This window comes from Gorilla gorilla, chromosome 4 (genome assembly GCF_029281585.2).
Source record: "Gorilla gorilla gorilla isolate KB3781 chromosome 4, NHGRI_mGorGor1-v2.1_pri, whole genome shotgun sequence".
NCBI classification, from domain to species: domain Eukaryota; kingdom Metazoa; phylum Chordata; class Mammalia; order Primates; family Hominidae; genus Gorilla; species Gorilla gorilla.
This window is the reverse complement of record NC_073228.2, coordinates 45,294,853-45,417,147: the sequence shown is the minus strand read 5'-3', so window position 1 is coordinate 45,417,147 and position 122,295 is coordinate 45,294,853. Positions and strand designations below refer to the sequence as shown.

The window sequence follows — 122,295 nt, the reverse complement described above, 5'->3', positions numbered from 1 at the left end:
CATGTTTGTGATTTCCTAAGTGTGTGTGTGTGTGTGTGTGTGCACGTGCGTGTGTGCACAAGAGGAGGAGAGGGCTCCAGCCCTGAGCGCTGGCTGCCTTGGGCTGGTTAATGGAGACAGGTAGCTGCATGTGGATATCTAAGAATGCTTCTCTTGCATACCTGTGTGAACGTGTGGACCCAGGACCAGCTGTGGGGCTGCCCAGGAATGTAGACACCCATGGGGGAGCAGTGGGGGTCTGTGTGTCACCAAATGCCTGGACTTGGGCTGTAGTGTGTGTGCCCCATGGAGCCCCTGTCCGAGCCCAGGAAGGAGTGCTTCTGTCACCACACATGTGTTTGTATGATACTTTACATGTTTACTGCCATAAAAAGGCCACAAACCAGGGTTATAAGCTGAAAACAACACTTGTTTCCTGAGTACCTACTATGTGCTGGGACCTGTGCCAGGCTCTGGAGACACAGAGAGAAGTGAAACTCAGGCCGGCCCTTCAGGAGCCCACAGGGCAGAGGGAAGGTGGCAGAGCAACAAATCATTTATGGCACAGGCTATAGGTCCCAAGGGCTGCTCTTCATGTCCTTCCTCAGGGATCCTATAATATCACAATTGCAGGGATGATCTGTTTTCACTGCCGTCTCCCCCTCCAGGCTATAAGCCCCTTGGGGATGGACACTTAGGAGGTACACGATGCTCTGTAAGGATGTATAATGCAAAGGTGTCTGTGAGTCAGGCTGTGCCTGGGCAGTTCTGAGCCAGCCACGGCCAATCATGAGCCACAGCCAGTACTGACAGTACCGCTGGGCTAGGGCTGGGCTCAATTCCTGCCTCCACTACAGCTGGCCCACCTACACCTGCTACGTCAGCTCTCCCAGCCTCTGTTTTTTCATCTGTGCAATGGAGTTATGATTGTCCCAGCCTCCCAGAGGGCTTGAGGCTTTAGTGAGATTGTGAGCCAGGCCCGGCACATGTGTGCACGTGCACACACACACACACACAGAGCTTGGTACACAGGAGCTGCTGTGGAATTATTATTATTAGCAAGAAGGAGCTATTATCTGGACAGTTCTATGCAGCCTTATTGGCCAAAAAGACAGAAGCAGAACTCTGAAGCCTCCATGGGCAAGCTGGAAGGCACCCCAGCAGACAGAAACCTGGTACAGTTCTAACATCAGGAGGAGGGAACCCAAGGGTGGGGCCACGCCATTGGCTGGCAAGGATTCAAGAGCATCCATCTAAATATTTTCCTCGTGTTTCTCACTCTCCAGCCACTGATGTCTCCATCGAGTCTTGGGTGCTTCTTCCAGTCTTTGATTCATAGGCTTACCCATCAGACATCAACATGTAACTTTCATGAAATTTTGAAAAGGTGTCACTTTGGGAGAATGTGCCCTGCCTTCTCCATGCACAAGCATGCTTATGTGTGCTTAGGGGCATGAGAACAGGAGGAGCAGCTGGGCAGCCTGAGCTGAACCCACTCCATCCTCACCTGCCTAGGGGGTGTGGCTGGGGCCTGGTGGGGTCTGTCTGCCACCCCAGTCCACGGCTCTTCCTTCTGACTCACACTGGTCCAGCTCAGGCCCCTCATCCTCTAGCTTCTGTGATCGTGGTTCAAAATCTTACCAGTGATATGCTGGAGCTGGGTCCAGCTGGCCTGCAGGGCTAGCTGTGCACATCTCTTCCTAACTCCAGTGATCAGAAACGATGCCACATTGGTGGCATGAAGTCAGCCATGATGGGAATATTTAAGGCACAGAGATCAACAGATGATACAAATCAGACCACCATCAACCCTCCTTGAGAACCAGTTGTAAACACCATCACACCCCAGTCCTGCCTGCAGGTATAACGATCACTGATATTAGGTGCTGGCACCTGCTAGGCATTTAACATCTCTTTTTTTTTTTTTTTTTTTTGAGATGGAGTCCCATTCTATTGCCCAGGCCAGAGTGCAATGGCGTGATTTCGGCTCACTGCAACCTCCACCTCCCAGGTTCAAGCGATTCTCTTGTCTCAGCCTCCTGAGTAGCTGGGATTACAGGCATGCACTGCCACACCTGGCTAATGTCTTTGTATTTTTAGGAGAGACAGGGTTTTGCCATGTTGGCCAGGCTGGTCTCGAATTCCTGACCTCAGGTGATCCTCTCACCTCGGCCTCCCAAAGTGCTGGGATTACAGGCATGAGCCAACGTGCCTGGCCAGCATTTAACATCTTACCTGCACAAAAATCCTGTTAGATATTTCTCATCATCCATATTTCATATGGGGCTCATAACTTACATGATTTGACTCCAGGTCTCTGCACATTACATTGGGCCATGTGGCCTCAATAAGTGGAACCATGAGATTTGATAGGGCTGGCAGAGCTGTTAGGAATCATCAGATCATGTAATCACTGCGCTCATTTGACAGAGAAACTGAGCTCAAAGAGGCTCAAAGAGGTGGGGGCTTCCTCTGTTAATGCCACCTAACACGGTAGCCACCATCTTCCCAACACCTCTCTCAACACCTCTCTCAGCCCCCTACCATGCTGGTGTCCACTGAAAAGCCAAGGTCGCAGTCACTTGATGTTCCCTATGCATGGCTGATTTTTTGGAAACTTTACATGCAGATCTTGACATTCATTGCAAGTTATATTTTGTTTTGCTTGATTTGACCCAGTGTTCGAGACTCTCAAAAACATTTTAAATCTCACTTGGGTCATTGGTTGTATGTCTCCTTTCTAGACAGGTACCACCCGCCGCTTTGATCTCTGCACCTTCGCAGCAGAAATTGGGGTTAAACTTTAAAAAATAATAAGCAAAACAGAACTTTGGGGCCCAACACTTGAAGTTCCCACCCTATCTACCAGAGATTCTGGCATCTACACACCTTGGAAAGTGGGTCCCTCCTCCCGCAGGGCTCTGTCTGCCCCACTGTCCACTTTGGATTTCTGCGCTGGGGAACATCAGCAGCATTTTGTCAAAAGCCCACAGAGGCCCACGCTGCGCGCCTCGCCGGTAACAGTCACTCTCCCGTTTAAAAACAGAGCGCCCTTTCCTCTCTCCCCTCTGCCCAAGACTCTTTGCCTGGCAACAGGGTCCCCTGAGCCATTGGACATGCATTTCCCCCGCTTCCAGAGAGCGGTTCTGCACCAGGACCCGGCCCTGCCCTGAGTCTGCGGGCTGCGGCGAAGAGACCGCACTTGCCCGGCAGGAGGGCGGACAATGACCCGGGTTTTCCACCGACTCCAGATGCGTCCCTCCTCCTACCCCTCCACCTTCTCTACCTCGGAGAAGCCATTGCGCTTGCCTCCGCCCCATCCCGGAGAGGCAGAATCTCCTCCGTCCCCGCCTCGTACCCTCCTCCCCGCCTCTCCAGGCCCGGGGGGCTTCACGTTCAGCCACCGCGACCCCGGGCGGGCGCGGCGCCAGGTGAGCGCTCACCTGGGGCCGGAGGGCGGGGCAATGGGGGCGGGGCGGGGGCGGGCCAGGGGCGGCTGCCCCACCCGCGACGGGGCGGGGCGAGGGCGGCGGGGCCAATGGGGCGGGGGGCTCGCCGCCCGGGGCTGGGGAGCCTCCCAATCTCCTCCTTTCCCAGCGCCGCCTGCCCCGCCCCACCCGGGTTTAAAGTCCCGCGGGCGGGTGGTGGCGGAGCTGCGAGCTTGAGCGGCGCGAGGAGATGCTAGAGGGCGCCGCGCCGCCAGCACCATGCGCCCCCCGCCCGCGCTGGCCCTGGCCGGGCTCTGCCTGCTGTCGCTGCCCGCCGCCGCCGCCTCCTACTTCGGGTCAGTGCCCGCCGCGCCACCCGCCCACTCCCCGGCCTGCCTGCCTCTCCCTCCTTCGCTACAGCTGGGCCAATTTTTCCCTCCCGCTGTCCTTGGCCCCGCCGAGGTCTCGAACTCAGACCCTAGCCCGGCGCGACCCAACCCACTTCGCAGTCGGAGTTCGCGCCCTGAGTTCGGTCTCCAGCTTCCCCGGCTCCGAATCCATCGCCCTGTTCAGTGTCCGAGTCTCTGGTCCCCCCCAGCCGCCGCTCTCCTCATCCCGCCGGGTCTCGGACTCTGCGCACGCCTCGGACCCTGGCCCGGTCCGCCCCGGCCCCGCCCGTTCAGGCGTCAGTCCCGCTCTCTGATGCCCTCTCGGGATCCTCACGCCGGTGCCCTGTCTGCCGCCATTCTGGCCTCCGGCGAGCCGTCCTTACCTCGGACTCCTTCCCCACCCTCCGCCTTCGCCCTGCGGAGCGGAGACCGAGAGGGCTGGGTGGATGGGTGGGACGGGCTGTTCCCGGTCTCGGGGCAGAGGATCGTGCGCGTCCAGGGAGAATGGGGGAAACCTCGGACGGTGAGAGCGCCAGCTGGAGACGCAGGAAGGAACCGTGCGCTGGGGAAATGCGACCACATCTCAGACCTGGCATGGGGTGATTTCTCAGGAGAACACTGGAAAGAGTGAGAGGGCCCTGTGTGTGTGTGTGTGTGTGTGTGTGTGTGTGTGTGTGTGTGTGTGTACATGGTTGGAAAAGGAGGATCACAGTGGGGGGTGACACCTGGGGGACAGTGGGGTAGGTGACACTGGGGAGAGAGCCGGACAGGAACTATGTGGGGAATGTTTGGAGCAAAAGTTATAGGGCAATTGTTTCCAAGTCCCTTCTTCTCTGACCCTGAATTGCAGGGATTTGGTGAGGGATGGGGGCGGGTATCATGGGTAAGAAGGCACCTTCCCACCATCCACCCAAAGCCAACTCCAATATGTACAGCCTGTTACTTTAAGCCTTGCCTCCTTTTAAAATCTTCACCCCAAATCAATAGGAGGCTTACAGTCTGAGTATACACAGCAAAGGCAAGAAAACACCAAGCAAGTGACCTGCTAGAGGCTGCTTTGAAGAAGTAGCCAGGGAGAGGTATGTAAAGGTCTGAGAAGTTCTGCACAGGTTGGAGTAAGGGCTGTGGGCTAATTTCCAGGTCATGACCCCTGGTGAAAACATGTCTGGGCTGTGGAGGAGGGTATCATCCCAGACCCTAGCTCTGGGCTTAGCTTGCTAATGACATGGGAAGACCACTCAGTCTCTGGGCCTCACTTTCTCCTTTTGTACAAAGAAGGGGTTGAACTTGATATGACTGATCCTTTTGCGATCCACCCCAACAGCAGTGCACAACTTGTTTGTTTCCGAAGATTTCAGGCTTGAAGGAATGGTTGTTCCCTCAGCAGGCAGGATGTCATCATCACTAGGGCACAGACTCTGGGGTCAGTCTTGCCACTTGCTAGGTGTGCTCTTGGCCAAGTCACTTAACTTAACCTCTCTGTCTCTCAGTCTCTCAATCTGTAAAATGAAGATTATACTGCCTATTTTATAAGAAGATTGAGCTAGTACATGTAAAGCACTTAGGACAGTGTCTAGCATGCAGTAAGTGCTCAACTAATGCTAGTGACTTTTTTTTTTTTTTTAAGACGGAGTCTCCCTCTGTCACCCAGGCTGGAGTGCAGTGATGTGATCTTGGGTCACTGCAACCTCCATCTCCTGGGTTCAAGCGATTCTCCTGCCTCAGCCTCCTGAATAGCTGGGACTATAGGCGTGTGCCACCATGCCCAGCTAATTTTTGTATTTTTAGTAGAGACAGTGTTTCACCATGTTGGCCAGGCTGGTCTCGAACTCCTGATCTCAATCTGCCCAACTCAGCCTCCCAAAGTGCTGGGATTACAGGCATGAGCCACCAGGCCTGGCTAGTTTTTTTCATTAAGGAAACCAGTTATAGAATCTTGATGTCCTGGCCCTAACAGTTTTCTGAGCTGGAATGGAAAGGGATGGGACAAATGGTACCTATATCCTCTTACACACTGGCTCATTTCCACGATTCATTTGTTTGCTTGGTTTTTATGGTTAGAGATGGGGCAAGAGTCAGGTGAGATGAGAGGAGAGGGGTTCCAGGAGGACCACCCTAGCTGCTGTATTGGAAGGGAAAGGTGTTCTCAGCAGTGCATGGGGTTAGAATTTTGAGGGAACTGAGCATGGAGCAGCCTTGAAAATGACATGTGAGATGGTCAAATAGGCCTGGGTTAGGGCTGAGAGGGATGAGTATCGGAGCCACCTCTTCCAGGTCAGGAGCCCAGCTGGAAAGAGCTGACAAAAGACACAAAAGCCACCACCACCCCAATCTGGGGAGCAGGACAGATGCTCAGAGAATCAGCTAAAACTGGGGCCTCGTGATGTTAAGTGTTTGGTCTCAGGGAACAGACAGGATTCAGCCTGAGCTCTCAGTTAAGAAACCCTCTGGTGACTCAGACCAGGTTTCCCAGCTTCCCATCTGCATTCGCTGTCTGGGAGGAATCTGGTATCAGTCATCTACACTGTAGTGGGAAAGTGAGGCAAAGCGCTTCTTCCTCCGCAGTCATTTGCATTTGATTATAACACAAAGTGCTTTGGCATCCTGATAAGAGAATATGCAAACATCAGGAGGGCAGGTGAGGCCGATCTTCTTGGGCTCTTTGAAATCATAGAATCGTAGACTTCAGAGTTGGAAGTGACCCCAGAAGGATCTCTGGTCCAAAACTCACTGCTTCAAGCAGCATATATTATTATCCCAATTTTTCAGATGAGGCAACCCCCAAACCCCAAACCACAGTGAGCCAGCTGTTGGTTCTGCTGCTTTTGAGTGAGCCTAGAGCCTAATTCTGTTAATGGTGATTAAAAAAACATAACTAGTATTGCAGTTTACAAATCTCTTTTTTTCTTTTTTTGAGATGGAGTCTTGCTGTGTCACCCAGGCTGGGTGCAGTGTCATGATCTCGGCTCACTGCAACCGCCACCTCCTGGGCTCAAGCAATTTTCCTGCCTCAGCTTTCCGAGAGCTAGGATTACTGGTGCCCCCCATCACACCCCACTAATTTTTGTATTTTTAATAGAGATGGGGTTTCACCACGTTGGGCAGGCTGGTCTTGAACTCCTGACCTCAGGTGATCCACTTGCCTGGGCCTCCTAAAGTGCTGGGATTACAGGCATGAGCTACCATGCCCAGCCCATCACTTTCTCATACAGCCGTCTCTCTCATCTGATCCTCAGAGCCATTTCTCCAGAGCCATGTAGGATGGGTGTAAATAGTTCCCACAAGGAATCTGAAGGTCAGAAAGGTTCAGTCAGTCACCCAGTGTCACACAGTGAATCGGTGGGGGAGGTTGAATAGAAACCCTGCTTCCAGTCTGGGCCCTTCAACCTACAGGAACAGCCTCCAGTGCTAAGACAGTATGATTCCCCCAGGGCAGCAGTGGCTGCAGAGAGGCCGAAGGGGGTGAGGGTGGAGGGAGCCTCCCTTCCCTGCTTAATTGACTCTTTTAGACTCTCTTGGCTGTAGTGAGATGGATAAGGCCGCACATTCTTTTCTGTCCTCAGTAGTGAGATGGGATGCACTGACCCCTGCTAGACTGTCAGTTTGGCTCACAGAACAGCATGATGGCAGTGGGACAGGAGGCAGACCAGAGGTGAGGGTCCAAGCTAGTCCTGGCTCTGGGACACTCTCTGTGTTGTCCCTGATCAAGTCACTCATCTCCAAGGTCAGTAGCACCTGGAGGTGCTAAGGTTCCCTAATGCTAACAGGGCTGGTCCTGGCTCTGGAAGTCTAGGATTGCTGAAGAGTTTTTATTTTGGCTTTGAATGCCTAGGAATTCCACAAATGTTAACTTCTGTGATGTTGTATAAATGAAAATGCACTGCATTATGTGATGAGCTGGGCACAAGACAGGCCCAGTTACCCAATCCAGTCTATTTATTTATTTATTTAGAGACGGAGTCTCGCTCTGTCACCCAGGCTGGAGTGCAATGGTGTGATCTCGGCTCATTGCAACCTCCACCTCCCAAGTTCAACAGATTCTCCTGCCTCAGCTTCCCCAGTAGCTGAGATTGCAGGCATGTGCCACCATGCCTGGCTAATTTTTGTATTTTTAGTAGAGACCATGTTGGTCAGGCTGGTCTGGAACTCCTGACCTCAAATGATCCACCCACCTCGGCCTCCCAAACTGCTGGGCTTATAGGTGTGAGCCACCATGCCCGGCCCCCAGTCCAGTCTGTAAGTTACCCGAATGGCTTTGTAACTAGAAATAGTTTCTGTGGATGCAAGTTTTTAAATCATAATTAACTTTGGTGATGTTTCTTCAGTGTGTGACCTCTGCACTGGTTGAGTTTCTTTCCTCTCTAGGGATAGTACAGAGAAGTTTATGAAAGCCCAAGACAGTGAATCCCAGCTTTGCCTGTTGCTAACTGTGTGACTTTAGACAAATGTCTTAACCTTGCTGAGCTTTGGGTTATGAGAATACCCATCTGAGAGGTGAGGGTGAGGCTTAATTGAAACAATGAATGAAAGGGCTGGATAGGGTGTCTGGCACATACGTGCTAAGTGCTCAGTCCAGGCTCACTCTCAGTGGATGCTAGGGTTCTAAACATCATCCCAGGTGGTGGAAGTGTCATTACTATAATTCCATTGGAGAAACAAAACATAATCTTTATTCTCCCCCCAAATCGTTGTTATATACAATGAAATGCATGCTTTTTCTTTTTTTTTTTTTTTTTTTGAGATGGAGTCTCACTATGTCGCCCAGGCTGGAATGCAGTGGTGCAATCTCGGCTCACTGCAGCCTCCGCCTCCCGGTTCAAGTGATTCTCCTGCCTCAGCCTCTCAAGTAGATGGGATGACAAGTGTGTGCCACCATGCCCAGCTAATTTTTGTATTTTTAGTGAAGACACGGTTTCACCATGTTGGCCAAGCAGGTCTCAAACTCCTGACCTCAGGTGATCCACCCACCTCAGCCTCCCAAAGTGCTAGAATTATGGGCGTGCACCACCACGGCCAGCCAATGCATGCATTTTAAATTGCACGGTTTGGGTTTTAACAAATTATACACCTGTGTAACACATTTGTGGTGACTCCAATGACTACATAGAACATTTCTACCATCCTAAAGGATCCTTTGTTCCTCTTTGCAATCAACCCTCTCCTACCAGCCCACGGCTACTCTACTTCTCCGCTTTCAGTCACTATGTGTTAGTTTTGCCTATTCTGGAAGTTTATATCATGAAATCATGAGTATATAGCCTCTTTTGCTTGGATTATTTTGCTCAGCATAAAGCTTTTGAGATTCATCCATGTCATTGAATATAGCAATAGCAAATTCCTTTTTATGGCTGAGTATTCCTTTGTATGGCTATACCACAAATTATTTATCCATTCCCCACTTGATAGATATTTGGGTTATTTTGGCTGGGCGTGGTGGCTCATGCCTGTAATCCCAGCACTTTGGGAGGCCGAGACGGGCAGATCACTTGAGGTCTGGAGTTCGAGACCAGCCTGGCCAACGTGGTGAAAACCCATCTCTACTAAAATTACAAGAATCAGCTGGGTGTGATGGTGGTGGTGCATGCCTCTAATCCCAGCTACTCAGGAGGCTGAGGCAGGAGAATCACTTGAACCTAGGAGGCAGAGGTTGCAGTGATCCAAGACTGTGCCACTGCTCTCCAGCCTGGGCAACAGAGCAAGACTCTGTCTCAAAAAAAAAAAAAAAGATATTTGGGTTATTTGCAGTTTTGGACTATTCCAAATAAAGCTGGTATAAACATCCATGTACATCTCTTTTTGTGGGTGTATGTTTTCATTTCTCTTGGATAACTGTCTAGGAGTGGATTGTTGGATCAGATGGTTGATATATGCATAACTTATAGAATTGGCATTTTTCAGAGTGGTTTTACCATTTTACACAGTAATGTATGAGAGTTCCAGTTGCTCCATATTCTATGGTCAGCTATCATCAGTTTTAACTTATGGCTATTTTCGTAAGTATGTAGTAGTATCTCATTGTGGTTTTAATTTGTATTTCCCCATTGATGAATGGTGTGTTGAACATTTTCCCATGTGTATACTGGTCATTTGAATATCATTTCATTGGGTTATTTGTCTTCTTATTGAATCGTAAGAGTTCTTTATGTATTTTGTTGTTGTTGTTGTTGTTGCTGTTGTTTGAGATGGAGTCTCACTCTGTATCCCAGGCTGGAGTACAATGGCATGATCTTGGCTAACTGCAACCTCCACCTCCTGGATTCAAGCAATTCTTGTGGCTCAGCCTCCCAAGTAGCTGGGACTACAGGCATGCGCCACCATGCTCGGCTAATTTTTGTATTTGTAGTAGAGATAAGGTTTCATCATGTTGGCCTGGCTGGTCTTGAACTCCTGACCTCAGGTGATCCGCCCACCTCAGCCTCCCAAAGTGCTGGGATTACAGGCGTGAGCCACTTGGCCTAAGAGTTCTTTATATATTTTGGATACAAGTCTTTGTCACAAGTACTGGTAATATTTTATTCCTGCCCGTGACTTGCCGTTTCATTTTCTTATTGGTGTCTTATGAAGAACAGATGTTTTTAATTTTGATGAAGTCCAGTGTATCAACCTTTTCTTGTATGGTTTGTGCTTTGTTGGTGTTCTACCCAAGAAATCTCTGCCTACCCAAAAGTTGCAAAGATTTCTTCCTATGTTTTCTCCTTTTTATTTTATTTTATTTTTTTTTGGAGAAATGATATCTTTCAGTCCTCCAGGCTAGAGTTGCTTCTGCTGCTTTTGAGTAAGCCTGGAGCCTAATTCTGTTGGTGGTGATAAAAACATAATAACTAGTATTGCAGTTTACAAATCACTTTCTCATACAGCCCCTTCTCTCACCTGATCCTCAGGGCCATTCCTCCAGAGCCATGTAGGATGGGTGTAAATAGTTCTCACAAGGAAACTAAATGTGTTACACAATCACAGCTCACTACAGCCTCGACCTTCTGGACTCAAGTGATCCTCCTGCCTCAGCCTCCTGAGTAGCTGGGGCCACAGGCATGCGCCATCACGCCCAGCTAATTTTTTATTTTTTTGTAGAGATGGGGTTTTGCTATGTTGCTCAGGCTGGTCTCAAACTCCTGGGCTCAAGCAATTCTCCTGCCTCGGCCTCTCAAACTGCTGGGATTATTGGCATGAGCCACAGCTAGAAACTTATAATTTTAGCTTTTTTTTTTTTTTGACAGAATTTCACTCTTGTTACCCAGGCTGGAGTGCAGTGGCATGATCTCGGCTCACTGCAACCTCCACCTCCCGGGTTCAAGTGATTCTCCTGACTCAGCCTCCTGAGTAGCTGGAAGTACAGATGCCCACCACTGTGCCTAGCTAATTTTGTATTTTTAGTGGAGATGGGGTTTCACCATGTTGCCCAGGCTGGTCTTGAACTCCTGACCTCAGGTGATCCACCTGCCTCGGCCTCCCAAAGTGCTGGGATTACAGGCGTGAGCCACCACACCCAGCCAATCTTAGCTTTTACCCTTAAGTCTATGGTTCATTTTGAGTTAACTAGTGTGTACAACATGGAGTAAGGGGCAAGCTTATTATTTTGCATATGAATGTCCACGTGTTTCAGTGCCATTTGTTGAAATGATGATGTTTTCTCCACTGTCATCTTTGTTGCTCATCAATTGATTCAATATGTGTGGGCCTATTTCTGGACACTCTACTCTGTTTCATTTATCTATATGCCTATCCTTATGCCAATACTATACAGCCTTGATTACAGTAGCTTTAAAAAAATTTTTTCCCCAATAAGCCTTTTATATTCCTAGACTACTATAGCTTTATGTTAAGTCTTGAAACTAAGTACTATAAGTTCTCTAACTGTGCACTATTTTTTCGAAATTGCATGGGCTATTCAGGGTCATTGTATTTCGGCATAGATTTTAGTAGTATCTCATCAACATCCACATGAAAGCCTCCTAGGATTTTGACTGGGATTGCATTGAATCTATACATCAGTTCATGGAAGATTGACATTCTAACAATATTGAGTCTGCTGATTTGCACACAGGCCATATCTTTCTATTTAGAGCTTTTGTAATTTTTCTCAGCAGTGTTTTCTAGTTTTCAGTGTGCAGGCATTGAAAATTTAAAAAAAGAAATTCTTCCAATGCGCTCTATGTATTTAGATAGTATTGTTTTTATTTTTAATAAAAACACATTTTTAGAAATTGAATTGGGGCCTGAGAAAAATATAGTTGGAGGGAAGAAAAGGTAAAAGAAATTTTACTGCTTTGGGGGTGGTGGACTGAAAGCCAAACATCGCTGATAAGAATCATTGTGTTTTGGGAAGGAATTTAGGCCAGCTTGTCTCTGGCTGAGCTGTAACCCCTGAGGAGCTGGGCTCCAGAGTTGGGCTGAGAGTCATCCTAGCCTCTTCAGTGGATGATGGTGGACTTTCTGTGGCTGAGGACGGGAAGGAGGAGAGGAGGGAAGCGGGGCCGGCAGACTCCCGGGCTGGAATCTCCTAAGGAAGAGAGGTCCTGGTGCCTTTGGGATTATGTGCTCAGGTGGAAGTTGGGCTCAGGAGGAGGTGGGCCAGGTGCTGTGAGGGTGACTCCCATCCTGGCATCAGCATGAGTAGGATGGGACATGGCCCAAGGCCCTGTTATAGTGTAAGGGGCACTGGGCTTGGGGTCACACAGATCAGAGTTCAAATCTCCATCTACCACTTACTGACTGACCCAGGGCAAGTCAGATAACCATTCTGACCCCAGTTTTCTCATCTGTAAAATGGGCTAATCTTGATCTCTTAGGCTTGTTGTAAGAGTTAAATGAATATATATATAAGTATTCAAATGCTATCTGTATATAAGGATTCCAAGAAATCTAGTGATCTGCCTTACAACGTCCCAAGTTAAGAAGAGTCTTTGGTGGTGACATCTGTTCCTTCTTCTCTGTGCCTGTATCCCAGCCACTGTACAATTCAGAACAAACCCAGCCTTTTCTGTGCTCAGCACTTTATGTGCATTACTTCACCTCACATTGTGGCAACCCAGGAGGTAGGTGCTGATATAATTCTCATTTATTTTAAAATTTCACTTATTTTTTTTATTTTTAGAGAGATAGGTTCCTGCTCTGTCACCCAGACTGGAGTGCAATGGCTTGATCATAGCTCATGGCAGCCTTGAACTCCTGACCTCAAGCAGTCCTCCTGCCTCTGCCTTCTGAGTAGCTGGGATTACAGGCCCAAGGCATCATACCTGGCCAGTTATCCTCATTTATAGGTGTGCGTGTTGGGGGGAAACTGTCAGAATCCAAGCCAACCTCTTCATCTCTGCCATATGCTGGCAGTGGAACCCCAACTGGAGGCCTGTCCCCTTAGGGCAGCTCTGTCCCTCTGAGCCCCGACCCTGTGGCCCAGGCCCTGCACTTGGCGCATGTCCTGGGCATCTGTTGTCCTGTGTGTCTCAAACTCTTGGCTCATTAGCTAATTTTTCAGGTGCTCAGGTCTTCAATTCACTTGTAGTTTCCTTTAGTAGAGACCTCGGGGCCCTGCTGTTGGCTGAGTCCCACAGTCTCTAGCATTGCTCCCTGGTCTGCAGTGAATATCTTGGTGGGCAGTGCCCTCTCCCTTTCACTGGCCCTTCCTTTCCCCTGGAATCTCCCTCTGTGCCCTGTCCCATTCACTCCTTCATCTTCTGCCTCCATGGGCTCTCTGGGGCACATACTACCTCACCTAGACCTGGCCAACTGGGAGCCATGGCCTGGCTTCTGTCAGGATAGGAACTGGACACAAAGCAGAGAGCAGAGACTTATCCCCATCGGACTCCAGAAATCAGCCACACCCACCACCTCATGGCATGCTGGTAGCAGCAGACATGAGCTGGGGGCATAGGGTGGCCTCTTCTACACCCAAGCCCCTCATTGGAGAGATGAAGGCTGAAGAGGAGGGTGAAGAGTCTTAGAGCCAGAAAGACCAACTACCAAGCTCTGGTCAGTCCTGGAAACTTCCAAGAGGCTGGTTTTAGGGCAAGACCAAAGGGTTTGTTTTTCCTGGTGTTACAATCCCTTTGAGGCCAGATGCTGTCAGAATTCAACATTTCTCTTTGAATTTTAGAAAAGTAGGCCGGGTGCGGTGGCTCATGCCTGTAATCCCAGCACTTTGGGAGGCTGAGGCAGGTGGATCACCTGAGGTCAGGAGTTTGAGAACAGCCTGGCCAACATGGTGAAACCCCATCTCTACTAAAAATACAAAAATAGCTGGGCGTGGTGACAGCCGCTTGTAATCCCAGCTACTTGGGAGGCTGAGGCAAGAGAATTGCTTGAACCTGGGAGGCGGAGTTTGCAGTCAGCCGAGATCGCGCCATTGCACTGAAGCCTGGGCAACAAGAGTGAAACTCCGTCTCAAAAAAAAAAAAAAGAAAAAGAAAAAGAAAAGGGAAAGAAAAGTAATATAGGAGGTAGGGGAGGCAGAAAAAATAAACTTAAAAAATAAAAATTAAAAAATTAAAAGTACAGAAAGGTAACGTATCGTATATTCCATGGCTAACAGCACCTCTAGCAAGATCTGGGGCAGCACCTGTAATCAGACTCTATTAATTTTGCAGGTAGACATCTACAGGTTGGGATAAACAAAGCCCATAATATTCTCCCTGGTTTGGGTCAGGGCTTGCTACCGTATGAGTTCACCACAATTGTTAAAAAAACTTGTAGTTTTCTGAGTTTCCTGGAATTTGGAATTGTGGATAAGGGTTTGTGAATCTGTGGCAAACTCTGAGCCCAAGTCACTGCGAGAGGTTGTGCAAGCTGAGTTTTTTTTGTTTGTTTTGTTTTGTTTTTTTGAGACGGAGTCTTGCTCTGTCGCCCAGGCTGGAGTGCAGTGGCAGGATCTTAGCTCACTACAACCTCTGCCTCCCAGGTTTAAGGGATTCTCCTGCCTCAGCCTCCTGAGTAGCTAGGACAACAGGCGTCTACCACCACACCTGGCTAATTTTTTGTATTTTTAGTAGAGATGGGGTTTTACCATGTTGGCCAAGCTGGTCTCAAACTCCTGATCTCAAGTGATCCGCCCGCCTCGGCCTCCCAGAGTGCTGGGATTACAAGCGTGAGCCACTGTGTACCAGGCCTAAGCTGAGTTTTAAACAAAGACTCAGGCCAGTTGCTTGGCTGGTCCTCGCTGGGTGTCACCAGCCTACCCAAGCACAGATCTTCCCCAGGAACTGAGGTTCAGAGGGAACGGGCCTGGCTCTCAGACCCCAAGGTACAGGGCCCCACAGGGGCTGAGGACCATGGCGGGATGGCCCCGAGATCTGGCACTGGGGAGAGCATACGCCAGCAATCAGTCGTGGGCTAGGAGGGCGTGGCCACAGGCAGCCTCCTCCAGAGCCACGCCCTCCCAAAGCCCGCCCAGCCCCAGCTTGGGAAGGTTTGGCGGTGGGGCGTTAGGTGGTAGCCTCTGCAGCCAGAGAGCAAGACCACAGTGAAGCCAGCAGGGTGGGACTGCAGGGAGGCTGAGGGACAGCCCCGAACTGCACTCCTTGCGTGGGGTTAGACACCTAAGGGGCATAATATGCAGCCAGCAGGTGTCTGTAGAGCATCTGCTTGGGAGGAGCAGGCATCTGGACTGGGAAAGAATGGATCTCAGGGTATGAAAAACCATGGCCTCTGCCAAGAAGCTTACAGGATACAGCTTTGAAGAGGAAGAAAGGAGTGTCTGCCATGCGGAACTGATGGTACTATATATACAAAAGTGGGAGAAGACAGAGGATGGTTAGAGGGGGATGGGGCTGGCAAGTAAGGAGGGCTTCCTGGAGGAGGCAAACAAACATCACAGCATACTAGAGCTGTCTGGGACCTCAGGGTGATCAAATGTTAAAAAAGGACATGGCTATAAAAGTTTCCAGGGGATCCATGAGAGCTTTTGGACTGGGAGAAGGTTACAGCATGGGGTTCGGACCGAGTTAGACATGGCAGAGGACAAGGGAGAGACTAGCCTGGCTGAGGGGAGGGTCCCCTTTCTCCAGCCCTGGCTGGCTCTGGATTTAGGACAGTCCTAGTGGTTCTATTCCCAAGGGAGCCGCTCACAACTACATCCATCCCAGGGGGTGTCCCGGACTACTCTGGGGGTGGATCCTTGATCAGGCAAGGAGGTTCCTGCTGTCCCTACAGCTGGGCGGAGGGTGTGGGCCATCCGTGGGGCCTGCAGGAGAAGAAGTGGAATCTGCAGCATGGGACATCTCTGCCTAGAGCCTGTGCAAACAATGGCACTGTCCTCATCACTGAGGGGGTCATGCACAAGGCATTCCCCAGAGGCCTGGCCCTTCCAGGGCCCAAGCCCAGCCTGAGCCTGCCTGTGCGTGGGAAGAGGGTGATCGGAGCCCAGGGTGCATTCAAGAACCTGTCAAGGTAGTTAGTTGGTCAATGCGTCATGGTTAAATAACTTGGCTGCAGTCACCCAGCCAGAGTCACCCAGTACCCTGGTTGAGTAGGAACTTGCCACCAGGAGTGCGGTTTCAGCCATGATTTGCCTTTCCCTGAACTTCCCACCCACTGCCTCCACATCCCCACACCAAGCTCCCCCAACTCCTTCTCTTCACATACCAGGCCCTCTCCTTTGAACTTCCCTCTATCTAGCCAAGTATGTTCTCAAGCACTGGTATTGTATCAGACTCTCATACTTTAGTATGAAGAGGTAGGCCACTTCTGTAAGCCTGATTCCTGACTTTTTGCTGAAGAGACTGAGTTTTAGACCAGGGAAAGTAGCCTTTAAACAGAGGGTCTTTCTCTCCCTTCCTGAGGGTCCACCCTTGGGCCACCCAGGGGGTCAGAGGAGTCCTGACCAGGTTTCCTTCCCTCAAAACCTAGCTGTCTTGCATTTCCACCACCTTAGATGCTTGCTGTGGTGATGGCTGATTTGGCTTCCCTGATGTGCTGGGTCTGCAAGCAGAAACTGCCAGGCTTGGTGGAAGCAATCAAGAGACCTGGGCCACAGACCCAGCCCTGCTACCAAGCCAGTGGGTGGCCTTGGACGACCAATCTTGCATGAATTTGTGGGCCACCGGAGACCTGCACACTTGGCACGCCCTTGCCCTCCTGCTTCCCCACACAGCCTCCAGGACACCTTCCAGGAGCCAGCAGAGCAGAGCTTCTGGGCCGGGTGACCTTAAAGGGTTTCTCCAGCTCTAACGTATAATGATTTGAATGGTGTACATTTGGACTCAGCCTAGGAACTGGGGTAGATGTTTATAGTCACAGACTCATAGAGGTGATGGATCCTTCTTTGCAGGAATGACTTTGGGGACCCTCCGCAGCCACTGTGACACTTGATGCATACGTGCCAGGGACAAAGGCTTCCTCTCCTTGGCTTCAGCCCGAGCCTGAGTGGAGAGGGAGAGAGACAGGAGGAAGAAGAAAAAGCATTTCCTTCACAGATGTTGAACTAGCCACACTCTAAATGCCGGGGATTGTTGAGATGCAAAGCATGCTTGCTGTGCGAGCTGCTCACTACCCACTTAGCCCCTGAGCACGTCTCCCTGATGCCATCCCCTGCAGGCAGCCCGGTCTGCGGCTGTGAGACAGGAAGTGGGGCTGTGCTTGGAGAGACAAAGCCTACAGCTGGACCCAGCTCTTTCCTCTCTGAGTCAGGGATGGGTGGGGGACGAGGCTGTGGGGTGGGCTCCAGCGGGGAAGTGTGGCCAGATTCAGTCCTCAGGGTGGGTTCATGGGGATGGAGGGTGAGAGCTGGGGAGGGAAGGAAGGCTGGATCCAGGAGTAGGGGTGGGGGAGCCAGACAGGAGGAACGAGTGGTTTTGAGGTCTGTGGGTGGACTGGGCAAAAAGCTGATGCTTAGAAAAGTCCTTTTTGGTGTGTGTGACAGGGTCTCACTGTCACCCAGGCTGGAGTGCGGTGGCGTGATCATGGCCCACTGCAGCCTTGACCTCCTGGGCTCAAGCGATCCTCCTAGCCTGTAGCTGGAACCACAGGCACGTGCCACCATGCCCAGCTAATTTTTTAATTTTTAATTTTGTAGAGACAACTTCTCACTTACGTTGCCCAGGCTGGTTTTGAACTCCTAGGCTCAAGCGATTCACCTGCCTTGACTTCCCAAAGTGCTGGTACTACAGGTGCGCGCCACAACGCCTGACCAAAAAAATCCTTTATAGTTGTACTTTTGTTTATTGATACTCAGTTAATAGAGGTATAAATGAATGAGCGAGTAAGTGAAAAGAGGGGGTGGAGAGAGTTGGGCATAAAGGTAGGAAGGTTGGAAATAGTAGCTTCCGAATTTGCCTGGCTGCAGGACGTCATGGAGGAGGTGCAAGGTGGCATTGGGTGCTGTAGAAGAGAAAGGCACCTGGAAGGTAGAGGGGAGGGTGTGCTCACAGTAGGGGAAATCTGGGGCCTCCCAGTGTAACAGCAGGAGGGGAAAGAAGCCTGGAGTTGGTGTTGAGCAGCCACCCTCAAAAAAGGGCTGCCCAGAGCCATGGTGCCCTCTCTTACTGGGCCAGGCACTGCCCCTCACTGAACTCCCCGCTACTGGGAAGAGGTTGGGAGCGGAGAGCACAGGAGGGGCTAGGGGTGTGTGAGAGTGTGTGTGTGAGTGCGTATGTGCGTGAGAATGTGTGTATGTGTGAGAGTGTGCATGAGTGTATGTGCAAGTATAGGTGTGTATGAATGTGGATGTGTGTGTGAGGGAGTGTGAGTGTGTGTGTGTATTTGTGTGTGTAGGGGGATCAGTGAGGGCCAGGAGAGGTAGACTGAGACGTTTGAGATGAAAGCACAAAGGGCGCACTCACCATGCAAATGGCCTTGCAGCGGAAGCCTGTTATCAGGAGCATCTGATGGGGTTTTTCAGGGTGGAAGCCAGCACCCCGGGCAGCACAAGGCTTTCCCGGTTCCCAGGCAGCTGCCTGTAGTTGGCATGGCCCTGGCGTAATGCACTACTCCTGGACCCTCCAGCTAAGAGTCCAGACACACTGGCATTACCTGGCGCCCTAGAAACCACCTGCCTTGTCCTGTGCCACCCACCCACCACATCCTAGGGATAGCCTCTGCTGAAAGCATCAGACCCTCTCAAGCAGAAACTAGGATGGGAGTAGGTGGAAGAACAGGGCTTGGGGTCCTCTTAGGTGATGAGAAAAGCTCTCCACCAACCTGGTCTTCCCCAAACAGCCTGGAGTGCTCCCTGAGAGCTTCCTCTTGCCTCCTCCTCACCCCCAGGCCTCCTACAGGCAGGATGGGACTGGTCAAGATCAAGTTCTCACCTGCATGGTACCAGGAGTTCTGATCTGGGTCCCTAAGCAGCTACTGGTGTTTCCTCAAGGAGGCAGGCCAGTGCAAAGCTTTCTCTTCCTTCCCCTTCTTGGGGCCTTGAGAGAGTCTGGAGGACTCCTGAGTCCAACCAACTTCCTTCCAGACTGTGAGCTTCTTGAGGGCAGGACCGTGTCCCAGCACAGTACCTGGCACATGGTAGGTGCTCACTAATGACAAATACTTATCTGGAGCTTACTGTGTGCTCACTGCTCTCAGAGCATAGAGAGGTAAAGCACCTTGCCTAAGGTAGCACAACTAGGAAGAGGTGGAGGTGGGATTTGAACCCAGGCAGTCTGGCTCCAGCCATCCCCTCTCATGAGTTAAGGTGTATTTGTTTGATGGAATGAGCTCAGTTGGTGAGGGGACAACCCTGAGGTCACCTCTGAGTGAGTCAGACCTAGGACCAGACTACCTAGGCCAGAACAGCCTTGGGGCATGAGATCCTTGAGCCCCACTCTCCAGGCAGGGGGTGGGTGATTACTGAAGGGTGAGGTCCCTGGGGTCCTGCTGACGGTGGACAGAGCAGTCTCCTGGGAGGCTTTTGCCAAAACCTGGGAGAGCCATCTTCTGCTTCCTTCAAGGTCACCCCAGCGGGGCAGCTTTAGCCACAATTGTGGGTGGGGTGTGTGTTGGAGAGTGTGAAAGGAGGTGGGGAAGGAGGTTCCAGGAGGATCAGAAGAGATCTGAGGGTGAGAGTGTGTGAGATGAAGCCCTGAGGGGCACCCTTGACTTCTCCCACTCTAGAGAAAGACAGGCTGGTCTGTCAAGTGGTTGGGGGTGCCCTGGGGTCCAAGCCAGAGGTCATCACATGTGTGGAGGTGGGGGCTCTGGTTTTATGATGAACCTGACCGCCAAGGACCACGGGGTGAAGGTGCAGAGAACAGAAGGGCACAGACTGGGGGCAGCAAGGGGAGGAGGCGGCCGCTGTTCACCTGGGGTCATTGCTTTCTTAATGGGAAAAGAGAGGCTGGAAGTTAGCCTGGGGAGCCTGAGACAGACAGGAATAGTGGAGGTAGCTGGGCCAAAGCAGGTGCAGCCTGATAGAGTGGTGGCCCCAGGAGGCTCAGGAGCACCTGAGTCAGGCAGTAGCCCCCAGCCCAGAAGAGCAATTAGCAAGTTGGCAAACAACCCTTCCTCTGCCCTTTAGTTCAGAACCCTGGTTACTTGTTTAACTGATCTGATAGCATCTGATTGGCCATAAGGCAGCATCTTCATTAAGACCCCCATATTTGGCTGGGCGTGGTGGCTCATGCCTGTAATCCCAGCACTTTGGGAGGCCAAGGTGGGCGGATCACATGAGGTCAGGAGTTCAAGACCAGCCTAGCCAACATGGCGAAACCCCCATCTCTACTAAAAATACACAAAAAAACTAGCTGGGCGTGGTGGCACGTGCCCATAATCCCAGCTACTCGGGAGGCTGAGGTAGGAGAATTGCTTGAACCTGGGAGGCAGAGGTTGCAGTGAGCCGAAATCTCACCACTGCAGTCCAGCCTGGGTGATGGAGTGAGACTCGATTAAAAAACAAAACAAAACAAAACAAAAACACCAAAATAAACACATTTTTCTGGGTTCATAAGACTAAGGAAGCCCACTTGAATTTCTCCAGTTGTCCATCTTACCCCCTTGGCACTCAGCTAACTGTGGGTAATTGAGATTTCACAGAGGGACCCAGTGAGTGGTGTCTGCAGGGCTGGGATGCCAAACAGTATGACTTCTTCCAGGGGATGACGTTGTTCCTGCTGACCTCTGAGCAGGCTGAAGCCTGCCACACCCAGAATTATTCTGGGGTCTAGGAAGATACCTTCCCAGCAGAAGCCATGGGCTGAGCATGTGTCGGATAATTCACTATTTAGGAAAATAGATGGTCATCTTCTAAATATGATGTCATGGTACTATTTCTTCAAAGGAAATACGATCCCAAACTGCAACACAGAAAATAAACAGAGGGAAACTGGGTCTTTGAGGCCTCCCAGGCTGTCTTCATGGGCCCTGTGGGGTTCCCGAGGCAGTGCCAGGGAGCCTTCTTTGAGAGCAGCCCTGGGCAGACCAGGGCCCAGTGTGGCCTGAGGCCTCTGTGCGGTTGGCTGCCTTTCCTGGTCATTAATCGCTACTAAGTGTCATTACCACTAATAAAATTAACCGACTTGATACTGGACTCTCTGAGCCATCAATCTCAGGGTCCATTAGATGAAATTTAAAAAACAGATGCCTCTGGGGTGGGGCCTGAGGATTTGCATTCCACAGAGCTCCAAGGCAACGCTGGCCATGCAGAGCTGGGCACCGTTTGAGACCCATTGCTCCCTCCAGGGTCTCTTCCCCTGGGCATCGCGGACATTGTGGTTGGAGTGGAGCCGTTCTGGGCACTGCAGGGTGCTGGGCAGCGTCCCTGGTCTCCACCCACTCCATGCCAGAAGCACCAAAAACGAAAACAAAGATGAACAAACCAACAAAAACCAGATGCCTGTTGAATGAGCGGAGGGGTTTGCTGGGTCTGGCTCCCAAGTGCAGCCTAGGGAATTCTGGCACTCTTCACATGTCAGAGGTCATAATCAAGGATGATGCATTTAGTTAGACAAACCAACTTTGAGCCTTCGCTCCACACTACATGGGAGTCCCAGACAAGAACACAGCTTGGGCAGGGTGCAGTGGCTCACGTCTGTAATTCCAGCACTCTGGGAGGCTGAGGCGGGCAGGTCACTTGAAGTCAGGAGTTCGAAACCAGCCTGGCTAACATGGTGAAACCCCGTCTCTACTAAAAATATGAAAATTAGCCAGGGATGGTGGCGCACACCTGTAGTCCCAGCTACTCGGGAGGCTGAGGCAGGAGAATTGCTTGAACCCGGGAAGTGGAGGTTACAGTGAGCTGAGATCACGCCACTGCACTCCAGCCTGGACCACATAGCAAGACTGTCTCAAAAAAATATATGTTATATATCATGTCATATCATATGACATATACTGTAGCTATAATGATATAATAATCATAGCTATTATTCTTAAAATGGCATTTGAGGCAGGTCTTGAAGGATATGCAGCTTCATTGGCCAAAATTTCCATCACTCCCTGCTTGCTCTCCCCTCTGTCAATCAGTTGCTATCAGGGAGGTCCAGTTTCTGAAACACAGGAATTGTGTGAGCAGAAGTCGCCACTCACACCAGCCCTCGGTGTGAGAAGGAGGACATTTGAGGGCAAGGTAGCTGCAGCCCCAAGCTGCCCTCCACACTGGAAGCCAGTCAAGGCGTGGCCTCCTCAGCTGGAGTTGACATCCAGTTCTGCTCTGGACCTGCCAAGGGTCAAACTCTGAGGATTTCCTGCCAGGCTACAGGGAGGGGTTTGGGTGTAGACCTGGTGGACTGGAAAATTACCCATTTGCCCCCAGATTAATGATTAACGGGTCCCTGCCCTCACCCTGTCTGGGAGAGGAGCCCAGGGCCAGGCTAGGCCAGCAGGAGCCCGATAGCATCTGTCTCTGCTCAGAGGTTTCGGAGATATGCTCCATGATGGGTTGACTGCACCTGAAGGGTGTGGAATCTACAGGTGATTTCTGAGGGCACCTGGGGCCTGGCCAGGCCGCATACCCTCTGGTGAGGCTTCCAACTTCTGGGGCATACAGAGAGGGCATGGCCTCCAGCCAGATGTCCTGGCTAATGCAGGTGGCTCCAAAGAGGAGAGCTGTGCCCTTGGCTCAGAGGAACATGGGCTTCTCTGACCACTCCTGGCTTGACTACAGGACTTACCTTGGCCAGTGGCACATGAGCAACAGTGGCAAGTGCCACATCCAAGCAGGAGCTCTAAGAGCCATGGCCTGCTTCCACCTTTGCTTTTTTTTTTTTTTTTTTTTTTTTTTGAGATAGGGTCTTGCTCTGTTTCCCAGGCTGGAGTGCAGTGATGCAATCTCAGCTCACTGCAGCCTCCACCTCCCGAGCTCAAGCTATCCTTCCACCTCAGCCTCCCAAGTAGCTGGGACTACAGATGTGTGCCACCATGCCCACATAATTTTTCTATTTTTAGTAGAGACAGGGTTTTGCTGTCACACAGGCTGCTCTCAAACTCCTGGACTCAAGCGATCCACCTGCTCAGCCTCCCAAAGTGTGGAATTACAGGTGTGAGCCACTTAGCCCAGCCCACCTTTGATCTTTTACCCTGGCTATGAGGCCAGGATATCCCAGAACAGGGTTACTTCTCTTGGGCTGGGTCCTGGAATGATGTATATTCCACCCACACTGGGGGCACCAGGGTATAGGACAGCAAACATTTTGAACCAGCAGAGCCATCTCACAGAGAGCTTCTGGGAAGAGGGAAGACGAACTCTAATTCCAATTCCCACCCTGCTGCTGATCTGTTGTATGACCAGTCCAGTCACTGCCTCCTCGTAAATCCTTTGTTTCCTCATCTGGACAAAGGGGAGACTCTGCTTAGCTGGAGAGTAAAGCATCTTGCAAGACGAGGGAAGTTTGGGAAGCTCCAGCTAGCAGGAAGGTAGGCCTGCATGTCCCAGGCACTGTGGTTAGTCCATTTCATATAATCCTCCCACCAACCCTAGGAGGTAGAGAAGATCACTCTGCCCAGTTTCCAGAAGGGAAAAAACCAAGGTGTCAAGATTGCATAGCTAGAACATCAGCCTTAGAATTTGGTAGCTTGGCTCCAGAATCGATGAACTTTCAATCTAGGAGAACAAGAAGTCTGGGATTGATGGCCTGATGGGAATTCAGCTCCTTCACCTTCATCTAACCATCCATCAGTCCTTCCTTCCTTCCCTTCTCTTTCCTTCCATCCCCTTCTCTCCCCAGGCATCTATTTGTACCAGGCACCAGGTGGTCAGATGGTTGAAGGTCTATCTGGGAATTATGGAAACATGTTAGATTGGTACAGGATTACTTGGGCAGCAGCATCATGTAAGGGAGAGAGGGATGTCAGGGGACCTTGGCTGGGTGTCCGCTCAATGTCCACATCCCCTCTGCCTGCCCCCTCTCAGGAATGTGGCTCTCTTGGCCAGGCAGCCACCAATACTCTGTGCATTATTTCCCAAACTTCCCGGATCACAAAATCTGCCTAGGGACTGTGGTAAATGTACAGATTCCCAGGCCGAATTCCAAACCAATAGACCCAGAATTGCCCAGCATGGATCCTGGGAAAGCGTATTTTTAATAAGCACCCCAGATGATTTTTCTAACTGGGCCAATAGGGAAATAGGAAAATAGGGTGGATAAGAAGAGCAGAGACCGGAATCTGGAAAACAGGTTTAAGGTCCTGCAGCAACCTTTGTTACATGAACCTTGGTTTCCTAATCTGTAAAATGGGGACGGGACCTCCAGGGGGTCAGCCTGCCGCCCAGAAGGGCAGTAAATGAAGCCCCTGAGGAGGCCCCTTCCCTTCATTTGCCCCTCACCACCATCCCCAAGGCTCACCCGTCTCCCTCCTCTCGCTCTCTCTAGCCTGACCGGGCGGGAAGTCCTGACGCCCTTCCCAGGATTGGGCACCGCGGCGGCCCCGGCACAGGGCGGGGCCCACCTGAAGCAGTGTGACCTGCTGAAGCTGTCCCGGCGGCAGAAGCAGCTCTGCCGGAGGGAGCCTGGCCTGGCTGAGACCCTGAGGGATGCTGCGCACCTCGGCCTGCTTGAGTGCCAGTTTCAGTTCCGGCATGAGCGCTGGAACTGTAGCCTGGAGGGCAGGACGGGCCTGCTCAAGAGAGGTGGGGAGGAGGGCTAGGGGAGGAGGAGGGCTGGGGGAAGAAGCCTTCAGGGAGGAGGAGTCTGGGAGAGGCTGCCCTTTCCTTTTTCCTGGCTCCCGTGCCCAGGCCACACTGCCCTTCCTGCCCTAGCATGGTCCCAAATGAGAAGAGTCCCAAGAGTTAATGAGGGGCAGTTGAAGGCCAGCTGTGGCCCAGCCTCAGGTTTGGGGGAGCAGAGGAGCAAGGAAGATCCAAGAGAGGAGGAGACACAAGCCTATTCCTAGAGGAGCTCACAGATAAGATGGGGTCCCCCAGTTGTCTCCCTCTGCCTCTTCACACACACACACACACGAAACAAGGCACATGAAGACGTGAGGATGGGCGGCAGCTGGTTCCAGGCCCAATGACATGAGCCAGGCGATGCATTTGTTCACTCATTTATCTGTCCCTTTGTTTGTCACATCCATCGATCCATCAGTCCCTCCTTCCCTTCCACTCCCATTCTACCTCCCTCCCCGCTCCACCACCCACTAAGCATCCATGGAGGCCCATAGTGAGCCAGGCAGTGTGCCAGATCCTGGAGGTTCAGAGCTGAACAAGACCCAGCTACCCTCGGGAAGCATGCAGTCTGGAAGGGAGAACACAGGTCACCATGTGACTCCCTTGCCAAGGGGAAAGGGCTTTTGACAGGGAAGGATGAGGGAATGTGGCTTGAGGACACAGCTCCGGGTGGGTCTCCCTGTCAATTGCCCCTTAAACTCTGACTCAAGTTGCCATTTAAATGGAACTTCTAGCCTGGGCGCAGTGGCTTGTGCCTCTAATCCCAGCACTTTGGGAGGCCGAAGCGGGTGGATCACTTTAGGTCAGGAGTTCAAGACCAGTCTGGCCAATATGATGAAACCCCGTCTCTACTAAAAATACAAAAATTTAAACACTGCAGTTGGCCGGTTGCCATGGCTCACACCTGTAATCCCAGCACTTTGGGAGGCCGAGGTCAGGAGTTTGTAACCAGCCTGGTCAAAATGGTGAAACCCCATCTCTACTAAAAATACAAAAATTAGCTGGCATGGTGGCAGGAGCCTGTAATCCCAGCTACTTGGGAGGCTGAGGCAGGAGAATTGCTTGAACCCGGGAGGTGGAGGTTGCAGTGAGCCAAGATTGTGTCACTGCACTCCAGCCTGGGAGACAGAACGAGACTCTGTCTCAAAAAAAAAAAAAAAAAAAATGCAGTGATGCTGTACAGGGCAGCCAGGCCCCTCCTAGGCCAGCTGCTCTCCACGGTCTGCAGCCAAGCTAATGGCCTCTCTCTGTGTCTCTCTCGGGACATCACCAGCACCCAGATGCACTGGAGGGCAGGCAGGAAGTAGTGAGCTGGTGGGAGGCCAGGTTTGGGCCACACCCAGCAGAGAGGAGTGTCGGTGGTTCTGGAGTGGGTGGGATGGTCAGTCTGAGGCAAGTCAGCCAGGAGACTCAAGGTCACTGTATCATTGGGTCTATTCAACAGTGGGTAGCAGAGAATGACATTTGAGAACCATCATGTGTCATAGGAAGCCCATGGGGCTTATCTCAGGGGCCTCAGAAATGGGCCCATCCAAATGGTCATACACCGACCTGGAGTCAAAATGGCAGGTTTAGCCCCAACTGTGCCTACGCCAGGTGTCTGAGTAGCTTCTCTTTGCATCTCAGTGTTCTTCTGTGAGAGGTGAAGGCCGTAGCCCCTGGCCTCCTGCCCTCTGGGAATCTGGGAACATACTCCATAGTGAATTTGTAAATTCCATTTATTTATTTATTTATAAATTTAAAAACTTTTTTTGAGACAGGGTCTCCCTCTGTCACCCAGGCTGGAGTGCAATGGCGCAATCTCAGCTCACTGCAGCCTCCACCTTCCGGGTTCAAGTGATTCTCCTGCCTCAGCCTCCTGAGTAGCTGGGAATATTGGCATGTACCACCATGCCCGGCTAATTTTTGTATTTTTAGTAGAGACAGGGTTTCACCATATTGGCCAGACTGGTCTTGAACTCCTGACCTCAAATGATCCACCCGCCTTGGCCTCCTAAAGTGCTGGGATTAGAGGCACGAGCCACTGTGCCCAGCCTGGAAGTTCCATTTAAATGGTAACTTGCAGTCAGAATTTAAGGGGCAGTTGACAGGGAGACCCACCCGGAGCTGTGTCCTCAAGCCACATTCCCTTGTCCTGCCCATCACAGCGCTGCCACCACCGCCTCTGGCCCTCAGAGGGCGGCAGGCAACCTCTAAGCTTCCTCCTTTCCTCTCTTCCCCCTTTCCTCCCTCCCTATGCCCCTGGGTGCCCGATCCAGGCTTCAAAGAGACAGCTTTCCTGTACGCGGTGTCCTCTGCCGCCCTCACCCACACCCTGGCCCGGGCCTGCAGCGCTGGGCGCATGGAGCGCTGCACCTGTGATGACTCTCCGGGGCTGGAGAGCCGGCAGGCCTGGCAGTGGGGCGTGTGTGGTGACAACCTCAAGTACAGCACCAAGTTTCTGAGCAACTTCCTGGGGTCCAAGAGAGGAAACAAGGACCTGCGGGCACGGGCAGACGCCCACAATACCCACGTGGGCATCAAGGTGAGCATGTCCCTGGCTGCCCGCAGTGCCTTCCCACCAGGGTACACAGCTGGGGAGCATGGCTTGAAGGAGGCCAGCACCCCACTCCCCAAAATACATGAAAAGCCGTGAACTTCATAAAGGCAGGATGAACTTCACGTCTTCAACCAGCATTCCCTTGGCATCTACTCTGGGCTGTGACTGGGTGCCAGGAACACAGCAAAAGCATGGAAGGGTCATGAGTGTCATTGGTGGAAGCAGTGGTCACCAGTGGGAGCCAGGCTTAGGACTAGGTATGGTGAAGCAGGGACGTGTTTGGAGAGGGGTCTCCATTCCAAGGACCAGGCCTTCCTGGAGGTCCTGGAAGCCAACATTGTTTGAAAACCTCCATCTAGAGCAACTGCCCACTTCTCCATTTTATGGGTGGGAAGATGGAAGTGGCCCAGAGAAGGGAAGGGGCTGAGGTTACACAGTAGTGGGAGGTCTGGAGGGTGAAAAGTATCTTGGTCTATTGAGGGGAGGAGGCTGGGAGACGCCAGTGCTCTAGCTGTTTATGAGATTAAGTTCTGAGTTGTCATCACTGAGTTGTGAACCGGGGCTGCTGTGTTCAATCATTGAGTTGGTGTGAACCGGGGCTGCTGTGTTCAGTCACTCAGTTGGTGTGAACTGGGACTGCTGTGTTCAGTCGCGTAAGCTGTCTATTCCACAAGAACTCCAGGCCAAGGGGAGGAGCTGGGGCTGAGACCCTGGGTCTCTTTCCCATTCTCCTGCCTCTGCCCTGCTGGGGTTGGTGCTCTGGGGGCAGGCTCTGGCTGCTGGGCCCAGGCCTCTGACCACGCCTCTGTTCTGCCTCCCCCACAGGCTGTGAAGAGTGGCCTCAGGACCACGTGTAAGTGCCATGGCGTATCAGGCTCCTGTGCCGTGCGCACCTGCTGGAAGCAGCTCTCCCCGTTCCGTGAGACGGGCCAGGTGCTGAAACTGCGCTATGACTCGGCTGTCAAGGTGTCCAGTGCCACCAATGAGGCCTTGGGCCGCCTAGAGCTGTGGGCCCCTGCCAGGCAGGGCAGCCTCACCAAAGGCCTGGCCCCAAGGTCTGGGGACCTGGTCTACATGGAGGACTCACCCAGCTTCTGCCGGCCCAGCAAGTACTCACCTGGCACAGCAGGTAGGGTGTGCTCCCGGGAGGCCAGCTGCAGCAGCCTGTGCTGCGGGCGGGGCTATGACACCCAGAGCCGCCTGGTGGCCTTCTCCTGCCACTGCCAGGTGCAGTGGTGCTGCTACGTGGAGTGCCAGCAATGTGTGCAGGAGGAGCTTGTGTACACCTGCAAGCACTAGGCCTACTGCCCAGCAAGCCAGTCTGGCACTGCCAGGACCTCCTGTGGCACCCTTCAAGCTGCCCAGCCGGCCCTCTGGGCAGACAGTCATCACATGCATGCATAAACCGGCATGTGTGCCAATGCACACGAGTGTGCCACTCACCACCATTCCTTGGCCAGCCTTTTGCCTCCCTCAATACTCAACAAAGAGAAGCAAAGCCTCCTCCCTTAACCCAAGCATCCCCAACCTTGTTGAGGACTTGGAGAGGAGGGCAGAGTGAGAAAGACATGGAGGGAAATAAGGGAGACCAAGAGCACAGCAGGACTGAAATTTTGGACGGGAGAGAGGGGCTATTCCATCTTGCTTCCTGGGATGAATGGCTTGGAGCCAGCATGTTCTTGGGAGGTGAACTGCTGGGCTAGGAATGCCAAGGCAGGCAGTGCCAGCTGGAAGTGAAGGCGGGAGCCTGGCTGAGATGGGTCAGTCGGGTCCTGTGGCCCTGCTCAGGTGCAGTGGGCTCCAGGTGTCACACACCTCCACCACTCCCCTGGTTTTGCTGTGCCAGAGATGGGGAGAAAGCCGAGGTGGTAGAAGCCATCCGTTCAGAGAAAGGAGAGCTTTCTGCGCTTGAGTGGACCCGAGTGAGATCTGTGCCCTGGAGCCCTGTGTCCTTGATTTGGCTTTTCAAATATGCCTCCGCTGAGGCCTCATTCTTGTCTCGAGAGCTGGGTTATGCACACTCACCCAGCCGTGCTCAAAACTACCACCAGTGCAGGTAAGACAGGTGGGAGAACTAGCCACCAAGGCGGGACTCAGTGCACCTGAGGTTGAACAGGGAGACAATGGCCCCTCCCTGTGTTCCCTGCTGGCCAAAGGAATCTTCACTCCCAGCCCAGAGGAGGAGGGCAACAGCTTCCTGGTGCCTGGCAGTGACGTGGCGAGCTCAGTTTCTCAGCTGGCTCTTGAGTGAGCTTTGGTGACTTCCTGTGGCTGGGGCCTGCCTGGTCTGTGACACCCCCATACCAGCTGAGTTCACAATACTGAAGAACAGCTGGCTCACGAGCTATGACTTGAAGTTACATTTCTATTCTTGTGGCTGCTCATCTAGTTAAGGCTTTTGCCCTGGCTGGGGTTATAGGTGCTTGAGTCCTTCTAAGCCTGGCTCCTGGGTAGCCTCCTTCAGTTCCTAATGGCCTCTCACTTGGCCCTCACTTTGGCTCTTACTTGAGGAGGAGACGTGACTTTGATAATTTCCTCAGATCCTGTGGACATTTTCAGCAGCACCTGCCAAGGCCCTCTGTGAAAGGAGGAGAGACTGGCACCTCCACACAGGCACACATGGATGCACAGCCCCTGGACCAGGCTGGGGGTTCCTGTTGCACATGCCTCTCTTGTTCAGGATGAAGACCTTGCAGGGTCCCCTTGCTGGAGGCATTGTACTTCCCCAGAGTGGGGCCTGATGCCACCCAGGAGGAAGTGACTTCTTTCGGGAAGCCCTTGGCCACTTTGCTGGCCCTGCCACGCCCATCTGTCAGCTTCCTTTCTCCCTAAACCTAGAGTTGCTGACCCTTCACCAACACAGGAAATTTCAGAATCAGCTGAATGCTCAGAAACCTCGCCTGTGCCAGCTCCAGGACAAAGGCCCGCTGACTGTGCCCTGGCCAACTCCCTGAGACCTCCAAGGGTGAGGAGGAGCTGCCCAGTCTCCAGTGGATCAGGGCAGTCTGCTGGATGCTGGAAGGATTTTCGACTGCAGAGGCTCGGCTGAGAAGCCAAACTGACCTGAGCCCCTCTCGTTAAAATGACATTGCTGACCCAAGCACCTGGCCCACACCTTGGCAGCAGGAGAAAAATGGGGAGAGGGCTGGTTTTCTCCTTTCTTCCACTTCCCCACAGCATGGAGACTTTCTCTGCCTTCCCAATCCATCTTGCTCCTCCGAGACCCCAACTCTGCCTCCACCCAGGCTCAGTGCTGGGCGTAAGGCAGCAGGGACCTCACTGGCAGAGCAGGGGGCCTGGGAGCAAGTTGGAGGCCAGAGCACCCTGATCCACCAACATGCCACCTGCATTCTGACTTCATGGCTGGCAGGGTCGTGGGAGGGCAAAGGGCAGGCTCTAAGGCATCTAGGCAGTGGCTGGCTGCTAACATGGACACCCCAAGTCAATGGCACAGTGCAGGTTCTGAGGGCTCCTTGGCTTATGGGGTCTTCTCTGTCTGTCTCTCTCCCTCTCTTCTCCTTCCTTGCTCTCATCCCTTTCTTTTCCAGTTACCCCTGAAGACCCACCTCGGCCCTCTTGGGGCCCCTGGGGACTAGAGTGACCACTGACCCCTCATTCTACAGCTTTAAGGGAAATGCTCACAGGGTATTTTTGTCTACCTCAAATATATAGTTTTTAGAGCAAAGGAGAATAATTTATATAGCTAAGATATATGAGAAACTATTTATATTATTTATATAGTTGCTATATTTCACAGACAGCACGGGTGGGGTTTGTGTATTTTCCCAGAAACCCTCTGTCTGGGGAGATACAGCCTGACCTGACCGGGTCCCCCACTGAGCAGGAGGCCGGGTCGCTGGGAAGGAGGACAAACCTGTATTCCATGACTGGGTCTGTCTCGGAGCTGGTAAGCACATGTCCCCTCTGTGATGAGCCCTGGTGGGCTCCATCCAGACCCTCCTTGTGATGTTTTTGTAGATTTTCTGCCCTTCTGGGTCCAGGCCCCCTACTTCTGCTCTGGCAAAAGTGTCTTGCTCATAATAATAATGACAACGAGAATTCCCACACCTGGCATTTGTAAAGCACTTTGCTATTTAGAAACAAAAACTTTTACCCCTTTCATCTCACTTGATTTCTCCGTTATCTCTGTGAGGTAGGTGGGGCCACATTACTGTGGCCATTTTATAGATGAGGCCCAGAGATGGAGAGCTGTGCTCAAAGTCACACCTAAGAGACTTGCTCAATGAATATTTACTGAACATCTCCATAGACCAGGCACTACGGGCTGACCTGCTCTGAGCCCAGGAACCCCAAAGCCTGGATACCACTGTGAGCCCAAGAACTCAGGGAAGCAGTTCCTTCCCAGGCTGTGATCCCAGCCTTTTGGATCTGGATGGCATGTTGGCACTTCCCCCAAGTGGAGTCCCATGTCTCAGGGGCTGAGGCTACCTGAGAAGGCTGGAGAGACCAGGAACCCACGGAGGCCACTCCAAGGGGTCCTTCTGCCCACATTGCCCAAGAAGCTTGGGCTACACCACCGGGCCCCTCCCAACCTACAGATGAATTTTGATTGCTCTCATTTGTGTTTTGCTTGTAAAAATGAATTGTTTTCCACTGGATTTCTGGCTGCTTTTTTGCAAAAGTCAGCTGCGCTGGCAGACTGGGCCTGCATGTCCTCCTGCAGGCAGCTAGAGTGAGGGAGTCTAATGGACAGGATGCCCCAAGTGCCCCAGTTGCTCATGGATGCTCCTGCCTGCCTCTCATGAGCACATAGTCCTGTCCCCCGGTCTAGATAAGCCCAGCTTTCCTGGTACCCTTCATCACCTGGCAGACAGACAGCCCCATGCCAACCCTGGACATTACTTGCTTTTGAACCTTTCCTTTCTCAACAACCATGAACTTCAAATGCTTTCTGTCTCAGGACACTTTAGAATAACAATGGAAGCCATCACTTATTGAGCGCCCCTTATGTCCATTTATTCAACCGATGATTATTTAGGGATCTCTTATTGAGCACCAGGCAGCATCCTGGGTGCTTGGTACAGCAAGGAACAGGACCAAGTCTCTGCCTCATGGGGCTGACATCCTAGTGGGTGAGAAAGACAATAAACCAATAAATGACATGCCAGTTATTTGCATTTACTTTGTCTCAATTTATTGCAATAACTTTGCACATTGGACATGGTCCCCGTAATGGATAAGGAAATGGAGGTTGTAAGATGAGAAGCCTCCTCATTGCAACTGGCAGGCAGTGGGGCCAGGATTGGAACACAGATCTCCTGGCCTCCAAAGTATGGGATTTTTTTCCTCTGTACACTGGTATAGGTCGGGCAGGGATGGATCGCCCCATTTTATGGATTCTGGGTAAACTAAGGCCTAGAGGAAGGAAATAATCCATCCTGGATTACACACCAATTCAGACAGGCCAGAGCCTGCATCCTTCCTGGAGGTGATAAGCATTTCTGGAGCCCTCATGCTATGGCAAGCAGCATGGCTCAGGGTGGGGCGGGATGAAGCCAACCAGGGGCCTTCAGGGACCTACAGTCTAATAGGAGAAATGAGAAGCACAGCCATGCAGTGGTTTGGGTCATTTACACACGAACCCTGTGTCCCTTTTCTGGCCACAGTTCCTTCCCAACATGCTTTGGGAGGCCTCGCCCACCAGGATCCTCCTGGGGGTCTGATGGGAAAGGAGGCCTCTTTCTGAGCCAAGCACAGCAGAGAGTGCCTGTCTCCTGGCTCAGGCCTGCCCTGCCCCAGTTCTTCAGCCCTGCTGGGGTCCACATTGCCTTAACTGGGCTCCCCAGGGCGGGAGGCAGAGGTGGGCCCACAGTCCAGCCCTGCAGGGGCCTACATTTCCACCAGCATCCCTGTCCTAACATGCTCCTTCTACCCAGTGTTCCTGGGCCCGGAGACCAGCTGGCTCTGAGTAATGACAGACACGTCCACATGCAGCAGCAGGCTCCAATTTATCAAGGGATTTCTCATCTATTTTCTCTCTTGAACCTCACAAGGTGGACACCCTTCTTCTTTTTTTACAGATAGGGGAATTGAGACACAAAATGGTTAAGTGACTTACCAAAGGCTATATCGCTAGCAAGCGGATCCAGGCCTTTTGCCTCCAAACCCCATATTCTCTCTACCATACACCATCCTCACCTCCTCCTGCCCTCATCTGAGCCTTACCTTGTTCCTGCTCATAATCTAGTTCCCAAACAGGCCCGCAGACCCCTCCACCTCCAGCTGCTCAATGCCACCATCTTCCAGGAGGACCGGGGCTTGTTGAGACAGTCACTAGGTGGGTACCCTACCCGCAATATCCCTCCTCCTTTAAAAACAACCACATGTGCTTTCTGTCTTTGCATTTGCAATATCTATCTTGTTGAATCATTTGTGAGACCTTTGCAGACACCAAGACACTTACATACTTTATCATGTATCTCCTAAGGACAAGAACATTCTCCAACAGAACCACAAGGCCATCACCACATCTAAGAGATGTAACATTGACAAAAATTATCTACTACATAGTCCATATTCAGACTTCCCCAGTTGTCCCTCAAAATGTCCTTTATAACATTATTTTCTGGCCAGGCACAGGTTCACACCAATAATCCCAGCGATTGGAGAGGCCGAGGCAGGAAGATTGCTTGAGCCCAGGAGTTCGAGGATATAGTGAGCTGTGATTGCACCACTGCCTTCCAGCCTGAGCAACAGAGTGAGACCCTGTCTCTAAAAAATTAAAATTAAAAAATTTTTAAAACATGTTTTCCTGGCCCAGGATCCACTCAAGAATTAGGCATTGCACGTTGTTTTCATGTCTCTCCAGCTCCCTGTAATCTAGAACAGTCCCCCTCTTTCTTTGCTTTCATAACAGTGATAGTTTGAAGAGTCCAGGCTGCATGTCTCGTGGAATACCTCTCAACTGAGATTTGCCTGATCGTTTCCTTGTACTTGGATTCAGGTTAAACATTTTGGCAATAAGCTGCTTGGGTGATGTGTATCCTATTCTGTGCATGCTGTAAGGAGCCACAGGATGTTTTGCTCTTGTTGCCCAGGCTGGAGTGCAGTGGTGCGATCTCGGCTCACAGCAACCTCCACCTCCTAGGTTCAAGCAATTCTCCTGCCTCAGCCTCTAGAGTAGCTGGGATTACAGGCTCACCCATGATGGGGATGGGGACATTCTGGAGGGAGAGGCACTGGCGGGAAGCATCCTATGCCTGCCCCCACCCTTCCCATTTCTTTCCCATTCTTGACTTCGCCTCATCTCTCACCTGGAGTTCCTTCTTGCAACCGATCATGCAGCAAACATGGATTGGTGGCCTATGGTGCACGAGGCACGTGACAGGGTCCTAGATGCCATGATAATGAGACTAGGTCCAGCCTTCAGGGAGGTCCCAGACAAGGGGAGAGACAAGCAAAGAGATGGCTGGCATGCACGGTGTCCAGCACTCCAATAAGTGGCTCTGCAGGCTCCACCCCACACAGGCACTCCTGTGCAGGCCATTTCCTCATACTCCCCTCTGGGCAACCCCGGGGGTCCATACAACTATGATCCCCATTTTTTTTTTTTTTGAGACAGAGTCTCCCTCTGTCTCCCAGGCTGGAGTGCAGTGGCATGATCTCTGCTCACTGCAAGCTCCGCCTCCCAGGTTCATGCCATTCTCCTGCCTCAGCCTCCCGAGTAGCTGGGACTACAGGTGCCTGCCACCACGCCCGGCTAATTTTGTTTTTGTATTTTTAGTAGAGACGGGGTTTCACCGTGTTAGCCAGGATGGTCTTGATCTCCTGACCTCGTGATCCGCCCACCTCAGCCTCCCAAAGTGCTGGGATTACAGGCGTGAGCCACCGTGCCCGGCCTTTTTTTTTTTTCCTTTGTGAGATGGAGTCTCGCTTTTGTCACCCAGGCTGGAGTGCAATGGCGCAATCTTGGCTCACTACAACCTCCGCCTCCCGGGTTCAAGTGAGTCTCCTGCCTCAGCCTATAGAGTAGCTGGGATTACAGGCGCCTACCCCACGCCCAGCCTTATTTTTGTATTTTTAGTAGAGACGGGGTTTCACCATGTTGGCCAGGCTGGTCTTGAACTCCTGACCTCAGGTGATCCACCCATCTTGGCCTTCCAAAGTGCTGGGATTACAGACGTGAGCCACTGTGCCTGGCCTATGATCCCCATTTTATAGATGAGGAAACTAAAGCTCAGAGAGGTTCCCTTGCTACACAATAAGTAGCAGGGCTGGAAATGAAACAGCTTCTTCACTGCCTCTTCCCGGGGAGTGCTGGGCACGGCCTGGGGACAGAGAGACGGGGTATGAGGGAGTTGCAAGGATTCAGGGCGACTGGTGGCATCTTCCAATCCTGCCACTTGGTCCTCCTTGTCTTCTCCTCTCTCTCTTTCTCCCCACCCTGCATACCGCAAAGAGGAGGCTAATGCCTCTTGTGCATCTTATCCCCCCACTCCCATCCCTCCTCAAGTCCCCAGGGGCTGTGGGGCCCATATTCCTCCCTGGCTCTCTTGGGCCCATTAGTGTGTTTACGCTGGAGCTGTCTCAGGGGAGCTGAGCCCCTACCCCTGCCCCACTGTCCTCCCGCCATGGAGAGTGGGCAGTGGAGTGGTGGAGGCCGGGCAGAGGCACGGGAGAACCTGACCCAGCGTCCGAATTCCTGCCCCCACGTCTCAACAAGTCCAGGGTGGCCAGAAGCCTGGAGAGCAACGGTAGCCCCCCGGGACCCCCACCTCTTCCCACACAGCCCCACCAGAGCCTGACAGGCTCTAATCTCAGCTGTCTTCATGCAGCCAGCCCTCCGAGCCCGGGGTCACCTGACGCCGACACATTTTAATTCAGAAGCTGATTTCTGCTTGTTGGCAACATGTCATTTCTGAAATTGCTTTCTCTGCCCAGAGGCGGGAGATGTCAGAGCTGCGCAGGTGTTGCAGTGGTGCCGCCCCCGCCCCACACCCAGCCCCCTCCCCAAGTTCAGGAAGGATTAAGGGGCATGAGGGGGCACACAGGAGATCCTCAAGCTCTGCTTCTCATGTTTCCCCAAGTGCTGGGGGCCAGGGATGGGGGACTCCTGGAATGGCCTCTGCTTTCCTTTCCAGCCTGATGACAGAGGCCCAGGGTTTGGTAAATGAAGTTGCTGCTCTGCCAGTGCTGACAACAGCCACAGTAGTTGTTTTGCGCAGGCTTCATACAGGTACCAAGTGCTCTGCAGAGTGCCTCTCGCGTGCATTGTTGTATTTGAATCTTATGACAACCCTCCAAGTTGGTGTCATCCCTCCTTTGCAGCTGAGAAAACCGGGGCTCAGAGAGGTTAGACCACTTGCCTGAGGTCACACAGCAATCATGAGACAGGGCCAGCTTTCAGACCCAGTGAGGGCAACAGCTGGACTGGGATTGGGAGGTCTGGGAAGGGAGAGGCCGTGGAGCTGGGGAGGACTATGGCCTGGCTTCTCCTATATTTGCTTCCTGACTTGGTTCAAATATCTCCAGTGAAATTTGTGAACTCCCCCAACTTCCCCACTCCTGCAACCCATCAAATAGTTATTTGCTCCCTCTTTTATATTTCCTTAGCGTTTTTTTTTAGACGAAGTCTTGTTCTTGTTGTGCAGGCTGGAGTGCAGTGGCAAGATCTCGGCTCATCACAACCTCCACCTCCCGGATTCAAGCGATTCTCCCATCTCAGCTGCCTGAGTAACTGGGATTACAGGCATGCACCACCACGCCTGGCTAATTTTGTATTTTTGGCTAATTTTGTATTTTTAGTAGAGATGGGGTTTCTCCATGTTGGTCAGGCTGGTCTCGAACTCCCGACCTCAGGTGATCCACCCGCCTCGGCCTCCCAAAGTGCTGGGATTACCGGTGTGAGCCACTGCGCCTGGCCAGCATTTTTTTTTTTTTTTGAGACAGAGTCTCGCTCTGTCACCCAGGCTGGAGTGCACTGGCATGATCTCTGCTCACTGCAACCTCCACCTCCCAGGTTCAAGTGACTCTCTTGGCTCAGCCTCCCAAGTAGCTGGGACTACAGGCGTGCACCACCACACTAAGCTAATTTTTGTATTTTCAGTAGAGATGGACTTTTATCATGTTGGCCAGGCTGGTCTCGAACTCCTGGTCTCAAGTGATCTGCCAGCCTCAGTCTCCCAGGGTGCTGGGATTACAGGTATGAGCCACTGTGCCCGGCCGCCTTAGCATTTTGTGTATGTTTTGAGTGACAGCCATCTGTCAATATTGGCATCCTTTGTTTTATTGGATGAATGAATGAACAAATGAATTTATAAATCTTGTTCTCCATACTGTTTACCCATCCTCATTTCCCTCACTGGCAGTGTCTTGCCATAGCAGGCTTCCTGGTGTAGCTGGCACCACATCCCTCCCTGACACACAGCCTCCTTATTGCCCCTGCTACTTGCCTTTTTCTCTCCTCCCTTTCCTTCCCTTCATTCCCCCTGGCTTCCCCTTCCCAACTCTCAGAATCCCTGGCTGCCTCAACCACAAGAACAAAGCTGTGCAGAAGGCTGAACCTGGAGCTTCTGCAAGATGAGTTGGGGAATGAGCTAACCCAGCTGGAAAGCAGCCTGCTGATCCCTGGGAGAGACGGCGCTTGGGCCAACCCACCCTCCCCAAGGTGGTCCCCCGCCTCAGCTCCACCCGCTTCCCCAGATGAACTTCTTTCTCTCCCTCTAGCGCTTGAGGATGCACAGCTGTGTGTACTTGACCCTGAGCCTGGGCTAGTGCTGGGGACATAGCCAGTCTGGCTGATACCCATATCAGTACAGAAAGCTGTCCTCACCCACTTCATGCACTAGTTGCATTGGTATCAAGCATTAGCTTTATAACTATCCCATTTACTGCAGGCATAAACCTATATCAATTGGTGGGGATGGAGGTTAAATGAGAGAAGACATCAAAGATGCATAGAACTATTGGGCCCCTTTCAATTAATAAATAAAATTTGTAGGAGGCCATTAGTTTGTACTGTGCTCCTGTAATGGACCCAACAGACCAAACAAATATGGAGTCACTCATGCTAAATGCAATTAACTTGGGAGTATACTCCTAAGTTGCAAAAAGTGGTAACAAATAGCTGAGTTTTGGGGCAGTTACAGCAGCTGAGCATCTGTCAATGTAGGTGGCCAGGTGATTCAATTAAGGATGCTATAACCAATTAAGCTGTATCTACACCTCACTTCTGTTTTCTATCTACAAATACTGCGTGATCATGTTGCTGGTTGGAGTTCTTTGAATATGCTGTGGTTCGGAGGGATGCCCAATTCTAGAATCATGAATAAAAGCCTATTAAGATCTTTAAACAAAATTTATTGTCATTTTGTCTTTTGACATTTTACAGATGGGCAAAGTGAGGCCAGGTGAGCAACAGCATCTGTTTTTTTTTTTTTGTTTGTTTGTTTTTTGAGACTGAGTCTCACTCTGTCACCCAGGCTGGAGTGCAGTGGTGCGATATCAGCTCACTGCAAACTCCACCTCCTAGGTTCAAGCAATTCTCCTGCCTCAGCCTCCCGAGTAGCTGGGATTACAGGCGTGCACCACTATACCTGGCTAATTTTTGTGTTTTTAGTAGAGACGGGGTTTCGCCATGTTGCCCAAGCTGGTCTCGAACTCCTGGGCTCAAGCAATCCACCTGCCTTGGCCTCCCAAAGTGCCGGGATTACAGGCATGAGCCACTGTGCCCGGCCAGCAAGAACATCCTTAACACAAAGTTGGAGTCATGGTAAAATGAGGTCAGGATTGGGCAGGCACCAACAGGACTTTGGAAGTATAGCATTGCTCTATCTCCTGATAATTAATGAGGGATACTGTTTATGTTCCCATTTAAAAATTAAGCCTAAAAAATTGAAATTGGGATCCATTTCACAGAGGATGGTCAAATGTCCAAGAAGAAGGGACAGGTGGTCATTAAAATTCAGATAAACAGAGTTCCCAGTGAGCACTGTCTTGGGAGTAGAACTAAGCAAGCAAAGTCACCTTTCTTCTCTGAGCCTCATTCATTAAAAAAAAATCTCTAAATAGATATCTTTCTATAGAAATCTCTCAGAGAGGGCCAGGTGTGGTGGCTGAAGCCTGTAATCCCAGCATTTTGGAAGGCTGAGGTGGGTGGATCATCTGAGGTCAGGAGTTTGAGACCAGCTTGGCCAACATGGTGAAACCCCGTCTCTACTAAATATAAGAAATTAGCCGGGCATGGTGGCATATGCCTGTAACACCAGACACTTGGGAGGCTGAGGCAGGAGAATCGCTTGAACCCAGGGGGTGAAGGTTTCAGTGAGCCAAGATCACTCCACTGCACTCCAGCCTGGGCGACATAGCGAGACTCCCTGTCCAAAAAAAAGAAAGAAAGAAAGAAAGAAAGAAATCTCTGAGAGAGATAGATAACACATGTAGCACTCCTACTATGTGCCAAACACTGTGCTGGGCCCCAGGGATGAAGCAATTAGTGAGACAGGAGGAGTCCCTGCTCTTAAAACACAGAAGACAGATAAAAAAGTCATCACTATTCAATGTGATGAAACTGACAACCCTACTCACCCTGGGCAGCCAAACTCAGTGGCTGGGAGCTAGAGATAGGGAGAGCAGGGAGACTTTTTACTCCATTTCTTGTTGCTTTTGAATTCTGACCCATGTGAATGTATTCCTGATCCAAAATAAATAAAAATAAAATGTGATGAGTTTTCACAAGCGGGAATGTGCTTATGGGAACATCAGCAGGGAGAAGGGATACCGACCTGGCCTAGAGGATGTCAGAGAAAGCTTCCCAGAGAAGTGAGAGCCCAGCTACAGCCTGAAGCTTAGGGAGGTGTGGGTCAGGTGGGGAGTTGGAGGGAGAGGGATGCAGGTGTCAATGGAAGTTTATGGTGCTGGGTGATAAACACCAACCTTGCAGGGTCACTGCGAGGATTAAAAGTGTCCCCAGAAAGTTCCTGGCACACAGGATGTGCTTACTGTATAGTAGCTATTATTATTCCTCAATTATGGTTGCTGTCATTGGCAGAGGCTAGGGAGAGGGGACCCTAAGGCTGCCACTGACTCTACTGATATATTCCTGGGCCTCTGAAAGGCCTTGGTGACAGGAACTCATAACACTGCTGCGGCATTTTACAGTTTACACTAATCCAATCCTGGGTACAGGAGGGCAGAAAGAAGTTTGAAGCTCAGGGTGGCCCACTAAGGGGGGTTCTTGGCTCTTCTAGAATCAGCTGTCTGTCAAGCACAGGACCAAAACAACCCCACACTGTCTGGTTGCTCATCTTATGTCACAGACCAAGAAATTTCCCCATGCTAGGAAGGGACAGAACTCTCTCCCTGCCCCAGACCCAAGGCAGCAGCATACCGTTCATAGCAGTGAAAACCAGTGTTACTGAGCACCACCAATGCACCTGGTGCTGTGCAAAATGCTTTACTTGGATTTGATTAAATCCTTGACCTCACAACCACCCTACCAGGAGCAAGCTACTGTAATCACTACCCCCATTTTACAGATGAAGAAACTGAGGCATGCAAAGGTTAAGTAACCTGCATGAGTTCACATTGTCAAGCTTTGACTCCAGGTGCCTCTTAGCCCTTTACTGACCCTAAAGCAGAGCTCTCATGTCTAAAATTTCCTCTGCTTGCCTGCTCAGCTCTTCCCTGCAGCAGGAAGAGAACCATTTCTTCTGACTCTGCAGAGCCTACTAAGTGCAACTCAACCTTTATTCGTATCCTAGACTTAGAACCCATGGTGGCATGAATAAGATTTTGAAAATCTGATTTCCAGGGGGCCAGATGGTCAGGAGTTGACTATATCTAGATGCAGGATGGGGAGGCAATGAACCACTCACTCAGAGATGTCCCCTTCAGAATCAGGACCTCTGGGTATGACTGCCTTAGCCAGGCAGGAAGTGCCTCCCTGGGCGTGGCGGGGGTGGCTCAGCATGTCTGACCCCCGGAGAGCTGTGGGGCCAGCTAGCCACAGGGAAGCAGAGCTGGAGACCAAGTCCCCTCTGTCCTTTCTTGGAAGGACATGGAAGTCACGTCTTAACCCATAGCTTCATCATGGCCTTAGTGGAGACCAGCCAACTGTCAGGGGTCATGGCCATCAGCCCCCAGTTGGCTAAATGGACCTCTGAGTCCTAAAAGGCTAATTAAGACCTCTGACTTCTGTGTTCTTGGTCCCCTGTCATCCATACCTGTGCTGTGATTATTAGAGCATGCCTTTTCTTCCCTCCCAACCCTGGATGGCGGGGGTCCGCATAGCCCTCCCTCACCCTCCTTGCCACAGACACCAAGCCCTTGTTTATTCTGAAAGTGTCAGTTGCATTTCATGAACTCCTATGCGGGACCTTGGACTTCTGACTCCTAGAAAACAGAAGGCAGCTTCTACTAGCAACCAGACCCCAGCTTTGCACTCAGGGCTGACATTCTTTATCGATGGACCTCTCTGTGACTTTATTTCTACATCATCTGTAAAATAAGGATCCAGATACTAACACACCTACATCGCAAGGATCATGTTCGTTAAAACAAATGCTTAGAATAATGCCTGGCATATTGTCAGCTCTAAACAAGCATTCTTTGCAATTACTGTTATTACCGTAAGTATCGTCCTGAGCAGCCCCTCCCATGCCACCATTTCAGCCCGGCCTGCATCTCCACCCCTGAGGCCCTGCCTCATTCTTGGGTCTGCTCTATGTCTTTTTGTCCCTCGTCCCTCCTCCTCCTCGCTCCTCTTCCCTCCCTGTCAGTCCCCCGCTGCTCCTGCAGTCTTGTGCCGACTAATCATGCTGCTGTCAGTTCAGATTAGAGCCCATTACGTTCCTTCATCTCAGCTTAAAATTTTTGTGGTTTCCCAACTCTGCCTAAAGTGCTCCACGAGGGACAAGGGCCATCCAGCTGGAGGGTGCTTCAGGAGGAAGAATTCGGGTCTGTGAGTCCCCTGGTGGGCTTTCCTCCTTCCTGCCAATTCGATAAGAGGCTGGATGGTGGGGAGTGGGCAAAGGAGAGCAGTCCCTCCTGGACTGCCATCAGGAGCTCAGGCCCGGAGACCAGGGAGTGGGAGGTCTTGGCATCCCAGCATCACTGCCTCGAGGTAGACTCATACTGGTGTCGTGTGACAGCACTGCTCTGGGACCACATTTGGTCACTCCATTTGAGAATTCCCAGGGCTGTGAAATTTTGCAACTGAGAGACTCCTGGAAAAACCACTGTGCTCAGCCCCTGAACTGGGGTCTATCTCCTTCAGCCACAGGCATGGCCTGCCTTTGTGATGGCGTTGTCCATAGTAACCCTTGGACCTTGTCACAAGCCTGCCTTCCAACAGCCCAAGCTCCAAGGATCTCACCAGCCATGGGGTCCCTCAGGAGCCCTGGGCAAAGCTCTCAGGAAGAGACAAAAGCAGAAGCAAGAGGCACGGGCGGGGGTTGGATGCAAGGAAGGAAGGAAGCCAAGAACCACCCGTTTTAATGCTCTTGTTCAGTGGCCCTGGTATTGAGCCAGGACTTTGCCTGCCTCATCCTATTTAATTTCCATTAACAGCCCCTGAGGTAGGTGCACCTATCACCACTTGACAGTTGAGGAAACTGAGGCACAGAGAAATTAAAAGCCCTTGCCCGAGGCTGGAGAGGGAAAGAGCAGGATTTTGAATTTAGGTTGCAAAGCACCTGATGGGGAGAGACAGGAGGGCAACCCCTGGCAGCCTCAGGGCTGTCTGGCTAGTCTCAGCCTCTAGAAAAGTTGGGTCCAGACCCTGAAATTCTGTGTCTGGGTCTTCCTTGTCCTGTGACTTGGGTATTACGTGTTAATAATCATATTTAACCTTTGTGTAGCGCATTCCTGTTTACAAAGTGTCTTCCATGGCCTTTCTTTTTGAGCCTCGCCATAGCCCACAGGGCAGGCAGGGGTGCCTTATCATCCCTTTTTGCAGATAAGGAAACTGAGGCTCAGAGAGATGAAGCCTCTTGCCAAGGTCACAGATGGAAGATGACCCAACCAGAACCCAAAGCAAGGTCGCCAGGGCCCAGCTGTGCAGTGAGGACACCGCACTCTGACCTCTTTGATGGATGGTCGGCATTCACCCCACCATCTGCAACGTCCTCAGTTGGGCCAAGAGCTGAGAGCCTTCCAAGGGGTACCCAGCCAGGGGCTCTCATCTGGGCCCCTCAAACCTTCCCCCTCCCAAAGCTATCAGTTCAGTTGGGAGGATGTCAGTTTGTCTGTACGGAACACCAGGGAGAAAATTATCACCGCCATGAAATGCTTCCCGTTCCACACGACCTGACAGCCTTCCAGCCAGAAATGTCCTTGCATGCGGCCCAGTCTCATCCTCTCACTAGGCCTGGTCCTTCTTTATCCCTTGACCAGAGGACTCCCCTCTGCAGGGGCTTCAGGAACCCCAGAGCTTTCTTGGCTCCAAACTAAATGGTCTCTGTTTCTAGTGAAGGTTAATGGCAGTCCTTAGAGTTTCCAAGTTCCTCCTTTTACTCTTTTTTTCTTTTCTTTCCTTTTTCTTTTTTCTTTTCTTTTTTTTTTTTTTTGAGATGGAGTCTTGCTCTGTCACCCAGCCTGGAGTGCAGTGGTGTGATCTCAGCTCAGTGCAACCTCCACCTCATGGGTTCAAGTGATTCTCCTCCCTCAGCTCTGGAGTAGCTGGGATTACAGGTGTCCACCACCATGTCCAGCTAATTTTTGTATTTTTAGTAGAGATGGGGTTTCACCAGGTTGGCCAGACTGGTCTCGAACTCCTGATCTCAAGTGATCCACCTGCCTCGGCCTCCCAAAGTGCTGAGATTACAGGTGTGAGCCACTGCACAGGCCCCCTCCCTTTATGCTTGGTGGCTGGAAATGTCACACCCCTGCCTAAAAACCCCAGGTAAGTCCCTCCGCTCTTCCCCACCATCCAGCTCACCTTCCCAGACCCATACCTCCAATGCCTCTCAAGGTACACCACAGCCCCATCCCCTGAGCCAAATCACCTGTCTCTGAATGCTGACCACGTGTTCCCAGCTCTGTGCCTTTGTATGTGCCATTCCTACTGACAATGACTTTCCTGCCTTTGTCCATCCAACTCACTCCGCTCAGCCTTAAAGACTCAGCCGTAGAAAGCACTTCCTCTTCTGAGCTTCCACCATCAGACTGTTTTTCCCTTTATGCCTGCACTAGCATTGTAGGTGTCTGTCCATTTGTCCATCTCTCTCCCCACACTGGACTGTGAGCTTCTATGAGCAAGAACTGGCTCTCAAGCCACCTCGATTCCTGAAAAAATTCTTCCCCTTCTTTCTTTCCTCCCTCCTCTCCTCTCTCCTTCAATAAATATTTAAACAGTCCTGTGATGTGCCAGGCCAGGTACTGGGGGCTCAGGGATGGACAAAAAAAATATTCCTAGTTTTCATGGTTGTTCAATCTAGTGCCTGATGTAGATAATCAAATATACATACAATTGATCAAAAGATTCATCACCACTGTGTAAGTGTCTGTTGAAGAACTGCAGAGTGCTGGCTTATGCAGTCCGGGACTACCTGACCTTTCTTTTTCTTTTCTTTTTTTTGAGATGGAGTCTTGCTCTGTTGCCCAGGCTGGAGTGCAGTGGCGCGATCTTGGCACACTGCAACCTCTGCCTCCTGGTTCAAGAATTCTCATGGCTCAGCCTCCTGGGTAGCCGGGATTACAGAAGCATACCACCATGCCTGGCTAATTTTTGTATTGTTAGCAGAGTTGGGTTTTCACCATGTTAGCGGGACTGGTCTCAAACTTCTGACATCAAGTGATCCACCTGCCTCGGCCTCCCAAAGTGCTAGGATTACAGGCATGAGCCACCGCGCTTGGCTACCTGAACTTTCTTAAGAAGTACCTGGTGCTGAGGAGTAGGTTCCTGTATTCAAATTTTTCATAGCAATCCAGCATCATGTTGGCTGCCTTCTTGGACAGTGGCCACTGTAGTTTCAGCTTGGGGTCCTTTATGGACTTCTGATCCTTTTTATCTATCTTTGCTCAAACTCATTTATCCTCATGTGGCCAGTGTAGTTACAGCTTGGGGTCCTTTATGGACCTCAGACCCTTTTTATCTGTCTTTGCCCAGACTCTTTCATTCTCCCCACCAGGCATTTATGGGTCTCTCCTAGGGTAGTCTAGCCCATATCATCTTGGGTGGAGGGTGTCTGCCTGTGGCACAGTGTATATGAGCAGAGTAGGGGAGGGCAGGACCCCCTTGACTTGGGTAGCTACATGTCACCTGTAGAATCTCCTCACTATGGGGAGATGTAAGAACAGCCATCGAGTTCCAAGCTGAGGTTGGAATCCTGAAAAAAACAAACTGAAAGGCTCTGGCTTCTAGAGGAGTCTAGAAAGATTGCTGTAACTGTCATCAAAAGAAAGAAGCAAAGAGCCCAATTCATTCTCCTGAGCTAGGGCAGAGCCTGGAAAAAGCCAAGGTGACCAGGGGCTGAGGGTCTCTGGTGGGGCCAGAGCGTGGATGTCATGCTTCAAGTGGACGTGGAGGTATCTTGGTGGACATTTTCATCAAGACACAAACAATGATGCTGAGCACAGCAGGGTTAGCACAGCTGGCTCACCCATGGCTTGGTTTGTAACTCCAGACCAGGATACTCATCCTCTATTTACAGCCAGTGAATTTGCCCCCAAGATTTGGAGAATGCTTACTGTGACCACTTAGGTGCTGCCCCTGATTGCAGCCAACAAACACCTGTGAAACACCTCGAACATACAAAACACTGTTGGGTTGCGATGGCATAACAAATTCACCCTGGCTTTGTTCTGAGCTAGTCGCCCTGTTCCTTTAATCTCAATACCTTAGGTATAAAGTGCTGAAGATGCAGCCACGTCCTCAATGGACTTGCAACCTCATGGGACTAACTTCACAGCGGGCAATGTGATTGACTGAGTCCCTTTCCTTCTCTGGGCCTTGGGCTCTTGCTCTGTAATAACAAGGGGGGTCAGCCTACCCGACCTTGGGTTTTGCCAGGCCTCATAAGATTCCAATGTAGGTTTACACAGAAGGTCACTGGCTGATGTGCAGGGGTCATTAAGCCCCCCTAAGACAGGTGCCAGGAAACCTACCAATTGGATAATTAGGCTTGCCCCGACCCTACAGCCCTTGAGGGAGCAGACCTGGACTTCAGCTGCCCTCCCCATGGGGCGGAAGTGCCGGCACTGCGGGGGTCCCCTGGTGGAATGTGGCTGTGGTGGGTGCTGGGACAGAGGGCTTGGCTGACAGATCTAAGGCTGCCGCCTGCCACCAGGTCTCCGTGGGGCCGCCTGCCGGCCCCCCTCCTGTGGAATGACGAGCTCACTCCCCCCACCTGGCGTTTAATCTTTAATGCAGTCCCAGCTGCCCTAGGGCAGGGCCCATCAACCCACCCGCTCTGATAAAAGCGATAATTAGCTCTTTTTCAACTTTTCACTTCTCCCCCCTCCACTCTGATGTGTGAGCATTGGGAGGATTCCAGCTAATGGGCCTGCCCACAGCCAATTCCCGGGCCATGCAGGCCGGAATGCACGGGGTCATTAGTGGGGCCTCCCGGGCAGGGGCCTGTGCTCGGGATGGGACGTGCTCGCCTGCCCGCTCTGGGGCATCCCAGCCACTGGAGAGCTGGCCGGATCTCGGCAGAGCAGACCTGCCCAGACAGGCCGGATCCCACCTTCCTTGGTGGTGGCCCCTGCCCGCACCACAGCAGAGACCACAGGAAGGTGGCCTTAGGCCCTCCCAGCGCCCGGCTGAGAGGACACGGGGCCATCAGTCCCCAGGCATCGCCCTGCTCCCAGGGCAGACAGCCCAGCCTGGGTTCAGCCACCGGTCAGTGCGGAGGCTGCTAGGTGGGATCCCCCACCCTAGCCCCACAAGTGACTTATAATAACTAACTTGTACACGGAGCCTTATGAAGTGCTTCCAGTTCTGAGGTAGCCACAGCCCAAGGCTTAACCATGCAGGCTCAGGAGCTGGGCTGTATGAGTCAAATCCTAACTTCCCCATTTGTGTTATGAGGATGGAACCTCTCTGTGCCACAGCTCTCACCCGTGAGGTGGGGTCAGTGGCCGTGGTGCCTACCATGGAGGCTGATGTGAAGATTGAGATGATGCAGTGAAGTGCTTGACATGGTGCCTGGCCTGTCTGAGCATTCTGTCCCCGCCATTGTCACTATTTGGTTCTCTCAATAGGCCTCTAGATAATTGCTGTTACCCTGCCATGCAGAGGTTCAGAAAGGTTATGCCTGGGAATTTCCCAAGTTTTATTTTCTTAATGATAATTGATTTAACCAGTCCTCACAGCAACGTTGCATGGCAGGTCCTGTTATTCCCATTTTGCAGAGAAGCAGCTTCCCCACGGCTCTGTGCTGGTACATGGTGGGTGCAGAAATATTTTCTGCTACTCCAAGAATCTTGCCTTGTTTGGAACCATCTGCTGCTGGGCAAGCCCCTGGTCCTACTGCAGGTGTCTGAGGATCCAGGAGATAAGTGGGAGCAGGGTCTGATCTGAGCTTGAGGGGTGGGAGCCTGGTGCTGGGCAGGGTCTTGAAGGGGAAGCTGGTGGGGGCAGAGGGGGTTCCATCTGGGGATTAAGAAAGACCAAGGCCAGGCTGGGCGCGGTGGCTCACGCCTGTAATCCCAGCACTTTGGGAGGCCAAGGCGGGCAGATCATGAGGTCAGGAGATCAAGACCATCCTGGCTAACATGGTGAAACCCCATCTCTACTAAAAAAAACCAAAAACAAAAAACAAAAAAAAATTAGCTGGGCCTGGTGGCGGATGCCTGTAATCCCAGCTACTCAGGAGGCTGAGGCAGCAGAATCACTTGAACCCGGGAGACGGAGGTTGCGGTGAACCAAGATCACACCATTGCACCGCAGCCTGGGCAACAGAGTGAGACTCTCTCTCAAAAAAAGAAAAAGAAAGAAAGAGAGAAAGAGAGAGAGAGAAAGAAAGAAAGAAAGAAAAAGAAAGGAAGGAAGGAAGGAAGGAAGGAAGGAAGAAAGAAAGAAAGAAAGAAAGAAAGAAAGAAAGAAAGAAAGAAAGAAAGAAAGAAAGACCAAGGCCAGGTACTGTGTCAGCTCATGCCTGTGATCCCAGAACTTTGGGAGGCTGAGATAGGATGATTGCTTGAGCCCAGGAGTTTGAGATCAGCCTAGGTGACAGAGTGAGACCCTGTTTCAAACAAACACATTAAAAAAAGACCAAGGTTAGCGCACAGGTCATGAACTGGTCAAGCTCCATCATGGTCACTCTCAAGGCAAAGCGACAGCTTGGCCCTGCCTATTTCCCTCCATCTGCGGACTATGTGCTGCTTTCTATGATGTCCGTCCCACCACAAGGCAGTCCTTGCCACTCACTGTCCCCTATTCCTCCTGGATTCCAGCGCCCAAGCAGGAGGGGAGTGTGTGGGGAGAAAGTCACACAGCATGGGCCTGGGACCCTGAGGGCATCTAGGGCTGGACACCCCCCACCAGAGTCCAGGCCAAAAGAAGTCCCCAAATCAACACTATTGGGTCTTACTAGGGCTTTCCAGCTTCAAGTCAAATGCTACAGACCGTGACTCTCCCACGTTCCTGAGGGGACTACAGAAGACCCACAAGCTAATGGGTGTGCCCCTGGAGGAGGTCGCTAGATAAACAGAAAGAGAAGAACTTCAGAAGAGAAAGAATCTGCTGCGACCGCTCGAGTACCAAGAACGCTTGAGCAGCAGCTCAGCAGCACCAGGCAGACTCTGGCTTGGCTCCTCTTCCTTTGTTTCTGACCAGCTGCGACCAATGCCTACAGGCTTGAGACCTAGTTCCAGAAGGCGGCCAGCACCTGGAACTGTGGAGCCTCCATCAGTAATGCCCAGGATCACCAGCACCCAGATTTCCCAGGGCTACCAAAGTCTAGGGCCACTGTCTCCAATAGTCATTAGCAGGACCACTGATGCCTAGAATCCGAGGCTACCATTAGCCAAGGTCACCTTCCCCTGGGGTTGTTGACATCTGGAACCACTTGGACCACAGGACATAGGACCTAGAACCCTGGAGGAGTCCACCCAGAGCTGCCATAAACTAGAACTCTAGGTTACCATGAGCCAGTATTGGGGGCCATAGAGTCACTGATGTGGAGTCCATCCTTGGACTCACACTGGATTGAGAACCTTCCTGGGGTGATGGTGCTTGGTGAATGGCTTTTCTTGTGCAGGCTCTGGGTGTACCTTTTTTTATTTTATTTTTTGTTTTTTATTTTTTATTTTTGTAGAGATGGGGTCTCACCATCATGTTGCCTAGGCTGGTCTCGAATTCTGGGGCTCAAGCAATCCTCCTACCCCAGCTTCCCCAAGTGCTGGGATTGCAGGTGTGAGCCACCATGCTGGCTACCTTTCTTTATTGACTCTGCTCCATAGCAAAATATCATGGAGACTCCTGAACCCCTTGCTTCTCTCCTACCTGGGTCCTGGGTTCTGGCTGTGAACTTTCCAAAGAGGAAACAAGAGGTGTCATGTGGGTGGGTCCTGCACACCCAGGACCCAGGTGAGGACTGCTCAAGGAGGGAGGAGGTACATGGCCTCTAATGTGGTCTCCTCTTTTTCCAGAAAATACACTGGGAAGTAGGCCAAAGGGTGTCCTGGAGGAGGTTGTATGAATGTTCCGGAGACAGAGCAGAGCATTACTGGGGATGGATCACGGGGCCTGGGCCATCCTAATTGCATCCCCTCCATCCCATTCACCCAAGGGCCAACCTTTCTCCACATGTTTCAGCGTTAGGCACTACCGTGACCTTGCTGAGATACCCCAAGGAAAATGTGGGAAAGAACTTTTCTCTTTCCACCTCCCACCCTCCCCCAGCCAACAAATAGATGGCCTCAGAGCCTCAAAAACATGCACAGAAAAAGTTCCAAACTGTTAACAACTGAAATCTTAGTAGTATCAACAAATAAATGTTGTACATGTAAAATAATTCCCATGGGATGCCTTGGCCTGCTACCCCAAGGGTTTCCATTGCCAAGTTCAAGGTTGCCCCAGGAAGGGGGCTGCTCAGCGGTTCTCCACCCACCCTGGCCATGGCCTCTTCTTATGAGACCTGGCCTCATCTCTGGACTGACACTGTATGTGAGGAGGGCACAGGTAAGACCTGGAGAAGGAAACTCAACTTGGGAATGGAGGAGCGTTAGAGACTAGGGCCAGGAGGAAAGATAGGAAGCAGAGGATGAGGAACGACACCTGAACAGAAAATGGTGATTCTTGCCTTGGGAATCCTCGAGTTTCCGGTGGAATCCTTGCCTAATGGAGCCAGATTCAACAGAGAGTCAGACAATTGCATATTTCAACAGTAATAATAACCAGTCATAATAACAGCACCTAGCCTCCCTCATACATTGAAACATTCGTCCATTGCTGGTGGGAATGTAAATTGGTGTAACTTCTCTGGAAAACAGTCTGGCAGTTCCTCAAAATGTTAAACATAGTGTTACCATATGACCCAGCAATTGCATTCCTAGGTATTTACCCAAGGGAATTGAAACAAATGTCCATGTAAGGACTTCCATGTGAATGTTCATAGCAGCATTATTTATAATAAGGAAAAGGTGGAAACAACCCAAATGTCCATCCACTGGTGAATGGATAAACAAATTGTGGTATATCCATACAATGGAATATTATTTGACCATAAAAAGGAATGAAGTACTGACACACGGCTGGGTGCAGTGGCTCACACTCATAATCGCAGCACTATGGGAGGCTGAGGCTGGCGGATCACTTGAGCTTAGGAGTTGGAGACCAGCCTGGCCAGTGTGGCGAAAACCCTGCCTCTACTAAAAATACAAAATAATAATAATAATAATAATAATAATAATAATAATAATAATAGCCAGGTATGGTGTCATGTGCCTGTGGTCCCAGATACTTAGGAGGCTGAGGTGGGAGGATGGCTTGAGCCCAGGGGGGCAGAGGTTGCAGTGAGCCAATATGATGCCACTGCACTCCAGCCTGGGTGACAGAGCGAGACCCTGTCTCAAAACAAACAAACAAACAAACAAAAACAAAGTACTGACATTGACACACAGACAACGTAAATGAGCCTCGAGAACATAATGCTAAGTGAAAGAAGCCAGACACAAAACACTACATATTGTATGATTCCATTTATATGAAATGTCCAGAATAGAAAAATCCATAGACACGGAAAACAGATTAGTGGTTGCCTAGGACTAAGGGGAGGAGGGAATGGGAGTGATTGCTAGTAGGTATGGGTTTTGGGAGGAGGTAATGAAAAATGCTCTGGAATTACTGGTGATGGTTGCACAACTCTGTGAATATACACCGAGTATATACAACCCACTGAATTGTATATTTTAATAGGGTGAACTTTATGTGAATTGTATCCCCATAGAACTGTTATTTAGAATATGCTAGGAGATCATGTTAGGCAGGTTGATTGCTGCTGCATTTCATTCTTACAGTGACCCCACCTGGAATTAAGGAGATATATAGTGGGGGTAGTTAAGGGCACAGACTCTTCAGTCAAACTATAGGGGTACAACCTCAGCTCATTCCCCTCTAGTTCAGGGACCTTGGACAAGTCACTCAACCCCCGTGAGTCTCAGAGTCCTCATCTGTAGAATGGGCACAAGGATCTGTATCTTATCCACACAGCACAGTACCTGGGGTACAGGGAGTGCACAGGCATCGGTACTGTTAGATGTAGTAGGAATTCAGCAGTAGTACAATTTCACCACCTCCTCCCATCCTTTTCTATATATATATATGTATGTGTATATATATATATGTGTGTATGTATATATATATGTGTGTGTATATATATATATACACACACATATATATATATGTATATATATATTTTTTTTTTGAGATGGAATCTCGCTCTGTTGCCCAGGCTGGAGTGCAGTCGCATGATCTTGGCTCACTGCAGCCTCTGCCTCCCGGATTCAAGAGATTCTCCTGTCTCAGCCTCCCTAGTAGCTGGGACTAGAGGTGTGTGTCACCACACCCAGCTAATTTTGTATTTTTAGTAGAGATGAGGTTTCACCATGTTGGCCAGGCTGGTTTCCAACTCTTGACCTCAGGTGATCCACCCGCCTTGGCCTCCCAAAGTGCTGGGATTGCAGGCATAAGCCACGGTGCCTGGCCCTTTCTATTTCTTGAGCCCCCTGGAAGTACAATCACCCTTAAAGGATGAGGATGGTGAAGAGTTTGGAGAAGGAGCAGCATTTAGGAAAGAGTGTATACCCGCTTCTCGCATTCAACTCACTGCACTGTGTTCAGCAGTACAGTACAAGGTAGGGTGGGGAGACTATAATACTAGCTAATCTTTATTAGGCACTTTGGCAGCAGTTGTATGTGTTTTTTTTTCTTTCCATGTCATCCCAGAAAGGTGGTTTGGCCTGGAGATACCATTAACTTATTCATTACTGAACACCATCTACAAGCCAAGCTCTGTGCTCTGGGCCGTAAAACAAAGTGGGGATCAAGACAGCCAGGGTCTGGTGCTCAGAGGCTTACATTCTAGTGGGGAGGGGAGGTGGATAAGAAATAAATAAACGAAAAGCAATGTCTTTCCCAATCAGCTGTAATGCAATGGAAATTAATCAAATAAAGGGGGAAGGACTGCCCTACATAGGCATTAAAAGAAGATTTATCTGAAAAACTGGTTTCTGAGCTAAGATAGGAGGAAGGTGTTTGAGGTAGAGGGAACTGAAGTGAAAATAAGCCCAGCACGTTTATTTATTTATTTATTTTTATTTTATTATTATTATTTTTTTAGATGGAGTCTCACTCTGTCGCCCAGGCTGAAGTGCAGTGGTGCGATCTCAGCTCACTGCAACCTCTGCCTCCTGGGTTCAAGTGATTCTCCTGTCTCAGCCTCCCAAGTAGCTGGGATTACAGACTTGCACCATCACGCCCGGCTAATTTTTCTATTTTTAATAGAGATGGTGTTTCACCATGTTGGCCAGGCCGGTCTTTAACTCCCGACCTCAGGTGATCCGCCTGCCTCAGCCTCCCAAAGTGCTGGGATTACGGCATGAGCCACCACGCCCAGCCCAGCACGTTTAAAGAACAGCAAGAGAGCCAATGCAGCTGGAGCTGGGGCAGCCAGGGAGAGTGACACAAGCTAAGACACATGAGGGAGCCAGGGCCCTGTTACATAGAGCAAGCAGGTCTGCGTGAGGGACTTGATTTTTGTATTCAGTGTAGTAGGTGGCATAGGAAAGTTCTCCAGCCTTCTAATGGGAAAGAAGCTGAAGAGAACATCAGAATCCCAAGCAATAGGTCTAGTCTGATATCTCTTCATGCTTAAGGCAATTGAGTCACCTGCAACAAATCCTTTGGTTTCCCCCACAATGTCAGCTGCCTTGTACTGTCTCTGGGCTAAATGGAGCAAGAATTTTTTTTTTTTTTAAGACAGAGTCTCACTCTGTCACCCAGGCTGGAGTGCAATGGCGCAATCTTGGCTCACTGCAACCTCCATCTCCCAGGTTTCAGTGATTCTCCCTGCCTCAGCCTACCGAGTAGCTGGGATTACAGGCGCCCGCCACTATGCCCAGCTAATTTTTGTATTTTTAGTAGAGACAGGGTTTTGCCATGTTGGCCAGGCTGGTCTTAAACTCCTGACCTCAGGTGATCCACCCACCTCGGCCTCCCAAAGTGCTGGGATTACAGGTATGAGCCACGGCACCGGGCCGAAAGATCTTTACCACTGGGATTCCTTCTGGTGCCTGGTGTTGACCCAATGAGGTGAGCAGCCTCCTTCCTCCTCCCTAGATGCTGCCCTCCTGAAGCATCTTCCTTCTGGGAAGTCCGGGTGGTGCACATGAGTTTAGGTGTTATTTTTCCTGTGCTTTAGATCAAGCCCAGTCTTCAGCTGTAAATTGATTGTGAAGAAATGGAGGCTCATAGATCCCTACTTGTGCTAACCTTGTCAGAAATAGATGAGGAATGTCTGTGATGCGGAGGGTGCAATGTGCTGAAACTTACTTTCCCCATAAGATGAGATATTCAGAGTAATTCATTTGAAATCTCGATAAGGGAACAGTGTGTGTGTGTGTGTGTGTGTGTGTGTGTGTGTGTAAGATAGAGACAGAGAGAGAGACAAAATGCTATGGCAGGAAGTTTTCACTCGGCCAAGTTTTAACAACAAACAAGGAGCAGTTTGTGGCCAAGCAGTCAGTCCAGGGGGAAAAACAAACAGGCAGAGTGGGGGCTTGGGTGGGGGTTGCTGAGAAAGCCAGGAATGAGTTTATCATGCTGCTTCTGGGGTGAGGAAGAAACACAAAACATTTAGATCTTTCACCTGGTTGCCCACAGATACCGTGAGTAGCCAACCCTGTGGTCAGTTTCCCCTTCTTCCTGATAGAGAGAGCCCTGGTTTTGATCAGATACCCGTTCTCCCCTGGGGAAGGGATCGCCATCTCCAGCTAAGGGATAAATCATGACTCACCTAAGCCAGGTGTGGTTATTCCTTTTTCCTTTTCAGAGACTAATTTGCACATAGATGCAGTGCTAGCCAATGACAGTTGAAGGGAAGTTCTGCCTGGGACTGTAGAAAGGTCTCCTTTCTCGAAAAAGGATTCAAGAAGGGGCCAGGTGTGGTGGCTCATGCCTATAACCTCAGCACTTTGGGAGGCCAAGGCAGGCGGATCACTTGAGGCCAGGAGTTCAAGACCAGACTGGCCACCATGGTGAAACCCCATCTCTACTAAAAATACAAAATTATCCAGGTATGGTGGTGCATGCCTGTAATCCCAGCTACTTGGGAGGCTAAGGCAGGGGAATCGCTTGAACCCGGGAGGTGGAGGTTGCAGTGAGCCAAGATTGCACTATTGCACTCCAGCCTAGGCAACAAGAGTGAGACTCTGTCTCAAAAAAAAAAAAAAAAAATGCAAGAAGAAACTGTTCCTCTTATACTTCAGTTATTACAGGAATGGTCTGCAGTCCCCAGATGTGTGGTAGCCCCTTGGCACCATGAGCTGAACTGGCAGGCACTTGGAGGGAGGGTCAAGCAGAAAAACAGAAAAAATCTGAATTTTCAATGATGCCTTTGGGCCTCTGAATTGACCAATCCAGAGGTTCCCTACCTCTGGCCTTCTTATGTGAAATAAATTTTCCTTCTTATTTCAGGTAGGGCTTCCAGGTACTTGTATCCTGATTGATGCTGTCACTCTCACTGGAAAACAATTGGAAGGTAAGAACCATGGCTTCCACCTCTCTGGATTCCAGTACCCTACACCAAATCTGGCTTATTATGGGTGCTCAACAGGTGGGCGGATGTATGGGTGGGTGGCTTAATGGATGTATGGGTGGCTTGGGGAGTAGATGGATGGATGAATGGGTGGGTGAGTGGATGGATGGGTGGGGTGGTTGGATGGGTGGGTGGATGGATGGATGGGTGGGGTGGATAGATGGGTGGGTGGGTAGACGAGTGGGTGATGGATAGGTGGGTGGATGTAGGGATGAGTGGGTGGGTAGATGGATGAATGGGTGGCTGCATGAATGTATGAATGGGTGGTCGGGTAGATAGGTGGGTAGATGGATGAAAGGGTTGGATGTGTGTGTGGGTGGATGGTGGCTGGCTGGCTAGGTGGATGAGTGGCTGGATAAATGTATGGGTGGGTGGATGGGAGTTAGATAGATGAGTTGGTGGATGGGTGAGTGACTGGGTAGATGAATGTATGGGTGGCTAGATGGCTGGATGGATGGCTGGGTAGGTGGATGTGTAGGGTGGCTGGGTGGCTGGGCAGATGAATTAGTGGGTAGATGGGTGGATGGGTGGCTGGTTAGCTGGATATATGGGTGGGTGGGAAGGTGGGTAGATGGATGTATGGGTGACTGGATGGGTAAGTGGGTGGATGGATGGGTGGATGAATGGGTGGGTGGGTAAACGAGTGGGTGGATGGATAGGTAGATGGGTGGATGGATGGGGTGGATGGGTGGATGGATGTGGTTGGTGAATGGGTGGGTGGCTGACTGGCTGGCTGGATAAATGGATGGATGGGTTGGTGGGTGCGTGGGTGGCTGGGTGGCTGGCTGACTGGATGGATGGATGGATGGATGGATGGATGGATGGATGGATGGGTGGATGGGTGGCTGGACGGATGATGGATGGATGGATGGATGGATGGATGGATGGATGGATGAACGGGTAGCTGGCTGGCTGGTTGGATGGATAGGTGATGGGAAGATGTGCAGGTGAGTGGGTGGGTAGATGGATGAATGAATGTGTGGATGGAGCTCACCATCTCTCATGGCAACCTTATCACAGCATCTGCTCTTCTAGTTCTCATTGTATTCTCAATTCAGGTTCGAGTGGACTGAAGAGGCATAAAGTTTCAAACTCAGGAGACTTGCATGAAGCCTTCACATGAACACAGGCCTGTTCTCTACTTGGAGATGACAGGAAACTTTCCCAACAAAGGCCTCAGAAACAGTGTCCTTGCCTGGGGTTCCCGCAGAACTCTGCTTCTCCCTTGAAGATGGGGCACTCCCATCTCTTTGGGGCCCCTCCCGGGTCTCTGCCTCCCAACACACAAAGCAGGAGTTGTCCACCCCCACTGTAAAGAAACCAGCTGTGGGATCTTTGAGCAGGTCTCCACTTGTTCCAAAGCCTCAGTTTCTACATTGGATAAAGGGGAATGGCAGTGGCCCTAGAGAAAAGACCTTTTTTTTTCTTTTTTTTTTGAGATGGGGTTTCGCTCTGTTGCCCAGGCTGGAGTGCAATGGCTCCATCTCGGCTCACTGCAACCTCTGCCTCCCGGGTTCAAGCGATTCTCCCTGCCTCAGCCTCTCAAGTAGCTGGGATTAAAGGTGCCTACCACCACACCTGGCTAATTTTTGTATTTTTTAAAGTAGAGACAGGGTTTCATCATGTTGGCCAGGCTGGTCTCAAACTCCTGACCTCAGGTAATCCACCTGCCTCGGCCTCCCAAAGTGCTGGGATTACAGATGTGAGCCACCGTATCCAGCTGGGATGACCTTCTTAGACAGCCTGTGTCACAGAATTTGTAGTTCCCTTTAAAGATGATGCTTGGAATAACCCACTTCCAGCAAGAGTGGACAGCAGCAAGAAGACTTTGTTTCATCCTTCAGCTGAGTCGTAAGTTGTTTCCTTTTGTACATGTCACACATGAAGAAGAGAGCAAGTCCTGGTGCAGGATGGCACCTGTGGCTATGAAACAGAAGAAAATCTATGGCCCTACTAGGGATTGACCCATGACCTTGACCTTTTGGGCAAGGAGCACCGACAGCTAAGCCATCATCCCCAACAGCCCAGTGTGCATCAGATGGTATGGACGTGCAGCCTGGAACAGCCCCCTGGAAGACAAACAGCCAAGTCATTAATCAGTTGCTTTATCCCTGTACTCTGTGTGTTTGTGTGTGTGTGTGTGTGTGTTTGTGTGTGTGTGTGTTTGTTGGGGGATGGGGTAAGGGTATTGTGTGCCTGTGAGTACGTGCCCAGCCCTCCAGACCAGGGTCCTCAAAGGGACCTGCCCCAGTGTGAAGGAAAGACCCCGCCCAGCAATGAGGGAGTGGCCAGGACATCTTTCCACAGCATCTGGGAGGAACGGGCAGGGCCGGATATGGGCTGCCGACCTTCTCCCTTCCTCCTGAAGAGGAAGCTCCTCCTGCGCCACCTTTGTGCTGACCGCTGGGTGGTTACGAATGTGTTCCCTGCCTGTCGTTCTCTTCCTGAGCAGTGAGGAGCAGCTCACTCAGCCCAGCCCAGCCCAGCCCCCACTCCTGAGATCCAACCCATGAAGGAGCTCTGTGTCCTGGCTTCTGACCAGGCTGATGGGTGGGGTGGGAGGCAAGGACCAGAGGCTGAGTCAAGGCCTTCACCCAGCCTCTTCTGGAGCATGGCTCCCTCACCTCTCCCATAAAAAATAGACATAAGGTCGGAAAGGACTTCCCTGAACTAACAGGACAGGGCCTGCAAAAGGCCTGAACCCTGGCCAGCAGACAGGTGATGAGCATGTCTACACCAGGAAGGTGGGGAATAAATTTTATTTTAAAAATTAAATTAAATTTATTTAAGAGACATGATCTTGCTCTATCACCCAGGCTGGACTGCAGTGGTGAGATCATAGCTCACTGCAGCCTTCAACACCTGGAGTCAAGCCATCATCCTCATGCCTCAGCCTCCTGAGTAGCTGAGACTACAGGTGCATGCCACCATACCCGGCTAATTTAATTTTATTTAATATAACACTCCAATACCATGTATCATGTGCCCTTTATAATTATGAACTGATATCATATAAGCCTCATAACAACCCTATGAGAAAGGTGCTCTGATTATGCCCACTTCATATAGGAAGAGGCTGAGGCACAGACAGGTTAAGCAACTTACCCAAGATCACCCATCTAGTAAGCAGCAGAGCCCAGATCTGAATTCAGGCTGCAGAGTTGAGGCTTTTACCTAATATGCAATGCCACCTCCCAGAGGCACAAAAATAAAAGCATTGGTTGAACACCAGATGTGTGCCAGGCACTGTCACAGAGTCCTGCCTGGAGCTCACTAACCAGGTACTCTCAAATACATGATTTCATTTAGTCGTCACAAAAAACTCATAAAGAAACTGAAGGTCAGACTAGTATAAGTTGTAAAGAGTAAGTTGTATAAAGATGCACAGCCAGTCACTGGCCCAACCCAGGTCTCTCTGATGGCAAGACAAGATGGCTTTCCTCTCCACCGGGAGTACGTATCCTAGAAGCAGTTGCCAATGAAGGGAAGAGGGGCTTAGATCATTCAAGTAGCCTGCCGAGGTCAACAGACAGCAGAGGGCTGAGCCAGGATTCAAACACAGGCCTTTCTGATGCCTCTATGAGCCACTGCCAAGGCTTGGGGCTCTTCCAGGCCCAGCTGTTCCCAAGACTGCAATTCCCCAGGCGGGGCTTCCTTTGGAGGAAGAAGAAGCGGAAATGTCATGCTCTGGACCCACCTGGTAAAGAGAGGTTGACCGTGGCAGTGAGTACTCGGGGCACCTGGGGCCAGCTGACCCTTGTGCTTCAGACACAGGTGTTGGGCTCGGTGGGAAGGTCTGCTGGTCCTCTGCTCTTACCTGAGCATCTCCTCTTTCTCTCCAGACCCAGCTCTTGGCATAAACAACACTTTGGAGACCCTCAGTGCAATTTAGCTCCCTTAACTTTTTTTTTTTAAAGGGCTCACACCTGTAGCTCCAGCAGATTGGGAGGCTGAGGCAGGAGGATCGGTTGAATTCAGGACCCTAACCCTAACCCTAACCCTAACCCTAACCCTAACCCTAACCCTAACCCTAACCCTAACCCTACCAGCCTGGGCAACATAGTGAAACCTCCATCTCTACAAAAAAAAAAAAAAAAAAACTAAAATTAAGTAGGCATGGTGGTGTGTGCCTGTGGTCCCAGCTACTCGGGGGAGGGTGAGGCAGAAGGATCGCTTGAGCCCAGGAGTTTGAGGTTGCAGTGAGCCATGATCGTGACACTGTACTCCAGCTTGGGAGACAGAGTGAGACCCTGTCTTAAAAAAAAAAAAAGTGTGTGCGCTATTTTCTGAAAAACAGGAGCAGACAAAAAGGCCCCATCAATTTCTATTTTGCCCTGGGCCCCTTAACCACAACTCCATTTGGGAATGGCTAGTAGAAGAGTTCAGTCTCGGCACTGTGGGAGAGCAGGCTGGGGGGCAGCTCAGCCTGGGTTACCGACCCCCTAATCCCCCAATGGTGGAATGTGCTTGATTCCAGGAGGCTAAGGTTTGGAGGGTGGGTGAGCTGCAGAGGCTGCTATGGCCCTGCTGTTTGACGCTTCATGATAGATGAGCCCCCAGTCCTCCTGTCTCTGTGTCCCCCCTCCTCCCCCACCGCCCCCCTCACTCTGTGAGGTCTGGCTTGTGCAAGGAAGCCTGTCAGTGTCAGGACACGTTGGCCTCATGGCCCGCAGCGGGAAGGGGGCCTTTGAGGGATGCCTGCTGTCTGGCCCTCTCCTCAAGAGGGGTCCTCTCACCCTATGCCTCAGGGTCCTGGGCGCTTCCCTTTCAAAGCTGCAAAATGATCACCATTAATGCAGCTTGTCTCCTGGAGGCGCTGAAAATAGGGTAAGGGAGGAAGGGCCCCTGACTGCCTGGCCTCCGAGAACCGGTATCGGTCTGGCTTAGTTGAGGCTGGATGTGGAAGAGAGAAGGGCACAGGCTAGCTTGGTGGATGTTGAGTGGGGATTTTGCCCGAGGGGGTGGGAGCCATTAGGACCACCCTGGGGACTGCTGTGAGTTCAGCTGTGGACTTCGGCAGAGATGTGGCCGCCATCTGGCTGCCAATGAAAGAACCATATTGAAGCCTGCCATGCTGGGAGCAGGGGAAGACAGGCCACATCCCCAGGGTCAGCACCTGCACCTTCCGGAGACTCAGTGCCTCCCAGGGGCCTCCGTGCCTCACTCTGGCCCTAACCTGAAAGTCCCATTCACCTCCAACAGAAAGCTCACCTGGACTGCCCTCATACCCCACTCTGAGATCCACTCTTTCGATCTGAGGGACCTCAGAGGAGCCCAAATGGAGGAGCTATTCAGTCTGGAAAACTGGGGACCCACTTTGTACATCCACATGAGGAGGCCCTGGGCTGTCAGGCTGGGAGAGGTGGGTCTGGTGGAAGAAGTACCATCCAAGGCAGCTCTGCCTTCCAGGAGCCTGCAGTCTCATCAGAGGCCAAAGGTTACAATCCAGACCAGCCCTGAGCCATAGAAATGTAGCATGAGTCTCACTCTGTCACCCAGGCTGGAGTGCAGTGGCACATACATGGCTCACTGCAGCCTCCAACTCCCGGGCTCCCAAGTAACTGGGACCACAGGTATGCACCACCACCCCTGGCTAATTTTTAAAATTTTTTTTGTAGAGATGAGGTTTCGCTATGTTGCCCAGGCTGGTCTTGAACTCCTGGGCTCAAGCAATCCTCCTGCATTCGCCTCCCAAAGTGCCGGGATTGCAGGAGTGAGCCGCTGTGCCTGGGAAGATGCATGTATTTAATATGAGCCATGTATTTAATTGTAAATTTCTAGATGGCACATTTAAAATGGAAAAAGGAGCAGAGGAAATTAATACATTTTATTTAATCCAATACAGATGAAAAATATTGTTTCAACATAAAACATAAATGTAAGCATATTAATATTTTACGTTTTTACCTTTTTCTGTACTGTCTTCGAAAGCCAGTGTATGCTTTACAGTGACATCACATCTCGATTTGCTCTAGCCACGTTTCAAGTACTCAGGAGCTGCATGTGGCTAACAGCTAGCGTATTGGATGGTACAGCTCTAGACGCTGTGGCTTGGGCCATGGCAACAGCACCTTTATTTTTTAACTTTTCTTTTAAGTTCAGGGGTACATGTGCAGGTTTGTTATATACGTAAACTTGTGTCAGACATTAAGCCTAGTATTTATTAGTTATTTTTCCTGATCCTCTCCCTCCTCCTCCCACCCAGCACCTTCCTTTCAACAGAAGAAAATTCCAGATGGAATGCACAAGGTACAGTGGGTTTGGAGGCATGGAGAAGCCGGTAGAACTTCCTCCTTGGAGGCTTTCAGTCTGGACTGGGCTGCTCCTCCTCCTGGCAGGCTGAAGGCAATCTAGCTGAGAGTATGGCTCCTGAGCGCTGGTCCCAGGCCTGGGTTCTAGAATGTCTCTGTCTGCAGGGCTCACTTGCTGCTGTGTGTGTCACCCGAGAGGCAGCGTAGAGTAGGAAGGGGGGCACTGGATGGGGGGTCAGGACATTCAGGTTCCAGCTGGGCTCTGAATTCTGCACAATCGGGCAGATCACATCCCTTTCTGGGCCTCAGTTTCCCTGTGGGCAAATGAGCAGGAAGGCAATTACTCAATACCCCCATCTCCCACTCTCCCCTTGAAACCCCAAGGACTCATTGAGTGGCATGGATCGGGATGATACAGGATCTCCTGCATGCTCAGGGCAAGTCCTGTGGTGCTGTAGAATACAGGACTCCTGGGTTGGCACTCTTTGCCACCTGCCAAAAACAACCTCCGCTTCCACACTGGCCTGCCACAGCTGGAGTCAATTCACTGATGTTTACTCAGCCCTCCAGTGTGCCAGATCCTCCGAGTGCTGCTGTTCTAGTGACTCTCACGGTGGGGTAAGGCATCCTCACCCCACATGGAAATGGAGTAATTCCTGAAGATGTCCTCTTAGCCATCACCTGTCTAGCTTGGAGTAGTTGAGCAGATTCATGGAAAGACATATGCACCTCTTTGTCCTCAAGAAGCATATGATCCAACCTGGAGACTGATTACGTGTGGAAAGTCAATACTCCAGCAAGGTGAATGCCAAGAACAATCAAGGCAAGGGAGTGGAAAGGCTGCCACAGGCTGAGTGGTCGGGAAGGCTGCTGGAGGAGGAGCTGGGATCTGAGCCAGCTTGGAAGCGGGGACAAATCACTTCAGGGAGCCAGCAAAGGCACACAGGTGTGAAAACACACAGTGTATTAGAGCACCCAGCATAGGATCCATGACTTGAGCCCACGGTCAGCTCACGCAGTGCAGGGAAGCAGAGGCTCCAACTTTGGGAGGTAGAGGTGGGTTGGTCTGGGGAAGGCAGGATTCCAAGCTAAGGAAGCAGGAGCAGGGAGCCACTGATGGTTCCTGAGCAGGAGCATGACATGCATATGGCGGTGCCAAGGCAGGTGAATGTGAAGGCAGGATGCTTGGAGAGGAAGGTGGGTGCAGAGGGAAATGGCCATGAGCACCTGTGACAATCACTGTGACAATAACACTCAAAATGGAAAGCCCTTTCATGCCCCTTCTCATTTAATTCTCTTCCAACTCAGTGAAGTACATAGAATGGGTAGTATTGCTTCCTTCTTAAAGATAAAGAAAATGAATTTCAGAGGAATTAATTGATTTGTCCAAAGGGACCAGCTTGGAGAATCAGACTCAGGCTTTGTGTCTAAAAATACTGAACTCTTTCTACTATCCCACATCTTAATGGTCCAGGAAAATGGGGTCCCAAAAGGAGATAGAGATAACCAAAGAAGGCTCCCCAGAGGGGTGAAGTACATTGAGAGCAGAGTAGAACTCAGATGATCTGAGCATCCCTCAGAACTCTTCACACTTCAGTACTGACCTGGTGTATCTGATCCAACTGGTGCTTACATGCCCAAGGTAGGAGTCAGTGAGGCCTAAATTTAGGTCTCAGCTGGCCATCAGCCTGCTGCATAGCTTTGGATGTTTTACGTAACCCGGCTGAGTCTCAGTGTTGTTTCTCATCTGCAAATTAAGATAGCTGGGCGCTGTGGCTCACGCCTGTAATCTCAGCACTTTGGGAGGCCAAGGTGGGTGGATCACCTGAGGTCAGGGGTTCAAGACCAGTCTGGCCAACATGGTAAAACCCCGTCTCAACTTAAAAATATAAAAATTAGCCGGGCATGGTGGCACACGCCTGTAGTCCCAGCTACTCAGGAGGCTGAGGCAGGAGAATCGCTTGAACTGGTAGGCAGAGGTTGCAGTAAGCTGAGATCACGCCACTGCACCTTAGCCTGGGTGACAGAATGAGACTCCGTCTCAAAATAAATAAAATAAATAAATATAAATTAAGATACCTGTATATGAGGAGCTCGTAAGGAATGAATGAGGTCATTATTAGTGAGAGCCCAGAGAGACCGATCTCTCAGCCAGCCCCTCAAGTCTACACTAGGCCAACCCCCATCGCTTGATGTGACACACAAGTCTGTTCCACACCCACGATTGACCAGAAGACCACCATCCTCCCCCTGCAGCTTCCCCTAGCCTCATGCCACCTCTGCCTTCCTCACACCTCCTCTCCTGCTGTCCCAAGGATGTGCACACCTACTCCCTGCTCCGTATGGCCCCAAAGAGCAGCGGGTGCAGAAGGCATTTCTCTAGTCTGGGAGGGCTTCCTAGAAATGCTGCTGAGCCCTGCGAATGCCTAATGACCATGGGAATCATTTAGCAAGAGAAAAAGTCAGACCTTTGCCCTGGCCCAGCTCACAGGTGATGGGGTTAATCGGGAATTCTTTCCCTCCTCAGGGCTGCTGGTAGGGGTCCAGCTCCCCGATGACCTGGGGACACATTAGTCAGTGATAAGTGGGGCTTTCCAGCCCCTTTTATCCTGTTTACAATACACTGGTTTTCCTTAGACAAAACCCTCCTTCCCTGCCTTGCTCCTGGCTGTTATGGCTACATGAGACAATTTGCTGATGGACTCTCTAGGGAGGACAACTTCCTTGGAGTCCCCTTCCCACCTCCTGCAGCACCCGGGGCAACATCCCCTCTACTTGGTGGGTCCTGGAGGGGGCCACAGATGCTTGTTTTTCTCAGCTCATTGCAGCCTCTGAATTCAGAAGTGCCACCCTGTCTGCTCAGCTTTAACCCAAGGGGGTGAGGAGAAATCCAGAGGTGAAAAGATGATGTTTCCCTGGCTTTGGGGTGGGAGTGACTGGGGTCATTGTTGCTGTCCAGAGTGGAAGCCATCAGAGGTGTCCTGTTTATCTGTGTGACTCGGCCCTCTTTGGGTCACAAAGGCCAGATGATCCAGCAGCTACCTGGAGGGTGGTTTATGACAGCAGCCTGGTCCTAGTCCCCTTCTGCCACCAACAAGCTTGGCCAGCTTAGGCAGGTGAGTTCATTTCTCTGAAGTTTAGTGTCCTTGTCTAGAAAACTGGCATGGTGATGCCTGTCCTGCCTCCCATGAGGCAGATGGGAGCACAGAACGAGCCACGGCTGTCCCAGTGCCTAAAGGGGAGGCACTGTATTTGGCACTTTGCACTGATTCCAGGTGACGGCTCTTCCAGCAAGAATGGCTCCACCGCTAAGGGCAGTTTTTAATCGCCTAAAAGCCGACTTCCAAATAATTCTAGATTTCTGAAATGCCAAGCAGGTAGGATACTTAGGCGAATAAGTTAATGAAACGGAGTCCATTTCCAGGCAACAGAAGTTTCACAAGCACCTACCTCACACCAGGCACTGAGCTGGATATCAGGAAATGCAGGGATGTAAGACACATCTTCCACCCTCGGGCTAGTGAATGGACAACTGGGACCCCTGTGACGAGTGCTGAGAGGGAGCACCAGTGCTAAGGAAGCATGGGGAAGGGGTTCTAGCCCAGCCTAGAGGTTGGGGCCATGCCCCAAGGAAGGTGAATTCAGAATGGGACTTGAAGAATGAACAGTAATAGCTTAGGCCTGAGACAGAGGGAAGGGTGTTTGAAGCACAGGGAACAGTGCATACAAAGGCCAGAAGACACAAAGACCTTGTGAGGAGAGCTGCAATTATTCTAGTTAGGATGGCGGAAATGACCAGGATGAGGCCAGTACCGAGGGCTCTGTCTGCCACGATGAGGATATTACTGTGTTCTCTAGACACCAGGGTGCCATCAAAAGGCTTAGCATGGCAAGGCACCAACTATGCTTCATTTTTTACTTTTTTATTTTTATTTATTTTGACAGAGTCTCACACTGTCGCCCATGCTGGAGTGCAGTGGCACGATCTCGGCTCACTGCAGCCTCTGCCTCTTGGGTTCAAGTGATTCTCCTGCCTCAGCCTCCCGAGTAGTTGGGACTACAGACATGTGCCACCATGCCCGGCTAATTTTTGTATTTTTAGTAGAGATGGGTTTCACCATGTTGGCTAGACTGGTCGCAAACTCCTGACTTTGGGTGATCCGCTTGCCTTGGCCTCCCAAAGTGCTGGGATTACAGGTGTGAGCCACCGCACCCAGCCTACTCTGTGTTTTAGAAAGATCTTTTGGGGAACTTTGAAAAGGATGATTGAAAGTGCAGGGGGTGGCTGAAGAATGATGTGGGCATCTCGATGCACTCTCATATTTTAGTAGGGGAAGTGGGACATAGTCACAGCTGGCCCCAACGGTGCAAGGTGGCATGTGAGCATTGGCACAGGTGGGACACAATAGCGGGGCGGCCAGGAGGAAAAATAATCCGAAAGTGCGCTGGGAAGGGGAGTGACCAGGCCAGGAGAGTAGGGGGGCCACTAATAGTTTAAGAGAAGGGATAATAGAATTATCCTATTTCGGCTGGGCGCAGTGGCTCACGCCTGTAATCCCGGCACTTTGGGAGGCCGAGGCAAGTGGATCACCTGAGGTCAGGAGTTCGAGACCAGCCTGACCAACATGGTGCAACCCTGTCTCTATTAAAAATACAAAAAAATTACCCAGGCGTAGTGGTGCATGCCTGTAGTCCCAGCTACTCGGGAGGCTGAGGCAGGAAAATCTCTTGAACCCGGAAGGCGGAGGTTGCAGTGAGCTTAGATCATGCCACTGTACTCCAGCCTGGGGGGCAGAGTGAGACTCCACCTCAAAAAAAAAAAAAAAAAAAGGAAAAGAAAAAGGAAAGAAAAGAAACTCTTTGCCTTAGCCAAGAGAAACCACACAGATTGCCTCCTGGGTCTACCTATACCCATTCCAACTTTATCTCACTGCCTGCCAGGAATGCCCTGTGCCTGCCTTTCCATACATCCTTGTAGTTCAAGGTCCAGCTGAAATCACATCTACTCTAGAAAGTCTTCCTTTGTCATAATAATTCAAAGGGATCTTTCTTTCCTGCATTCTGATAGAACTTAATTGTCCTTACTACTCATTACACACTTGTACACTGTCTTGCACAGTTATATTTTCATAAGCCCTGTACCCTCTCATTCCAACTACATGAGAAACTCTTTGAGGTTGGTTATCTATTGCTGCATAACAAATTAGCCCAAAAGTCAGTGGCTTAAAATTCATCCATTTTACTATATCTCTTGATTTTGTGGGACAGGAATTCAACCAGAGGCTCAGCTGGGCAATTCTATTTCAGATGGAGTCTACAGAGGTCACACAGTAGGATTCAGCTGACAGATAGACACAGAGGGTACGATATGGCTTTGCCCACATGTATGATGCCTTGGTGGGAATGGCTGGAAGACTGGACTCAGCTGGGAATGGTAACGGGAGCCCCTACACGTGGCCTTTCCAGCATGGTGGCCTCAGGTTGCTGGGCTTCTTCCATGATGGCTGGGGCTTCCAGAGTAAGTGCTGCAAGAAGCTGAGTGGAAGCTGCAGGGCTTCTTATAACCTGGCCTTGAAAATCCCAGAATTTCACTTCTTTCATATTCTGTTGGTCCAGGAAGTCATTAAGACCAGCTCAGGTTTAGAGGGAATAAAACTAGACTCCACCTCTCAATGGTAGCAGTAGCAAAGAATATGAGATCATCTCTATTTTATTACACAATTTGCCCTAAGAGCTAGGCAAGCAGGGTCCCTAGCTCAGGCCCCAGGCCAGATTCTCAGGGGACCCCACACTTTTGAGTGCTCTTCTTGAAATATTCTAAGTTCTCTTCAGTGGCTGGGATCATCCCAGTTGGTTTCTCTTCAGAGTACTCTGTGACCCACCTCTTGATCTGTGTGGTTGGCCAAATGCCCTGAGGCGGTTCAGGGCTCATGCCTATGGGATTGTCCAGGGCAACCTGACAAGTAGATTGCTTCTGCTGACCAGCACAGTATTTATTTTATGGCATTGAACAATACTGGGCCACTAGAATGGTACTGATTGGCTAATTTGGGGTGATTCACATTGGATATATGAGTTCAGAACTCTGGGCTACTAACAGTTCACCACCAACCCTTGAGGTTGAGCCACCTGTGTGGGTCAATGCCCTGGCTCTCACCACATTTATGACCACAGTGCCACCTCTGACATGACACAATAATGAGAGTGGATGCATCCTTTAACCTGACTGCTGGGGTACCCCACTTCCAGCTGGTACAAGGTGTTCACCCCTCTCCAAGGCTTTGCAACACATGTCAGGCAATCCTCCAGAAGTGGCCACGCCTATCTTTTCCATTCAAGACCATTATGCTGTAAGGCCAACCAGCTTTTACAATCAATGTCCTCTCTTGCCTCTGATCAATATAGTGATCTCATGAGATACTGGGTTGGTTTTAAGCTGTTCCAGGTGAGGGCCAGATGTTCCTTACATGAATGGAACTTCTCTTCTTGCTCCACCCATGGGCCCTGAGCCTATCCACTCCCTCCCCTGACAACTGATTTCAGTGTGTGGAAGGCAGGGGTGCAGTCAACACTGAAAGAAATCACCTTCTAGGAATTCAGTGATTAAGGCCTAAAGAATTCAAGAGAAGATGTGGTTGGATGATATATTGTTGTAAACATACATATAAAACTCTGATCGGTGAAATTTTATTCACATTTTTCTGCATACTCTAAGCAAAACTTGCCATTGGTGTCATCACTAAAGAAGCACAGGAACAAACTTTGAGTTATGAAGCCAGTATTTGTAGGTAGAGTGAAGAATTGTGCAGCATCATAAGTAATGATGTAACCAGCATTAAATAAATGGCATTATCAACACAACCAGCTGTCTTAGTCTATTTTCTGCTGCCATAATAGAATACCACACACCGGGTAATGTTTAAAGAAAAGACGTTTATTCAGCTCACAGTTCTGGAGGTTGGTAAGTCCAAGAGCATGGCACCGTCATCTGGTGAAGTTCATCCCATGATGGAAAAGTGAAAGGCAGAAGTTAGTACATGAAACAGACAGACAATGGCAGCCAAACTTATCCTTTTATCAGGAGTCCACTCCTGTAGTAACAACATCAATCCATTTATGAAGGCTCTGTCCTTGTGACCCAATTGCCTCCCAAAGGCCCCACCTTTCAGTACTGCCACAATGGCAGCCAAGTTTCCAACATATGAATTTGGGGGGGACACATTCAAAGCATAAAATTCTTCCCCTGGCCCCCCGCCAAATTTATGTCCTTCTCACTTGCAAAATGTATTCATTCCATCCCAATAGTCCCAAAAGTCTTAACTCAATCCAGCATCAACTCAAAAGCCCAAAGTCCAAAGTCTCATCTAAATCAGATATAGGTGAGACTCAAGGCATGATTCATCCCAAGGCAAATTCCTCCAGCTGTGAGCCTGTGAAATCAAAACAAGTTATCTTTTTCCAAACTACAATGGTGGTACAGGCATAGGATAGACATTCCCATTCCAAAAGTGAGAACTAGGCAAGAAAAGAAGGGTAACTGGTCCCAAGTAAGTCCAAAACCCAACAGGGAAAACAACATTAAGTCTTAAAGCTAGACAATAATCTCTGATTCATGTCCCACTCCTGGACATGCTGGGAGGCTGGGCCCCCAAAGCTTTGGGCAGTCCCACCTCTACAGCCTTTCTAGGCTCGGTCCATGCAGCAGCTCTGATGGATTGAGTCTCCTGCCTACAGTTCGCAGGCTGGAGTTGCATACTGGTAGGACTACAGTTTTGTGGTCTTGGAGATGGCTCCATTCCCGCTGCTTCACTAGGCACTGCCCTACTGCAGACTATGTGGTGGCTCCAATCCCACATTTCCGCTTGGCGTTGCCCTAGTGGGGACTCTCTGCAGTACCAGCTTTAAATAAATGGCATTAGGAACTGGAGGGGCAAAGAAAGCTACATAGGCCAATACAAACAGGTTCTGAACAGTCATGGTATTGTGAATAACAACGTTGTTCCCTTTTCTCATGTAGCCAGAAACTAGTGAGAAATAGCACATTTGACAATAACATAAAGAGATAGTTCCTGGACCCAGACAGAAAGCGATGGTGCCTGAACACTGTAAAGAATATTCACATGCACTTATTAGACAATAAACAAATATCTAAGTACTTTTCTCTACTAATTATTCTAAATCTTTGTTGTTAAATCACTATTCCTCACGAGTCCATGAATTTTATAACACAGTTTTGTTTGTTTGTTTGTTTTTTGATACGGAATCTCGCTCTGTCGCCCAGGCTAGAGTGCAGCGGCGCGATCTCAGCTCACCGCAACCTCCGCCTCCCGGGTTCAAGCAATTCTCCTGCCTCAGCCTCCCGAGTAGCTGGGACTACAGGCACGTGCCACCATGCCCAGCTAGTTTTTGTATTTTTAGTAGAGAAGAGGTTTCACCATGTTGGCCAGGAAGGTCTTGATCTCTTGACCTCGTGATCCGCCCACCTTGGCCTCACTAAGTGCTGGGATTACAGGCGTGAACCGCCGCCCCCGGCCTATAACACAGTTTTTAATCAAATTGCATATACAGACTGGGCCCACAAAAACATTTGCTTGGGGCTCCACAAAACCTAGATACAGTCCTGTCAACGTGATAGATAAATAGGTAGGTATGTAGGTATTAGGTTGGTGCAAAAGTAATTACGGTTTGCCATTAAAAGTAATTGCAAAACCACAATTATTTTTGCACCAACCTGATAGAGATATAGCAGGCAGACACACACACACACACACACACACACACACACACACAAAATTTCCCAGAGCACTACTCACCAATGAAGTACTAATGAAATAGCTCCCCCTGAACCACAAGGGTCATTGGACTGCAGCTCCCTTCCTCCTACAGAATGAAGTCCAAGCTCCTTAGACTGACTTGGCCACTGGCTACCTTTCTGGCCTTGTCCTTTGTCTTTTTGTGCATTATGTTCTAGTAACTTCAAACTGCTTGTAGTTTCCCCTGCACATCATATATCTTTGCTTTTGTGTACGCTGTTTCCTCCTCCTGGGATGTTTTCCCCACTGGCCTTATCTTCCAAGATTCAGTTTAGGTATCATCTCCTCTTTGAATCTCTCTTGAGTCACCAAACTGGGCTAAGTGTTCCCTCCTTGTCATCCCACAGTTCCCAATTACTGTATCCCACACTCACCACATAGGATTCTAATTATCTATTATCTGTATAGATGTTTACCTCCCAGTATATTAAAGAGCTTCTATGGTAAGGTGGTGTCTTACTCATCTTTGTATATCAGCCCTTGCATTGTGCTTGACACACAGTTATCAGCTCAATGAATCTATAATGTAGGATGATTTATGGAAGGAGACCAATGGACTAAGTCAAGTGGACTCTGGTGAGCCTAGAAAACGTTCTAGTAAAATGAAGGAGAGGCTGGAGGGTAAGTCATGCCAAGAGAATATCAGCAGTATATATCAATTATCCAAGTGGTTTAGCCATACAAGAAAAAGAAAAAATGGGATATAAGTTAAAAATGCAGTAAGCTGGAGAGTGGAATTTTCTTCTATTTAGAGGAAGGCCTAAATATGTATAAAGACTTAAGAGACTGAGAGGCAGAAGGGAGATCTTCTGGACTTCAATTTCCTTATCTGCCTTATCCACCTCCCAGGGATGCCATGAGACCCAAAGGAAAACAAGACATAGGCATGAAAATTATTTGAGAAATTTTTTACATTACTATCCTCTGATAGATTTTTCTGATAGCTTCCAACTACCCGCAGAATAAAAATCTATAAATAAAAACCCAATGCTGACATTTAAGATTTCCTGGCCAGGCGCAGTGGCTCACACCTGTAACCCCAGCACTTTGGGAGGCCAAAGCGGGTGGATCATCTGAGGTCGGGAGTTCGAGACCAGCCTGACCAACATGGTGAAACCCTGTCTCTACTAAAAATACAAAAATTAGCTGGGCGTGGTGGTGGGTGCCTGTAATCCTAGCTACTCAGGAGGCTGAGGCAGGAGAATTGCTTGAACCCAGGAGGAGGAGGTTGCAGTGAACCAAGATTGCACCATTGCATTCCAGCCTGAGCAACAGAGCGAGACTCCATCTCAAAAAAAAAAAAAAAAAAAAGGAAAAAAAAAGAAAAGAAAAAAAGAAAAAAAAATTTCTATGATCTCGTTCTAACCTTTCTTCGACTACTATTATTGCCCCAAACACCCTGAATCCAGCCAGAGGAGATTCATGTTCTTTCCTTCGGTTTGCCTTTGCTCAAGCTATTCCCTCAGCCTCAAATGCCCTCCTCTTCATCTCTACCAGGCAGACACAATAAACATTTTCAGAGTGGTTAATATATACAAGACACTGTTAAAATTCTATTGATTCTTGAAGGTCCTATTCATATGCTATTTTGTCCATGAACCGTTCTTGCCCTTCCCACGGAAATGGTACTTTGTATCAATTGTAGCATGTATTCTACTTAATAATGTAGCTTGAGGGTATGATTAGTTCTCCCAACAGACCATGAGAGATATGGGAGGTTTTAGGGCTGTGTCTTGCTTGTGTTCCTATCTCCAGTATCTGTGCGTGGTACATTGTAGATGCTCAATTATAGAAAAAGTTAAAAAAATAATTTTAGGAAAAGAATGTACATGGGTGGACAGTCTCTTGGGACACAAAACTGGGTGGGATCCAGGATCCAGGAAAAGAGAAGTATCAACTTGTCCAAGAAAAGAACGTCTCCTGCCTTGGGAGGAATAGCAGATAAGCTTGGAGGATGGAAATGAGATAGCCTATGTGGAGACAGAGAAGTGTCCAAACCCAGTCCCAGCTCAAATGCCACCCCTTCATTAAGTCTCTCCTAAATCTCCTCCTAGAGACGACCCCCAGCTCAGCTCAATCTCTTTGGATTTTCTACCTTCTAGAATGTTTGTCTTGATAAATAAAATTCATAGAAAGCCATTGGTTTGGACTGAGCTCCTGCACTAGGCGCAACAGGCCAAACCAAAATAGAGTCACTCATGCTAAAGTTCCAAGCCACAAAGCCAAAATTAAGCTGCTCATCTGACCTTAGGAGAAATCAGAAGAGAGGGAAAATAGCCATATCCCCACGATAAAGGAAGTCCCTTCTGCCTTAACCAATACAAGTAAAATAACTTTGAAACTTGTTCTTTGTTTCTGCTTTTTTTTTTCAGCCCTTTTCTGTCTATAAAGATAATCTCCTCTGCTCAGCTCATCAGAATACTCATTCTATTTTATAGAATAAGGTGTTGCCTGGTGCTAGAATCGCAAATAGCCAGTTAAGATCTGTAACTGTGTTGTATGAAAGGAGAGAAGGTTAGCACTCCCTTTGACAAGGATGGAAGAGGCCCTTGGGCCTGACAACACGCATACGGTTAAGGCATTACCACCTACTTCGTGGGATCTAACCATCGTTTTTGAAATGGTGCTGGGAAAACTAGCTAGCCATATGTAGAAAGCTGAAACTGGATCCCTTCCTTACACCTTATATAAAAATTAATTCAAGATGGATTAAAGACTTACATGTTAGACCTAAAACCATAAAAACCCTAGAAGAAAACCTAGGCAATACCATTCAGGACATAGGCATGGGCAAGGACTTCATGTCTAAAACACCAAAAGCAATGACAACGAAAGCCAAAATTGACAAATGGGATCTAATTAAACTAAAGAGCTTCTGCACAGCAAAAGAAACTACCATCAGAGTGAACAGGCAACCTACAGAATGGGAGAAAATTTTTGCAATCTACTCATCTGACAAAGAGCTAATATCCAGAATCTACAATGAACTCAAACAAATTTACAAGAAAAAAACAAACAACCCCATCAACAAGTGAGCGAAGGATATGAACAGACACTTCTCAAAAGAAGACATTTATGCAGCCAAGAAACACATGAAAAAATGCTCATCATCACTGGCCATCAGAGAAATGCAAATCAAAACCACAATGAGATACCATCTCACACCAGTTAGAATGGCGATCATTAAAAAGTCAGGAAACAACAGCTGCTGGAGAGGATGTGGAGAAATAAGAACGAACACTTTTACACTGTTGGTGGGACTGTTAACTGGTTCAACCATTGTGGAAGACAGTGTGGGGATTTCTCAGGGATCTAGAACTAGAAATACCATTTGACCCAGCCATCCCATTACTGGGTATATACCCAAAGGATTATAAATCATGCTGCTATAAAGACACATTTACACGTATGTTTATTGCAGCACTATTCACAATAGCAAAGACCTGGAACCAACCCAAATGTCCAACAATGATAGACTGGATTAAGAAAATGTGGCATATATATACCATGGAATATTATGCAGCCATAAAAATGATGAGTTCATGTCCTTTGTAGGGACATGGATGAAGCTGGAAACCAACATTCTCAGCAAACTATCGCAAGGACAAAAAAACAAACATTACATGTTCTCACTCATAGGTGGGAACTGAACAATGAGAACACTTGGACACAGGAAGGGGGACATCACACTTCGGGGCCTGTTGTGGGGTGGGGAGAGGGGGAAGGGATAGCATTAGGAGATATACCTAATGTAAATGACGAGTTAATGGGTGCAGCACACCAACATGGCACATGTATACATATGTAACAACCCTGCACATTGTGCACATGTACCCTAGAACTTAAAGTATAATAATAAAAAATAATAAAGAAAAAAATCTATAACTACATTTCTTGTAATTTTGTCTTTTGAGAGTATACATATCTTATTTCCTTTCCCAGACCAGAACCTCTTTGAGGGCAGGAGGAACCCGGTTTTCCCTACTTTACACATGACACATAATAACCACTCATTCAATGTAGGTTTACTGGATGGATAAATAGGAATGGGGGGTAGATAGGCGGGAGAGTGAGTAGACAAATGCGAAACAGGAAAAGCTTGCGCCAGGAAAAACAGTGAAGAGCGAAATCTCCAGACCCCCGATTAAATGGTTTAAAGTGAAGCCAAACAAGAACCTCCCGCCCTCTCTGCGGCAGAGAACAGCAGATGATCGCGGCTCGCCTTCAACTTTGCTCTGAGGACCTCTCGTTAGTATCCCGCGATTGTCCTTCCTAACGCCTGACTGAATCCTGAGGCTAGTCTTCAGCGAACATGTACACCGCCTTGCCCTTCACGTGAAGCCGAGCCTGTGACTACACTTATCCTTCCGTCGCCGGCCTCATTTCTCCTTCCCCTTCTCCGATCTCGCAACCACTGCTAGTAAGGCGCGCGTGCGGGCAGCCCTGGCCGGCAGGGGAGGGAGGGTCCTGCGACCGGAAGCCGGAAACCGGAAGGGGAGCTGTGAGGACGTGTTCTGAGGAAGCCAGAGCCGGAGCCGTGGCCTGCCGGGCCGGCGACATGGAGCCGCTGTACCAGCAAACGCACAAGTGAGGGCCGGTCGGGGAGCGGGCAGGGGCTAGACGAGGCGAGGCCAGGTGAGCCTGGCTTCTGGGGCTGAGGCCTCGGTCAGCCAGGGTAGAGGCCGAGTTTTTCCGCCAGGGCACTGCTGGGGATGCCTCCGAAGTGCTTAATCCTTGGCGGGACTCCCAGGTCAGCCACAGACAGTGGGTTCAGGCTGGGGCCTGGAGACGTGGGGCAGATGACTCCTGGGGTCTGCAAGTTCGTGACTACCTGCTGGGTAGACTGGGTGACGGGAAACTGGCACCTGCAGGTTATAAAACTTTGTCCAGCACTTGTCAACTCGGTGCTCCTGGTTGGTAGACCTCGAGAGGAGACACGGAGTAGGAGACACGGCCCCTGGCCGTAGGAGTGTACTGTTTAATTGGAGAGTCAAGGCACGTACGGGAAAGTATTTGTATTCTTATTCGATTTATACTAAAGACCACATTTTTATGGTACAAAGAAATTGCTGTCCACGTAGCATTCACTATTATTACTTGTTAATCGTATCTGGTTACAGGTTATCGCTAAGAAAATCAAATTGTAATTTAGTTTCTCATAACTTAAATTCCTTGGTAGTGTCCTTTATTCGCAACGTCCTGCACTTTTGGAATTGCTGAGATACGTAGTTGAGTATTAATGGGGCCATACTTACCCTATTTTTGGGGGCGGGGGGCAGAATTATGATTTTTACCCTGTTTTGGAGAGACGGAATTTTATGATTTTTATTTTTTATTGTAAAATATACACAACATAAGATTTACTGTTTTAACAGTTTTTAAGTGTACAATTCAGTGACATTGAGTACATTCACAACTTACATCACTACGATCCATTTCCAGAACTTTTTCGTCATCCCAGTGTGCCTGTTAATCAGTAGCACTTCATTTCTTCCTTCCAGAGCACCTAGTAACCTCTGTTTTACTTCTCTCTATGAATTTACCTATTCTAGATACTTAATATAAGTGGAGTCATACAGAATTTGTCCTTTTGTATCTAGCTTATTTCACTTAATGTTTTCAGGGTTCATCTATATTGTAGCCTGTTACCAGAATTTCATTCTGTTTTATGACTGAATAATATTCCGTTGTATGTGTCTACCACATTTTGTTATCCATTCATCTGTTGATGGGCACTTGAGTTGTTTCCACCATTGGGCTGTTGAGAATAATACTGCTATGAACTCTGGTGTAGAAGTATCTGTTTTAGTTTCTCTTCTCAATTTTTTGAGGTATATACCTATCCTATTGAGAACTTTCAAACTTATGCTGTAGTTTTGTTGATTAAAACACTTAAAATCACACTCCCAAGGCCTGGAAATGAAATGCCCTGAAGCATGAGGAATAAGAGGGTGATGATCCTCTTTCTCTTTCATTTTCTAAGTTTATGGGTTTCTTTTATTTTGGCGATGAGGTGTTTCATTTGGACAGGCGAAAATACAGAACCTACTTTGTAATGACAGAATTTTCTTTTACACTGGGGAGCCCTATTCTCACATAAACATTATAGGAAGGGACTTAAAACTAGTCTGTGAGTAATTTAGAGAAAGAATGAAACGAAATTATGTTCATGTTACTAAGAAAGGGCCTATCTTTCACAATAGCAGGGCACAATGGGCATAGTAGTGCCTTGAAGTTAATCTGTTATGTATGGTCTTATCTAGTTAATTTAGTTAAAGGATGTTGCCAAGAAGGCCATGACCCATTTTATATTCAAGAATAACTTTATTTAGAGAGTCTTAGACTACCTGTTTTCAGTGCAGCTAATCACAGAGAAAACTGCATGGCTCAGAAGAGGAATTCTAAATGGTACCCCAAACAAGGTGTGTGGAGTGTAGATGCTCTGTAGGCCTCCAACAATGCACCCTTGGACTCTAGCAGCTTGCCAGTTTTTTCTATTAAGGGCCAGGTAGTAAATATTTTAGGCTCTGTGGGCTATACGGTCTCTGTAGTTACTACTCTGCTGTTATATTGGGAAAACAGCCATAGACAATATGTAAACTAATTGATGTACCTGTGTTCCAGTACAATTTTATTTATCAAAACAAGCAGTGGGCCAGCTTTGCCCCACAACTATTAGGCCCTCTGCTACCCCGACACTCATTAATTCATTGAATATTTATTGAGCACCTACTATGTGCTGTGCACCATTCTCAGTGCTGGCAGCACAGCCCTGCCCTCGAGGAGTTTACCTTCTTTTATACTGCAGTATCTTGTCTATCTTTCCTCTCCAGTGCTGAACCAGGAGTGGGAGTTCTGGTTCTAGACCTCCTTACTTTATTTTTCCTCATCTGTAGAATGATATTATAATTTGGGCTGGTTAAACTGTAAGGCTCCTTTCAGTTCCATGATAACAGAACTGATGACTGAATGACTTTCACAGGAAACACGTGGAGTCCAGTGAGCACCAGCAATGAACTTTCGCAACTGCAGAAATTAGTGATTGCAGCTGAGTTGACACAACAGTAGCTGAACTTATTAATTTTACTGGAACTTTGAACCCAGTTTGTGATTATCTCTTGCCGTGTCACTGAATACATTGAGTATATTGGAATTAGATTGACATATTAAAGTTACTTGAAAACTCCTGAACCTACCTGAACAATGAATGAATGAAAATAAAGGATGAAAAACAATAAACATTTTACACTTAAATGTTTAATTTAGATGAACTTTATAGAGGAGCTAATAGCCAGGCTTCTATTTTTGAGATCCCAATGGTTGTAAAGGTGACCACATTTGTCCCCTATGTAGTCCAAGATCAGTCTCCTGTCCTGGACCTTATCGTATGTCCAGGACACAAGAAGCACTACATTTAACAAGCTCCCCAGGTGGTTTTGATGAGCAGGTAGGCTTAAGAACTGTTACCTTATCTCAAGACCATTTTTTTTCCTGAACAGTGGAGCTTAAGAACTATTACCTTATCTCAAGACCATGTTTTTCCTTTATAGATTTTGCCCTTTAATGAGCAAAATGTAAAGGCAAAGTGAGTGAAATGAAAATGACCAGATTGTTGCCACTACTTTTAAGTAAAGTTAACAACAAACTTACATGATGCTGTGTAGGTTACACAGCGTTTTCATGTTCATCATGGTCAGAGGCAGCCTGGATGCAAAGTGGATGTTATGGGGTGGTGGGGGGCGGTGAGTAGTTTCATGAACTTTTAAAAAGCACTTCCATTAAAAAATTCTTCCTAGATCTTCTGTAAACCTTTTTTAAAGACAGCTACAATGACCCTGGCTTATTTGCTACTATTTCTCTGCTTTGTTATATTATCACCCAAGCCCACCATGGACCCCATGCTAGAGAGGGCTAAGACTTCTTTTTCCTCATGTCCACGCTCCCAAGTCATGCTTGTGTATCACCTGTTTCTTATGGACTTCCAGTGTGTTGTGTTGTGTTAGAATTCCCAGTTCAGTTTGAGACAGATTTTGCACTTGGCATATTAGTAGTTCCCACCTTGCCATTCATACTTGCTTTGTTGTTTCATATTTATGTTTTCTTAGCATGAAATGTAGCCGCTGGAATTGTATTATTGGCCACATCATCTCTGATTGGTTCAAAGCAAATAGAGATTTGATGGGAAAAGTCAGTGGATTATGGGCCTGTACAAAAGTGCTTTGATGAACGTCCTGCCATGTACATCTCCTCAGGGTATGCCAGAACCTCTCTAGGACACATTCCTCAAACTGCTGGGTCATAGCATGGACACATGCTTTATTCTACTAGTTATTGTCAGAAAGCATTTAAAGTGTTTTACCAATTTATAATCCTACCAGCTGGGTATGAGAGTTCTAGTTTCCCTATTTCCTTATTAATGCATATGTCCCCAAACTTTAAAATATTTGTCAGTTTGATGGCTGAAGAAATGTGATCTCATTGCTTTTCATTTGTGTTTTCCTAGTTGAGTGTCATTTTGTATATTGATTGACCATTTGGGTTTTCTTTTCTGTCATTTGCCCTTTTTTCATTTAAAAAAAATGCCTTGTTTGACTTTTTGTATTGATTTGTAACAATTCTTTATATATTTTCTGCACGTCAATCCTTTGTTATCTGCTGCAGATACCCTCCAGTCTGTGCCATTCATTTGTTTATTTTGTGGCTTTGGTGTACAGAAGTTTTTTGTTTTCATGTTGTCAGATGTATCCATCTTTTTCTTTGTGGTTTGTGGGTTTTGTGGGGGTGGGTAGTTTTTGGATTTTGTCTTATTTAAGAAATCTTCTGTAACCCGAGATCATTTATGCACACCTGTATTTTCTTCAGAAAGTTTGAAAGCTGCTCTGCTTTTTCCATTTGGGTTTTAAGTGAGCTTGAGTTTATTTTTATGTGTTACCTGAGGTGGCCTTTTTCTGTACAGGTAACAAACCGGAGCTGTTGGCATTTATTGTAGTCCCTTCTTTCAAAAGCTCCCAAATAACGTGGGGCTGTGTCTAGGCTGGTTCTTTCCTCTTGGGCCAGCTGTAGGTTTTGCCTTTCCTTGTCTGTCTGCACCTGCACTGCCGCCATATTGTTTCCATTGTTACTGCTTTGTAAGTCATAATGGCAGGTGGGACAAGTCATTCCTCCCCCTCCTTCTTCAGAGTGGTCTTGGCTATTCTTTACCTCCCCCCTTTTTATTATGTCACTGTTCGTGTTGATCATATTACCAACTTTCAGATTTTTCTGTTAAATCAGCATTGAAAATTTACCTCACAGCCTGCGTCAGGACTTCCTTAGAGTCCTAATTCTCCTTTCTGTCCCCGTTACCCTCCGGTCCCCTGTACCTGTTCCCTTGGTTGCCCTGCTTCAGGTGTCGGCTACCTCAGGCTGCATTCCTACATCAGCCCCCATACCTCCACACCCCCGCATCATCCCACAATATCCCAGACTTACTTTCCAGAAGCAACGGCCTGGTCTCGGACTCTAGCAGTGATTTCTAGTTGCTTCTCAGGGCCACAGGTCTTGCCTAGGAGCACCCTGGGGAGTCATTTGACAGCTCACCCAGCTTCTTTTGGTGCCCGAGGGCATATCTGGAGGCCATAGGGAAGCCCTGGAAAAGACTGGGCACAAGCTGAAGCCAAAGTTGGGTGCCTGGCTGGCATTGGTAAATTTGGGGTCCTGGTTTGCATTGCTCACGATGCAGAATGGTTGCTGACCTTTCCTCCAGCGTTGGGGATGATGTGAGAGTCCAGCAGGCCCCCTTCATGTGGGCCCTAACTTGGGGAAACCTCCACCATGAGCACCAGGAAGTGGATGGTGGGGCCAGCATAAGCAGTATCCCGAGGACTGATCATGGAGGACCATTAGGAAGGGGGTCTTGAGGATGACCTTGGCCAGACTGTGGGAAGCCTCCAGAGAGTGTTACCCAGATCCAGGGTACAGTGTTGCATTTCCAAATGAGATGGCAGTTCCTTCGTTCCTTGATATTGTTGGAGAAAGATGTTTACCAAACAGGAGGTCCCTGTCTCAGGGTCTTCCTCTGAATGGTTTCCTCCAGTGAGTCACTTCAGCATCCTCTCCCCCGACCCAATTCCCTTTCAAGCAGCCCACCCTACTTGTAATCCACATGTCTTGAATGAATTTTTGCATATCATTTTCTTCTATCTTCCTTCACCAAATGATGTCTCCCTTCTTCACAGCGATGCTCAGAACTCTTTCCATCCACATAACTTACCTGGTTTCTCTTTCTCAGCCCCACCCCTCTGTCTGCTTGCCTGTGACACCACTGTGCAGAGATGCCCCTCTTTCTGTTTGTTTATACTTATGTGTATTGCTTTTCTTGTGAATCTTCCCAGGGCTTGTTCATGTCTGTTTAGCCTGTCATTCCTCATTATGTTGTTTCTCAAGGACAAGGATTATATCTCCCTTGCCCTTTGACTCTTCCTAGTACAGGCCAGTGCTTAGCACATTAGGTCGTAGAACAGAAAGTAGGATTGGCCGGGTTCAGTTTGAGGTTTATCACTTGCTGTGTGATCTTGAACAAGTTACATAACCTTTCTGGGCTTCAGTTTTTATAAAATGAGGATGATAATGGTACTTTCCTCATAGGGTTATTGATTTGGCAGAGTATCTTGGATATGGTAAGCACCCATAATCTGCCTATCAGTGTTATTGTTAGTAGTTAAGATATTAGAAACCATGCCAAAACGTGGGACCTAAAGTGCCACATACAAATTTTACAGTTCAGTGATGCTGTCGATTTAAATCAGTTACATGTTGGCATCAGAAAAATTGTCTTTCCTGACTGAAGCACTGTTGATTACTCCTGTCTCACTCATTTCCTCCCTCTTCCTTTGATAGGCAGGTCCACGAGATCCAGTCTTGCATGGGACGCCTGGAGACGGCAGACAAGCAGTCTGTGCACAGTGAGTAATTAACTGTGGAGACCAGAGTCCTTTCTCTGATGACAGGGTGCTAATGGGCTGGGCTTCCTGACTGCACTCTGCCTCGGGGGCTTAATGATTCAGCGTGGAATGAGTTTTGTTGTTAGGGTGGACAGAAAAACCCTATGGCAAAGTCACTGATTTCCCTGAGTGTGCCCTTTGGAATCCCACAAGTCTTATCCCCCATTACCCCTCCACTCAACCTGACATGGCCCTATGGGAATGGAAGCGCTTGCCTCCATCTGTCTTAATCTAATTACCTAGTCCTTAGAGGAATGTACTCCATAAAAATTCAGAGATGTTTAACTGGAATTGGCCATTTCTTCTGAGCTGAGAACTGTGGCTTTTTAGGAGGATTATTCAGAAACGAACAGCAATATTAATTAGTTTAGTTCCCACAGCATGGTTTCTTTTGAGAAGCATGCTGGTTTTTGGTTTTTTTCGTTTTTTTTTTTTTTTCTATTCTGAGGAAAGGTCCTTTTTCTGAGTTGGTCATATGGACACCACCTGCGGGGGCTGCCTACCCACCCCACTGCTGGGCTCCCTCAGGACCCATTCCTCCTGTTCTCTCATGTCTCCTTTCGCAGCTTCAAAAGCAGCTCTGTTCTTGGTTCTGTGCCCCACCTTGTTCTAATCTCAACTGTCTTTGTTCACTGTGGGCGCAAAGGGCTAGGAAGGGGCAGTGTCACTGCTGTCACTTCTTTATGGGGCAAGAAGCAGTCTGGATGCTTTCTTTTGTGCACAGTTTAGCTTCTTTGTTCATCGGACTTTGTTTGCCTTCTCAGCAATCTCATTGTTACATGATTAGAAATGGAAAGAGGTCATTTTGACTGTCTTATCGAAAGGGATAAGGAAAATGACCGTATTTATCGTATCTCTTTACCTCTGTGGATTCTTTCCTGGGCCTTTCCTATTGATATTTGGTTTATTTTGGGGACGTCAACATTGCTCAGCCCACCCATTCTTACAGAAAGCTTTAAGGGAAGAAAGCCTTAAGGGAACTCTTCTCTGTATGTTTCACATACTAATCTTCCCCTTCCTTTATGCTTTTTTTTTTTTAAATAAAAAAAAAACTCATTACTATAGGGAATTCAATTGGCAGCCTTTTTCTAGGTATTTATAATCCACGTCTGAGAATCCCAAAGGAAAAGAGACCTATATCAGAAAATTTAGCTTAAAGTATTTATTTGGACAACCTTTGCATGTTTATTTTCTAAAGGTAGGAAATTTATTTCTACAGATTTACCTTCAGCTTTTTTAAAAAATTGGCATTGTTATGTCATTAACAGCTATATACATGTACTTTTTTCAAAACAACATTTACGGCCTAACTTGAATTTTTTCTGTTATTCATTAGTGTATACATTTTTCTCCTTTTGAAATATGTAGGTCTAGTTTATTGGATATTGAAAAAAAAATCTGTGATTTATCATTGTAATTTAAGTTCACTATCTCTTTTCCAGCAATTATTCCTTTTTCTTTTTTGTACAGTAGTAGAAAACGAAATCCAAGCAAGCATAGACCAGATATTCAGCCGTCTAGAACGTCTGGAGATTTTGTCCAGCAAGGAGCCCCCTAACAAAAGGCAAAATGCCAAACTGTAAGTGCTGACCTCTGACATGGCTCTGATACTCCAGACCCGTCAAGACAGGCTTTTCTCCCCGGGGGAGGTGATAGACTATTCTGAAAACCAACGTACATGTTGAAAAACTATGACTATGCAAAGAAAAAGCCCCCTCAAAGGGCACAGTTCTATCTGAGTGATGCCCCTCAAAATAAATAGCCTGTGAGGTTTGTGACTCAGAAACCTTGTGACCCCTTACCTCTTTGGTGTCATTTTGAAATTTTGCCTCCAGTTCTGTTTTTTGACTAGATCCATAGCCACCTGAAGCCTAATGTTGCCATGGAGTTTTGTTCTGCTCTTTGGTTCCTGCTGGGTTCTTCTTGGGTTGAAATGAAAAATCACTTCAATCAGTCCACCCATAATGAAATGCTGATCTAATGTTTGATACTCCAGCATGAAATTAAAATGAAACCACCCTTGCCGCCTCCACCCCCAGCGCCTGTTTCCAAAAGTTTTATGAAACTTTGTGGATGCTTTACCTCAAAGATGCCCTTGGGCTTCTTCCAGGAGAGCCATATAATCCATAGAAGGTCAAGAAGAGGTCAGTGAGCCTGCTTCCTGTCCCCTGTTCTCTGTCATGCATCCAGAATCAGAGAGCAACAGATTCTGAAGTCAAGCTGCCAGAATCTTGTGTGCTACCATCTCACTTTAACCACAGGTTTCTTCTTGACTTTCAACATCGTTGATCAAAATTAGATCTTGTGGTGAGGGGGTATAGTGTGGGGTGGTGTAGGGAGAAGTAAGGAAACGCCATCTTTCCTCAGTACAAAGCCTGGCCCCCTCAGATTCTGCTGCCCTGAGTTCCTGGAATTTAATCTCTCTCTCCATCAATTCCAGTCGGGTTGACCAGTTAAAGTATGATGTCCAGCACCTGCAGACTGCGCTCAGAAACTTCCAGCATCGGCGCCATGCAAGGGAGCAGCAGGAGAGACAGCGAGAAGAGCTTCTGTCTCGAACCTTCACCGCTAACGTAAGCCAGGCCCGCGGTGAGGGTCGGCCTGCACTTGACAGATCGTGGGGGCTGGAGTTCAGATCTCTGAGCGCCATCTGTTTTGGGGGTGTCTGAAGAAGACTGATGATGAGGAAACCAACTGGAAATGACAGGAACTTTGTGCATTGCCACAGAGACTAGACCTAGACAGAGAATCCCTTTTTCTAAGACAAAAACCTGAAGAGGAAGCAGTTAAATTGAAGGGGAATAGGCAGAGGTGAAAATTACCTGGTTGGGCTGGTCTGAGACAGAAAGGTGGAAGTTCACATGGTGGAAACGTTTTTCTGATCAGATAGAGACAGATGATTAGAACTTAGGCCATTTGTAGAGAAGGCAGCATTTCAAAGCTGCCTGCGGGCAGTTGCCATTGTGCTGAGTATGTGTGTGGCTCCAGTGTCAGGTGCATTAAGATGTTTTTGCCCCTAGTCTGAGCAGCAATTTGGAGGAATTTGTTAACAGATGTTTAGGGTTAGATGGACTGCTTGCCTGAGTCTGTCTGAAAGTGTGTTGGTTTGCATGTTTGATTTTTCAGAACCCATTGTCCCTGCCCTTTAGTCTTAACCAGATCATTTCCTGCACATGGCTGTAGAACATACTGGCCTTTTCTGTGTCCTGCATAATATATTCCACTAAATGAAGTGTGCTTTGGCTTTTTGTATTTTGTTTTTTTACAGAGGATTATTTTCTAAAGAGATGTTAGCTTTCTAAGCCAGTTGTTAAAATTCACATCATTTCCTGCTTTGTAGCTGTTTAACCCTCAATGCTGCATCCTTGCTTTGCAATAAATTTTCCCAAGTGTTTCAGGCTGTGCCAACATAGTTTTTGCTTCCCCAGACTAAGCAGTCAAGTCACAGTGTTTAACAGTTCAAAAATTTAATGAACTATAAGACACACTAAAAGATGTTTGGATTTTAGATCGTTATAATGTAGTATTCAGGCCTTTTTTAGGCCAAGGATGATCGCTTAGGATTATTTTGTTTTTTGCCAGCCTGGTGTGATGCTGTGCACACCGTCAGTTCTTAATAAACATTGACTTGCCAGATGAAACTTCTTCCTGGTCATTCTACCATATGGAGCTATAATACATTTTTCTGAGAGATAATGGCCCATCAGCCATACTGTTTTAGATGGGAGGGTAAGAAAGATTTGTATGTGAATGGCATTTCATAAGTGCTTGTCAAATTACTGAAGAGAAGTCTCTGAGTCTTTCAAACGCCAGCATTTTCTGACACACTGGGCATTAGCTGCATGCAGAAAACTAGTTAATTCAGGCACTAGGAGTAAAGTACATGATGAAATTAAAAGACCTGACGCCTATTTGTGAGGAGCTCCCCTGTTAGCAGGGGCAGTTGAAAACACGTATGTGCAAAATGATTCCAAATCTGAGCAGCAAAGAAACAGTGGCATAACCTTTTTGGACAATTGAAACTGGAATTTAGGTGGTAAAAACAGCACTAGTGGAGCAGGGCACAATGACACACGCCTGTGACCCCAGCACTTTGGGAGACCAAGGCAGCGGATTGTTCAGGAGTTCACCATCCTGGGTGACATGGTGAGACATTGTCTCTACAAAAAAATATAAAAATTAGCCGGGCGTGGTGGCGTGAGCCTGTGGTCCCAACTACTCTCTGGAGCCTGAGGTGAGAAGATCACTTAAGCCTGGTAGGTCAAGGCTGCTCTCTATCCTGGGTGACAGAGTGAGAGCCTGTCTCAAAAAAAAAAAAACCACGAAACAAACCCCAGCACTACTTGGCAGGAGAGCTTGTGATTGGCAGAAAAGAGAAGGGAATGTTCTCACAGCTGGCGAGGACTTGGCTCCTGCCTATAGTCCACTTTCAGAGCAAAAGTAGAGCCACCAGGATGGGCGTTGGTGTTTCCCTCTATAGTGTGGGTAACAGGGCAGGCCCTGCGCTCAGTACCCACATTCCCAGCTCCACTGGACTTCCAGCTCTGTGATCACTGGACACACTTCCAGCTGTGTGATCACTGGACACGCTTCCAGCTGTGTGATCTTGGACAAGTTATTCTACCTCTCTGGGCATTTTTTCATCTATAAAATGGGGAGGCCTGTGGACAGATTCCTTGAGCACAGGAGTTGGAGACCAGCCTGAGCAACATGGTGAAACCCTGTCTCTACCAAAAATACAAAAAAGAGAAAGAAAGAAAGAAAAAAGCTGGGCATGGTAGCATGCACCTATGGTCCCAGCTACTCAGAAGGCTGAGGTGGGAGAATTGTTTGAGTCCAGGAAGCTAAGGTTGCAGTGAGCTGAGATCGCACCACTGCACTCCACCCTGGGTGACAGAGGGAAACCCTGTCTCAAAAAAAAAGAAAATGCAGAAGCACAGCCTCCTCTATCCTTAGTTAACTCTCAGTCTACTTGGAGAGGTAAACTATAGATAAAATAGCTAAAGGACACGAGCAAACATTTAACACTGCATTAAGGGGAAGCCATGGAAAGGAACATTTGGAACAAGCTAGGTTAGTGAGTAGTCAGAGAAAGCCTTTAGGAGACACCCAATGAGGTCTTGAAGGAATAGCTTTTCCTAAGAGGAGATCATGATACAGAGACAAGTATCGTTGGAATGAACGATACTTGTGGAGTGGAACTCATTTGGAGAGTGACAGATCTGAGGAAGTTCCTCTTCTGTGTGGACAGAGGCCACCCCAGGCCTTTGCTTGGCTTTTTCTTATCCATTAGGGTCCGCTGATTCTTTCACCAGCCCCTCCGGCTGTTCTGGCTTGGCCTTGGCCAAAAGACAGAGCAGTCAGACCCCAGGAACTGACTGATAAGCAAAGTTAATCAAGTGCCTGTGTTTCTTTCACAGGACTCTGACACCACCATACCAATGGACGAATCACTGCAGTTTAACTCCTCCCTCCAGAAAGTTCACAACGGCATGGATGACCTCATTTTAGATGGGCACAATATTTTAGATGGACTGAGGACCCAGAGACTGACCTTGAAGGTGGGGTCCCTGCTGGGGGACAGAGAGAAGGCCTCTTGTTTTAGCCTCATCCAACAGTTTAGTAACTGTGTTTATATTTTGATTATGTGTCCTCAAATTGTGATATTTTGATGACAAGACAGAGCCCTTGAGTTTGGGGTCCTTTCTGTTGGAGTTGAGTTATTGTGAGCCTGAAAGTACCCAGTTCCTTTGCCAGTGCTTGAAACAAACCATGAAGTGGCCTCTCTTAGGATCCAGGTCTTTTCCCATTTACTGAACTTATCATGAAAGTGAGTGCTACTACGAGGGGTCCAATCACAGGCTGAGAAATTGTATTACAGAATCTACTCTTGGAAGAATGAAGACGTGGCTGTCCTTTGGTACCTCGCTTTAAGGTGGCTTTCCCTTAGGACCCCTACTGTGGACTGCCTTATAACTAAAACCTTTTGTATTTCAGTAACTGAATCCCCACTGTGCAGTGTTAGGGCTGCCTGGTTGTTTGCAGTAGATTAGAGCTTTAGAAGCTTCTAGAGCTTCTAAAGCCCGTGCTGGTGATCCCAGCGACTCTTCACTCCCTAGCCTTAGGTATTCCTAGAAGCCCTGACCAGTTGGCACTGCTGAGACTCCAGCCCCTGGGAGTGGTTTACAGAAACATTACACAGACTCTGATGTCAGTCATGATGTTTCAGCCTCTGCCCTTTTCCTGTATCAACCCTGATGGATAATAGGGCGTGGGTTCTGTCTGTTATCAGGGTGTGGTCCCCTGTGAATGAAGCACTCCCAGCCACTGAGCTGTGAGAAACAGTCACTCGGAAGTGTGAGCTTTATCTTAGTTTTTGTTGGATCATGTTGAGTCTGTCAGCTCCACAGGACTTCAGTACGTTTCTGAACAGTCCCTGCCATCTCTACGGGGGAGAGGGTCAGGCAAGCTGCAAGTGACACCTCCTGCTGACAGTTGCAGTGTCTCAGATGGCCTGGAAGGGTGGTCTGCAGCAGCCTGCTGGGCGCTCCCCTTTCATGAGAGCCACCTGTGGTGACCTGAACTGATACATGTTGATTAGTCTGCCCTTTCTTTAGAAAACTGCTACTCTCCTTTTCATATCTCAGAAAAACAGTAGAGGCCTTTTAGGACCAAACTCCATGTCACACTGATGAAGAGCCAGTGGGGGTTAGAGCGTCCTGTTAAAGGCACATGCTAGCTTCCCACTCAAGTCTGGCAGCGCTGGGGCATCAGCACACCTCTTGCCACCCACACTGATACCAGAGGTGAAGGCTGTGAGGTGGCTGGGGGTTGAGACTTGAGGTTTCTAACTTTCCTCTGCACACCTGTGGCTACCTGGTGTTTGTCTCTTGATTCCCTCCACCTGCCTCACACCCTGCCTCCGTCAGGGGATTTTCCACCTACACCATTCAAAAGGAACATAGGAGAGGGCATGAAGGGGCTAGGCTGAAGCACTCTGATGACTGGGGCCAATTTGTGGCTGAAAATGAATACATTTTTTGAAATTTATGGTCATTTTCAAGTGATTTAGAAGGTTGATCCTTAGCCTCATACAGTGATGAAATAATCTGTGTGTTCAGAGCTAAGCAGGACTTTAGCAAGAGTCTGATTGTATTGTCACTATCTTGGGGAAAAAAAAATACAAATACATTTCTCTGATCTCTGATGGCAATGAAGTTTGACTTGTAATTTCTCTGGCTGAGGCTTCTTAATTGCTTTCTGGGCAGAATGTAGATTTTGGATTCCTGTCCATGATGCCTAATGTTGATCTCACTTTCCTTGTTTCTCTCAGTTGCTCATTAATGTGTATTTATTAAAAAAAAAAAAAAAAGGATATGGGGCATGAGGTTAGATGCCATGCATACAAGTTGCAGTGGGTGATATGTGCTGAGTGACTTGGGGTCTGCCCCGGCATTCACTTATACTTGTTTCTTACTAAGAAATTGAATGTGCTTTAAGCTGAAAATTAGAAAGCAGTAGGGAAGGACAGGCTGGATGGTTTGGGTTGTTGGTTTAGGAATAAAATGCCCTTTTGTTTTGGTGGTGGGTGATGCCATCTATAGAAGGGTTTTAGGTCATTGTGTTGGTGTCTTTCCATCTTTCCCACTTGAGACCCTCTTGTAAATATGGACTTGACCCACCCATTGTACTCAGAAGAAACCTCAAAGATTGTACTCTACAAAGTACATAGGTTGGTATCAATGATTATTGGAACTAGAGAGCCGAGGACAAGTTTTTTGATGTTGCCTTCTTTTTATAGTATAAAATATTCTAATTTTAAGTATTTTTGTTGAGATATAATTTACAGACAGTAAGGTATACAGATCATATTTTTACAATTCAGTGAATTTGGGCAATTGTATCAGCCTTTGTAACTCACACTCCCATCAAGGCCCGGACCATTTCACCTCTGAAAGATCCCTCGTACCCCTTCCCAGTCAGTTGACCCCTCTGCCCCAGGCAGCCACTGTTGTGATTTATTTCACCATAGATGAGGTTTTCTTGTTATTGAACTTCATATAAAGGTATTCATGCTACTCTTTTTTATGTGGCTTCTTCCTCCCAGTATGTTTCCAAGGTTCATTCATATTGTTACCTATTTAATTCCATGTTGGTAGTCAGGTACTTTTTATTGCAAAGCAGTATTCCATTGGTACAGGTTTACCATAGTTTGTTCATTCATCTTGTGATTAGTGACACCATTGTTTTCAGTATGTATTTATGTATTTTTTGAGACAGGGCCTCCCTCTGCCACCCAGGCTGGAGTGCAGTGGTGTGATCTTGGCTTACTGCAGCCTCGAACTCCTGGGCTCAAGTGGTTCTGTCACCTTAGCCTCGCAAGTAGCTAGAACCACAGGTGCACACCACCACACCTGGCTAATTTTTTTTGTAGAGAAGGGGTCTTCACTACGTGCCCAGGCTGATCTCGAAATCCTGGCCTAAAGTAATCCTCCCACCCACCCCTCCCAGAGTGCTGGGATTACAGGGATGAGTCCCTGCGCCTGGCCTGTTTGCAGTTTTTAGATATTCTCCTGTGTTTTTTTCTAGAAGCTTTAATTGTGGCTTTAGCTTTTATGTTTAATTCTATGACCCATCTCAAATTAATTTTTATGTATAATGTGAATTGAGGTTCAATTTTTGCACACATATCTGTTAGATACATATATATAAAATACATATCTGTGATATTATATAGCCAGTCGTTCCAGCACCATTTGTGGAAAAGACTTTTCTTTCCACTTAGCATTGCTGTGGTACCTTGATCAAAAATCAGTCGACGACATGAGAGTGGCTCTATTTCTGGCTGATATTGCTTTCTGTGTATTCTGGGCATGACCAAGAGAATGTCTGTTGGCAAAGCTCCATCTCCTGATGCCATTCACCCACTCTTGGTAAAGCGACTTGATGTTTGTTTTTTTTTTCTGTTCTCTTCTGCCCCAGGGGACTCAGAAGAAGATCCTTGACATTGCCAACATGCTGGGCTTGTCCAACACAGTGATGCGGCTCATCGAGAAGCGGGCTTTCCAGGACAAGTACTTTATGATAGGTGGGATGCTGCTGACCTGTGTGGTCATGTTCCTCGTGGTGCAGTACCTGACATGAGCCAGCCACGCTCAGTGGCTGAACAGCATTCCCACAGCCTGCAAGTGTGTGTGTGTGTGAAAGAGAGAGGGGGGCCCAGAGGCCGCCTTTTGAAATGTTTGCCTGTCTGAACTGTGAAGACACTTGGGAGTGATTGTGGTCTAATTTCCAACCTGCTCTGTTTTCTGTGACATCTTGGAGGGGGAGCTAGTGCCACCACCATGCGCGGTGCTTAGGAAATGAAAGAAGTCTCGGGTCTGTCTCTCTCACTCTCGCTCTCACTGGGGGAGGGAAAGAATGGCTTTGGTGGCTTTGTTCACACAGCTGATGCGTGCCCTGGGAAGGTGTCCACAGTGAGCCCTGTGTGCAGGACTGTCCACACGGTTCACACCTTGTCACCATCAGGCCTTTGTGGCTCCTGATAGGGTGGAGCAAAAGTGGAAAGGAAAGGAAAGAAGCCTTTTCTCACAGCCATTATATTAAATAGTAGGTCGATTCACATCCTCGTGCTCCTGGCCACCCTCCCCCGTGCCCCAGTGACATGTAGATGACTGACTGCCAATACTTGTCACCATTCCCTGGAAGCAGCTACCTAGGGGGGGAAACAAGATGTAGTGCTATTGCCGATAACAAGTAAGATTTTCCACACTACAGCTGGGTGTTTCTCTTTTCTAAAGTGAGGCCAGTGTTATTTCCCGGGAGTGTTCAGTCTTGACCCTAGTCACTGATTTTTTCTAGTTGTTAATAGAGTGGTTGGCTTTTAAGGTTCAGAGACTGTGGCTTGGCACCTGCGCCCAGGCTTTGTGGGCCTTTGCCCCTTAGAAAGTAGCTGTAGGCAAAGATTTGTGATTTTCCAATTACAGTCTCAGCTCTAGTTTTAGTATCTCTAATTCTTTGGTTCCCTTCTCTTCCCTGAAATATATTAGCACCTGCCAGCCAGGCCCTCATTTTGCCCAGCCAGTGTGGGCACATCCCACCGTGGAGACATCTGTAGTGTGTATGTCCTTGTAACACTCTGTTTTCAGGGACTACAACCTTTTTCCTTCTGTGACCAGCCCTGGACTCAGGCTGTACTAATACCAGGTATATTGTGGAATTTAGTATAAAGGCCAGTCTGTCCTGAAGTCCATCTAATGTGATGAATCACTGAAAGTCTCGGAAAGACCTGGTTAGTGTATGTTCTCATTTACCACAGGCCTCCCAGCCCTGGGCACAGCAGCTTCATGGCAAGACATAAAATGACACTCAGAATCCTTCAGATCTGGAAACCGGCTCAGTATTAACCCCACCTTTGGTTGTCCTGCCCTACCTGCTCTGTTAGTTTCTTGTTGCTTGAACTGTCTTCTGTCTTATTTCCCTTCCTTTCTGTGTTCCTCTTCACCTCCCTTGTTCCCCTCCCCGCTGCTCTGTAGTCATGTTGGTCCTTTCAGGCACCTCTGTGGCATAGCTCCCCTTTGGTAAGTTTTCTTAATTGTCACAGATTAACTGAGTTTCCTGGATGCTAATTTCACACTTTCGGTTGGAGGAGATCTCCATTGTTCCTACCCCTCCGGGCCAAATGGGCCCTAGGTTTCCAAGGAAGGAGCGATCTGTGACTCCTAAAATGGGTTGGGGCCCTGCCAGAGTTAAAGCAGTGACTGGAGGGTGGACTGGGGGATTGCAGCATCTTTAGACCTAGATCTGTCTAACTCTGGGGAGGCACATTGACATTTCCATTACACCCAGCACTGCTGCGGTGCCAGGGACCTAGTGCGGGGCTTTTGGTAATCCATAAAATGGGTTCTGAGACTGCGACGGCAAGGCTGTCCTGTCCCCCAGGCACCCAAGGATCCTGCCAGACAGCACACTTTGGAGGAAGGTCTGCAGGGAGCAGCTGAGCCATTTGTTCTTGAACTCTGGGAGGCAGAAGTCCCCGCATCCATCATGTGTGGACTGATAGGACATCTTTTCGTGGTGTGCACCAGTGCTTTCCACACTTGACAGTGGTTGGCTTTGATGAACTCTCATGCTGCACCTTCAGAGCCAGTCCTCTAGTTTGGAATAAAAACTGCAGAGGTGGTTTTTGGGTCTTTACCACCTGCGGCTGGTGGACAGCAGCCAGTGTGTCTGGACACCCAGGGGCATTGAGACTGCATGTTGTCACATGACCACTTCTCTTCACACATCTGCTTTCAGTGCCTGGTGAAAAATAGACCTTGTCCTAACAGTGTGACTCTCTCCACCGCCTCTGTAGGGAAGGGTCCAGGCCAGGGAAGGACCACCCTCTAGTGGAGGCGGGGGTGAATTCTTAGGTCGAGCTGATGCAAGAAACTCCAGTAGCCAGCCTCTGTGACCTTGTACATGAGTTTGGTGTGCCTATTGTGATTTAAAACAGGTGGGTTATCAAGAAGAACTTGAGATCTCTTTATTACATGGACATTTACTTCAGGGGGACCACTGTTAAGAAAAGCCAAACTCCAAGACCAAGTAAGTTAGAGGAGTCTTGATTTTTTAGACTTCACTGCGGGGTTCTGTACACCCTTTGCCCTGATGAATTTGAATGGGTTTGATTTGCACATTTGGATTTACACCCATTGTTTTGGAAGCACATCAGCTGAATAAAGTTGAGGTTTATTTTATTTAGAAAATCACATTTTGTAAAGGAATTCGATATTCATTTTTATAACTAATGGCCCCCTTTTTTTATGTTTCTAGGCCAGAGATTCTCAAACACTGCTCCATGGCCAGGGGCTGGGCTGGCTGCTTCAGAAGCAGTGGGGAAGCTTTTTAAAATTACATATTCTTGGGGCCTACCCCAGATCTGAATTAGAACCTTTTTAAAATCTCTAAGGTGATTTTATTTTATTTTTTATTTTTGAGACAGTCTCGCTCTGTCACCCAGGCTGGAGTGCAGTGGCGCAATCTTGGCTCACTGCATCCTCTGCCTCCTGGGTTCAGGTGATCCTCATACCTCAGCCTCCTGAGTAGCTGGAACTACAAGTGTGCACCACCATGTCTGGCTAATTTTTTTTTTTTTTTTTTTGTATTTTTTAGTACAGACAGGGTTTTACTGTGTTGACCAGATTGGTCTTAAACTCCTGGCCTCAAGTGATCTGCCTGCTTCGGCCTCCCAAAGTTCTAGGGTTACAGGTGTTAGCCACTGTACCTGGCCTCTAAGGTGATTCTGATGTGTGTATTTTGGAACCACTGTCTCCTAGACAGAAAGCTTCTGTCTCAAAGATGATCACATTGGTGTAAAGAGCAAAACTTGTTAAGTCCAAAATAAATTCTTACTGTTTATATCCTACCTTAATCCAAAAAAGATTTGAGGAGACTTTGAGGAAATAACTGAAACAGATACAAAGAAGTGAGGCACAAGAACAAATCAAGTCAGTGTAGAATGTTGACATCAGGACAAGGAACTCAAACGTTGTAACACCCTAAGAAATGTTTGGGGAACCCTAATTTGACTTTCAGCTCCAGTAGCCAAAGCAAAGAAAGAAACATCATTTGTTACTGTCTCAACCGGGGGGTGACATTTTCTCAAGGGAAAGCCGAGGCCCTTCATAAACAGCTTGCCTGTAGGCCTCACGGAGGTCAGACAGGGATTTTCCTGGCTCCATCCCTGCCAATCTGAAACCCTCTCACTTATGTTCTCCATCATTTATCCTCATTATGCAGACAAGGGGCTGAGCTGTGGTGACTCTGAAGGCCCCACAGGAGTCCGAGAGGAGCTGGCCCCTCATCCAGCTTGGAACCATGGGCCCACTTAATCTCCCACACTTCTCGTGGGGTGCTCTGCTGGGGTCTGGGGGGATTGAGAGGTGTGCAGGGGACTGAGACGGTGCAGCCTGCTGGCGTGGAGTATAGAGCTATAAGGTGTTTGCTGCAGACCCTTCAGATAGTATAGGGCAAGTTCCCTGTTGGGAAATAATTTCCTAACTGGAAGGAGAGGGAATCTGAAGTGAAAGCTGTCCTCGGGCCTTGCCCCTAGGGGGCGGCATAGCCCTATCTGTGGCTAGTGGGCCCTGAACACACTGCCTTAGGCCTGCTGTACTTAGAAGCTGAGAAAGGAAAGTGTCATTCCTTCCCCATTTTCTGTGTCCTTTTCATTTCATATGGAAGGCACATGGGAGAGGAGTGTTCAGGGGTGCTGGGCCCCCAAGTGCTGTTGGTAAGTTCCCCGCCATGGAGCCTCTGTGAGCCATCCCTCCCCGCCTCATCCCCATGTCCCTCTAGCACAGGGTTCCCAATCTTGGCTCTGCATTGGAATTCCCTCGGGAGCTTTAAAAACCCATGTGTGGGTCTTCCATTCACCCTCTTATTAATTGGCCTGGAGTGCAGCCGGGGCATTGGGAGTTGCCCAAGGCGATTGTAATGCCCAGGGGTAGGGAGCCGATGGCTCTAATACAAGAACGTCAACCCAAGGCTAGCCCGTCCCCCATGCACTTCCCCTGGCCGCACCGCGGGAAGCACTTGCAGAGACCAACTAGGGGCAGGGATGGAAGCCTGATTCTCCCTCTGGATCGGAAGGAGCCAGATCCCTTGTGGCCATTGGGTGCCCCTCATTAACTGACACCTCTCTGCTGAGTAAAGCACCTTGATGTGACAGGCCAGCTCTTCGCTGCCCCTGCAGTGCAGCCCCCAGCCCTCCCCACCACCCCTGCCTGGTGCTCCGTCTTCCCTGAACTGCTTGGTCTTCTCAGAACATGCCACACACTCAGTACAGCTGCACCTTTGCACAAGATGTTTCCTCTCAGATGTGCCACAGACACCCCCGCAATCCCATGACACCTCCAAGAAGCCTGCCCCTCCCCTCCAAACAACCTCATACTGCACGCTTCCTGCGGAATGGGAGTTGCTCCTCACCGCAGGGGCCTTTGTGCATCCCGGGCATGTAGTAGGCGCAGGCGCCATCGGGTAAGCGGCCGCAGGAGAGCACTTGAGCCCACCCCCCATGCAGGGCCAGCAAAGCTGTTGCAGCCAGGCCAGGAGGAAGCCAGAAGGTTCAAGGCCACTGATGCTATGAGCCATGTGCTCACAGGGCCTCAACAACAGCAATGACTGCAGTAAAAGAGGAGAGGCATGGGGCCCCGTGAGGGAAACTGTCACTCAGGACTGGGGAGAGAGAAGTAGAGTGACCAACTTGTCTGGGTTTTAAAGCTGAAAGTCCTGAATCCTGGCGATCCCTCGGTCTGATGGTCACCCTAGATAAGCTAAAGGCTAGGACAGGCGTGACTAATGCAGGGTATCTAGGAAGAGGGGGCTCTCGGAGGCTGACTCCTGGCTTAGCAATTCCATTAGTGTGGTTCCACTGGCCCTTCCTTCCAGGCATCTGTGACATGGTGGCTCCTGGAGAGCTGGCAGAGGCTGGGCCAGGCCCAGGAGGGAAGTATTCCAGCCTCCTCAGAAGACAGTGGCTGACAGTACAAGAGGGGACATTCATCTTTATTCCGTCTTCCAGAGCCCTGGCATGTGTCCAGTGCCAATGTTAGCTGTTTCAGGGCAGAGGGAAGGAGTTGGAGACAAGCACCCCTCCGCAGTTTGCACTGGTTACAGCGGCCGGAGGCTGTGGTAAGAGCGCTGAGCCCAGGATGCAGAGCCTGGCTTCAAGTCCCAGCCCTGCTGGCAGCAACCACGGGCCACACACCTCTCGGCCTCAGCTTTCTAAGAATGGGGGTAACACCTGTCCCACGTCCCTTTCTGGGGTGGACATGAGGCCCGAGTCACGTAGTGCTTTTGGCAGATTCCAGAGGTCTGAAGCAGTGACCCTCAGCCTGGGCTGCTTCCTGGAGTCCCCCAGAGAGTTTGGAAGTCCCGATTCTGGGCCTTGCTCCCCAGAGATGCCGAGCTACCTGGTCTACAGTGGGGCCTGGGCTTCAGAATTTTTAATTTTTAACTTTCTTTTTTTTTCCCTCTCATTCTGTTGCCCAGGCTGGGGTGCAATGGTGCAATCTCGGCTCACTGCAGCCTCTGCCTCCCGGGTTCAAGCGATTCTCCTGTTTCAGCCTCCGGAGTGGCTAGGATTACAGGCACCCACTACCACGCCCGGCTAATTTTTGTATTTTTAGTAGAAATGGGGTTTCTCAATGTTGGGCAGGCTGGTCTCGAACTCCTGACTTCAGGTGATCCACCCACCTTGGCCTCCCAAAGTGCTGGGATTACTGGCATAAGCCACCGCAGCCGGCCTTAATTTTTAACTTTCTAAGGAGTCTCCTGTGAGGTCGAGATTGAGAACCACGGCTGTCAGTGCATCCCAGGTGCAATGGAGTATCATTCCTGTTCAGCTGGAAAGACAAGATCTACTCGTGAAACAACCGAGGTTGAGGGGTGATAGTTTAGTGCGGCCATTGTGGTGGAGGCATTAACCAGGAAGAGCTTTCTGTGAGAGGGCGAGGTGATGGGTGTGTGAAGGACAGGAGATGATGTGGGAGCAGTCGAGGGGCAGGAGTGGCCTGGGGGAGGGAGGAAGCTCTAACCAGCCCTGGCTGCTGTGGGCTCTGAGGCCTGATGTGCTGTCTTCTGCACCACATCCTCCACGCACTGTCCTCCGTGTTCCAGCTGGGAAACTTGCTGCTCAAGAGGCCTGAGTTCATGCTGCTGAGATGCTACTGAGAGCTGGAGAAGCTGTCAGGCTGGTGTGGGTGTAGACAAGCCCTACTGTCCTAGGAAGACCTGCCCATGATCTTTTGAGGTGCAACGTAGTGTGATGGGGGTGGTGGGAGAGTGTTTGAGATGGGGTTGGCAGACATGGCGTAGAATCCTGACTTTGCTGTTTATTAGCAGCCTAACCTTGGGCTTAATCACCCCAGCCTCAGTTTCCTGTCTGTATTCAGCTCAAAACAGAGTTGCATCTTTGCTGGGTGGTAACTCATCAGAGAGGAACAGGCGTGGGCTATGCAGAAGGGAAGCAGTTCTCCTCCCTTCTTTCCAGCCCGAGCAACAGGATCCACATTCTTTCAACCAAGACCACTTGGCCCTGCTCACCTCCTGGCAACTTCTGGCCTCCTCTAAGAGTTTCTTGTGCCCCAGGCATGTGCAGGGACTGAGGCAGAAGCTCAGGGAGTGGGGACCTCTGTAGGAGGGGAGAATAATCACTGCTGCCCCCAGGACCTCACCAAGTGGTTGTGAATGTCAAAAGGTAAAACCCTGGAGATAAACCCCTGATCGCTGCCGGGTGCTGTCCAAATTATTGTTGCTATGTGCATGGAGTGGGTATAAATTCCGTGTCCATGGTGATTTCTTCCAGGAAACCATTTCTTTTTTCCCCTGTGGCAAAGGGCAGCCTCTCTTACCTCAATCCAGGGGCCCTGGGAGACCCTTGGAAGGCAGGGCCTCCAGGGCTGAATTCCAGAACAGCAGCTGTGGCCACCTCCTTAGGCCACCTGGGAATCAATTCTCTGTCGTCACTCACTTGGAGGGAACCACATTTAAATTAAAAATGTAGGCTGGGCGCGGTGTCTCATGCCTGTAATCCCAGCACTTTGGGAGGCCGAGGTGGGCAGATCTCCTGAGGTCAGGAGTTCGAGACCAGCCTGACCAACATGGAGAAACCCCATCTCTACTAAAAATACCAAAAAAAAAAAAAAAAAAAAATGCCAGGAGTCGTGACGCATGCCTGTAATCCCAGCTGCTCGGGAGGCTGAGGCAGGAGAATTGCTTGAACCTGGGAGGCGGAGATTGCAGTGAGCCAAGATCACGCCATTGCACTCCAGCCTAGGCAAGAAGAGCAAAACTCCGTCTCAAAAAAAAAAAAGTAGGTGGCCTGGGATATTCCCTTTGTGGAAAAAAAAAAAAAGAAATAGCTCAAGCTCAGTATTGCACCCCTTAAACAGAAAAGCAATTAATAATTATGAGAGGCCGGGCATGGTGGCTCCCACCTTTAATCCCAGCACTTTGGGAGGCCAAAGCAGGTGGATTATCTGAGGCCAGGAGTTCGAGACCAGCCTGGCCAACATGGTGAAACCCCGTCTCTACTAAATATACAAAAAACTAGCCAGGCAAGTTGGTGTGCGCCTGTAGTCCCAGCTACTTGGGAGGCTGAGACATGAGAATTGTTTGAACCCAGGAGGCAGAGGTTGCAGTGAGCCGACATTGTGCCACTGCACTCCAGCCTAGGTGACGAAATGAGACTCTGTTTCAATTTTAAAAAAACAAAAATTATGAGATGTCGCGGGGCAGCAGTCAAGTGCCAAGCAAGTGGGGTAGATATCAGAGGGTGGAGAGCCCACCCAGCAGTGAGAGGAGGCTGCAACTGACCGCTGCCCCTGGGGAAGGTGGGACGGGGGCCAGATCCACAGGGGAGCCATGTGAGCTTGGTTCTCAGCAGGCTGGGTTTGGAGTGGATTGTGGAAAGAGTAGGGACGTATTAGGGTGAAGCTGGAGGTGGGTGTGGAGGAAGGCCAGGGGACCCTGACATGAATGTGGATGCAGGAACCCTCAGCTGTCTCTGAAACCAGGAGGGCTGGGGAAGGACCCTGTGCATGTCCTAGATTCTGTGGCCCCAGGAGTTACTGCTCAGGAAGCAGGGCAGCCTCCTCTTTGGTGTATGTGTGCAGGAGAGAGGTCGTGGTGGGCTGTGGGTTGTTAGTCTCTCTCCCAGGAGCACCTGGCAACCTGAACTACCCCTGCTCCCTCCCCACCCTGCCCCAGATCTGGTGAAACCACCAACCAAGCGGAGGCAGGGCAGAGGCTGTCACTGCCACACACCTTCAGAACTCCCTACAACTTATGTTCATGCTGCTGAGATACTGATGAGAGCTGGAGAAGCTGTCAGGCTGGTGTGGGTGTGGACAAGCCCCACTGTCCTAGGAAGACCTGGACATGATCTTTTTAGGTGCAGTGTAATGTGATGGGGGTGGTGGGATGATGTTTGAGATGGGGATGGCAGACATGGCTTAGAATCCTGACTTTGCCGTTTATTAGCAGCCTGACCTTGGGCTAATCACCCAAACCTCAGCGTCCTGTCTGTATAGTGAGAATAATAATAACTACCTCAAGTGGTAGCAAAGGTGCCTGTATTTGAGAGCTTGTCTGTCACTAGAAATAGTTTTTTTTTCTTTTTGAGATGGAGTTTCACTCTTGTTGCCCAGGCTGGAGTGCAATGGCACAATCTCGGCTCACCGTAACCTCTGCCTCCCGGGTTCAAGCGATTCTCTTGCCTCAGCCTCCTGAGTAGCTGGGATTACAGGCATGTGCCACCACGCCTGGCTAATTTTTCGTGTTTTTACTAGAGACAGAGTTTCACCATGTTGGCCAGGCTGGTCTCGATCTCCTGACCTCAGGTGATCCACCTGCCTTGGCCTTCCCAAAATGCTGGGATTACAGACGTGAGCCACCGCGCCCAGCCTAGAAGTGATTTTTGTCAGGAGACAGAAGACCTTTAGTGATTGGAGTCAAGCAGGTGGAGTGTGAAGATCAGCTCTGCCCTTTAGCTGTGGAACCTTGAGCAAGCCACCTCACCTCTCCATGCCTCTGTTCTGTCACCTTTTGGAGATGAATAATGCCCATCTCACAGGGCAGCTGTGGCCAGTGCATACTGCCATGCCTGTAAAGTGCCTACTGCACAGCCCAGGACATAGAAAGATGGTAACTGAGGTTTTGTTGTGGTTGTTCACTAGCATTGCATAGGACCCAGGTCTGATCCCTTCATTCAGCTGGTGTGATTGTGAGTCAAGGATCTGATATCCCCAAAGAAAGGACTGCAAGTATTTGCCAGTCAGACTTTATTTGTTACAAGATACGATATTGCACATGTATTCCTGTGTTCGGCATCAGAAGACCTGAATTCAAATCTCCAGTTCATTACCTATTAGGACTTGCTCACTCCCTCTTTCTCTCCCAGCCTCAGTGTCCTCGTAGGGGAAATGGGAATGCTAATAATGGCCTACTTCACAGAACTGTGGTGAAGACAAAGCCAGTCAAGCATGTGGATCAGTGAGTATGCGCAGGGCTGCAAGGGCCAGAAATCCCAGGATCTTACTGCTGGAGTTAGATACTGATCTAAGGAGCTTAAGTAGTAAGAACTTGTGGATGTGGGGCAGCCTGCAGAGCTGGTTGATTTAGGGCTCGGTGACATCATTAAGGCTGGGCTCGGGACTGCCTGGGTTCCCTGAGAGGCGTGGAACCATGGTGGGAAGATGTAGGAAAGATGAGGATGATGATTGACAGATCAGTCTGGAATTGTTGCCTGCTAAAGTTCATTCATCCATTCTTTCGATAGCTACGAACTGAGCACCCACCAGGTACCAGTCACGGGACTGGGCCTTGGAGAACAGACATGACCCACCTGCATTGTGATCCACTGCTGTGTAACAAATCACCACAAAACATAGGGGCTGACGGCAATAGCTCTCAGTTGCTACACCTCACAGCCTCTGAGCATAGGAACTGGGGACCAGGCATGGCTGGGATAGCTGTCTCTGCTCAGTGATGTCTGGGGCCTCAGATGGAAGATTTGAAGGCTGGGAGGAGAATCATCTGAAGGTTCACTGATGTGGCTGGCACACAGTGTCGCTGGGCACACAATGTCGCTGAGCCCTGGACTGGGGCTATCCTCTGGAACACCTGCACACGGCTTCTCCGTGGGACCAGGGCTTCCTCAGGGCATGGTGACTGAGTTCCAAGAGTGAGTATCCCAAGGGAGAGAGCAGGTGGGATCTGTGTACATTCTATGACCAAGCCTCGGAAGTCATAGGGCCTCTGTTCTGCCATACTCCTTTGGCCGTGGTGATCACAAGCCATATGGTCACAAGCCCCCAGCTGCCTCTCAGTGGGAAGAATGTGGGTCACATTCTAAGAAGAGCAGGTGGGATGGAATTGACAAGGTGGGTGGCCATCTTTGGAGAGTACAGTCTGCCACACTCCCCTTGAATGATGCTCACGTCTAGCTGGGAAGACATACATGAGCATGCAGCAATAAAGTGCACAAACCGTCACACAGGTACAAAGTGCTTAGGGCCATGGCAGAAGTAGTATCTACTTACCCTGGAACCCTGGAGGAGGCTTTTGAGCTGAATCTCAGATGAGTCAGACTGGAGCAGGTGGAGCCTGGGCGGAAGGTCTCAGCAGAGGGAGTCATCTAGCAAAGGGGTGTACTCTGGGAAGGGCAGGAGGATTCTGTGGCTGGAGCTCAGGCTTCAGGTTCAGTGTGGAGGAGGGAAGAAAGGCTGCAGAGGTAAGTTGAGGCCAGACGCGGGGTGCCTAAGAGCAGACTCATTAGTCCCTGCCCTCCTCCAGTCCCTGGTCCTCTGCACACAGTAGGCACTTCATAAATATTGATTGAAATTGGAGTGAGCAGTGTGTGTTGAAGAGGAAACCAAATCCCAAAGAGAGGCCGTGGGGCCTCCTGGAGGCAGCATGGGATAAAGACAGGGAGAACCCACTTTCATATCATAGGAACTTGAGATTCTCTTTCTCAGTTGTTGCCTTTCCAGTATTTTTCAATGTCTCTGCAAGAGTTCACGGGGGCTGAGAGCAGCCCCTGAGTCACTTCTCGTTCCTATCCCTCACCCCCAGCTGGATTCTCGGGTCTTCTTCCCTCCATACTGGTCCCCAGAGAGCGTGGACTCTCTGCCTCTTGTAGGTGAGGAGGAGGCGGCTAGCTGAGGAGGTGGCAGAGGCAAGTGAAAGGGCCAGGAGGGTGAGGATGGAGAGAAGGGGAGGGAAAAGAAGGAGATGGAGGGGGAGAAGATGAAATTGCTAAGTGTATGATCAGTGCCAGAGCCAAAAGCCCATACTACAAATTGCTTTTTCCTTCACACTTGTCCCAGGGAAAGGCCCAATTAAAATAGCACCTATTGGAAATGGAAGGGTAATTGGACCAGGCAGCTTATTAGGCCCATCTCCAAGAGCATTCAGGGGCAGCCATGAGCTTCAGGAATTTCCACCATGTGAACTTAGCGGGGGAGATGACCCCGAGCAGCAAGGGCCGACAGGATGGGGCTGCCCCACCATCCTGCCTGCCCGGGGCCCTGCTCAGTGGCTTGAGAGGGCAGGGACTGGTCTGTGTGGGGGCACTCTTCTGTGGTGGGGTAGTTCAGTGGGCTGAGACATGGGGCTGGTGAGATCAAAACTGTCCAGTTCCAAATCCCAGAACAGAGGAAAAGCGGGGCCAGAAGTGGTCTTGGGGACCACCAAGCCGGACTTTCTGGGGGAGAATGACTTGCCAAGGGTGACCCAGTCAGTTGGTGATGAGAGTTCTGGAGTCAGAGGGGGAAGTCACCGACTCCCAATCCAGTGCTGCTGCCCAGGGACAGTCTCACCATGCCACGCTGTCCTAAACTAGCCTGTGGCCCTCGCCCCAACTACACGCCCATGGCCTGTCACTGTACCATGTTCATGCCAGGCACAGCTAAGTCAGGGTGGCAGGAGCCACGCCAAAGGCTTTTCCGGCTTGAGGGCATCATCTCTCCACACCCCTCAGTTATTGACAGAAACTGGCACACACACTGCCAGACCACGCTGTCCCTAGGAGGAGGCAGACAGAGGTGGACGCAGCCCACAGGCTTGGCTGGAACGGCGGGTTCCAGAGGTGCCCGCTGGCCGCCCACAGTGAAGTCTGGTAGGGGTGGCACTCTCCCCACAGGTTACCCATTGGACCAGAGCTCATCCACCCAGAGCCCATTTCCATGACAACAGCAAGCTCCTTACCCATCAATTTCATCCTTAAAGATTCCCACTCCAGCTTTCTGAGCCTGGGCTCCTCGCCCAGCTGCCGCGCCAGCCCACGTCTCCAGATCACAGGTTTAGCAGTGACTTGTCAAGCTGCCAGAGAGAGCCTCCTGGGAGGTGCCTTTTAACTGGCGTAGCCCTTGAAAACGACCATATAATCACCTGCTAATTGGATTAGGAACTTGTTCCCAGGGACTTTCTTTTGCCCCCATGTTGAGGCCACCCTACTCCATTCTTCCGGAACTTAGCATTGGAGAGCTTCCCCGTTCCCCTCTGCACAACCTCCCAGGCCAGGGTAATGCTGACAGGGTTGCCCCAAAGTCAGATACTGACACAAGGGGAAAAGGAAACCTCTAATTTTCTGGGGCCCAGGTACACTCAGAGAGGAAAAATGGCCCAGGGTGGGAGAACACACAGGGCCCTCTCTTCCCCCACTCTGCCCGCCTTTCAGCCTTGCAAGAAAATCTGGCTTTTCCCTCGGGGTGTTTGCCTCGCTGCTTCTCCCCCCTAGACATCACCTCCCTCACAGCCCAGCTCCACGTTCACCCCCACCAGGAAGTCTTCCTTTCTAAACCGTTTTTCTCTGCATCCTCTCAGAGTGGCTATATTTGGTTCCTGCAATATAACTTCGTATATATTGCATCAGGGAGAGGGGGAGATTCCTGAAGCTGGGTTGTTATTTTTTGTGAAGCTATTTTTTTGGTGCATTTTCTTTCTATTCCAGAAAATTCTTATAGTGGGTGGATGTCATTTATCTACCCAGCATCTCGTCTTTGGACTACAAATCCTTATCCCCTTCTGCTGGTGCCATTGTCTCTCCTTCCTGTGGAAAACCTGTGCCACGGGACTCAGCGAGGGCTGCCTCCTCCAGCAGGGTCAGCGCCTGAAGCAGGCCTGGTCCATGCAGGACTGGGTCAGCAGCCCAAAGCAGTCGGTTTGGGGTGACCACATGACTGCGCGGTGAGCCGATCAGAATCTTCCCTGGATTTCCCATAGACACTGCTGGTTTCCTGACCAACATCCATTCCTCCCCTGTTCTCACTAGCTACGCACCGCTTTTGTTGATCTAGCAAGAAGTCCAGTTGAAGATATTTGTGCCTCTAGACTTTCTTGCAGGTAGGGGTCAGGTCACCCAGTTCTGGTCAATAAGATATGGGCAGAAGTTGCTGGGAGAGACTTCTGGGAAAGGGTTTCAAAAGGAACATGGCTCCTTTAGTCCACTCTTAACTGATGGCTGAGATGGAGACATCTTAACCTGAAGGCTTTTATTCCAGCTATGTGAGAGGCCACCTGAGAATAAAGTGATCCGAGAAGAAAGCAAAACAGAGAGAGAGACAGAGAAAGAGATGGCAATATCAGTTAAGTCCCTGGATTGAGCCATGCCTGAAGCCTCAGAACTTCCCAATTTGGAGAGCCAATCAATAAATCCTTTTCCTACTTAAGCTGGTTTGCACTGGATCTCCATCTCTTTCAGTGAAAGACCCCTCAGTGCAAACCTCCACAAAACCAAACCCATGTCTTTCCCTGCCTCTGTTCTCTTCTCCCAAGATACCCCACATAAGATGCTCGATGCAAAGCTGGCCCACAATATTCATTCAAATGACTCTGAGCCCCCCAAATTCTTTTTGTTTTTAAATTTTATTATTTTTTATTTTTTTATTTTACGTAAGTTTTAGGGTACATGTACACAATGTGCAGGTTTGTTACATATGTATACATGTGCCATGTTGGTGTGCTGCACCCATTAACTCGTCATTTAGCATTAGGTATATCTCCTAATGCTATCCCTCCCCACTCCCCCCACCCCACAACAGTCTCCGGTGTGTGATGTTCCCCTTCCTGTGTCCACGTGTTCTCATTGTTCAATTCCCACCTATGAGTGAGAACATGCGGTGTTTGGTTTTTTGTCCTTGCAATAGTTTGCTGAGAATGATGGTTTCCAGCTTCATCCATGTCCCTACAAAGGACATGAACTCATCATTTTTTATGGCTGCATAGTATTCCATGGTGTATATGTGCCACATTTTCCTAATCCAGTCTATCATTGTTGGACATTTGGGTTGGTTCCAGGTCTTTGCTATTGTGAATAGTGCCGCAATAAACATACGTGTGCATGTGTCTTTATAGCAGCATGATTTATAATCCTTTGGGTATATACCCAGTAATGGGATGGCTGGGTCAAATGGTATTTCTAGTTCTAGATCCCTGAGGAATTGCCACACTGACTTCCACAATGGTTGAACTAGTTTACAGTCCCGCCAACAGTGTAAAAGTGTTCCTATTTCTCTCCAGCAGCTGTTGTTTCCTGACTTTTTAATGATCGCCATTCTAACTGGTGTGAGATGGTATCTCGTTGTGGTTTTGATTTGCATTTCTCTGATGGCCAGTGATGATGAGCATTTCTTCATGTGTTTCTTGGCTGCATAAATGTCTTCTTTTGAGAAGTGTCTGTTCATATCCTTCGCCCACTTGTTGATGGGGTTGTTTTTTTCTTGTAAATTTGTTTGAGTTCATTGTAGATTCTTGATATTAGCCCTTTGTCAGATGAGTGGATTGCAAAAATTTTCTCCCATTCTGTAGGTTGCCTGTTCACGCTGATGGTAGTTTCTTTTGCTGTGCAGAAGCTCTTTAGTTTGATTAGATCCCATTTGTCAATTTTGGCTTTTGTTGCCATTGCTTTTGGTGTTTTAGACATGGAGTCCTTGCCCATGCCTATGTCCTGAATGGTATTGCCTAGGTTTTCTTCTAGGGTTTTTATGGTTTTAGGTCTAACATGTAAGTCTTTAATCCATCTTGAATTAACTTTTGTATAAGGTGTAAGGAAGGGATCCAGTTTCAGCTTTCTACATATGGCTAGCCAGTTTTCTCAGCACCATTTATTAAATAGGGAATCCTTTCCCCATTTCTTGTTTTTGTCAGGTTTGTCAAAGATCAGATAGTTGTAGATAAGCGGCATTATTTCTGAGGGCTCTGTTCTGTTCCATTGGTCTATATCTCTGTGTTGGTGCCAGTACCATGCTGTTTTAGTTACTGTAGTGTTGTAGTATAGTTTGAAATCAGGTAGCGTGATGCCTCCAGCTTTGTTCTTTTGGCTTAGGATTGACTTGGCAATGCAGGCTCTTTTTTGGTTCCATATGAACTTTAAAGTAGTTTTTTCCAATTCTGTGAAGAAAGTCATTGGTAGCTTGATGGGGATGGCATTGAATCTATAAATTACCTTGGTCAGTATGGCCAGTTTCATGATATTGATTCTTCCTACCCATGAGCATGGAATGTTCTTCCATTTGTTTGTGTCCTGTTTTATTTCATTGAGCAGTGGTTTGTAGTTCTCCTTGAAGACATCCTTCACATCCCTTGTAAATTGGATTCCTAGGTATTTTATTCTCTTTGAAGCAATTGTGAATGGGAGTTCACTCATGATTTGGCTGTTTGTCTGTTATTGGTGTATAAGAATGCTTGTGATTTTTGCACATTGATTTTGTATCCTGAGACTTTGCTGAAGTTGCTTATCAGCTTAAAGAGATTTTGGGCTGAGACAATGGGGTTTTCTAGATATACAATCATGTCATCTGCAAACAGGGACAATTTGACTTCCTCTTTTCCTAATTGAATACCCTTTATTTCCTTCTGCCTGATTGCCCTGGCCAGAACTTCCAACACTGTGTTGAATAGGAGTGGTGAGAGAGGGCATCCCTGTCTTGTGCCAGTTTTCAAAGGGAATGCTTCCAGTTTTTGTCCATTCAGTATGATATTGGCTGTGGGTTTGTCATAGATAGCTCTTATTATTTTGAGATACGTCCCATCAATACCTAATTTATTGAGAGTTTTTAGCATGAAGGGTTGTTGAATTTTGTCAAAGGCCTTTTCTGCATCTATTGAGATAATCATGTGGTTTTTGTCTTTGGTTCTGTTTATATGCTGGATTACGTTTATTGATTTTCGTATGTTGAACCAGCCTTGCATCCCCGGGATGAAGCCCACTTGATCATGGTGGATAAGCTTTTTGATGTGCTGCTGGATTCGGTTTGCCAGTATTTTATTGAGGATTTTTGCATCAATGTTCATCAAGGATATTGGTCTAAAATTCTCTTTTTTTGTTGTGTCTTTGCCAGAGCCCCCCAAATTCTTATCTCAACAAGAGTCAAATAAAGACTTGAAAAGACTTGACATCTAAACTACACTTATTAAGGAAAAACTCATTAATTCGCTATGGAGATCTGAGGCCAAGCACACCTCTGAAGCAGTGCATGGCTTGGAATCCCGTCTGCTCTTCACCGAACCATTCCTTCTGCACTCACCTCCTCCAGGAAGCCTTCCAAACCAGGTCTTAACTCCATCATCCTAACTACCTTGTGAACACTCACTTTTGTTAACACTTTGATTCAGCAGTACTTGGGTTCCATGAGTATTTGAGCATAGTTGTGTGTGTGTCTCATCTCTCTCACCCCAAACCCACTCCACCCCACCCTACCCTACCAACTGACTCTCCTGAACTCTCTAGAGCAAGAGCTGTGTCTCCATCAGACTAGCAACTTCCTGAGGGCGAAGACTCTAATTCCTTATCCCATTGGGATCCAGATGCTGTCTCTCCTCACATCAGACTGGGAATGGAAAATCTTTCCATGCCCCATGGAGCCTCCTTGGCAAGACAGGAAGATACGGAGTCTGAACCCCATAGAGATGGAGAGTGGGAGGAAGAAGGTAGCCGGGAGCAGTTAGCAGGAGGGTCCATCTTAACCTTCAGGGAAAAACCGATTCACAGCACATAAGGCTAGTTCTGGATCAGAATCTGTTATTCAACAACACTTGCAAGGGTTTAACTCAGATCCTGTCCCCTCTGGGGTAGAAATCTCTACCCGCCTAAGGCCAGGATTCTGCCTTGCCAGTCCTTTTTTTTTTTTTTTTTTTTTTTTTTTTGAGACAGAGTTTCACTTTTGTTGCCCAGGCTGGAGTGCAATGCTGCCATCTTAGCTCACCTGCAACCTCCACCTCCCAGGTTCAAGCGATTCTCCTGCCTCAGCCTCCCGAGTAGCTGGGATTACAGGCATGCACCACCATGCCTGGCTAAATTTTTTTGTATTTTTTTAGTAGAGGCAGGGTTTCTGTCTCTACTGGTTGGCCAGGCTAGTCTCAAACTACTGACCTCAGGTGATCCACCCACCTTGGCCTACCAAAGTGCTGGGATTACAGGCGTGAGCCACCGCACCCAGCCCTTGCCAGTGTTTCTTATTTCTCTTGTCCCTTGACGATTGTGAAATGATGAATCCCTTCGTTAGGAAGCTTGTCAAATGCAAGTAGACGCTGAGGGGGCGGCCATGTGTCTACTGTCTCATGGCTCCTGTTGGATGGGAGTAGCCTGCGTGGCTGCCAGTGCTAGCTGGAGAGGATACCACCATCTGCTCTCGTCAGCATGCTGCCCTGCCTTTGAGTCCCCTCACTCCCACCCCAAGACTAAATCCTTGAAAGAGCAGCTCCACAGCGAGCATGTGGCAAGAAAGGATGCTAATGGAGGGAAGAAAGTGATGAATCCCCAAAAGAGTCAGGGAAAGCCACACAAGAAGGAAAAATAGCTGCATAAAAGTTGCGGGGGCGAGCTGGGCGAGGCTGCCCGCTGACAGCTGAATCAAGACTCCAGAGAGCTGGGTACGGTGGCTCACACTTGTAGTCCCAGCAGTTTGGGAGGCCCAGGCGGGTGGATCGTGTGAACCCAGGAGTTCAAAACCATCCTGGGTGACATGGTGAAACCCCGTCTCTACAAAAAATACAAAAATTAGGCACAGTGGCATGTGCCTGTAGTCTCAGCTACTTTGGAGGCTGAGGTGGGAGGACTGCTTGAGCCCAGGAGGTGGAGGTTGCAGTGAGCTGAGTTTACATCACTGTACACCAGCCTGGGCAACAGAGTGAGACCCTGCCTCAAAAAGAAAACAAAAAAAGAAACCCAGGCTAAGCGCTGTGGCTCACGCCTGTATTCCCAGCAATTTGGGAGGCTGAGGCAGGTGGATCACTTGAGGTCAGGAGTCTGAGACCAGCCTGGCCAACATGGTGAAACCCCATCTCTACTAAAAATACAAAAACTAGCCAGGTGTGGTGGTGGGTGCCTGTAGTCCCAGCTACACAGGAGGCTGAGGCAGGAGAATTGCTTGAACCTGGGAGGCAGAGGTTGCAGTGAGCTGAGATCATGCCACTGCACTCCAGCCTAGGTGACAGAGTGAGACTTGGTCTGAAAACAAACAAACAAACAAAACCCAGACAGCAGGAAGCCCAGGTGAGGAGAAGGGGAGAGGCAAAGAGGACATGAAGGAAGATTTGTTTGGTAGAGAGAAGGGAATTGATGGCAGCCCCTGGATGCAGTTTGAACCTGTATTTGGTAGAAGAAGCGATGGGGAAATGGTCCAGATATCGGACAGGAGAGAGACATGATACAATCAGTGCTAATGATCCAGACATCTCCATGGAGGAGGATGAGCACTCAGGGGAAATGGAGGCAAGGCACTCACCTAGGACGCTGCAGCAGGGATCAGTGTGCCTAGCATGGCAATGGAAGTGAGAGGGAGTCGGAGATCTGACTGAGCGACTCCTAACTTTGAGAGTTGGTGGCTCATTCCCACCAAGGGGCTTATGGCTGCTGCTTTGGGAGTCTTTGCTGCCAAATGTCACTGGCCTGGGGTGACCTCACCCGTAACCCATGGAGAGTGGGTCTCCTCTCCCAATTTGTGTAGGACTTTCTTTCCATTGGCAGCAACTGGCCAGGGGGCCTCAGAGAGCTGGGAATGGGGAGCAGGCTGCCAAGAAGGTTTGGTCAGGCCAACCAACTTGGAGGGCAGGGAAAGAAGTGGAGCCGTCAACCTTCACATTTTACAGGCATACAAATCACACACCAAATAAGGAGAAATATGGGACACATTTGCACAATAATTCAAGACAGGATCTCCATGGCAACAATTACCCAAAAATCCACTCCTGACAGTTGCAACAGCGGGAGCTAGCAAAGAAGACTGGGGGTGGGAAACGTGTGTGGGGGCTCAGAGAATGGCTTCCTTTTATTCTCGAACTGAAGGAAGTGCTGACGGCAGGAAGCAAGGTGTCTCACAGCCTGACTAAGCCAAGAGCCACTGGAAGTAGGATCTGGAAGAAGCCTTAGAGACGTCTGTGTGAGCTCCTTTTGAGCTGCTTAGAGGCCTAGGTGTGGGATACCACAGTGAGATGTGCCAGTGGGATGTGCCAGCTCAGGGGAGGGGGCCATCAGGGCATCGCCCTCCCACCACTCCCTCTGATGGGCAAGAGTTCTCCCTAGCCTCCAGAGGTCCTCACAGGGGCACAGTGAGAGATGGAGCCAACTTCCGGCGAAGTCAAAGGTTCTGGGACATTTAAGTCTGCCTGAAAACTGAGTCCAGTCCATAGAAAGCTGACACATGACATAGGTTAGGAGAACGGAGCTCTAGCCTACTCTGCTCCCCTCCCAGACTTGCTGTGTGGCCCCTCAGTTTCCTCTACAGTGAAATGTACAACCTACCTCCAAGAACTATTACAAGGCTGAGTGAATAGCATGAGATGGGAAATGCTTTTACCAAAATCACTGCCAATGCAAAAATAAGAGGTTTCTGTGCAGCCATGAAGAGTGGCCTGAGAAAGATAGCTGCATGCAAGGCTGTCCTTAACAGGCAGAGGAGTTTCCTAGGTCAGGTGAGAGTCAGTACAAAGACTGTGGTGGGAATCTAGAATGTGGCTAGGCAGCGATACTGATGAGATGGTGGGAAGTAGGAGGTTGGGCGTAGTGGCAGAAGTGTCACCTGTGTCCTACCACCAGACAGATGGACAGACTGACTGTGAGCTCAGAGCAGGCAATAGAGTGTGTAACCTCCAATTTACAAACATTTTTAATCACACACCAAAAAGGAAAAGCATTCTGCTTTCTTTTTGGAGTAACATAAATCCAACCCCGTTCCCCACCCACATCCTTTTAAGTGTATTTTTTTTGTCTGGTAGTCCTCAAAAGCCATTGGCTATTTTTCAGATCCTAGAGCTCAGATTGCCTTAAATCACTTGAGAAAGGAGAGTTTTTTCGTCTTTCTTTTTGGAACTAAGACTTTATCTCTAGAGCAAAGGAAAAGGTTCTTCTGGGTTTCATTTGCATTTGGAAGCCCAGGTTTTTGGGGAAAAAACACTCTCAAGAGCTTATTACTATTATAAATGTTTAGCCATGTGATTTTTCCTCAAGAGGGCACCCAAAACTTTTCATACCAACTCCCATGGATAGCAGTCCCCTTATGCTGAATTATGGTGGGAAAGGATTAAGGTAGGACATTTCTTGAGCATTTTTTTCCTATTCTGGGCTCTCTCCTTTGCCATCCCACTCTCCACTACAAAACTTTTCCCTTCCCTTTTGTCTCACTAACCATGGAAAGTCCTCCAATCCTTGGAGGTCCTCAGAAGCCATTCTTCCCACCACTGGAGCTGACTTTCTTCCCTCTCCTGGACTGAGCAGGAAGACCGATTCATGAGAGAGCTCCTCTAAAGGAATTCAGGCTGGGCCCTGAGACAGGACATCATGGAGTGGACTTTGGAGTGGCCACAGTAGTCCAGATCTGGTCCTCAGCAGTAGAGTCCAGAAACTTGGTTGGGCCAGGACATCCAAAAGTTGTCAGCCTCTCAGGACTGATTCAGGCTAACCAAATTCATTGATGGGCAACCAGAATGCCATTTCCCGAATAATATATCTACCAAAAGACTGGTATCCAAAATATATAAAGAGCTCTCAAAGCTCAACAATAAGAAAACAAGCAACCCAACTTTTAAAAAGCAAAAGACACTTTACTAAAGAAGATATACAGATGGCACTTAAGAACATGAAAAGATGCTCAACATCATCATTCAATAAGAGAAGACAAATTAGACACACAATGAGGTGTCACTACACACTTGGCATACATACAAACAAACAAAACACAAAATCTGACAATATCAAGTGCTGACGAGGGCATAGAGCACCTAGAATGCTCACACATTGCTGGTGGAAATGCAAAATGGAACAGCTACTATGAAAAACAGTTTGGCAGTGTCTTACAGAGCTAAGCATGTGCTTCCTATATGACCCAGCAATCTCATTTCTAGGTATTTACCCAACTGAAAGGAAAACTTTTGTTCACACATACATAAAAAAACTCTACATGAGGATTTATTTGCAATCACCAAAACAGGATACAACCCAAATATCCTTCAACTGAAGACAGATAAAAATTTAAATTTAAAAACCTGTGATACATCCATCCAATGGAATATTACTACTAAGCAAGAAAAAGGAACGAACTACTGAAGTATGAAACGATATGGATGCATTAAGATAAGTGTGAGAAGCCAGATGGAAAAGGCAGCTTATTGGGTGATTCCATTTATTTGAAATTCAGGAAAAGAAAAACCACAGGGACAAAGAACAGATCAGTAGTTGTCTGCATTAAGGGAAGAAGAGTTTGTGGATTTGGCTACAAAGTGGCAGCATGAAGGAGTATCTCGATTGTGTTCATGATGACACAACTCTAAGTATTTGTCAAAATATATAGTGCTCTACATCAAAAAAGTAAATTTTACCCTAAATTTGAAATAAAAATAAAAGGCATTTATAATGACTACTTTGGGGAGAGTTTGAAAAAAAACAAGGTGGGAATAAAATACTAGACAAAAATAACTTGGTAGATGAGAGAGATAATTAGAATGTAAACATTTAAAGTCCTGATTTTGCCGAGGATAAAGGTAAAGATATTGATTAATTTCAGACTTTTGGAACAAGGATGCTTTTAAAAATGGAAGGGTAACCACTAAAAAAACAGAAATAATATGTATAATTTTCAAACTAGTAGAGAGTATGAAAGAAGTAAGAGAAGAAACAAATATCTGTAATTTTAGCACTTTGGGAGGCTGAGGCAGGAGGATCTCTTGAGGCCTAGAGTTCGGGACTAGCCTTGGCAACATAGCGAGACCCCATCTCTACAAAAAACAAAATAACTGGAACATGGTGGTGTGCATCTATCGTCCCAGCTATTTGGAAGGCTGAGGTGAGAGGATTGCTTAAGCTCAGGAGTTCGAGGCTGCAGTGAGCTATGATCACGCCATTGCACTCCAGCCTGGGTAACAAATTAAGACTCTGCCTCTGTTAAAAAAAGAAGCAAATGAAAAGTGTAGTAACAACAAATCAGTAGGTAAGATGATAGAAATAATCCAAATATATTAGTGATCACAATAAATGAAAAGATGAAATACGTCCATAAAAAGATTATATTTTTTAAAAAAGGTCCAGCTATATGATGTGTACCTAAAATATAATGACATAGAAAATTTGCAAGCAATGAGTTGAAGAAGAGATACACAAAGAAACTAACCAAAAATAAAGCTAGTATAGACATATTAATATCCAACAAAATGTACACCCTTTATCTAATGCCTACTGTATGCAGAGCCCTGTCTGAAGCCTGTGAGATGACACTGGAGAAACAGAAACATGACTGCTACCCTAGGGGATTATAGTTAGGGGCTGACCAGTGATTCCAAATCATTTTATTTAATCAACAAATACTTGTTCAAAAACTGTGCAAATCCAAAAACATGATATTTCTAAAATGAGGATAAGGGAGTGGGGCATAGTTGGAATTCCAAAAATAAAAATAGGGGCCAGGCACAGTGGCTCATGCCTGTAATCTCAGCATTTTGGCCGAGGCGGGCAGATCATGAGGTCAGAAGCTCGAGACCAGTCTGGCCAACATGGTGAAACCCCGTCTCTACTAAAAATACATAAAAAATTAGCCGGGCGTGATGGCATGCGCCTGTAATCCTAGCTACTCAGGAGGCTGAGGCAGGAGAATAATTTGAACCCGGGAGGTGGAGGTTGCAGTGAGCCGAGATTGCGCCACTGCACTCCAACCTGGGCAATAGAGTGAGACTCCATCTCAAAAAAAAAAAAAAAGTATTGATCAGTGTAGTAGTTGGTTTTCAAAGATACCCCCAATGAACCATGCCTCCCAGTGTTCATGCCCTTGTTTAGTCTCCTCACACATCAAATCTGGACTGGCCCTGTGACTCATTTTAATAAACAGGATGTGGCAGAAGAGAAAGTATGCTGATTCTGGGCCAATTATTGAGGTCTGGAAACTGCTTTTGCACTTTTGGGAAGAAAGCTGCCATACATCAAGTATAGCTATGCTGCTGTCTAGACTGTGTGGAGAAGCCACATGGAGGAAATGCCATGAGTTGATAAGGAGAGGAAAGAGGTCCAGCCATCTCAGCAGAGCCCAGCCTTCCAGCTGTCCCTGCCAAGGTGCCAGACACTCTAGCCAGCCAAGTCCTTGAAGGCTGCAGTTCCTGTCAGTATCACATGCAGCAGGACTGAGCAGTTGAGCCCAGTCAACCTGCAGGATCATGAGAGATAATGAAGTGGTTACCATAAAACCAGAAATTTCTGGGAGTAGTTATGCAGTTATAGATAACCAAAATAATCTCTTTCAATGTGTGCTAGACCCTCTGCTAACTCATCATTTTCATCAATGATGTGATTTAATCCTTTCAAACATACTTAGAGGTACGTATAACTAACTCCCATTTTATAAATGAAGAAACTGAGACTTGGAAAGAATGCCACATGGCTAATAAAGAATAGAAGCAGGGCTTGAATCAAGGAAGTCTTGATAAGGGACTTCACACTCTCAACCACTGCATTATGTGGCCAAGTGGGAGAGCTGAGGGATGAAAAACACAAGACATTTCACAATAAATCATGATGTCTATATGAGCACCCTTTAAGCTTTCTCTTCCTTGTCTTTCTTCATCCTGTGCTACTGACCAGGAAAGTGGATTCTATAAAGATGATCAGTTAAGTAGGCAGATGACAGCCAGGTGCAGTGGCTCACGCCTATAATCCCAGCACTTTGGGAGGCCGAGGCGGGTGGATCACTTGAGGTCAAGAGTTTGAGACCAGCCTGAACAACATGGTAAAATCCCGTCTCTACTAAAAATAAAAAAATTAGCTGGGTGTGGTGGTGGGTGTCTGTAATCCCAGCTACTTGGGAGGCTGAGTTACAAGAATTGCTTGAACCTGGGGGGTGGAGGTTACAGTGAGCCAAGATCACACCACGCACTCCAGCCTGGGTGACAGAGTGAGGCTCGGTCTCAAAAAAAAAAAAAATAGGCAGATGATATAGTTGGAGATTTTATTATAGTTTGGACACACCTCATAACAAGCACTAATCATCCTCAGTGTTCAGTTGTCACTTGAGAAAATGTAAATGCTACATCTGCTCACTGCCTGTCTTTTCTTCCAGACAAAGAACATATGTTCTTGACAAGGGAGTGTGCCTTGTTCTCCACCCACAGTCACCACTGGAGAAGCTTGAGTTTTGGAGAGGTGGGGACTGGCTGAATCTCTTTTTTTCTCTTTTTCTCCTTTTTGTTTTTAAAGAGAATAGCATCTTGCTCTGTTGCCCAGGCTGGAGTGCAATAGCACAATAAGAGCTCACTGCAGTCTCGAACTCCTGGGCTCAAGTGATCCTCCTGCCTCAGCCTCCCAAGTAGCTGAGACTACAGGAGCGTGCCATCACACTTGTGTAATTGACTTATTTTTTGTAGAGGGTCTCACTTTGTTGCCCAGGCTGATCTCAAACTCCTGACCTCAAGTGATTCTCCCACCTCAGCCTCCCAAAGTGCCGGGATGACAAGTGTGGCTGAGTTGGTATGGGCTCTCCTTTCCCCATATCCAAGGCAAGCTTCCAGGATTCTTCTGGGACTATCAGGTGTTAGGGACCATCTTAGTCCCTACCTCAGTTTCACACATGAGAAAATTGAAGTCCACAGAGGAGGTGTGGCTTCATCAAAAACCCACTGAGAACGAGTGTTAGAATCAGGCTAGGACACATTGGACTCCCCCTCCAGGGCTCTCTGACATCCAAGGCCCTTTGAAATCTCTCTCCAGCTGCAAACAGATTTCTAGACTTCTGATGGAGGTGATCTGAGATGAGCAGCCTCTAAAAGCAGCCTCTGCGAGCCTCTAAGAGCAGCCGGGACCTGCTGGAGAACAGAACATGGCCTAGGAGCGCAACAGCCAAGTGTTCAGCACCACGGACAGCTTCGCTGGCCTATTGCTGGGGAGGCCAGAGGTGGGGAGGCTGGTTGTCCAGCAAGACAGAGTGCCATGGGAGAGAGAAAAAAACATGGGAAAGATCTCAGAGACCATCTAGTCCAGCCTCCTCGATTTGCATGGGAGGAGACCCAGGACAAGAGAGAAGTGACTTGTCCAAGGTCACACAACAAGTCAGTAGACAGCCAGAGATGGGAGCTGACAGCCTACTTCCTCACACCTCTTCAAGGCCCTCAGATACCTGGTGTCCATGACTTATTAGTGGCACAGCCAGACCTTGATTAAGGGCTCCAAAATTAAAATTACCTGTCCTTGGAAATGACAAGAAAAGAAAAAAGGAGAAATCAAAGAAATGGAGAGAGCACCCGGCCCTGATGGGAAGGTCTGTGATTTGGCCTCTAACTGCAAGGCTTTGACAGGAGCTTCCTACTTTCCAAGGTGATGTGGCCTTTCAGAAACAATTTAGTTACCATGGCAACCTCATTCCAGGTTTCATCTCCATGGCAATTCACTGGAGTTTTTCACCCTCCGGTAAGTACATGTGTGATGGCCCAGACATGTATCCCAGAAACATTAATATAAAATCACATTTTTAGAAGTGGAGTATCTCATTATCCAAGTCTGCAGCCAGAGGAATAAGAAGGCATGTTCTCGGGTGGGCAGGGCCCAGGGCATAGTGGAAGGATGTCTGGGGGCAGCTCTGCCTTCTCACTGCAATTGCAAACCTGTCCCAGTCTTTACAGCTAGTGCATCTCAACCTCCCATGGGTACAAATGATTTCTCCTTTTCTGCATCCTCCCTGGTGCCCTGCTCATGACAAAGCCTGAGTGTTGCCTGTGCTGACAAGAAGTGCTGGGACAAGGAGAGAGAAAGCTGGTCCTTCTGACTATGACTTATGTGGCACCCCAGGGCTCCTGCTTCCCTGTCCACTGTGCCCCAGATTGGGGCACCCTGGAGCAGTTCCCAGCTTTTGTGTTGGACCTTGCTTGTCTGATCTGTGGACTGTGGGCTTCCCCCTCAACGTGACCTAATCTGCCATCCAATTTCCAGGAAATCCTCGTGGTTTCTGGTCCACCCAGGGCACCCCTTCTGTTTTCCAGCAATGCTATGCCTTCTCTTTGTTCTTTGTTCTTTTTTTTCTGAGACACAGTCTCACTTTGTCACCTAGGCTGGAGTGCACTGGTGTGATCACGGCACGCTGCAGCCTCGACCTCCTGGGCTCAATTGATCCTCCCACCTTAGCCTCCTGAGTAAATGGGACTACCAGCACACAGCACCATGCCCAGCTAATTTTTGTATTTTTTTTTTTTGTAGAGGTGGGGTCTCATTATGTTGCCCAGGTTGGTCTTGAACTCCTGGTCTCAAGTGATCCTCTTGCCTTGGCCTCCCAAAGTGCTGGGATTACAGACGTGAGCCACTGTGCCTGGCTGCTATGACTTTTCTTTAATATGTCCTGCTGTTTATAATGATGCAGGGCTGGAGTATTTAGCCCACCATCTTGACCTAACCTCTTTCTTTCTCCACTTTTAATGTCTATAAATAACCATCTACTAATCTACTTATAATATGTCTAACGATGGATCATTTCTCTCCTCCTCATCTTCTTCATCATCGTCACCAGTAGCAGTAGTACTATTTCGTGATTGAGGGATCACCACAGAGTAAGAAGTGCTCACAAAAATGTTCCATCAACATCTCAAATAATGAGACAGAAAAATCAAGGCATGGCTTCATTTAAAAAATGTAATTGAGAGTATGAAATGTACTAGCTATGTACCTTCTCAGACCACTTTTTTTTGAGACAGGGTCTTGCTGTGTTGCCCAGGGTGCAGTGCAGTGGCACGATCATGGCCCATTGTGTGACCTCCTCACACCTCTTCAAGGCCCTCAGATACCTGGTCCTTGTGACTTATTTAGTGGCACAGCCTTGACCTGCTGGGCTTAAGCAATCCTCCCATCTCAGCCTCCAGGGTAGTTGGAACTACAGGTGCACCCCACCACACCCGATTAATTTTTTGTATTTTTTTGCAGAGACAAGGTCTCACCATGTTGCCCAGAATGGACCCGAACTCCTGAGCTCAAGAGATCCTCCTGCATCAGCCTCCCGAAGTGCTGGGATTATAGGTATGAGCCACCACCCTGACCTCCAAATACCTTTTGAACTCAGGCTTGGATTTGAACTCTGGTTCTATCAACTATTAGCTGTGATTTCAGATCAGTGACTTGAGCAATTTGTGCCTTGTTTCATTAAGTGGAGATGACAATAGCATCTGCCTTGCAAGAGTTATTTGATGTGGCCGATGAGAAAAATCAGAATTATGAAAAGTGCTTCACACCATTCCTGGCATGTGAAGAGCCCTCTCTAAATGGCCATTATGCTAATTAGCACCTTAAAGGGAAATCATTTTCATGAAATTTTATTTGAATCTGGCTAGAGAAAGTGCTCACCTTCTTCCTTGTGTTTTGCTTATTTGATTAAATGTCTTTGATTTCTGTGATGTGTGAAGTCCCTTGAAAGCAGGGCTGTGTGTCCAACAAAGGTTTGTGGCCTTCCCGCAGTGAATTGTGTGGGAAATACAAACACAGGGAAGACAGTTCTGGTCCTCAGGGGAAGTGTAGTGGGGAAGACGGACATGAGAACCTAACCGTAACAGGATGCAGAGCGAGGCATGTGCCATGCACTGTGGCCGTGTTACCTCCTGGTTTGGAGTGTGAGCTCAGACACCAGTCTGCCTGGGTTTGGATCCCAGCTCTGCCACTTATTGGCTGCACAACCTCAAACAAGTCTGTTACCCTTGCTGGGCTTCAGTTTCCTCAAATGTAAAGTAAAAATGGTAACAGGAGAGTTAATACATGAACAGAGGCTAACACATAGAAGGGCTCAATCAACATTAGCTGTCATTACCAAGATATATGAAGATAGTATGGAGGGGATATGTGAGAAGTGATTATAATTCTGTTTCTTGAGTGAGGTTGTACTTGAGCTTGGTCTTGGAGGATAAGTAGTTCTCAAAGGGCAGAAGAGAAGGAGAGAGGCATTTTGGGGGAAGCAGAGCAGCAGGAACAGAGGCATGGAGTGTGAACTCTGCAGTGTTCTCTGGGTACAGGATGGGGGCTGGATCACAGGTGCATGGAGAGAAATACTGGGAAATGGGCCGGTGCAGAGGGTTTAGGACAGCCCCTAGGAGGTCTTGAAAACTGGCTCAAGCATTCAGACAGTTCTGTAGACAACAGAGACTGACTACAGGCTACTGGAGAGAAGCAACATGGTGCCACCTGTGTTCTGGGCAAATCACCTTGGTGGCAGTGAAGGAAAGATAAAGAGGGGGGTAGGGGGCCCAGAGACCATTTGGGGGCTATAGCACAGCCCAGGCAAAAACGTCAAGAGCTTAAGCAGGGAGGTGGCCAAGAGGGAGAGCCACTGTGAACACAGAATCCAACAGGCTTGGTGAAGGAGTGGGCAGAGTCAGACAGGGTTTCCTGCTAGGTGGCTGGGAAGATGACAGTGGTGATGCTCTTACAGAATCAGGACCCTGGGAAGAGGACCAGCCTGGGATGGGGGCCTTCTTCAGCTTGGGGCATACGGCATGGCCCAGTGCAGACCCTTGTATGTCCCTCACTGCTGTTCCTTCTCTTCAGCTCCAACAAGCCCCATAGAGCACCCTGCACCAGTCAGGCACTCAGTGAATACCTCTGAGTAAGGAACCACGGGGAAGGAGGCGTCCAGAGACCTCCCTGCTCCAACTTCCTCCATTCCAGACCCAGCCTCTTCCTCTCCCTCCGCACTGTGGACACCCCTGAACATCTCCTCCTGTTTCTGAATCTTTAGGGAAAAAATGTCCCAACTCTGTCTCTCAGCACTGCCTCCTTTCTCTGCCCCAACCCACTGAATGTGTGACTCATTCCCAGGCTTACATCCTAAAGCCCTGCCTGGGGTGTCCCTCCATGTGGGGACCGCTGGAGCAGAGACCATCACCATCATAACACCCTCCACCAGCCACCCAGCCCCTGCCATGGGAAGAGCACCGTGCCAAGCTCATCAATCACCATCAGATCCTCTCGACAAACACAGAGGATGGGCTTTCTGATTCCCATTTTATTGTGTGACTCAGAGAACTTAGTTGGCTTGCTCTTGCACACACAGCTGGTTCTGTGTAATCATACAGCTTGAACAGGTCCCCTGCCCTCTGCCTGCCTTCCCCACCAGCACCTCTACAATGGCCATGCAGATCTTCAGGACACAAACAGAAAGCAGGGGCTACCTGAGACTGGAACATCAGGGCATCTCTTGGGATCAGCACCACCTGCAGTCATTGAATGCAGAAGGGCCTTCTAATCCCGGGACCTGTCCAGACCCCCAAGGATTCTGATGTAATTGGTCTGGGGTGCAACCCCAAAAGCAGGACTTTTAAAAGCTCCTCCAGGTAATTCTCATGAGGTTGAAAAATGATTGTTCTAATGGGTCCTACCCTGAAAGCATCCCTGCCGACACCTGCCCCCTACCACAGTCACCGTGGACCTGCTCTGCTGCCTCCGTACTGAGCTTCTCATGCTGGATGCAGCCGGGCCATGGCACAGGTCCTCACAGCCACCGGCCTCCCAGGAGAAGCGGAAGCCGATCTCCCTCTGGCTCCCCTCCACTCTGGCTCTCTTTTCTGACTCCAGATACTTCTCTCCATCCACCTTCCCAGGTTTCCAGAGCCTTCTTATGGTCCAAAGCTCCCCCTCTCCACAAGGGAACACTCTAGCTGCCCTTCTGGAGAGGACTGAAGACCCCAAGTTGACTCCCTGGTCCTTGTGCCCCCTGGGGGGCCACTGAGAGCCGGGCAGGGAGGCTGGCTGGTGTCAGCAGGAAGGAGGGTGGTGGGCCAGGTGGCAGAGTGGCCAGAAAGCAGGCAGCCTTCAAATGCTGGTTCCGCCACCTCCTCCCACTGGGCTGTTTCCCCTATGTCACAGTGAGAGAGCTGCACAGGACCCCAGCCCCACCCTGCAGAGGGGCCAGAGTTGCTTTCTTATGCCTGGAGACCCTAAACAACCGTGGAACGATCAGGCTTCCCTGCTCCGGGCTGGGACCAGCCTCTGTCCTGATGGCCAGAAGCTCTGATGAGCAGGTGTAGACAGCAGACAGTTTCCTTATTCAGCAATAAGGACAGTGTGCTTGGTGGATAAATGCCTTAAACACGGAAGAGTTCACGGGAATCAAAACAATGAAAGAGGCTTGGCAAATAACTTCAAACCAGTGAGATGGGTCCCCCTCTGTGGGGACTCCCAGGCCTGGCCTGAAGATTTGAGTGTATAGGAAGGCATGAGGTCCCCCAACTCTCCCATTGCAAGAGAGGTGCTTGTTACCTTTCGCGATCCCCTTGCCCCCTCTCTGGTGCCCACTTTCTCACTCAGCATCCCTCAACTCCCACCTCTGCCCCAGCTGCCCTGGTGATGTGCGGGGTGGGAGAACAAAAAACAGGCCGTGCAAGCAGACACCGGGGGTCAAATCTCCTGGCTCTAGCTGGCTACAGCTAACCTCTCTGAGCTTCCAGTTTCTCATCTGTAAAATGACGATCATCCCCAGCATAGAGTGGTGCTGGAGGATTAAGTAATGAGATAATATCTGTAAAGCACTGTGCTTAGTGATGGAGATCAGTAAATGTGGTTCCATCCCACGGCTGTCCTGCCTCATCTCCCCCATCATCTCAAAACAGGTACAGCTTCCATCCTAAAGCATTAAGATGCTTCCTGCAGAAAGATCTCAAGAAAGACCAGCCGCGGTGGGTCACGCCTGTAATC

The 122,295-nt window shown here is 49.0% G+C and overlaps 2 protein-coding genes, 1 long non-coding RNA gene and 1 other non-coding gene across 23 annotated transcripts; 3 read left to right on the top strand and 1 right to left on the bottom strand.

Annotated features, from left to right (window-relative positions):
* The first annotated feature begins 3,630 nt into the window (after window positions 1-3,630).
* Window positions 3,631-38,671, top strand: WNT9B (Wnt family member 9B). 2 transcript variants are annotated; one of them, XM_031011082.3, is made up of 5 exons: window positions 3,631-3,763; window positions 24,520-24,776; window positions 27,074-27,339; window positions 28,180-28,483; window positions 36,966-38,671. In XM_031011082.3, exons 1-5 carry the CDS (start codon window positions 3,687-3,689, stop codon window positions 37,049-37,051), a joined length of 990 nt encoding a protein of 329 aa, XP_030866942.2. In that variant the 5' UTR covers window positions 3,631-3,686; the 3' UTR covers window positions 37,052-38,671. The 2 variants fall into 2 exon arrangements, with proteins under 2 accessions (XP_030866942.2, XP_030866941.2); XM_031011081.3 differs by lacking the exon at window positions 36,966-38,671 and having other exon boundaries at window positions 28,180-32,693.
* Window positions 38,672-61,687: 23,016 nt separating this feature from the next.
* Window positions 61,688-64,787, bottom strand: LOC129533730 (uncharacterized). 2 transcript variants are annotated; one of them, XR_008680086.2, is made up of 3 exons: window positions 63,905-64,787; window positions 63,430-63,572; window positions 61,688-62,139 (listed from the first exon to the last, which is right to left on the bottom strand). It is a non-coding gene; the product is annotated as an uncharacterized lncRNA (long non-coding RNA). The 2 variants fall into 2 exon arrangements; XR_008680085.2 differs by having other exon boundaries at window positions 61,829-62,139; window positions 64,294-64,739.
* Window positions 64,788-73,130: 8,343 nt separating this feature from the next.
* LOC115934864 (U6atac minor spliceosomal RNA) lies at window positions 73,131-73,256 on the top strand. Its single transcript, XR_004070603.1, has one exon. It is a non-coding gene; the product is annotated as a U6atac minor spliceosomal RNA (small nuclear RNA).
* Window positions 73,257-75,096: 1,840 nt separating this feature from the next.
* GOSR2 (golgi SNAP receptor complex member 2) lies at window positions 75,097-120,792 on the top strand. Of its 18 annotated transcripts, XR_010133599.1 has the most exons (9): window positions 75,098-75,225; window positions 81,517-81,581; window positions 83,091-83,199; window positions 84,061-84,193; window positions 87,041-87,181; window positions 90,603-90,708; window positions 107,507-107,718; window positions 115,700-117,042; window positions 118,543-118,631. XR_010133599.1 is itself a non-coding variant. In XM_055387824.2 (8 exons), exons 1-8 carry the CDS (start codon window positions 75,197-75,199, stop codon window positions 120,597-120,599), a joined length of 852 nt encoding a protein of 283 aa, XP_055243799.1. In that variant the 5' UTR covers window positions 75,097-75,196; the 3' UTR covers window positions 120,600-120,614. The 18 variants fall into 18 exon arrangements, 16 of the variants coding, with proteins under 16 accessions (XP_055243799.1, XP_055243804.1, XP_030866944.1 ...); XM_055387824.2 differs by lacking the exons at window positions 107,507-107,718; window positions 115,700-117,042 and adding an exon at window positions 120,421-120,614 and having other exon boundaries at window positions 75,097-75,225; window positions 83,094-83,199; window positions 118,543-118,635; XR_002005853.4 differs by lacking the exon at window positions 115,700-117,042 and having other exon boundaries at window positions 118,543-118,652.
* The last annotated feature ends 1,503 nt before the right edge of the window (window positions 120,793-122,295 follow it).

Excerpts from the sequence above, each read along its gene's own strand:
- GOSR2 (XM_055387823.2), top strand. The coding sequence starts at position 75,197 with ATGGAGCCGCTGTACCAGCAAACGCACAA. Across the intron at positions 75,226-81,516 it reads CTGTACCAGCAAACGCACAA|GCAGGTCCACGAGATCCAGT; the intron begins GTGAGGGCCGGT and ends TTCCTTTGATAG. Across the intron at positions 118,636-120,420 it reads CCGAAGTGCTGGGATTATAG|GCTTACATCCTAAAGCCCTG; the intron begins GTATGAGCCACC and ends ACTCATTCCCAG.
- WNT9B (XM_031011081.3), top strand. The coding sequence starts at position 3,687 with ATGCGCCCCCCGCCCGCGCTGGCCCTGGCCGGGCTCTGCCTGCTGTCG. Across the intron at positions 3,764-24,519 it reads GCCGCCGCCTCCTACTTCGG|CCTGACCGGGCGGGAAGTCC; the intron begins GTCAGTGCCCGC and ends CGCTCTCTCTAG. Across the intron at positions 24,777-27,073 it reads GACGGGCCTGCTCAAGAGAG|GCTTCAAAGAGACAGCTTTC; the intron begins GTGGGGAGGAGG and ends TGCCCGATCCAG.